The following is a 144,179-nucleotide window of genomic DNA, read 5'->3' as shown; positions in this document are numbered from 1 at the left end:
ATGTTATCTAAAATTTCAGGATAGTAAAGGGAATACTTTTTTGTTTTTTGAGACGGAGTTTTGCTCTGTCACCCAGGTGGAGTGCAGTGGCGTGATCTCAGCTCACTGCAACCTCCGCCTCGTGGGTTCAAGAGATTCTCCTGCCTCAGCTTCCTGCGTAGCTGGGATTACAGGCGCCTGCCACCAGCTATGTTTTGTATTTTTAGCAGAGACGTGGTTTTACCATGTTGGCCAGGCTGGTCTCGAACTCCTGACCTCAGGTGATCCGCCCGCCTCGGCCTCCCAAAGTGCTGGGATTACAGGTGCGAGCCACTGTGCCCGGCCAAAGGGAATACTTTTTAAAAACTTAAATTTAACTTTCCCCTCAGAAATGTATTTTTTTTACAGCACAGATTGGATACACTAGAAATGCATTTTTTCTGATTTGCTTTCAAATATTGATCACAAAAATATTGATCACAAAATAACGATTACAAAAAAAAATGATGATATATATTGCTTGCATTGTGTGTAAGGAGCTGAGAGCCATGTATCCAGAGGATCCTGATGACATTGGGGCTCTGTGACTGAAGTGTTGTCCTGCAGCCACAGCATCCATCCTAAAGACCTGTCTCTTCACTGGCCCCTCTGCCTTGGTCTCTCCTGCTCCCCTGCAGCACTCCAGGGTGACAGGCTCACCGCGTTCCTCCCTGCTTACCAGCAGTCATTGAGGGCATTCAGTGCAGACAGCATGAGCACTTCATGTTTGCACAAGGCAGGCCCAGCCACTGCTTCCGCCTCTGAGCTCTGGGGAGGCTCCGTGGTTGGAAGGATCCAGACAGCTCTTATGTCGCGCCCCTGCCTCATCACTCTGGTGCATTTTGGGGTCTTGTAATGGCTGAGGCAGGAAGGATGCCCTGCTCGGTGCTTCCCAAATGTCAGTGTGTGGAGTCCCATCATGTAGTATTTGCCATGTCCTGCCAATGTCATGAGAAGGCTGTTCAGAGCACAGATTCTAGATGGAAGGTGCCTGGGTTCAAATCCTCCCTCTGCTGCCTCCTGCATGGGGAAAATGACTCAATCATGCTGTACCTCTGCTTCTCCATCTGGGAAATGGGTGTAATAATGGCACCTACCTTATTGGGTTGCTATCCGGCTTTAATGAATTAATCTGTGAAGAACGCCCAGTCTATGGTAAGCATTATGCAATTGCTGGGTACACATTGTTTCATATTTTCTTGAGATCAGCTCACTTTTAAAAATTTTAAGTTTAGCTTTGCTCTAAGAAATAATTCCCCATAACAGCACAGATTGGATCTGCTATTTGTATATTTTTCCCATTTACTTTCCAGTAAGCACGAGACTATTAAAATGAAGACTGGCAGCCTACACATCACATGCCGACAGGGTAGATAAGTCCTGTCCCTTCCATCCCAGAAAGAAAGGCTCATGTGGGAATCCCCAGCGTCCCAGGCCCCGGGGGAGCAGGCACTGCTGAGTACTTCACCGATTTGACAATTGAGGAACCTGAGTCCCAGGTCTTGTCCAAGACACTGAGAAGGTGATTCCCCCTCCACTGCCGGCAGGCCAGGGGTGAGGGATCACCTTCACATTCATCACCGTGCTCCCAGGCACTGCTGGAGCCTCTGAGGCGAGACTGTTATTCCGTTTTTGCTGAAGTCATGCATTTTGGAGCTATTTGGCTTCTTTCACACCCACCCCTAGTGGGGGTGGCTGTGGGAATCGTGCTCTGGCAGATAATTAAAATTTCAAATGAGCGAGGAGCCAGGAGGCCTGCGTCTTCTGGAGGAGATGTGCTAATGGGCTTGAAGTGAGGGCCGCAGCTGTGGGGCCAGGGAGGGGGCCTGAGAGGACACGGCTGGGCTGCCCCTGAGCTGCTCTTCCCCCCACCACCGCTTCCACCCTCTGCTCCCCTCCCAGGGCTGCGGAGGCCTCGCCCCTGCTGGAGTCCCTCCCCTCCCACCCAGCCTGCACATGGCCTTCTCCAGGGGAAATGGGACTCTGGCTCTCCTGGTCACAGCCTTTTGGTGGCTTTCCACGACCTACACCAGGGGGTCTCAGAATAAGACCCCCAGACCAGCTGCAGCAGCCGCACCTGAGAACCTGTTAGAAAAGCAAATTCTTGGCCCCACCCCAGACCTACTGACCCAGAACCTCAGAGATGGTGCCCAGATATCTGTATTTCACAAGCCCCCGGGTGGTCCTGATGCCGGCTCCACAGAGGATTGTTCACTTAAGTGAGCTTACTGTGTGGGGTGGCCGGCCCAGTGCCCGATGCTGAGCAGTTCGACAGTGGTGACTATTTATTGAGCAACTACTATGTGCTAAAGACTGTTGTTGGTGTTTGGGATAAATCTATGAACAAAATGAATCAAGATCCCTGCCTCGTGGAGCTTATAGTCTAGCTGGGAAATACAGAGCACATGCAAAAATAAACCCCAAAATACAGTACCTCAGTACATGACACAGTGTGTTAGGAGATGATAAGACTATGGGAAAAAGAAGAGGAAAGGGCCACGTGGGAGGATCAGGAGTGGCAAGTGGGCAGGTGTGGCTGCGTGGTTTTGTCATTAAATAGAATGAGTGGGGACAGAGACATGTGAGTGAAGACTTGAAGGAGGGGATGCATCAGCCAGCAGACATCTGGGGAAGGGCGTCCCCAGCAGGAGCAGACATAGGGCCAGAGCAAAGGCTCTCCTAGAACACCCGCCTTGCTTGCTGGCATAGCAGCCAGGTGGCTGGCAGACCAGGCATAGTGAGCAAGGGGAGTCTGACTTGAAGGGTAGGTCAGGATGAGAACAGGGCTGGACCTTGCGGGCCTGGTAGACTTCTACTTAGAACTGAGACTTTCGTCTGAGTGGAATGAGAGTTACTGGGAGTTTTTTGAGCAGAAAAATGACATCGATCAGACTGATATTTGAAAAGGCTTGCAGTGGGTGCAGTGTTGAGAAAAGGCTTCGGTGAGGGTGGTGGTAGGTGGGGGCCTCTCAGGAGGCTGCTGTAGAGTCCAAGCCAGAGAAGATGGCAGCTTGAACCAAGGTGAAGAGTCGCAGGTTACATGATATGGTTCAGCAGAGGCAATGAGGTTTCCTGGCAGAGTGGATGTAGAGTGGGAAAGGAATGGGGGAAATGACCTAAGATTCGGTCAGACAGGACAATTAAGTTCTGGAGCTATAGTGTACAATATTGCAACTAAAGTTAATAATATAAAGTCTTGTGTACTTGAAAATTGCTAGGAGAGTTGCTCTTATTCTCACAACAAAAAATAATAAGTAGGTGAGGTGATGGAAATGTTAATTAGATTGATTTAACCATTTTATGATGATACAGATATCAAAACATTTTATTGTACGCCATAAATATATACAATTTTTATTTGTCAACTCCACCTTAATTTTAAACAAGAAAAAAAGAAAAAAGAAAAAAGAAGGAAAATATGGCCGGGTATGGTGGCTCACACCTGTAATCCCAGCACTTTGGGAGGCTGAGGCAGGTGGATCACAAGGTTAGGAGTTTGAGACCAGCCTGGCCAACATGGTGAAACCCCATGTCTACTAAAAATACAGAAATTAGCCGAGCATGGTGGCACACGCCTGTAGTCCCAGCTACTCAGGAGACTGAGGCAGGAGAATCCCTTGAACCTGGGAGGTGGAGGTTGCAGTGAGCCGAGATCGCACCACTGCACTCCAGACTGGGCAACAGAGTGAGACTCCATCTTGGAAAAAAAAAAGAAAAAGAAAGAAGGAGAAGGAAAATATAAGAAAGGAAATGGGAAGTCAGAGATGATATACCAAGGTTTCATCTGAGTTGGTGGAAGAAGGGGGTCACTAGAAACGGAGACAGGGAAGGTTGTGGGTGGAACAGTGTTTTGAGGGAAGATCTGAGTTAGGTTTAGACATCTTAAGTTTGTCTATCAGATGACCAAGGAGAGATGGTAAGTAGGAAGTTAGACTTGAAGCGGAAGTTCAGAAAAGTGCTCTGAAGACGTCAACTCGAGAGTTGTCAGACAGATGACATTTAAAGCCTCAAATCTGGCTGGGAGCTCTAGGGAAGACAGTGTTGGCAGAGAAGAAGTCACCAAGGACTGAGCCCCGAGGCACAAGAACATTTAGAGAGAAGGAAAGAAAATCCTTAGAGCAAAAGAGGCTGAGAGGAGAGATCAGAGGGCTAGGAGGGACCAGGAGAGTGGGGTATGGAGCCAGGAAGGGCAGTGTTTTTAGGAGGTGGGGGTGATGCTCAACACAGCTGAGGGCTTTGCAAGAGGAGAACTGGGCCCCCACCTGGGATCTGTTGATGTGGAGTCATTGGTGACTTTGGCAAGAACAGCTTTGGTGTGGAGTTGGGGGAAAAGCCTGACTGAACTGGGTTTAAAGTGAATGGGAGAATTGGAAGCCACAAGCATGGTCAGCAGGAACATGCCTGCAAAGGGGAACAGAGAAATTGAGAGGTATCTGGAGGTGGGGTGGGGTGGGGTGGCAGAAGTGGGATCCAAATAGCAGAATCACCAGGGGTGTTTTTGCAAACTAAATGTATGGGACTATGAACCAGCAGTGATGGTGCCAAGGGGTGGCTGGAAGAGGGGGGGGAGTAGGTGGAGGGGAGTGGGTGGAGGGCGTCTTAAGTATCTGCTCCCACAGCTCCATCAGCCACCCACAGTCTTGTCACACCACATGCAATCTCAGTAAAAACACTGTGTCTGTGCTGCAAATGCAGCATATTCAGTAAATTCAGGGCAAGGCTGGGCCTGCATATTTTTAGCAGCTCCTCAGGTGATTCCAGTAAGTGCTGCCACTAGTCTAGAACAGTCTTTGCCTGGAGAGTTCCTAATCCTCCTTCAAACTCCAGTTCAGTTGGAAAAACTTTTCTGGGTACTTTTTTTTGTTTTTTTTTTGAGACAGGGTTTCACCATGTTGGCCAGGCTGCTCTCAAACTCCTGACCTCAGGTGATCCGCCCCCCTCTCCAGCCTCCCAAAGTGCTGGCATTACAGACATGAACCACCGCACCTGGCTCTGGGTACGTTTTGAGACAGGAAAGTCAGGGGCATTTGTGTGGGGGTTGTGGATGAATGTCCCTGGGAACATGAGACACTCCTATCCTTCAGTAGCCAGGGATGTTCAGAGAATGGTGGAGAATTGTTGGGTTTAGAAATAATGTTGTCAGGCCGGGCGTGGTGGTTCACGCCTGTAATCCCAGTACTTTGGGAGGCCGAGGCAGGTGAATCACAAGGTCAGGAGATCGAGACCATCTTGGCTAACATGGTGAAACCCCGTCTCTACTAAAAATACAAAAATTGGCTGGGCTTGGTGACTCGCGCCTGTAATCCCAGCTACTTGGGAGGCTGAGGCAGGAGAATCGCTTGAACCCGGGAGGTGGAGGTTGCAGTGCGCCGAGATCACGCCACTACACTCCAGCCTGGCGACAAAGTGAGACTCTGTCTCAAAAAAACAAAAATAATAATAATGTTGTCTTGTAGACTCTTCAGGATTATTTGATTCTATAGGAGTCAGTGCTTTTCATGGTCTTTGAGTTAGTTACAACTCTGCAAGTTGTAGAAAACTGACATTGAAGCAAATGACTCTTGTCCATAGTGACACAAATGAACTTTGCTGTGGAGACTCAATTGATTTCTGCCCTGTGGAAGGTCAGACCTGCATTTGCTAACAACTTCTTTTCAACATTCCTGATTGCTTATTCAAGGGTCTGTTCTTAGATTCTCCTTTGAACCTGTTATACGGGCTTATTGGTTCTCTCATTATTAATGAGCTAAATATGATTTTGGACATGTATTCATTTTATATTTGTGTCACAGTCATGAGCTTCCCTTTTAAAAATGATTCTCTAGCAGTTGTTTAACTTCAAAATGGTGGCCAGTGTGCTCTGTGATGAGTGGAGAAAGAGAAAAATCTTAGAGAATGCTTGGTTTGTGAGCATTGTCCAAGTCCAGGTAAAGGGAATTTTGGTGAAAAGATCAAGGGTCCTCTTTCGGAACTTGAGGGTAGGCAGAATGGCCAGGCTCCATTTAAACTGGGAATGGGGCATGCAATTAAGTTTGGCTACGTATAACAAAAATAAATGGAAATTTCTTTCTCTCATATAAAGGGGCCGGAAGCAGTGGCTCACACCTGTAATCCCAGCACTTTGGGAGGCCGAGGTGGGCAGATCACCTGAGGTCAGGAGTTTGAGCCAGCCTGACCAAGCTGGCAAAACTCCGTCTCTACTAAAAGTACAAAAATTAGCCAGGCATGGTGGTGGGCGCCTGTAGTCCCAGCTACTGGGGAGGCTGAGGCAGGAGAATAGCTTGAACCTGGGAGGTGGAGGTTGCAGTGAGCTGAGATGGCACCACTGCACTCCAGCCTGGGTGACAGAACGAGAGTCCATCTCAAAACAAATAAATAAATAAAAGAATTACTGAAGTCAGAATCTCAACATCGTAAGGGACTCGGATTCCTCCTGTTTTTCCACTCTCATCCTCAGCACACTTCCATTCTCAAAGTCACCTCAATATCTCATATAATTGCCGAAGCTTCCGTCATCATGTTTGTATTCCAGGCGTCAGGAAGGAGGAAGGAAAGAAGGACATACTTCCTCCTTTGAAGAAGAAGACTTGCAGGTAGCCCCATGCAACACTTCTACCGGCCAGAACTTGGTGGCATGGCTGTCCCTAACTGTCAAAGAGGCTGGGGAATGAGACTCCACTGAAACCCCAGACTGTGGTTTGAATCCAGCCAGCCTGCAGATATATTGTGATTGGCCTTGACAATTTTGAATTTTTAAAAACATTAGACACTTAAATGTTATGAGACTACATAAAAATAAGTGTAGATTTCTGGCTGCTCTGGAAAACTCAGACCTGACAACCCCACATTCCACATGGCAGTTTTTGGCTGAAACTCAGTAGTTGTCCCTTTAGGTGGGGCCTTGCTCTCCATCCTCTCCCCTCCCTCAGGTTGTCTGCAGGAACCCTGTGGATGTCTAGTCCATTACCCTCACTCCAGCCCTTTTTAAAAAAAAATTCTTTCATTATTATTATTATTATTATTATTATTATTATTATTATTATTTTTAGACAGAGTCTCACTCTGCCACCCAGGCTGGAGCACAGTGATGTAATCACGGCTCACGGCAGCCTGGAACTCCTGGGCTCGGTGATCCTCTTGACATAGCCCCAGGAGCGGCTGGGATTACAGGCATGCATCACCATGCCTGGCTCAGCCTTTTTAAGGGAGTCTCTGATGTGCCCAGATCACCTGCTTTCAGAAGAGCTGACCTCAGGTTGCTAACCCCTCCTGGCTCCATCAGTGCTGGCCACTGGTGAGGCGGTGGGGGGGATGACAGAGCAGCTCTCCATATTGGGCTATCTATTACAGGTTATCATTAATCTGCATTGGCACCTTCAGGACTCTAGGAAGACAGAGTCAGCCACCAGAAGCCTTGAGCCGTCCCTTCCTGAGCATCTAAGTGTGCTCTGGAGGCCACCTGCATCCACACTGCCCAGGGAGCCTGTTTAAACAGTCATCTCTTAGGGCCCATTCCAAAGCTACAGAACCAAACTTTCAGCAGGGGCCCAAGGACTTTGCATCTCAGCAGACTCCCTGGGCGATCCTGCTGTACACCATGGCTTGGGAGCGGCTGTGTCATGTCAGCCCTGCAGTTAGGAGCACAGGCCAGGGACCTGCTCCTCTTGGCCCTCTAAAGAAGGTGGGGAAGCAGTAGAAGACCTTTCATGCAGAGGCTGCCAGGCCCTGCAGGGTTCTGGTCCCATAGGCAGTTTGGAGAAAACTACCGCCAGGGTGTCTTCTGCATGCAAGACTAACCCTGGGCTGCAGGGAGGGCCTTTCTCTTAACTCTCTTTCACTTAGGCAGGGGTGGGGGAACAGCAAGCATAGAGAGAAGAGAATGAGTCACACCATGCTCCATTCCTCACTCCACCCTGGTCAAGCTGCTTTACTCTTTCATCCCGGTTTCCTTACCCTATAAAGTGGGCAGTCATTAGTGTAATGGATGTTAGCTGTTTTATGTAATCAAAACACTATTGGTGTCTATGGTATTTCCTGTCCTCTGGTATTATCACTTCCCCTTTCCTGGGAGGAGCCCTTTTCCCACACGAAGTGCCTGTGGCTTGGGTCCCTCCATGAGTCAGATGAGGACAATGAGAGCCAGGACCAGGCCTTTGGTTGAAACCACCGGGAAGAGAGGCATTCTCCCCCTTGGCTGGGAGCTGTGGGGCTGCAAGCTGGGGGCCAGCTTCTCTCCACGAAGGGAAATTCTGCCTGGGAAGGAAGCCAGTGTAGGGGAAAGCAGGTTTGAGAGGAAAGAGATCAAGGAAAAGTCTAGATGACACCCAGTGAGTCCCTGGATGCAGTCAGACCCCAAAGCCAGGTCTTCCCCAGACGTAACGTGCCAGCAGATTCTTTTTCTGCTAAAGTTAATTAGAGTTGGTTTTCTGTTGCTGAAGGAGTAATAGAAGGCCTAATGCAAGCAGCAACTACGAAATCAGAAGCTTGTGTCTGATGCTAAATAGTGCATCACTGCTGTCTGTTTAGCACTTGGCGACTGTTTGGGATCCTCTTTAGCTTCTTATAATTTGAGCTGGACACTTGCTCTTTTTCCCTTATTTCACAGCTTGACCCGTGGTAACAGCCTGCAAAGTGGAATGCTTGTGTGGAGAAGGCATGTGGCTTTTGGCTAAGTGACTGTCTTTTTTAATTGGCTGCCTGGAGTGGGTTAAGAAATCAGTGGGGAAGAATGCTGGGATTGATTAGTGATGTCTGCCACAGGAGTGGAAAATGAGTGCAGGTGTGCAGGCTACATCCTTGCCAGCGTGAATTAGTCTTCGATGTTGTTTATTCCAAGTCAATAAAAGGGAATTATAATGACTTCCCCAATTAGTTTCCCAAATGGTGCCACTTCTCAACCCAATTCAGGAATTGGAGTGTAGGAAGATTTATGGCCAGAGGTAACTGAGGCACCTGTGGTGGAGGGGAATTCATGAAGGACTGGGGCTGATGGCCAGAGGTCACATTCAGCCTCTTTCAGGTGCTGGGTGCCTGTGGGCAAATCACTTTTCTAGGGGCTGCATTGATTGAGTCTGTAATAAAAGGGAATTGAACCTGAGACCCCCCCTACCCCCCGCAAACTTGTCTGCCAGAAACACTGCCCTGTGCAGTCCCCCCACTGGACTTCACACTCCGATGACATCAATTTACTTGTCATTCCCCAAACATACTTTGTCTCTGTGTCTTTGAGGATGTTTGTCTCCCTGTGAGATGTCACTTTTAGCAACCCCTCATCCGTCCTCGGGGCCCTCCTCAAATGTCCCTTCTTCTTCCACCTCAAGCAGGGGCTGTCAGAGCCTCCACTTGGGTTGAGGCTATGCCGTGGCTGAGTCTGTCACCCCCCACCAGGCTGTGAGCTACTTGAAGGCAGGTCCAGGTCTGATTCAGCTCATGCCCCAGAACTTGGCAAGTGACCTGGCACAGAGAGAACAAGGGCTCAGTCAAGGTCTGCCGAATGAATTGGTAAATGACCACTTTACAGAGACAGGAGGCGGCTTAGAAATGGAGGGAAAGGAAAGATCCTGAGGAGTTATTCCTCCCTCCCTCTCACCCTTCCTTCCTCCTGCTCTCCCTTCCTCCCTCCGTCCTTTCCTTCCTCTTTCCTTTCTTTCTCCCTCCTTCCCTCCTTCCTTGCTGCCTCCCACCCTCCCTGCCTCCCTACCTCCTTTCCGTCTTCCTTTTCTCCATTCCTTCTTCCCTCCCTCCTTCCTTCCAGCCTTTCTTCTTTCTTCCTTTTCTCCTTTCCTTCTTCCCTCCCTCCTTCCTTCCAGCCTTTCTTCTTTCTTCCTTTCTCCATTCCTTCTTCCCTCCCTCCTTCCTTCCAGCCTTTCTTCTTTCTTCCTTTCTCCATTCCTTCTTCCCTCCCTCCTTCCTTCCAGCCTTTCTTCTTTCTTCCTTTCTCCTTTCCTTCTTCCCTCCCTCCTTCTTTCCTCCCTCCCTGCCTCCCTACTTTCCTTCCCCCTCCCTCCCTCCCTCTCTTTCTTCTTCCCCCTCCCTCCCTTTCTTTCTTCCTCCCTCCCTTCCTACTTCCCTCCCTCCTCCCTCCCTCCCTTCTTCCCTCCTCCTTTTCTCCTCCCCTCCCACTTCCCTCCCTATCTGTCCCTTCCTTCTTCCCTCCCTCTCTCCTTCCTTCCTCCCTTCCTTTCTTCCTCCCTTCCTTTCTCTCTTCTTCCCTACTCTCCTTCCCTCTCCCTCCCTCCCTTCCTTTCTCCCCCACTTCCTCCTTCCTTCTTCCCTCCCTCTCCTCCCATCTATCCTCTGCTGTAGAATTTCCAAGCAGAAAGAGCCTTTGAGATTGCTGTCATTGCCTTTGGAGATGAAACCCCTGCCTTATGGAATTGGCATGGGCTGTCTGGGCTAGAGGGGTGGGAAGCGGCCTGTTCTCCTGATCTGCCTTCACCTCAGAAGGCTGTGCCACTGCTGCTGCTTCTCCAAAGAGTCAATCAGAAGCACTGTTTACATGCTAAAGCCTGTTTTTCTCTGAACTTCCTGCAAATTGGACGGAATGTGCTAAATACATAATGAATCTGCTAAACTCTTTAATGCACTTGCAGTCCTTATTGATTTCCTCGTTGATTACATATAATTTGCTGAACTGATTTGGCTGTGTGACTTGAAAGGCATTTGGGAAAAATCTCTGTAATTTGTCACTCAGCTCACCCTGGACTTTAAAATGAATACAGAATGATACATTAGAGAAAGTTTGAGGGTTGTGATCCAGATTATCTTCAACGGATGACACCACATTCAAAGTAACAAAAAATTGTACTGAGTTCCAATTATATGCCATGCTGTGTGGGAGCTACTGGGGTTTCGCTGATGACTAGGAGTGCATTTCCAACCTTGGTGTGCTCACAGTCCTGTGGGGTGGAGGGTGGTGGATAGACAAGCCTGCCACTGCCTGCAAGTCAGATATTGGGAGCACAGAGGAGGAGCTATTAAGTTCATTTGTGAAGGTCACAGAAATCTTCGGAGGGAATTTGAACTTCGAGCTGGCAGGCCAGGTGTGGTAGATATCTGTTGATCTTGCCTGACCAGCTTCCCTTTTCCCTTCTTTGATAATAGCACCCAGGTTGGCCGGGTGCGGTGGCTCAGGCCCATAATTCCAACACTTTGGGTCGCCTGAGGCGGGTGGATCGCCTGAGCTCAGGAGTTTGAGACCACCCAGGGCAACATGGTGAAACCCCGTCACTACTAAAAATACAAAATAGGCTGGGCGCGGTGGTGGGTGCCTGTAGTCCCAGCTGCTCGGGAGGCTGAGGCAGGAGAATGGCGGGAACCCTGGAGGCGAAGCTTGCAGTGAGCCGAGATCGTGTCACTCCACTCCAGCTTAGGCTAGAGTGAGGCTCTGTCTCAAGAAAAAAAAAAATAGCACCCAGGTTTTCATTGACAACTCCCCTCCCATCCCCCATCCCACGAGGTCGTGATGGAACCAGCTGTTCCCCCCACCCCCACATCACAGGCAAGATGTGGGTCCTTCAGACCTTACACCTGAAAATCTCAATTTGCCATGGCATCTTACAAGGACAGAAGGCAGTTGCAGCCTTGACATCCCCAAACTGCCCTGGAATTTCTACTGCTGAGATTCAGGCCCTACCTGGGTTCTTTCCTTCTGGAATCTCAGCCAAGAATCCTTTTTAGGGTCTATGAGCAGCTCAGTAGCCAGAGTGGGTTTCTCTTGCTCACAGTCTTACGTGGTACAGTAGTAGGTGGGAAGCACCTTTCTCTCCATCCCACTGAGGAAGAATCCATCTTTCCTCCCTGTCAAGACCACGACCCATGGCCATCCCTCTGTCAGAGCCAAATGCCATGACCTCCATATTACAGTTTCCTCTCTGAGCTCTCCATAGACCTCCAAACTTGTACACTGATATAGTTTGGATATTTGTCCCCTAAAAGTTTCATGTTGAAATTTGATCCCCAGTGTTGGGGATGGGGCCTAGTGGGAGGTGTTTAGGTCATGGGGGTGGATCCTTCATGAACATCATGGTGCCATCCTCATCCTCAAGGTAATGAGTGACCTCTTGCCTCTATTAGTGCCTGAAAGATCTGATAGTTAAAAAGAGCCTGGCATCTCCTCTCTCTCTTTTTCTCCCTTCCTCCCTTGCCATGTGATGCCTCTTCCCCTTCCCCTTTTGCCATGATTGGAAGTTTCCTGAAGCCCTTACCAGAAGCAGATGCAAGCACTGTGCTTCTTGTATAGTCTGCAGAACTGTGAGCCAAATAAACCTCTTTTCTTTATAAATTATCCAGTCTCAGGTGTTCCTTTGTAGCAACTCAAGACAGACTAAGACAATATTGAACTGCCTCACTAACATGGCCTCTTGAGTGTCTACTACACATCCAAACCACGTATCTCCATTCCCACTCTCCTGTCCCCCCAACCAGCCACTTCTACCCCATCTTAGTAATGATATATATCACCATCCAGCCTTTCGCTCAAGTGGGTTGTCATCTCTCTACTTGGTCCTCTCTCCACCAGACTAACCCCTATCCATCCACCAGTCCTGTTGATTCCACCCCCAGTTCCATTTGGAACACATCCTTGACCTCACATTGACTCCATTAACCTAGACTGAGGCATCGTCTCTCACCTGGGATCTGCAGTAGCTTCTTAAACCCAATCTTAAACTCTACTCCCCTATATACTCCTCTGCTTAAAACCCTTCTAAGGCACCCATCGCAAGTGAGATAACAATTCAGATTTCCCACTGCAACCTGAATATCTAGCTCCATTTGGCCCCTTCTCACTTCTCTGTCTTCACCTCCTACCTCTCTTCTCTGTGTCTAACCCTCAGCTGACTGTTCTTTCTGTGCTTGGAACCCACAGAACTTCTCAGGGTCTTTGCACTGGCAGGTCCATCTGCCTGGGGTGTTCTTCTTATAAAGGTTCTTAGGTCTGGCAGGGCCTGGAGTAGACCCAACTGCTGCAGCAGTCCTAACACCATGTAGACTATTGCGAGGGACAAAGGAACCCCAGGATCTCTGCCATTTGCATGAGACCAGTGAGACAGAACACTTGCATAAAATTAGGCAAAGCAGAGTTATCACTCAGGGATAGGCAGCAAGGACAGACAGAAGCCTAATATTCGTGGTGAGCCAGTCTCCTAAGGCTCAAGAAAGAGTGAGCCCTCGGGAGACCCAGAGAAGGTGTAGTGGCATCTGTGCGTGCCCCATTTTGCATCACAGTCGAGAAAACCCAAGGCACTCCACCCTGGGTTTATATACCCTGGGTGTCACTGGGGTCTCTGAGCTCAAGCATTGCAGGACATCCTGTTCTAGGATTAATGTAGATGCAGGCCAGGTTGTTCTGGACTTTTCCTCCTTATCTCAGGATGTTATATTCTCGGTACATTCTGCTCAAGAATTACAAGCAAGAGGGGAAAGAGCTGAGTTGGCCAAGGTCATCTTAGGACCTGTCCTGTACTTCTACCCCATGTTTTTTTGGTGACTCCTTTTCATCATTCTAGATCAGGGGCTCAACTCAAAGGTCTTCTCCTTAGTGAAGACCATCTTGGTCATACCAGGTACCCTTTCCTCCACTTCAAGCCACTGTCTCACATTGTCCAGTCTTATTTTCTTCATTGCAGATCCTGCTGCCAGTTGTCATTGCGTTCATCTGTTCACTTTATGGGTGTCTGTCTTCTATTATGATGAGGGCTCCAGCAGAGAAAGTTCTTGTCTGTTTGTCCATCACTGTATCACCACCACCCTGCATGTAGTGTGTGCTCAAATATTTCTTTTTTGCAAACAAATAAGTGAATGAATGAACAATGAATGAATAGCACATATCTCAGTTTTTGCATTTGCTGGATTATTTCTGTAACCATCTCTCTTGGTAGACTGAGCTCCTTGAGGACAGAGATTGACTGTTTTTAAAATATCAGTATTCCTAGCACCCAGCTGATGGCCAACACATAGCAGGTGTTTGATGAATGTGTGTTAAAGGAATGCAGAAATCAATGGCATCTGTGGCAGAAGGAGTAGTACAGGGGAAAGTGTGGAGACTTGATTTGCATTAAACAAATTTACACACTCCATTCTGGGAGAAGCACTGGGCACAACTCTTTTTATGGTACTAAGAGTGCATGTGACATGCACACAAAGTATTGCAGGGAATAGGTGAGGCAACAGAGTTCCATTAATTAAGTGTTTACAATAAACACCTCTCCTACCTGAAGCAGCACAATAGAAATAATTTTCAAGGATTAGACTCCATAGGGAAAAGAGAGAGAAGTCAAAAATTTCCAAGATAAGTCAAGTGGCAGGAAAGGAAGTTGAGAACTTTGATAAAAACCCAGACTTTGTAAGATTGCAGGGCTCAAGGGACTCAACTTTCTTCTAGGCTAGGGGTTCTCAAGTGTTCACAAGCATTAGAATCACCTGAAGATCTTGATAAAGAGGTAGATTCCCTGGGCCCATCCCCAGAGATTCTGATTCTATAAGTCTAGGGTGAAATTTAGATGTTTGAATCTGCATTTTAACCATCACCCCCTGGTGATTCTGACACAGGTGGTCATTGACTCCAGACCACAGAAACCATGAGGTGAACCAAACCCTATTTGATACTTTGAATTCTCTCTGTAACATCCCTTCTGAAGGCCTTTCATCCCCCTGTGATACCCCTAGTGACGGGAACTCACTTTTTTTGGACATCTAAGACTGTTAGAAAGTTTTATTCCAATGTGGCGGTGGTGGGGTTGTGGGGTGGGCAGGGAATGTCATTTGAGACAGAAAGCACAGCATATACAAAAACTTCTAAGAAGGAAAATGATGGGTCTATTGCTGAAGGGCAAGGGATATAAAGCAACTGAAGCACAGGATTACAGGAAGATTTGAGGAGCCTAGAAACTGAAATTGCAGGTTGAAACTACGTCAGGGAGACCTTGGATGCCAAATGGTGGAATTTGGACGTCATTGCTAGACTCTGAGGACTTGTTGAAGAGTTTTCAGCACAGAAGATCTTACCTAAACCAACAGAGCTGGGGTAAGATTACTGTTTGGCATGGTTTAGGCCAGGACCCAGTTTCTTTCTTTCTTTATTCTTTCTTTCTTTTTTCTTTTTTTTGAGAGAGAGTCTCTCTCTGTCACCCAGGCCGGAGTGTAGTGGTGTGATCTCGGCTCACCACAACCTCCGCCTCCTGGATTCAAGTGATTCTCCTGCTTCAGCCTCCCGAGTAGCTGGGACTACAGGCGCACGCCACCACAACTGACTAATTTTTGTATTTTTAGTAGAGATGGGGTTTCACCATGTTGGCCAGGCTGGTCTCGAAATCCTGACCTTGTGATCTGCCCACCTTAGCCTCCCAAAGTGCTGGGATTACAGGCATGAGCCACCACACCTGGCTGACCCAGTTTCTTTCTCTTCCCTTCTCAACTTCCTCAGTGTTGACTTTGTGACGAGGCCTCATGTCACAAGATGGCTGCAGCAGCTCCAGCTCTTCCACTCTCTCTCTTATTCCTCTGTAGGTGGGAAGAGCCTTAGTAGATTTCTTAAATTCTCAGGAAGGGTCAAAGCATATCTCATTTGCTTTTCAGGAGTCTGTTGCCCACGTCTGACCCAATCACCATGACTAAGAGAATATGATATTTGGTTGGCCAGACTTGAGGCACTTGTCTATGAAAGCAGGAATGGAGTCAACTCTACAGGAAACAAAGGACCTGACAGTGAAGGATAGGTGGTCGCCTAGAAGAAGATTAGATGACTCAGTTTAGAAGTACTTACTTAATATCTGCAGAGAACTGCTCTGCTCTTAGATGAGTGGGTGAGGGAGAGGCGGGGATTCCTCTCACAGAGGAATCTCACAGAGGGGATTCCCCCTCTGTGGTGGGGGAATCAGGTACTAGGGAAGGTGAAGGTGCAGATGAAGGCAGTGGAGTTGCAGGAAAGGAATGCTTTGGAGACACACCAGAGTGCATGACGCTTAGAGGATCAAGTCCAGATTTAGGCATTTACCTCCTAGGTGGCCTTGGGGCATGTACTCATTTTTCAGGGTGACGGTTTTCATATGTAAAGTAGTACATAAAATGTTTCCTTCTGAGAGTTGCTACAGGGAATTGGGGAATTTATGCAAAGTCCCTGGCACTTAAGTACTCAATAAAATGTAGCAATCATAATATTTCCTTGATTCTATGATAGCATTGATTGTAATTGAACCATTGGTTTAAGTAGATTTGGGAAAGAAAAAAATAAAGCTGCCATATCAATTGCGGGAAGTATCCTGATTGCAGAAATGTTAAAATGTTGGGAAGAAAGCGTCTTGGAATTGAGGAAATGAATGATGATGGTGATGATAATGATGATGATGATAATCTGGAGGCTGGTGGTCAGTGGATTACGTTAACGAATCAAACTGGGGTCCCCTCACCCAGTGCAGCAAAATGAAACACTGACATTGGGATTGCAACCAGAGAAAGTGAGGCACGTATTGCAGGGCACCAAGCAAGGAGAATCAGGCAGCTCGTGCCTAAGACCGGAACTCTCAGATGGCTTACAGGTAAAGGTTTCAAAGGCAGAACGGCAGAGGTTACAGGCAAAGTCATAAATCTATACACGGAGACTATATATCGGTTTGACCTAAAAAAGTGGAGCATCATGAAGTGGGGGCCCACAGGTCATGGGTGGACTCAAAGATTATCTGATTTGTGATTGGTTAAGGAGGTGAAGCTTTGTCTAAAAATTTGGGATCAGCAGAAAAGAGTATTGGCTCTGGCTTGTGGGTGTGACCTCCTCCAAGTCCCTCAGGAAGAAATTTAGAACACAGAACGGTGGTCCGAGTTCAGTCCCCAGCTCCCCCTTCTCTGAGGCCTACATGCCAGCGGATCTGTTTGGTGGGGGTCCAGGTTTCTGAAAAACAACTCAGGGACATATGTTAAGATGTTATCTTTAGTTTCTACAGTGAACAAAACATCTCCTGACTAACTTTCTTGGCTACTGTTTTAAGCTACTATTACCTTCTTGCTTATCAAGTTGCTCATTTACTTCTCACAGCTAGCTAGGTGCCTGAAATTTCCCTTGAAGGAACTCAAGATTTTGCTTTATTTCCATGCTTGGTGGTGGGGGGCTGCAGGCCCTTAAAATGTGGTCGCTGCTCCATCTCAGGAAGAGCACTGATATGGCTAGGCTTTGTGTCCCCACCCAAATCTCATCTTCAATTGTAATCCTCATAATCCCCACAAGCCAAGGGGGAGACCAGGTGGAGGTACTTGAATCATGGGGGTGGTTTCCCCCATGCTGTTCTGGTGAGAGCAAGTTCTCACGAGATCTGGTGGTTTTATAACAGGCTCTTCTCCCTTCACCTAGCATTTCTCCTTCCTGCTGCCATGTGAAGAAGCTTCCTTGCTTCCCTTTTGCCTTCCATCATGACTGTAAATATCCTGAAGCCTCCCTAGCCATGCTGAACAATGAGTCAATTCAACCTCTTTCCTTTATAAATTACCCAGTCTCACCAGCCTGACTAATATGGAGAAACCCCATGTCTACTAAAAATACAAAATTAGCCAGCTGTGATGGCGCATGCCTGTAATCCCAGCTACTCGGGAGGCTGAGGCAGGAGAATCACTTGAACCCAGGAGGCGGAGGTTGTGGTAAGCCGAGACTGCACCACTGAACTCCAGCCTGGAAAACAAGAGTGAAACTCCGTTTCAAAAAATTAAAAAATAAGGCCGGGTGCGGTGGCTCACGCTTGTAATCCCAGCACTTTGGGAGGCCGAGGTGGGTGGATAACGAGGTCAGGAGATTGAGATCATCCTGGCTAACATGGTGAAACCCCGTCTCTACTAAAAATACAAAAATTAGCCGGGCGTGGTGGCGGGCACCTGGGGAGTCTGAGGCAGGAGAATGGCGTGAACCCGGGAAGTGGAGCTTGCAGTGAGCCGAGATCGCACCACTGCACTCCAGCCTGGGCGACACAGCGAGACTCCATCTCAAATAAATAAATAAATAGATAATAAATAATAAAAAATAAAAATGAATTACCCAGTTTCAGGTAGTTCTTTATAGCAGCGTGAAAATGAATTAATACAAGCACAGACTTAAAATAGACAGAACTGCACATAACCCCTGGCTTGGAACCCGCTAGCTACCCAGTGTTGAGATATGTAAACCATAAAAGGGCTCAACAAGTGGTACCCCTTTCTGTGCCTCAGTTTCCCTCCTGACTCTCCTGTCCCATGACACTACACAGCGCTATTTTTGCTTTCCTTATGTGTATTTGTATTCACCTACTTTTCTACAATTTTTTAAAATACTTACATCATTTTTGATAGTTTGGGAAAATTCTTTCCAGAAAAATAGAAAGGAAAAATATTCATATTTCGTTTCTGTCCCCTGAAGATAACTGCTTACCGTTATTTTGGATTTCCTTCCACCATATTTTTCTGCGTATAAGGTTTTGTTGTTGCTACCGTTGTAATCATCCTGTAATTTCAATTTTGTGTCTGGTTACCCTCTTGGTGATTACCAGCTCTCCCTAAATAGAATTTTAATAACCGTAAGATATTTCATCATGTGTCTGGAATCAGTTAACTTAATCATTTTCTATATTTGGACATTAGGTAGTTTCCAATGTTCACTGGGGGTTTATCACGTAGTGATGGAAAATTTTCTGTAAAAACTTATTTCACATTTCTGATAACATCATGCGGAAACAATCTTGGAGGAAGAGATATTGAGACAAAGGTTGGGACATGTTTTAGGTTCTTGGTTGCCAATGAGCTTTCCAAGATAGTTGTAACTCTATGATCTCGTAGATATCTGTAAGACTTGTTTCAAATGCTTAGCGTGTGCACAAATGCACTTGCACAAACACACACGTGCAGACACATTTAGCATTTGCCGTGAGTCACTCCTAGGACTAAGAAGAGTGGGTCTTTGTAACTAGGGAAACTACCCTTCAAAAACTCACCACCCCCAGCTCCGTGTTAGAAAAATCTAAGGAGGAGGCTTAAACAGGAGCATATCGGCAGTGAAGGTGGCTTTTATCTTTCAGATCCTGGCTTGGACACTAGATTTTAGCTTTAACCCCCTCTTCTTACATAAGGTACTTCCCTTTTAAGTAAGGTATGGTTCCTGAGTCTAAAGCCATCTCTCTTCCCTCTCTGCACAGTGCGATTACCCTGGGCAATTTCCTTGGGGATTACTTGCCCATTTCCCTCCTAAGGCTTTTTGCCCAGCCAAGCTCTCCACTGAGCCTTGGGTGAGTACCTTCCCGAGGGCAATTAGCTCCTAAAACACCTTTCACCATGTATGAAAATGAATTGGGATGTGAAATAAACATTAAAAGCTCTCCGACTGGGCACAGTGGCTCATGCCTGTAATCCCAGCACTTCGGGAGGTCAAGGTGGGCAGATTACTTGAGCTCAGGAGTTTGAGACCAGCCTGTGCAATATAGTGAAACCGCATATCTACCCAAAATACAAAAAAATCAGCCGATCATGGTGGTGTGTGACTGTGGTCTCAGCTACGCAGGAGGCTGAGGTGGGAGGATCACCTGAGCCCAGGAGGTTGAGGTTGCAGTAAGCAGTGATCACTCCACTGCACTCCAGCCTGGGCAACAGAGTGAGACCCTGCCTCAAAAAAGAAAACAAACAAAAAAAAGCTCCCATGTTTAAAAAAAATGTGAAAAATAATACACATCCAGAAAAGTACGTATAATACAAAAGAACAGCTTAATGAATTATTTTAAAATGGGTTGGGTGCAGTGGCTCAAGCCTGTCATCCTAGCACTTTGGGAAGCTGAGCATGCAGATAGCTTGAGCTCAGGAGTTCGAGACTGACCTAGGCAACATGGTGAAACCCTGTCTCTACCAAAAATACAAAAATTCGCCTGGTGTGGTGGCAAGCACCTGTGGTCCCAGCTATTTGGGAGGCTGAGGTGGGAGCCTGGGAATTTGAGGCTGCAGTGAACTATGATTGCATCATCCAGCCTGGGTGACAGAGCAAGGTCCTGTCTCAAAAAAAAAAAAAAAAGAAAAAAAGAAAAAAGAAAATGAACATCCATGTAATGTAACCACCACCCAAGTCAAGAAAGAAAAAGTGGTCTGTTCTCCAGAAGCCTATGTTCTCCTTGTAATTACAACCCTCTGCATCCTGCTAAAGGTAACAATGGTCCTGGCTTTACGGTCATCACTTCATTAATTTTCTTTATGTTTCTGTTATCTAGGGGTGTATCCCTAAAAACTAGTTTTATCTGGCTTTGAGTTTTCTATAAGTTGAATTAAAGGTATATATACTATTGTATCTGACTTCTTTAGCTTAAAATGCATTTTTAAAAATTCTTTCATTGTGTTGTAGAACATTTTCATTGCTGAGTATTATTCCATTGTGTGAATATGCTACAATGTACATAATCATTCTACCAGGGGTCTGCACGCTATGGCCCATGGGCCAAATCCAACCCAATGTCTATGTGTGCTTTTTTTGTGAATAAAGTTTAATTAGAACACAAGTATACCCATTCTTTCATATGTCCTCTAGGGCTGCTTTCACTCTACAATGGCAGAATTGAATCATTGTGGCAGCAACTGTAGGACCCGCAAAGCCAAAATAGTTAGCGTTTGGCCTTTGGCAGAAAAAGTTCGCTAACCACTGCATGCTACAGTTGATGGACAGTTGGGCTGTTGTTTTCTGGTTTGGGGTTATAACAGACAATTCTTCTTTGCACCTATCCATATCTTTCTCTTGTGTCATTGCTCAAGATTTCCTGGGATGTGTACCTAAGAATGGTTTGCAGGCCCACAGTGGCTGCACTAATTTATACCCCCCAGCTGTGTATGCCAGCTCCTGCCGTTCTACATCTTCCCAACACCTTGTGAAAAGAAAAGAAAATTTCAGGACCTTCCAAATTTATTATTCCCAGGGGAAAAGTTAAGCCCTGGAAACTGCGTCACGTAACACAGCTGTTCTTCCTCTTTGGTACGTGACTGCTATTTCCTGACCTTTGGGTTGAGATGTTATACCTTAACCAGATTCACTAAGCTTTACTCAAACCTAGACTAAATGACATCGGAGACAGAGACTTTGGTGATTGTTATCTCTTTACAAGTGAATGTTAAGGAACTCCCTTAGAGCGTAATCAATCGGTGGCCAACCAAATCTCGTATCAATATGTTAGCCTTTGTATGGAAAATGTTCTAATTCTAGTCAGCACCTCTGTTTTTGCCTATATAAGCCATCCTCACCTTTACCCATGCCAGGGAGCTCTGATCACTATTCTTTGGGGTCTGTGTTTCCTGGCACCACCACTCTCACACTTTGTGCCTGAATAGACACTTAACTTGATCCTGAGCCTTTTCATTATTTTAGGTTGATAACCTGTATGGTCTGACTTTTAAATTTTTGTCAACCCGATGGGCATGAAATAGTATCTTGCTTTAATTTGTACCTCCCTGATAATTAATGAAGTCAAGTGCTTCTTTCTTTCCTCTCTCTCTCTTTCTCTCTTTCTTTCTTTTTTGAGACAGGGTCTCGCTCTGTCGCCCAGGCTGGAGTGCAGTGCTGTGATCTCAGCTCACTGCAACCTCTGCCTCCCAGGCTCAAGTGATCCTCCCGCCTCGGCCTCCTGAGTAGCTGGAACTAAAATCGCACACCACCATGCCTGGCTAATTTTGTATCTTTTGGGTAGAGACAGGGTTTCTCCATGTTGCCCAGGCTGGTCTTGAGTTCCTGGGCTCAAGTGATCCTCCCGCCTCGGCCTCCTGAGTAGCTGGAACTACAATCGCACACCACCATGCCTGGCTAATTTTGTATGTTTTGGGTAGAGACAGGGTTTCTCCATGTTGCCCAGGCTGGTCTTGAGTTCCTGGGCTCAAGGGATCCACCCACCTCAGCCTCCCAAAGGGTTGGGATTACAGGCATGAACCACCGCGCCCGGCCGTCAAGTGCTTTTCCATTTGTGTTTTTGGCTCTTGATGTTTCCTCTTCTGTGAGTTTCTTGTTCATTTTGCCCATTTTTCACTTGGCTGTTTGTCTTTTTATCCTTGATTTATGGGAATTCTTTGGAACACTCTGTTTATCAGTCTGTGGTCTGTTACATGTATTGCAAATATCCCTGCCTTTGACTGATGATTTACCTTGGTGGTTGGACATTTTTACTCATAAGTTTAACATTTTCAATTTTAATCAAATCAATTCCGTTCTCTTGTGGTTTGTGCTGCTTTTTATAACTTTTCCCAAAAATATATTCCTATCTTAACATTAGAATTATTTTTTCTATAATTTCTTCTAAATCTTTTCCTGCTGGATGCATTGTATATAGCACCTTAGTCCTTTAGATAGTTCTGTGAACCTTAGGTTCCCAGTTTAGATGAGGCAAGAAGTCCTGAGAGGTCAGTGGCTTGTCCGAGGTGGCACAGCTGCTAAATGCCAAAATGGAGTCACATCAAGGGCTGCCTGCCACACTCCAGAGCACCGGTTCTGGAATCCTCCTCGGGCTACGAGTTTACTTCCTTTTCAACAGACCACAGACAGATGCACTTGGTTCAACTCCATTTTCCGGCAGACCAAAGCTGAAGCTCCCAGAGGGGAAGTGAGCTCCTGCGACCTGCCCAGGATCACCTGACTAGCGAAAAGCACCCACATCTCCTCCCACCTGCACCTTCATGGGGCAGGCGGTGGCCAAGCTGGAAATCACTGGTGCCCCAGTGACCCAACTTCCTCTGGGTTCTCAGGACATCATGCCTGGATATCGGTCAGGCCAACTTCCTACCCCGCGGGGCTGTTTTTTAGGTCCTGGCCAGATGCAGCCTGGCCTCCAGGCTCCCCGGACTCAAATGCAGACAACGTGCTCGCTGTTGGGTGGAAGTCTATATAAAGGTCCTCCTTCCCTGCACCCCTGAAATTCCAGCCCTGCCTCCCAGTCTGCCTGTTCCAGGCAGAAAAGCTCACAGCAAGGTGTTTGACATGCTTCCAGGAAGCACTTCACTGGTCTTCACCACTTCTCTAGGAGGATCCACTTTTGGGTGGCCATCAGGCACTCAAACCCTGAAGACTGTGGACTCCAGGCCTGGCTCTCAGTAGCTCTGCTGGGACACAAAAATGAATCAGATGTGTTTCTTGCCATGGACACCTCTCTTCTGGGGTTGTGATTTGCTGTGCAGCACCAAGTCCACAAGCAGCGGGGCCCCCTTAAGGGGTTGCCTTTGAGAGTGGGACATAAATCCAAAATCTCCAGGAGTCAAATATTCTCCTCAAACCACAAAAATGTCCCTCCTACTTGGCTATTTCACCCCATCCGGAAAGAAGCTACCATTTGGCCTTTACATGCATCAGCTCATCCTATTCCCACAAATGGTCCCATGATGTCCTACTCTACAGATTGGGAGGCAGAGGCCCTGGGGGTCTGGGAGGCAACTTGACAACAAGGACACATCTCTGCTAAGTGGCAGATACACAGTGATATTTTTATTCATTTGACACACATTTATTGAGATTGTGATCTGAGACACTCCCTTATCAACCAAGATGGATCCTAAGGTTAAGAAAACAGAAGTTACCTACAGGTTGGGTTGAGGGTTTGGAGCAACTGGCATGGCAGCTCCCTGAATTCCAACAGCTATAAGAAAACCACGCTCTTGCCAAACACCCTAACAATAGGAGCTATCAGGAAAATGATCCCTGATAGCTCCTATTTCAGGAGCTATCCTATCAACTGTTGATATTCCTATCAACTCCTGATAGAGGAGTTGACCCCTCTCAACTCCGACTTACACCCAGACCACTATAACTGATCGGACAGTGGACCTGCCTCACATTCTTTCCTGAAAAGCAACTGCAGAGCTTAAGCCAGTTTCAGCAGCTTACAGAGACTGCACACAGATTGTCTTTGTGGCCTACAGTTCACATTTTATTGTAAAGAGCCAAATTCCACCTCTTTTTTTTTTTTTCCAAGATGGGGTTTTGCTTTTTTTGCCCAGGCTGAGTACAATGGTGTGATCTCAGCTCACCGCAACCTCTGCCACCTGGGTTCAAGCGATTCTCCTGCCTCGGCCTCCCAAGTAGCTGGGATTACAGGCATGAGCCACCATGCCCAGCTAATTTTGCATTTTTTGTAGAGACTGGGTTTCTCCATGTTGGTCAGGCTGGTCTCGAACTCCTGACCTCAGGAGATCTGCCCGCCTCAGCCTCCCAAAGTGCTGGGATTACAGGCGTGAGCCACCGCGCCCAGCCTAATTCCACCTCATTTTAATGCTAAAACCCACTCCAAAGTGAACATGGGATGCATGTCACATATATTTTTACCCATTGTACGTGCGCTCGGCTTTCCTCATAAATATGTATAGCTTTCCCCCAAACCTGATGAATATGTATGACTTTATTGTGTAATATGGACCCTGTGAGGCATAAAACCAACCTGCCCTTTCCCTCTTCAAAGAGCGAGCACCTTCAGTCCACTCCAGTAAAGCTGTTGGTGTTCTTTTGGACAAAACCCCAGTACATGCCAAGCACTATGCCAGATCCTGGTTCTCGGGAGCTTACATTCTAGAAGTGGAGAGAGGCAAGTAACAGTTAAACATACAAGTGAACAAGGTGAGCGCAGGCTGTGAAAGTGAAGGAGGAAGACGGGGCGAAGCGCTGGGGGAAGCAAAGAAGCTGCTTCAGAGAGCCGGGATGGGGGTGGCCTCTCAGAGGAGGTGACATTGCCGCTGAGATCTCAACAAGAAGGGGCCACCCACGCAAGACCAAGGAGAAGCCCCTGGTGTCTGTGGGACAACAATTAGGGGGATGTGGGATGAGGGTGTCGGGGGAGGTCAAGAAAGGCAGGGGACAAATTGCACGGGCTGTCTATGCCACGGAAGATTGAATTTGAGTCCAAGTGCTGGAGTGCTTTACCTAAGGGAGGGACGTGAAGTGATTTACATTTCAAAAGGAGCACTGTGGGTGCTGTGGGGGGCAGGAGAGGGAGCAGCGGGCCCAGCTGATGGCTGTGGCTTCAATTCAAGGCTGGTGGCTTGGACGAGAGTAGGGAGTGAAGTACTGGCAGGGAGGAAGGGAGGGAGCCTCTGCAGCTCCCAGGGTTCTTTCTTTTAAAATAGATACACAAATTACATCCCATAAAATTCACCTTTTCTAAGTGTACAGTTCAATTACAGCCCATAAAATTCACCCTTCCTAAGTTTACAATTGAGTACAATTCAGTGTGCAATTACATCCTATAAAATTCACCCTTTCTAAAAGGACAATTAGTGGTGCAACCATCACTAATTCCAGAAACTTTTCATCATCCCCGTACCAATTAGCAGTCCCGCCCCATTCCCTCCTTTCCCTATGCCCTACTAACCACTAATCTCTATGGATTGTTCTTTTATGGAAGTTTCATCATATGAAATCATATAATAGATGGCCTTTTGTGTCTGGCTTCTTTCACTTAGCACAGTGTTTTCAACTCGTGCATGTCGTAGCATAAATAAAAACTTCATTTCTTTTTATCGCCAAATAATATCCCATTGTATGGATATGCCATTTTGTTGATCCGTTCACCAGTTCATGTGCATTTGGGTTGTTTCCACTTCTTGGTGGAAGTGGAATTCCAGTATTATGAATCATGCTGCTCTGAACCTTTGGGCTCAAGTTTCCACATGGACGTGTGCTTTCAGTCCTGCTGGGCATAGTCCGAGAAGTGAATTGCTGGGGCATGTGATAACTCTATAATTAACTTTGTGAGAAACTGCCAGACTGTTTTCCAAATCAGCTGCACCATTTTAAATTCCCACCAGCAGTGTATGAGGGTTCCAAGTTTCCACATCCTTGCCAACATTCGTCATTGTTCATCTTTTTTGTTCTAACCATCCTAGTGGGTGTGAAGTGGTATCTCATTGTGATTTTGGTTTTGATTTCTCTAATGACTAAAGATGCTGAGCATTGTCTCATGTATTTAATGGCCATTTGCATATCATCTTAGGAGAAATGTCTATTTAAGTTCTTTGCCCAGTTTTTAATTAGGTTATTTGTCCTTTTATTATTGAGTTGCAAGAGTTCTTTATATATTCTAGATACAAGTCCCTTATCAGATATTTGATTGGCAAACATTTTCTCCCATTCTGTGGGTTGGTTTTTTTTTTTTTTTTTTCACATTCTTGATAGTGCTCTTTGGCGCACAAATGTTTATAATTTTGATGAAGTCCAACTTAACTTTTTTTGGTCATTGTTGCATGTGCCTTTGGTGTAACATGTAAGGAATCATTGCCTTGTCCAAGTTCACAAAGATTTGCCCTGATGTTTTCTTCTTAGCGTTTCATGGTTTTAATACTTACGTTTAGGTCTTTGATCCATTTTCAGCTAATTTTTGAATATGGTATGCCCAACTTCATTCTTTTCCATGTGAATATCTAGTTATCCCAGCACAATTTGTTAAAAAGACTGTTCCTTCTTCATCTCCCAGGGTTCTTGAGAGAACCTCATGGGAAACAAGAGGGAAAGTAATGCCCAGAGGAAGGTTTCCCCATGATGGCCCATCTCACGAAGCTCCACCCAGGCCTGGGCCTCTGTGTCCTCCTCAATTTCTGGTGAGAGCACTGCTGACCAGAGAAATGGGCTCAGAATTCAATAGGAAGCTCCTTGCTGCCTCAGGGACCCTAGAATGGTGTCCCCAGAGAGTGGGACAGGGAGATCTGCTGCATCCAACGGCCTCACTTTACTGTGGAAGCATTGGCAGCTTGGAGAGAGGTGATGCTCGGAGCAATCTCAGCACCCCTGTGGCTGTGATCTCTAAGCAAGTGCAGAAACAGCCCTGTGTGCCGTGCAGACCAGAGAATCTCCAGGGCATGGCGCTACCTCTGAGGACTTTGCGGGAGTGGGAAATGAGCTGCTGCTTTGGCAAAGACTCAGCAGGAAATGGAATAATTAACACGTTTCTTTTTAAACCAAGCCTAATTGCAACATGAAAAATAATTACAGCTTTTTAAAAGGCAAATGTTTAAGTCTTCTCTCTCTAGGAGGTGTTGGGAGCAGCTCTTCCCTCCCAGGATCCCTCCCTGCATCCCCCTCACCCCACCTACTATCCTCTGCAATGCAGAGGGAGGGGACAGATCCCTGTGGTTGGTGGGATCAAAGATTTCCTAGAAGAGGGGGCTTGAAGTGGACCTTAAATAGGACAAGGCTGTCCTTGCCAGGAGGATGCAGGAGCAGGGAGAGGAAGGCATGTTGGTGGAGAATAGCAAGGGAGAAGGCAGAGATACCTCTCCCAGTGACTTGGCTAGTCTGAGATTCCGTTTCCTCTTTGGTGAAACAGAGTGTGCCCATTGAAATGCTTCTGGCTGCAAGTAACAGAATATTCCACAACAGCAGCCTAACTGTCAGGTTTTATTACCTTGTCACTGGACAAGAAGTCTGGTTCCAGGCTCAGCTTTGTCAGGACTCCCAGGTGGCCTCTCTGAGGACCTCTTTCTTTCTGCTTATGGCTGCAAGATCACAGTCACAGTTCTGCTGTCTAGTAGGAAGAAGATGGGCCACCAACTAGAAAACAAGCATGTGCATGAATGTGATGTGTAATAAATGCTACAGAAATGGACAGAGAAAAGTGATGGAGAATAACAAGGGGATTTCACCTACATAGGGTATCAGAGGAGACGTCTCTGAGGCCTCACATTTAGGGTAAGATTTGAAGAGAAGGAGCCAGATGTGAGAAGAGCTGGAGGCAGAGAGAACCAGGCACCCAAGACAGCACATGTGAGGGCCCTGGTCCAGGGAGCTCTCAGCTTCTTACCTCCTGAGCTTGTGACAACTAAAGTGGTCTGCTAGGGGCCACCATGGACAAAGCACACATAGGAGCATGGAAGTCTTGGCCAGGTACCCACTTCTAAACTGGTCATCCAGAGGGTTCAGGATGCACTGGCCTTAACTTCCAAATAACAACAACAAACATTCATATCACACAATAAACATACCAAGCTGAGAATAGGGTTTCATGGACACATACGTTCATGAGTCTCCTTGCTTCTGTGTTCTACAGGATATTCTCCAACCAGAAACCAGAGTGATATGATAAAAGCATCAATGAAATAATATCATTCCTTTGCTCAAGGCCCTCTGATGGATTCCCATTGTGCCAGGCCTAAATTCAGAGCCCTTCCTGGGACCAAGAAACCCCTGCACCAGCAAGCTCCTTGCTATTCCTCTGATTCCATCTCTTACCGCCTCCCACTTACTTATTCAAATGCAGCCTTACTGCCTTACTTGCTGCTCTTAGGATCTGCCAAGATGCTTCTGCCTCAGGGCCTTTGCACATGCTGTTCCCTCTGCCTTGAATCCTGCTCTCCAGGTGTCCACATGGCTCACCTTCTCACTTCACTCAGGTCTCTGCTCCAATGTCACATCCTCAGAGCAGCCTTCACTGTATCGACCCTACACTCTCCATTGCCTTGCCTTGATAGATTACATATTTACTTGCCTGTTTATTGCCAGCTTCATAAGAGCATTTTTCACTGCTGTGTCCCCAATGCCTGCTGTGTCCAGACAGTGCCTGACAACATAATAGGCACACAATAAGTATTTGTTAAGTGAATAAGTAAAAGAACAGAGACCCAAGTTTGATATCATGTAGCTGTTTTATATCCCAACTTCTAATTTCTGAGTATGGGGGCCCTGTTTATAGGTGGTGACTTCAGGAGAAGGGAGTGGCATGGAAAGAAAGATGATGCCCCAGGTTGGAACACGGTGATGCTGGGATGTCACTGAGGCAACTAGCAGGCTATAGACATCTTGGAGAATCATCGGGAGAACAGGCTGGGCTGGAGATGGGGACTTGGGAGTCAACAGCAGAGCGATGGTAACACAAGTCACAGGACTCTGTCCCTGGATGGGAAGAAATGGGGGCCAAGCCCAGAGCAGTGGGGACCCTGTCTATCCTGTGTGGACTAGCGGGGAAGAAGAGGAGTGAGGAATGAAGACCCAGACACAGCACCGGGAGGAGAAGGAGGAGGAGCACCAAGGAGGTCTACTGGTCAGTGGCAGGAGACATGAAAGCATTGAGGAAGAGGAGGCCTGAGCAACAGCTCTGCTTTGAGGTACAACTAGAAAATATGGCCTGGAGGCCGGGCGTGGTGGCTCACGCCTGTAATCCCAGCACACTGGGAGGCCAAGACAGGTGGATCACCTGAGGTTGGGAGTTTGAGACTAGCATGACCAACATGGAGAAACCCCCTCTCTACTAAAAATACGAAATTAGCCGGGCGTAGTGGCACATGCCTGTAATCCCAGCTACTTGGGAAGCCGAGGCAGGAGAATCGCTTGAACCCAGGAGGCAGAGGTTGTGGTGAGCCGAGGTCGCGCCACTGCACTCCAGCCTGGGCAACAAGAGTGAAACTACGTCTCAAAAAAAAAAAAAAAAGAAAAAGAAAATATATATATGTCCTGGAAATAGCTTTCTAAAATCAATCATTGTTTCGGGCATTCTTGGGAAAATAAACTAGCATTTCAAAAATAACCACAGGGTTTAAAAGTAAAAGCAGACAAGTTATTCCCAGTGGAGGAAAGAGCGTTTTTGGCTGCAGGAATGGTGTTTGGCATTTTCCCAAGGTCCTAGACTGGGGACCTCTGATTCCCACAAGGCGTTTACTAACCACCCTCTTTATTTTATGTCCGTCTTAGAATGTTTTGGTTGAGCAAATAATAAAAAACTTTTTACTGTGAAAAATATTAAACATACAAAGATGTAGAGATGAGAATAGTATCGGGGTACCCTCATCCAGCTGTATCACCATCCAGCTTGCCTTGACAATTATTCACCTTCTGCCTCTCTTCCTTCCTCAATCCCCATCCCAAGCATTTTTGGAAGTTACTAAAATATTTTAAGTCAAATTCAAGACATTATACAATTCCACCCATAAATACAATAGAATGAATTTCTGAGAGAAAAATACTTTTAAAAATCAAAACCTTGGTTGGACGCGGTGGCACACGCCTGTAATCCCAGCTCTTTGGGAGGCCGAGGCGGGCGGATCACGAGGTGAGGAGATCAAGACCATTCTGGCTAACACAGTGAAATCCCGTCTCTACTAAAAAAATACAAAAAATTAGCCAGGCGTGGTGGCGGGCGCCTGTAGTCGCAGCTACTCAGGAGGCTGAGGCAGGAGGATGGCATGAACTCGGGAGGCGGAGCTTGCAGTGAGCCGAGATTGCGCCATTGCACTCCAGCCTGGGTGACAGAGCGAGACTCTGTCTCAAAAAAAAAAAAAAAAAAAAAAAAAAAAAAAAAATTCTAAACCTTAATGCTGTCATCACACTCAACAAAATTGTCATTGTGTTCAGCAATTCCTGGATATAACATTTAAACCACATTCAATGCAACCCACACACTTCGTTGGGTTGATGTGTCTTCTAAATTTCTTCTCATCTATTACAGTTTCTTCTCCTTTTCCTCCTCCTTTTTTTTTTTTTTTAATGCTTTTCATCTGTTGAGTAAACTGGGTCATTTATTCTGTAGAACTTTGTATATTCTGGGCTTAACTGTTTGTTTCCTTTTGCTGTTTTTAACATGCTAGTTTATCCTTGTATTTCTTCTAAATTGATTAGAGCTGCAAACTTGATTAGATTCAAGTTCATTGTTTTTTGTTTTGCAAATATGCCTACTAGGTGGTGCTGTTTACCTCCTATTGCCTTTTATCAAGAGGGCCATAGGGTCTGTTGTACAATTTTAAGAATGATGGGTGAGTTCAGATGGTGTCAGTAGATCTCAACATGTCAGTGTTCACCATCAAATCACTGATGATCGTTGTCTGGATTATGGATTCTCAGCTGGGGCAATAATGCCTCTCAGGAGCAGAAGTTTGTTCTTAGAGGGGAGTAAAAAAGAATCTTTTTCTTCTAATGTAAGACACATAGATACACATAGAATGCATAAACAAATACACAGTACATCTGTGATATTAAAAATTCATGAGGGAGTGTGATTGGAGGGAAAATTTCCCCTCCTTAGAGTGAAAACAATGAAAAGAAGGTTGAGAAACACTGACATGTTTTGGGATCTATCCTCATTGTTAAAGCTTCAGTTTGATTATGTGGTATTTAGCATGCGACTCTGGCCTATTGGGGAAGAGTAGGAACTCAGTTCAAAACAATAGCCTCCTATAATTTTTGTTTAACAATTTCCCTGCTCTCTTTTCTTTTCTTTTTTTTTTTGAGACAGTCTCGCTCTGTCGCCCAGGCTGTAGTGCAGTGGTGCAATCTCGGCTCACTGCAAGCTCCGCCTCCCGAGTTCATGCCATTTTCCTGCCTCAGCCTCCCGAGTAGCTGGGACTACTGGCGCCCACCACCATGCCCGGCTAATTTTTTGTATTTTTTGTAGAGACGGGTTTTCACCGTGTTAGCCAGGATGGTCTCAATCTCCTGACCTCATGATCTGCCCGCCTCAGTCTCCCAAAGTGCTGGGATTACAGGCGTGAGCCACCGCGTGCTTTCTTACTTAGATGAGAGCATGACCAAAATTTAGGGCATTAGCACTAACTCTCACCATCTTTTTGGGTTTCTGGTCTCAGTGTGCCATTCATAAATTACAGTGTCCTCATAATCACATATTTCTTTCAGTTTTTGTCATTCCAGTAGAAGAAAGACTATCTGACATTCAATGAATGGCTGAATGCAAATATTTAAAACTTTTGAGAGAAGACAATGCAGCATGGAGACTACCATTATGACTATCAGAAGGATAATGCCAAGAGTTTGGAGTATTCTATTTAGCCAGGATCCCCATAAACCAAACCAACTAAAACCAAATAGATCAAAGAAAAAACCAGATGAGGAATCTACTCATTTTAACCAAGTAACCTGTTGGTTAATTTTTTCCATGGAGTGTCTATAATACCGGATGTATTTATCCATGTCAACAAGAAGTGTCAGAAACTTCACAGACTCCTCCCTGTTCAGCTAGTAGGTAGTAGATATGCTATTGTCTAGTGTCCCATTACTGGGACATGGAGTAAGAACAAGTGGGAGGCCAGGCACGGTGGCTCATGCCTTAATCCCAGCACATTGGGAGGCTGAGGTGGGTGGATTGCTTGAGGTCAGGAGTTTGAAACCAGCCTGGACAACATGGTGAAACCCTGTCTTCACTAAGAATACAAAAATTATCCAGGTGTAGTGGTGCGTGCCTGTAATCCCAGCTACTTGGGAGGCTGAAGTAGGAGAATTCCTTGAACCCGGGAGGTGGAGGTTGCAGTGAGCTGAGATCGTGCCACTGCACTCCAGCCTGGGTGACAGAGCAAGACTCCGTCTTGGAAAAAAAAAAAAAAAAGAACAGGTGGGTCTGGAAATCTAACCCTATAAAAGGTACCACTAGTTTAATTTGAACAAACAGGTTCATTGGGAATGTTGCTAAAATTAGCCACTGGGTGAACTAAAGGATTTCTTAGGTCACGTAAAGATTTAGGTTTGACGTGACAGATCCAACACTCTGCCAAGTTACCCTCAGAAGCTACTTATTGTGAAACTCTAATTATATCATTATCCTTCCAAGTGAAAGAGGTATGTATAAGCAAGGAAAAAATAAGAGGGACAAGAGTCTCATTATAATGGGGATTCTAGTTCCAACATCTTGGGAAAAGCTGTCCACAGCAAGAAGTCATCAACTTTTTATCCTGGTTTGCAGTTGGAATGTTTCTGCTTATGGCACTGGGCATTTTGGTGAATGAACTTTCTGTGCAGCCCGCATATCATGCACAAGGCTGCCCTCTAAATTTACATTGAATTGTCCCGCTTCAGCTTCGAGGGTTTCAAGAACAGAGCAGTTCTTGCTCTTAGTGATTTCACGGGATTGGATTGAAGGAACTTCAAGTAAGGAAAATTGGATTGAAGGAACTTAGAAGAATTCAGGATCCAGTCCAGTATACAGGTAGAGAATAAAAACTTGAAAACAATGAATAAGGCTATAATCTAATGATAGGTATACTGTAGTTTTTCTTCTGAAACGGTTTTTCTCTCCACAGTCATCCCCATTTCCAAAGATAACCAAAGTATGATGAATTTATTTGCAAAATAAGTTTAGCCTCATTAAACTTGGCCTAATTATCTACATAGGTCCAACAAAAATATTGAGTGACCACAGAGGCTGCTTTTAAGTTTGCTTTGCAGATTTGTGATAAAGAATCTCAGATTGTACTTTTTAAAACTTCTTAAAGCTAGGAAGCCAAACTAAGGCAGACTTCAGACTTTGCCTATAGAAACTATAGATTCATCCTATGTACATTCTCAAATATGACATCCTAGGCAAAACCTTGGTAATATAACCAATATTTCCAATTGTGTCATGCTCTAAAGGGAGCAGACTCTTATGGAACTTATCCAGATAACTACATTGCCATAAAAATAAGAATACTCATAATTAGCTTCCAAATTCTGGAGGAATCAGGTGGGGAGAAAAAGTCAATATTTCAATTCTATTCACAAAGGTATACTTTACCAAGGTGGTATAAGTTACAGATAGCTTCAGAAAAAGTTTCCTTAAATCTGCAAAACAAAACATCAAAAGAACCAGTAATGTTTCAAATAAAACAAAAAATAAAACCCCGTAATTATTCTTTATCAGTTTATTCAGTCTCATTTAATCAATTTGAGATCTAAAAGGGCTCCTTAGGGGGCAACAATGAAATGAAGGTTGAGAAACACTGGCATGTTTTGGGATCTATCTGCATGTTTGAAGTTTCGGTTGGATTGTGTGGTATTTAGCATATGACTCCATTTTGGTTTGGTCTGGTCTATTTGATCCTGGTTAGCACTTCCATAAACCCACGAGTTTCTTCATTAGATTTCTGGAAATCCTTACTCAGTTTAATGATATGATCTAAAAGTTATCAGAAACTTGTACTTGTCAGAGCTGAAGCCACACACTTTAGGATTGTAGTTGCTTGCAAAAAGCTTTCAGAAAAGAATTAGAATAAACAAATTAACTGTCAACCACAAGACATAAAATGACCTTTGTTAAAGATTTGATGAGAGTTCATTATAATAATGACACAACTTACAAGAAAATGTTATTTCTGTGGCATGTATTTTAAAATAATAACTAAAATTATGACTAATAGCAAATCTCTAGGAATTTTGTACAATTCGGGGAACATATACTAATAACATAGCCATGCAAATATAACTCCAAGAAGATTAAATATTACTTCTTATTTGACAGTGCTTTCCATATAATTAACATATTAAATAAGCCTATTAGTTTAATATATATCTTAGAAGACATAATTTAGAATTTGATTTTGGGAAGTTTGTCAAAAATATCAAAGATTTAAAACACTTGAAGCTGGGCATGGTGGCTGACACCTGTAATCCCAGCACTTTGGGAGACCGAGGTGGGCAGATCACCTGAGGTCGGGAGTTCGAGACCAGCCTGACCAACATGGAGAAACCCCGTCCCTACTAAAAATACAAAATTAGCCGGGTGTGGTGGTGCATGCCTGTAATCCCAGCTACTTGGGAGGCTGAGGCAGGAGAATTGCTTGAACCTGGGAGGTGGAGGTTGCGGTGAGCTGAGATCGTGTCATTGCACTCCAGCCTGGGCAACAAGAGTGAAACTCCATCTCAAATAAATAAATAAATAAATAATAAAAATAAAAAAGAGCTGGAGGTGGTGGCTCGCCCCTGTAATCCCAGCACTTTGGGAGGCCAAGGCAGGCAGATCACAAGGTCAGGAGTTCAAGACCAGCCTGGCCAACATGGTGAAACCCTGTCTCCACTAAGAATACAAAAATTAGCTGGGCATGGTGGTGGGCACCTGTAGTCCCAGCTGCTCTGGAGGCTGAGGCAGGAGAATTGCTCGAACCCGGGAGGCTGAGGTTGCAGTGAGCCGAGATCACGCCACTGCACTTCAGCCTGGGCGACAGAGCGAGACTCCGTCACAAAAAAAAAAAAAAAAAAAAAAAAAAGACACTTGCTCAAAATAGGATCACAGGTAGCTACAAAATATTAGTTATTTACTTAACCAGGGTGATAATTAAGACTCAAAGGCAAATACAGAAAGTTACATAGTTATAGATAAAACCTTAGCTCTTTAATAGAGAGGTATGAGGACAAGAATGACTTTAGTTTAAAGCTTAATCCTCCTGGCTACCCTAAATCTAGGGAATGCCTCCAAAATGTCTAGTGGGCACATTCTTCTTCTTCTTTTTTGAGAGGGAGTCGTGCTCCGTTGCCCAGGCTGGAGTGCAATGGCACGCAATCTCGGCTCACTGCAACTTCCGCCTCCTGGGTCCAAGCAATTCTCCTGCCTCAGCCTCCCTAGTAGCTGGGATTAAAGGCATCCACCACCACGCCCCGGCTACATTATTCTTTATGTAGGAACACCTATTCCTTGTAAATTTCCTTCAAAACCACCCTTGTTGTGGCAGAAATCGCAGGCTGTGACATCTGTAGCCACCTACACATCCCTTCCGGAGCACGCATGGTTTTTCTCCAAGATACCTGAGTCCGGGGGATTGTGGTATGGAGATCTACCTGTCTCACAGCTGCCCAAAACCACACTTCTGTCTGTAAGTTCCCCTCATAAATCACCCCAAACTGACAAACTGGATTTTTCTGCCTCTTTTGGTTTATTGGCTCTTTTGGCATTTGGGGGCTACTTTGCATGTATGATTTGACTCTTTCATGGAATTAGATAACTCAGTTTTCTTAAGTGACCAAGATCTAATAAAGCCAACATGAAGCACAGGGAATTCTGATAAAACACAAAATCTTTGTCTCCTAGAATAATTACTTAAAAATGTAAAGAAAAACTTTTTACTATTTCCTATTACTATTTCCTATTTAGTTTTATCTAAAACTCCAAGAAAACTTTGTTGTTATAACAGAGAGAACCAAATTGTAGTTTTGCATCAGTGTACTTTTGATACTAATGCTCAGTTTTTAGAAAAACTTATAACTAATTCCCTTCTAATTTTACCCAATTTGATCACACGTAAGATTCTTTTCCCAAGATTCATCTTCCACAAACTTCTACAACCTTCTTATATCTCTTCAGTTATTTGTCCTGTTCTTTTATTGTTTCTTATGTTGGGACAACCAGTCATTCTACTTTAGGATGAAATTTACTCCTTTTCCTTTAATATAAACACATCTTTCATGTAAGTTTCACTTATTACTTTCTTTGCATAAGGAGTTGTTTCCCTTACTATTTTTAGTTATAATTACAATATACTAATTAGAATTTTTCACTTGTAGTGACCTTAATTTCTAGGTAAGCAATTTTGAACAATTTATGTCAGCATTTTGTAGATGAGTACCATCTCATAATTTTTAGAAACATAGGTTTCATCAGTTTCTGTTTATTCATAGCTCCAAATATATGTAGCTTCTCTATACCATGTAAAAACAAGATACCAAAGTATGTATACTTTAACTGATGTTCAGCAATTAATGTTTCAACATTTTAACTTCTATAGAAATGACTCAGACATTTCATAAATATCTATTACTTAATATAACATAACTTTAAGGTTTCAAGTTTCTGAAAAAAATGTGAAACCATAAAAAGTTTATTTATAAACATTTATCCCATTTGCATTTATCCAGTTTACTTGTTCTTAACATTTCTGTTTGAATTGCTCATGGAAAACAAGGCTAGCCATCATCTTAAGTTATTTCTTGACATAGTATCAAAAATATCACAGAAGCAAAGAAACTAAAAAGTTAAATATAGTTTTTCTCTCCTTTTTACTTCCATGACTGACATGCATCAAGCCATTAATTTTCTTTCTTCCTTTCTTCTTCTTTTTTTTTTTCGAGACAGGGTCTCACTCTGCCACTTAGGATAGAGTGCAGTGGTGCGATCATGGTCCACTGCAGCCTTGACCTCCTGGGCTCAAGGGATCCTCCCACCTCAGCTTCCTGAGCAGCTAGGACCTCATGTGTGCACCACCATGCCTGGCTAATTTATTTTTTAACATTTTGTAGAGATGGGGTTGTTACTGGTGGAATGTGTCCGAGTTACCACAGGGATCTGCAGCAACCTCAATTCTTGGCTTCTCAGAAGAAAGACTGACTGAGGCAGAAAAAAAGACCGAGGCAAGTTTCAGAGCAGGAGTGGAAGTCTATTTTAAAAGTCTCTAGAACAGGAAAGAAAGGAAAGTATGCTTTGAAGAGTTCCAAGTGGGCACCGAGGTCAACTGTGATATTGAACCTTGATCCTAGGACTTTCCGGGCTGGTCCCTTTCCCGTGATCATTCCCTTAGGGTGGCCTGCCACATGCACAGTGCCCTCCTTACTCTTGTGAGGTGAGCAAGTGTAGTGTGTTTAGGAGGTTGTACGCATGCCCATCTGAGGCTTTCTTCCCTTTTCTGGTGGAGTGTCCCCGGAAGGTTATACTCTGCCATTTGGTCTCTTAATGAGCATACCCAGGCAGTTGCTTCTTCCTAGCATCTGCATTCAATTAACATTTTAGTGCAACAGGTGTGGACCATCAGGAAATGGTCTCTCCCTTGCATCAGCTTTCAATTGACCACTTTTAGAGAGGCAAATGTGGTGACTGCCGAACCATCACTTGACATTCCTAGTGGGTGGGGGGAGAGCCCTCTCCAGCCCTGCTCATGCCTGTCTAACTACCTGTAACAGGGTCTCCTATGTTGCCCAGGCTGGTCTTCAACTCCTGGACTCAAGCGATCCTCCCACCTTGACCTCCCCAAGTATTTGGATTATAGGTATGAGCCACTGAGTTCAGCCAAGCAATTTATTTTCATTGGGCATTCTGCTCTTGGGTTGAAACTTTAAACATAACAATGTTAGTTTTATAGCCTTAAACATCTAGGAGATAACATGCTTGTTTGAGAAGTAAATCTAGGTTTAAAAAAGTATGTTTGCATTATTACTAATGCTGACAATTTTTTTTCTTTCTTTCTTTCTTTTTTTTTGAGACGGAGTTTCGCTCTTCTTGCCCAGGCTGGAGTGCAGTGGTCCGATCTTGGCTCACTGCAACCTCTGCCTCCTGGATTCTAGCAATTCTCTCGTCTCAACCTCCTGAGTAGCTGGGATACAGGCGCCTGCCACTATGCCCGGCTAATTTTTGGTATTTTTAGTAGAGACGGGGTTTCTCCATGTTGGCCAGGCTGTTCTCGAACTCCTGACCTCAGGTGATCCACCCGCCTTGGCCTCCCAAAGTGCTGGGATTACAGGTGTGAGCCACCATGCCCAGCCTTACTAATGCTGACAATTTTAAAGATATTCCTATTTTTATTTTACCAACAATTTCAAAACTAGTTTATTTACCAATGATTATCTCAGATTACATGAACTAAAACTGAATTGAGTTAGTTTCTATTTTTCTGAGAGAATACTTATCTAAGTGTTTATTTTTTTCTTTATGTCAATTAAATAGAGTTCTTTATACATTTTGGCAAGATTGAAACCGCCACTGCAAAATTATAACAGAGAGAATTATAATGGTGAAAGGGATCTGACCTAACCAGCTCCACCTTGCTTCTAACCTTGAAGCTGCCCTTGTTCATTCCTGGGTGCAGGTGCAGGCCAAACTAACTTTGGGAGGAATTTTTAGTTTAACTTTGAAACAAAGACGGTAACAGCCCTTTCTCAAAACAAACTCCCTTCCTGCCTAGGAACTAGACTGCTTTATAGGACTGACAAATTAGCCACAAGATTAGAAACTGTGGGTTTAGAAGTCATGCCCCTGGAAGCTGTAAGATTCTGACCTCCCAAATTGCTCCTGGGGATAATATCACTGTTGTAAAACCTAAGATCAGTACTTGAGATATTTTGCAGGCTCCCCTCTCCCGGCCCCCAGCCCCCAGCCCCCACCCCCTCCCCCAACCCTGCACTTGATGGATCAGCTGGCACCATCAAGATTGATAAACTGGCTCATCTGGTCTTGTGAATCCCACCCAAACTGACTCAGCATAAGAGGACAACTTCAACTCCCTATGATTTCATGTCTAACCCAGCCAGTCAGCACTCGAGACTCACTGGCCCCTACCCACCAAATTATCCTTAAAAACCCCAGTCCCCAAATTCTCAGAGAGACTGATTTGAGTAATAATAAAATGCCAGTTTTCCATACAGCAGACTCTGCATAAATTAAGCTCTTTCTCTATTGCAATTCTGTCTTGACAAATTGGCTCTGTCTAGGCAGCAGGCAAGGATAATCTGCTGCGTAGTTACAATATCATTCAAGGTAAAAAATATTGCATATACAGGTCGGGCGCGGTGGCTCACGCCTGTAATCCCAGCACTTTCGGAGGCCAAGGTGGGTGGATCACAAGGTCAAGAGATGGAGACCATCCTGGCCAACATGGTGAAACTCGGCCTTTACTAAAAATACAAAAATTAGCCAGTCATGGTGGCACGTGCCTGCAGTCCCAGCTACAGGCTGGGACTCAGGAGGCTGAGGCAGGGAATCTTTGGAACCCAGGAGGTGGAGGTTGCAGTGAGCTGAGATCGCACCACTGCACTCCAGCCTGGTGACAGAGCGAGACTCCATCTCAAAATAAATAAATAAATAAATAAATAAATAAATAAAAAATTTAAAAAATTACATATACATAACACACATACATATATAGACATACATAAACATGCAGATAGAAGCAGATCTTAGAGCGTTCATTAAGAATGTTTCATTTACCAGTTTCCAAAATTGTTTCTCTCCCCTTTAAGACTTTTAATTAGTTAGTTTTTTGAGACAAGGTCTTAATGTGTTGCCCAGGCTAGAGTGCAGTGGCGACATCTCAGCTCACTGCAACCTCCTCCTCCTGGGCTCAAGCCATCCTCCTACCTCGGCCTCCCAAGTAGCTGGAACTGCAGGTGCATGCCAGCACATGCCAGGCTAATTTTTTGTAGAGATAGGGTCTTGCCATGTTGCCCAGGCTGGACTTGAACTCCTGGACTCAAGTGTTCCACCTGCTTCCCAAAGTGCTGGGATTACAGGCCCGAGCCACCTTGCTTGTCCATCCCCCTTTAAGACTATCAGTCTTTCAATTACCTGTTTCATTGCCCTAAGCCCAGCAGCGCTAAATTTGTTTTTTGTTTGTTTGTTTTTTTTGTTTTGTTTTTTTTTTTTTTGAGACGTAGTCTCGCTCTGTCGCCCAGGCTGTAGTGCAGTGGGCGATCTCTGCGCATTGCAACTTCCGCCTCCCGGGTTCATGCCATTCTCCTGCCTCAGCCTCCCGACTAGCTGGGACTAGAGTCGCCCGCCACCACGCCCGGCTAATTTTTTGTATTTTTAGTGGAGAGGGAGTTTCACCATGTTGGCCAGGATGGTCTCTCGATCTCCTGACCTCGTGATCCACCCGTCTTGGCCTCCCAAAGTGCTGCGATTACAGGCGTGAGCCACCGCCCCCGGCCTAAATTCGTCCTTTTAAAAGAATGACTTGGCCGGGGGCACTGGCTCACGCCTGTAATCCCAGCACTTTGGGAGACCGAGGCAGGTCAGTTACCTGAGGTCAGGACTTCGAGACCAGCCTGGCCAACATGGTGAAACCCCGTCTCTACTAAAAATACAAAAATTAGCCAGGCATGGTGGTGGCACACGCCTATAATCCTAGCTACTCAGGAGGCTGAGGGAGGAGAATTGCTTGAGCCTGGGAGACGGAGATTGCAGTGAGCCGAGATTGGGCCACTGCACTCCAGCCTGGCCAACACAGCAAGACTCTGTCTCAAAAAAAAAAAAAAAAAAAAAAAAAAAAGAATGACTTTAGGAGGAAAATTTACATCTCAGAGGTGATACAGACAGGTGGCAGCCAAGGCCTCCCCACCCCCATGGAACCCTGCCTTCAAGCTGAAAACAGCTTGAAGGCTGAAAACCCTGACTGCCAGTCCTGGATGAAGCCTGTCCTTTTCCCAGCTGATTCTTTCTGAATAATGCCCACCTGCCCACTGGAAGGAGGAGATGGGGCCTTGGGAAGTTCGCGCCATTTGCAGGGGGGAGGAGCCTGGCCTCTCCTGTTCCTGGGTGGTAACCTGCGATTCAGTTGGTGAGATGGAGAGCCTGTTAGCAGGACCTATCTCAGTTTGCTGTCTTGTTTTTTCCTTTTCACCCAATAAATTCCATTCCCCCTCACCCTTCAAAGTGTCTGTCATGTGACAAGAACCTGGTTTTTGGCTGAACTAAGGAGAAAGTCCTACAGCAGATGTACAGAGAAACAATTCAAGTTTTTTGTTTTGTTTCGTTTTCATCTTATCTTTTTTTTTTTTTTTTTTTTTTTTTGGAGACAGAGTCTCGCTCTGTCCCCCAGGCTGGAGGGCAGTGGCGCAATCTCAGCTCACTGCAACGTCTGCCTCCCGGGTTCAAGCGATTCTCCTGCCTCTGCCTCCTGAGTAGCTGGGACTACAGGCGTGTGCCACCACGCCTGGCTAATTTTTTGTATCTTTAGTAGAGACAGGGTTTCACCCTGTTAGCCAGGATGGTCTCTATCTCCTGACCTCGTGTTCCGCCTGCCTGGGCCTCCCAAAGTGCTGGGATTACAGGCGTGAGACACTGCACTCTGCCTCAAGTTTTTTTTTTTTCCCCCGCAAGAAAGAACTTAGGGCATGTTGCCTATTATTAGCGGTCAGTTTGATAGAGACGGTGGACTACATTTTAGATCTGAATGTCTCCAAAGCTCATCTGGGTGGGCAAAACATCCATTTCTGCTAAAACTGAATTTGATGCACTTTCCTTCAATTTGGTCTTGAGGCTCTCTGGAGAGTGGCTTTGAATTCTAGCCCTGCTGTGATCGGATGCTGGGGAACTGATTGTGGATGTTTCTGGTGTGCCTCTTACAGGACACTTCTGTGTCCTGGTGGGCAGCTTAATGCATAAATGACTGACCTGCGGCCAGTGTCCCTCCCACAGGAAACTTGTTTGTGCTGGCTGATACCCTTTTGGCTCTGTCTGACCTGTGTCCAGTTTACTCCTATCCAATTAGTCACTCTCTAGGAGAGCCCTGACTGGGAGGAGCTTTAGATTTCGGTGTGCCAGTCAGGTAGGAAACAAGAAGATTCAAAATGGATGCAGAGGCAATTTAAAATCACAGAAATTCACTACAGGCTTTTACAAGGATGTACGCAGAGGAGCCTAGGAGAAAATTCAGAAGCCTGTTCAAAGTAACCAGCGGAATGCCAGAAAGGCATATTTTGGAGATGAGTTTAGTTAGATAGGTGGCTTTTCAATTTAGCTTTGTTTCTTAACTGGATTACTGAGTTCAGGGTGGGGCCCATTAACGAATTGGACAGATAAAGCATTTTCTATTTCTGGATTCAGCATGATGACTGCTTGACCAGAGGGCCTAACTTTTATAAACATTTTATCCAGCTTTCTTTTTTTTTTTTTTTTTTTTTTGAGACAGAGTCTCATTCTGTAGCTAGCTTGGAATGTGGTGGTGTGATTTCAGCTCACTGCAACCTTCGCCTCACGGGTTCAAGTGATTGTCCTGCCTCAGCCTCCTGAGTAGCTGGGACTACAGGCACACACCACCACGCCCAGTTAATTTTTTTGTATTTTTAATAGAGATGGGGTTTCACCATACTGGCCAGGATGGTCTCGATCTCTTGACCTCGTGATCCGCCCACCTTGGCCTCCCAAAGTGGGAGGATTACAGGTGTGAGCCACCGCGCCTGGCCTATCCAGCTTTCTTTTCACCTTCAGGGCAGGACAGTAATGAAGCAAAAAGAAAAATATCGAAAAAGTTAGTAGATTTAATTTTCTTATCAGTCCCTGAAGCTTTTCATTTGTCTTTTGTAAACAGTCTCTTGAAAGAGGCAAAAATGTTTTCCTTGAAATTTTTTAGAAGCTTCTGTAGGCGTCCCTGGGTGAGACTAATTTTGGGAGCCCTCATTTTAAAATGCACTGCTTAAAGTGCAGTGTTGTTCATCTGGAATGTCCCATGTGATGGCCATTGTAATTCTGAAATATCTATAGTAAGATTTTGGCCACTTTTGTAAATATTTGTGGCTTTGGGGGCCTAATGCTTATATATGTAAAGGCAAGTGTAGCCGGAAAGTGGATTACTCAGTTATTTAGAAATTAAGGATCCCATTTTTATGTTGAATCGTGGGCCTCTCAGGGCCAAGAAAAAAGCTTAACAGAGAAACGCCACAGGGTTGGATCGTGTGATGCTTTAGCTGTGTTCCTTCATTGCATGAAAGTTTTCTTGAGGCTGGTGGGTGGACCGATGTCAACTGCCCCATCCCATGACCCTTACCCCTGACGGAAGCCTTGTGTTTTGGCAGTGAGTGCTCTGATAACTCTTAAGTGCCTAATCCATGTCCACCAGTCGAGTTGTGGCTTTGGGGCTGAGATCCCCCTGGCCAACTTAGCCAATGATTTCCGCCTACGCAAGGGTGCAAGAAAAAGAAAGGAAGAGGATAGAACTCAAATTCCTGTGAATTCCTAAAGCTGAAGTTTGTGGCCCTGCAGTAATTACCATGTACTGCACCTGGTGTCAGTGACATTTAAAACCACAGCTCTGCCAGTGACTTTCAGCCACTGTAAACCCCAAGAGGTTTTACATGGGTTCACAGCATAAACTAAACCCTGGATTTGAAAGCCGAAAAGATCAGTGGTCCAATGCAAAAAGAGTAGCGTCTGACCCGAGAGGCACTGACTTACAATGCTCAGGGCTCTGTGTGGAACAGAGAGAGCCTCCAGAGGGTCAGCAGCACCTCTCCTGAACTCCTCAAGGAGTCCTGGGGGCCATGAGCCAGGTCCTTTGGGTCCCTTTGTGGTTGCCAGTGATACAGCCAAGTAAAAAGGGCTCCCTTAGAGCCTCTGATCGGCCTGTGCACTGGGAGTCGTGCGCTTTGGGGTGGAGACTCAGAAAGTTTGCGCCGTTTGCAGGGGGCAGGAGCCTGGCCGCTTCTGTTCCTGGGGGGCAACCTGGGATTCAGTCTGAGACTGTGAGATGGGGGCCTGTTAACAGGAACCTCTCTGGCTTTGCTGAATTTTTTTCCTTTTTGCCCAATACATTCCACTTTTCTCACCCTTCTATGTGTTCATAAGCCTAATCTTTCCTGGTCGTGTGACAAGGACCCCGTTTTTAGCTGAACTAAGGAAAAAGTCCTACAATGCCAGAATCATCAAAAGACAAAATTACAACAAATTTAGTTATAGATCTGATTGGCTTTTATTTGCAATTCATGAATCAGGGTAGCCTCCACTCAATAAACTAGACTGAGAGCTCTCACTGGGTAGTAACAGAACGGTGGGTTTTATGAGGTGGGAACGAGGAACAGAATAAGAGGGAAAAAAAGGCTGGTTAACATCGGGTAACTTTGGGTTGCTTCTTTTTAAGGGTTAAAGCAGAAGGGACTTCCTTATGATGATGACTCAGACTGGAATCTTCTGATTTCAGGAAGAACTGGTCTCTTTTGAGATCTGTTGCCTTAACGTTCCGCTTTGACTCTGTGGTACTTAACATGAGTGTCTCTGTTTTGGTTTGATCTGGTCTGTCGAAGCCTAGAGTATTGAAGTTCAACCCAAAACAGTGGCCTCTTGTAATTTCTGTATAATACTATTTATTCTCTTGTGTTGCATTCCACCCCCATCTTTGGGAACTATTATACACATGTTGGGCATTCTAATCTATTAGGAATATGTTCTATATCTATCACTTTCTCTCAAATCTTTTCTTTTTACTTCTTCATTTGTATTCTATTTCATTTTTTTCTCCTTTTCACTCTGTATTTCTTATGGCATCTATTCACTTTTGTGTTTAAGTTAGTCTTCGTTTCTTTTTCTCTCTTTTTTTTTTTTTTTTGAGACAGGTCTTGCTCTGTCTGGAGTACAATGACACAAACCTATCTCACTGCAGCCTCGACCTCCTGAGCTCAATAGACCCTCCCAAAGCGCTGAGATTGCGATTATAGGCATGAGCCACTGCACCTGGCCAGTCTTCATTTCTTTTTTTTTTTTTTTTTTGGAGATGGAGTCTCGCTCTGTTGCCCAGGCTGGAGTGCAATGGTGTGATCTTGGTTCACTGCAACCTCTGCCTCCCAGGTTCAAGCAATTCTCCTGCCTCAGCCTCCTGAGTAGCTGGGATTACAGGTGTGCACCACCACGCTCGGCTAATTTTTTGTATCTTTAGTAGAGACAGGGTTTCACCATATTGGCCTGGCTGGTCTCAAACTCCTGACCTTGTGATCCACCCGCCTTTGCCTCCCAAAGTGCTGGGATTACAGGCATGAGCCGCTGTGCCCAGCCTCAGTCTTCATTTCTAAATTTAAAATTTTTATTTCTCACTTGTTCCTGAGCACTATCAGTGCTTTTGTCCTACGTCCTCCTACATTTAGCCATCTCATTTCTGGGCTTTTGTGATTCTGTTGCAGATTGTTGTTTCATAGCTGCTATCATTTTTTAAAGTTCCTTAGCTCATTTTGAAATATTAGGTTATGATTCTTTTCTTCTTGGAGCCATATGTTTCTGATGTGTTTTTATTTTCATAGATATATTACCATGATTATTATTCTATTCTCTCTTAGTCTTTGACCACAATCTTTTTCTGTTTACTTATAGTTAAGTGGGATGGGTTTCCCTGTAATTTTAAGAGGAAGTTCTGTTGTTAAAAGACAATTTTCATAAAAAATAAAATCAGGACTCTCATACAGATACAAAAATAAACATATGTTCAACATTACTTTACTTGTTAATCAATGAGAGAACCAGGCAGATGTTATAACTGGTTAAAAGAAAATGTCAGAAAAGCACAAATTTATGTGGAGTCAAGGAATGTGGAAATGAATTGCAAATGAAGACAAACCTCTGTGTGTGTGTGTGTGTGTGTGTGTGTGTGTTTGTGTGTAGGGGTGAGATAAATCAATGAAATCTCTATGAGATAGGGCAGAATCTGCATATCTACCACTTACATACTACTTTCAGAGTTAGAAAATAGCTCCCATACAATTAGAATCTAATAAGGCATAAGGGATGCACATAGATAATGCATAACTTTCTTTTCTCTCTCTTTTTTTTTTTTTTGAGATGGAGTCTCACTCTTTGCCCAGGCTGGAGTGCAGTGGCGTGATCTTGGCTCACTGAAACCTCCCCATCCTGGGTTCAAGTGATTCTCCTGCCTCAGCCTCTTGAGTAGCTGGGGTTACAGGCATGCACCACCACTCCCAGCTAATTTTTGTATTTTTAGTAGAGACAGGGTTTCACCATGTTGGCCAGGTTGGTCTCGAACTCCTGACCTCAAGTGATCCACCCACCTCGGCCTTCCAAAGTGCTGGGATTACAGGCGTGAGCCACAGCACCTGGCCGATAGTGCATAGTTTTCTACTGAGGAATATGATTTTTTTTCTACACTGTGCAAGAGGTAGGGGTGGACCAGCATTCCTAGCCACTGTGAACTGTCCACCTTCATGCAGCAGAAAGGACTTGCCCAAACATTGTGCTAAGGAACTTGACCAGACTTTAGCCTGGCTTCCACCTGCACTAGACCACGACCCTAAAGGTAACACCATCCCCTGGGCTGAGGCTTTGGTCAAAAAAACTCAATGCAGCCAAACTGCAAAGTGTTCATAGTTCCAACCCACATTGCCAAACCATTTTCAGTAATTCTTCACTTACATCCCTCTGTAGTATTCCATTTCCCCATAACTCCTTCTTATTTCCTCTTTGTTTTCCCTTTGAAAACCTCACTAAGTCACCTTTGTCTTAGTTGGAGTCGGGCTCTGTTTATGCTGGAGTCTCTCTTCCCTGCTGCAATAGTCAGGGTAAAATCTGTCTTGCCACCATTAATAAGGGTCCAGTGCTATTTCTCTTTGATATCTCACAGTCTATGGCTCTTCTGTTGCTTTCACAAACATTAAAAAATAGGACCTCTCAGCCGGGCGCGGTGGCTCACGCCTGTGATCCCAGCACTTTGGGAGGCTGAGGTGGGCGGATCACCTGAGGTTGGAAGTTCGAGATAAGCCTGACTAACATGGAGAAACCCTGTCTCTACTAAAAATACAAAAAATTAGCCAGGCATGGTGGTGCATGCCTGTAATTTCAGCTACTCGGGAGGCTGAGGCAGGATAATTGCTTGAACTTGGGAGGCTGAAGTTGTGGTAAGCTGAGATCATGCCATTGTCCTCCAGCCTGGGCAACAAGAGCAAAACTCTGTCTCAAAAAAAAAAAAAAAAAAAAAAAAAAAAAAAAGGACCTTTCAGTGCAGCAAGTTCCCCAGGACTTTGAGAGATCTTTCTCCTCTGCTCACCACCCCACCCCCTTCCAAGTATCCTACAGATTTATAACAAAATCGAGTTTAAAGATCTTAATTGGCTTTTATTTGTGATTGTAGAATTGGGTAACACCTCATTCTGTAAAACAGAATAAGTGTTCCAATGAGCTGAGCAGATTTTGTAAGCAGAAAAGGGCTGAGAAAAGCAGAAACAAAAACACAAAAAGCAAATTTGTCATTTCGAAGTTACTTTTCTTATAAAGGGGAAAGCAGAGGGAATTTCTGCATCATGCTGGCTAAGACTGGCTGTTTGGAGATTTGGCGATTATCTCCCTCTCTCTTTCTTCTGATTTCTTGGAAGTTTAGATAAACAATTTCATTTCAGCTTGGTAGTGTGGAACTTTAGCATGAGGGACTCCTCTCTGGTTTGGTCTGTTGGGCCTGACTCAGGAGCTCCATCCAAACCAATTGCTCTATCTGGCAATTCCCACCTTTTGGCCAGGCTTTCACCTAGATGAGGGTGTGACCAAAACCTAGGGCATCAACTCTACTCTCAGTCAACATCATCTTTGCTTTTTGGTGTCAAAATGTCATTTATAGGTTACACTGTCCTTGTTATCATTAATTTCTTGACATTTTCGTCATTCCAACCAGAGACCATTCAATGTTCAGCAAATGGGTCCATGGAGGCATTTAAGGCTTTTTGAGAGGATACCACGAACCAAGGAGACTACTATTATGACTCTCAGGAGTATAATACCAAGAGTGTGGAGAATGCTCCTTAGCCAGGGGCATATTCCATGACCCAAACCAATGAAAATGAAATAGATCAAAGAATGAGCAACGAAACTCAAAATCAAATAGATCAAAGAATGAGCCAGATGAGAAGTCTTTCCATTTTAACCAAGTAGCCTGTTAGTTAATTTTTTCACTGAGTCTCTACAATACCCAATTTATTTATCCATATGTAACAGGAAGCATCAGCAACTGCATAGACTCCTTCCTGTTCAGCTAGTAGGGAAGTCTATTAACCAGTATCCCATGACTGGGTTAAATTAAAGCAGAGAGTGAGAACAAGTGGGGCTAGAAGTCTGACTCCATAAAAGCACAATTTGAACAACAGTTGCATTAGGGAAGCTGCTGAAGTTATTCGCTGGGTGGACTAACAGATCCTTTAGGTCATGTAAAGGTTTGGGTTAGGCATGACAGATGCAATATTTTGTCAAGTTAACCACAGAAATTCCAACTATAGCATTATCCTGCCAAGTGAAAAAGGTAGGCATAAAAGCAAAGAAAAATTAAGAGGGGTAAGAGTCTCGTTATGACAGGGAGTTTTGTTCTGAAGTCTTGGGAGTAACTATCCACAGCGTGAAGCTATCAGCTTCTCACCCCAGTTTGCAGTTTGAATATCATTGGTTATGGCTTTGGGCATTTTGGTGAACTCTCTGTGTGGCCCACACGCAAGGCATCAGGCATGAGACTTTCCCCTTGAAGTTTATATCCAGCTTCTGTTCATAGGACTTCAAGAGAGCAGTTTTTGTTCTTAGTTTGAGTTGTAGCCAGTCCAAAACCATGGCCTCCTATACATTTTATATAACGAACCTTTTCCTACCTTTACCTGCAGATGTCCTACCCTGGTCATCTTGCATTCTGTTCTCATCAGTGTCCCCTCCGTGTGGCTCTTTTCTCTTTGCATTTTGGAGACCCAGGAAAGCCCACAGAGCTGCACTCCAGGAGACTCTTACCACTGTCAGCGCCCCCATTCCAGTTTCCTGTATTCTGGGATACTCAGTCACCTGATTGTATTAAATATGGTGTCTGAGGCTTTTTTCTTTTGCTATCCTAGTCATTCTGTATGTGTTTGTGGGAGGAGTTGGGGAGATAAACTACACTGCCCCTGTCTTCACTGTCTTTAACTTGACCTTTTAGAAGAGACACATGCTATTTACAGGGTCCCTACCAGGCAGCTTCACCATTTTTTTTTTTTTTTTTTTTGAGACAGAGTCTGGCTCTATCGTCCAGGCTGGAGTGCAGTGGCACGACCTTGGCTCACTGCAACCTGCACCTCCTGGGCTCGGGTGATCCTCCTGCCTCAGCCACCTGGGTAGCTGGGACCACAGGTATACACCAACATGCTCGGCTAATTTTTGTACTTTTATTAGAGACAGGGTTTCACCATGTTGCCTGGGCTGGTCTCGAACACCTGACCTCAAGCGATTTCCCCCCTCAACTCCCCCAGCCTCTGCTTCGGCCTCCCAAAGTGCTGGGATTTCAGGCATGAGCCACCACGCCCAGCTGGGCTTCACTTTCTTACTCACGCACCCACAGGAGGTTTATTTCTGTGACTGCAGGACCAGCCCAGACTGAGCCTACTGTCAAGAAAGTGTCCTGTTACCTTGTAGGTAGAACAGAGACGAAACTTCAAGTCACTTAGTGAGGGCATGGGCAGTAGGATAAAGCTCTCACTTAACAACACCCAGAACCAATGATCGATCCCTCCCCACAGGACCAGGAAGCCTGGGACTTGGTGGGAACCTGACAAATCGGAACCTGACGACCGGAACTCCACCACCGGAACCCCACAACGGGAACTCTTTCAGAAGCGAGGGGTCCATTGGTTAAAAAGATCCAGGACTAACATCCACCTCAGCATACCTTACCATAAATGGTCAACTTCGAAGCCCTCCAATCGGACTCTGACAAGCCAACATTCCTAAATCCTTTCCCTTGCCCTCTGATCCCTAAAACTTGCTGCAGACCCCAAACTGGGGAGACAGTTTGGGACCCTGTTCTCCTTACTGTCTGGCTTTGCAATAAAGCCTTTTTTTTCTCAAGCGCTGGTGCTATGGTATTGGCTTCCGTGCACATCCGGCAGCAAGCCCATTTGCTGGATAACATTTCCACACAGCCTTTATTTTACTGCATCTATTTCTGATACTCAGCTCTGGCTCAGCGTGTGTCTCAGAAGCTATATTCTTATATTTTTCACTTTATAATACCAAATAAGATGCTCCTTCCTTCCTTCCTTCATTTCTTTTTTCTTTTTTTCTCTCCTTCCTTCCTTTTCTTCTTTCGTCTTTTTCTAAATTTCTTTCTAGTAAAAAGAATGGAATTCAATGCCTCCCTCATTCAATTTCTAGGACCTTCTTGAACTCTGTTCAATTTCCTCATCTGTAAAATGGAAATAATATGAACACATCAACTTTGAGGAGATGAAGTGTGACCCTCAGTCAGTGCCTTTCTGCCTCTCTAATTGGTCATAAGATTGAAACTTAAGTAGATATTCAAGTGTTTTGTTTGCATTTAATGAATAACTTTAGTTTGTTTTGTTTTTAAAAACAGACGTGTACAGATGTTTAAAAATTCCTCTTTGAAGAAATACCCGCCCTCCCCGCATTGGGTGGAGAAGAAAGAAAGAAAAGGAAACCAGGAATTCAGTCGCTTTTTTCTTCAGTGGCTGCCAGTCACAGCTCCCTCTCTCTGGGTCTGAGTCCCTCACAGGAAAAGAGAAAAAAGAAGAAAAAGGGCTTTCTGCCCACAATTTGAATTAACCCCTTTTATGACCATATTTCTTTTCCCTCCTGTATCTTCCTGTGCCACATTTTAGCCTTTTGCAAAAACTGCCAGGAATGATTAGAAGGGAGAACAAAAGGATTGGGGACTCTGAAAGGTAAAGACTCCACACATTTGAATTCAATTACCTCTTTTATGATGCAAATATGCCCCCTTTGATTCTGCCTTCCTTGTATGATTAAATGGGAAGTCTCTTAGGATAAATGGAGCATAGATGCAGAAATTAAGGCTCAACATTTCCCAAGTCCCTTTACCTTGGAAGCCAAGTAACTCTCCACCCCACACCCCCAACTGTTTTCTTTAAAAAGTGGTTCGTGTTCCCTGGGGGGTGGGGGGGGAGGGGGAATAAAATTTTCAATTATTGTTCCTGGCTAAGAGCTAAAAACAAAAAACAAAAAACAAAACCCCAATCTTCTGGTTTCCCAAAGCTCACTCCATCCCCTAGGTTAGATCTGGGTGGTGGTTCCCGCCTGATAAAGGAAATACCTGGCTTGCATTTTGCTGAGGGCTTCCTGTGTACAGGGCATGGTGCCAGCCTCTCCCCATGCTTTATCTCGTTTCTCCTCCCAGCAGCTCACAAGGTGGGCACTTGCTCTGATTATCTTATTTTGCAGATGAAGAATCTGAGATTTGCCCAGGTAGAGTAGCTTAGCTACTGCCAAAACCAGGATTTAAACCTAGAGAAAGGTTCAAACAGCTGTAGCCACGCTATAGTATGCGAAGAATCCCAAGGGCTTTCAGACAAGGACTCAAGCCTGTTTTCTCTTCTTTTAATTTTTAAAATATTACATTGAGACATGAAGACTGAATATATTCAAGGTGTACAAAGTGGTGATTTTGTTACAGTAGGTAGTCAGGCAGACATGAGCAGGAGAGGAGAGGGTCCCCCTTCCCTCCCACCAGGAATGGGAGGTGACCATCAGGTGATGGTCAGGCAGTTGTGAACTGTGTCTCTAAAATAATACTTGGTGGCAGCCGGCGCCAGGGAAAGGCCGTCTCCCAATAGATATAAACACCCAATAGATATCACGCCTGTAATCCCAGCACTTTGGGAGGCTGAGGCGGGTGGATCACGAGGACAGGAGATCGAGACCATCCTGGCTAACGCGGTGAAACCCCGTCTCTACTAAAAAAATACAAAAAATTAGCCGGGCGCAGTGGCGGGCACCTGTAGCCCCAGCTACTCGGGAGGCTGAGGCAGGAGAATGGCGTGAACCCGGGAGGCAGAGCTTGCAGTGTGCCTAGATGGGGCCACTGCACTCCAGCCTGGGTGACAGAACAAGACTCCGCGTCTCAAAAACAAAAACACAAACAAAAACAAAAACAAAAAAACACCTGAAATTGGTGATCAGCAGCTTCCCAATAAGATAGCAAAAGTTGGGCGAGTGGGCTCAAGCATGCGCACTAAGAGGCAACATGGCAGGATTTAAACACTTGGCTGGTAAGGGAAGAATGCCTCAAACGAGCATGCATACAACTCCAGTAAACACACTGAGCTTGCAGCCCCTCCCAAATGCTAGCAGGCCACTGTGCATGCAGACAGCCCATCCGAGGGAAGAATCAGGGAAGTAATGCAACCCTGGAAGCATGTCAACATGTAAAACCCCAAGTCAAAGGAACAGCACAGTTGAATCTCTGAAGTCACCTGCTTGGCCCTCTTCCAGTTTACTTCTTTTCATTCCTGCTCTAAACTTTCCTTTTTTTTTTTTTTTTGAGACAGTCTTGCTCTGTCGCCCAGGCTGGAGTGCAGTGACGTGATCTTAACTCACTGCAACCTCAGCTTTCCGGGCTCAAGCGATTCTCCTGCCTCAGCCTCCTGAGTAGCTGGGATTATAGGCACGCGCCACCACACCTGGCTAATTTTTGTATTTTTATAGAGATGGGGTTTCACCATGTTGGTCAGGCTGGTCTCGAACTCCTGATCTTGTGATCTGTCCACCTCAGTCTCCCAAAGTGCTGGGATTATAGGTGTGAGCCACTGCACCCGGCTGCTCTAAACTTTTTAATTAACTTTCGCTTCTGCTCTATAACTTGACTCTGTCTCTCACTCTGCTTTCTATCCCTCAGTCGAATTCTTTCTTCTGAGAAAGCAAGAATTGAGGTTGCTGCAGACCCATACAAATTCGCCATTGTTAACAATTTCATGTACATATATGTTGTGTTTTAGGGGAGGAATAATGACTTCCCTCCACTCTTCTAGGTTCATTGGCTAGGCTATGAATTAAATTGACATAGGACAGACTAACAGGAGAAAAACTAATTACGTATGTATGCACAGGAGTTCCACAGAATATGACACTGGAGGAATGATCAGATGATTGAAGCTTATATAGCATCCTGAGCTACAGAAATGAATAGGGACTTGGGGCTTCTGGAGGGTGGTAGAGATACTAGTTATGGGAGGGTGAGGGAGGAAATGCATGGGGATAAACGCTGTCCTGTTATACAGACAAAAAGTCTCTCAGGTAATGAAAATTGTCTGGAGCAGCTCTTAGAAGAACAGGTGGTAATCTGTCTGGGCTGGTGTCAACCTCCAGTTGCTTCTTCTGTGCTCCCAATTTATCCTTCCTGGTTGATAAAATCCCCAGGGAGATGCCTAACAATTGAGTTTCTTTCTCTTTTTCTTTTCCTTTTCCTTTTTTTTTTTTTTTTTTTGAGACAGGGTCTCAGTCTGTCACCCAGGCTGGAGTGCAGTGGTGTGAACATGGCTCACTGCTGTCAAGCCTGGTTTTTGCTTCATTCTGTATCCTGAACTTCTGGAAGCAGAGAGAAACATAAAAACTGGCACAGTGTGCTCTAAAGAAAAAGAAAGAATGAATGAGTGAAAGATGAGTAAATAAATGACCAAATCAATGTAAGAACAATGCATGAAGATCAAGCAGAAAGACCCTGGGCTTTGGAATCAAAAGAGATGTCTGGGTTCTAGTCTCAGCCAGGCCAGGGCCTTGCAGGACATCCTCTCTGGGTCTTGATTTGCCCCTCCATCAAATAGTGTCATAAACACTTCCTCTTAAGGTTGTGGGGATAATAAAGTCAAATAACCTGTGCGGAAGCTCTTTGTTAATTTAATAGCATTTTGTATAGGGAGACATGCAATGTCTTGTCCAAACCAGGACAGTTGAGAATGAAAGGGAGCACTACTAACAATGAAATGAAGTCCATCTGAAGGCCAACCATTCTCAGTCTACATATGCAAATTGTCACTTTGGCTTCTGTCATGAGGAGTGCCAGGTTAGAAATAGCCAGGTCCACACATGCTTGTGTCTTTCCACAGTGTCAGGCTTGTATTGATGGTGATTCCATCACAAGAGCCACGAGCTCTGTGGAGTTCCCAAGGAGGCAATTCTCCTTAATACTTCCCATTTACTCCGTAGTCAGAGCTGCGGGCACTCTGTAAGTCAGTCAATACTGCAAACCATGCGTGATAGTGTACTTGAAGTGTTATAGATTAAACACTCCACACAAACAATATAGCATTTAACATCAAGGGGAAAAAGAGACAGGAGAAAGGGTTAATAAATGAGTCCAGGGGGAGCGAGGAAGACACAAGGTGTCCTGTTCTGGGCTGGGCAGTCTTTTGGTCTTGCAAGGAAGAGTCTTTGAGGTGGCAGAGCCTTTGGCAGCAGATGCCAAGTTCTTATCACAAGTGACAGCAAGATGGTGTCAGTTAAGACTACCATTTGAGATGCTGAAGGCCTAATCTTTTATAGTCACAGAGTTCTCTGGTGAGAACTGATAGCGGAAGAGATTGCTTGTTTGTGTCCTCATCTGGTTGGATGCAGTCTTTACTTTTTAAATTTGTTTATTAAACAAAACATCTTATCCTTGTTGGCAGAGTGCCCTATGAGTTATCAAGTGGAGCCTTTTCCTGAGATGGAGTTAGTTATGTCAAGGGTACTCCATACAGCTTCCCTAAGAACAGAAGAGACATCCCTCTGGTCTAGAGGAAAGCCCTTGGGAGGTGTCTAATAAAGTTATGAACTCAGTCTTCTTTTTTTTTTTTTTGAGACCGAGTCTCACTCTGTTGCCCAGGCTGGAGTGCAATGGTGCCATCTCAGCTCACTGCAACCTCCACCTCCCGGGTTCAAGCTATTCCCATGTCTCAGCCTCCCGAGTAGCTGGGATTACAGGCACCTGCCACCATGCCTGGCTAATTTTTGTATTTTTAGTAGAGATGGGGTTTTGCCATTTGGTCAGGTTGGTCTCGAACTCCTGACCTCAGGGGATCCACCCGACTCTGCCTCCCAAAGTGCTGGGATTACAGGCGTGAGCCACCGCGCCCAGTCTTCGAACTCAGCCTTCTTGGTGCCTGACTTTGAATGCTGGCCTGCCCCACCCACTCACCAGGCTTCCAAACCACTTCATAGAATCATGCCATTTTCAGTTCAATTCCACAGAGGTTTAGATGATTGACAGCAGAGTCTTATTTTGTGTATTTGCATCCCATTTCTGCCTCTTATAGGCTGTAGGATTTTGAGCAAGATATATAACCTCTCTTTGCCTCAGTTTTGTTCCCTGCAAAATGGGGATATTCATATCCAAGTCCATGAGTTGTGTGAGGATTACATGCTTAGCACAGTCCCTGGCCATGGCAGCCCTTAATAAAATAACTGGTCTTTCCTCTTCTTTCCATGAAGCCCGTTAGGGTATTTACCAAATTCGAGCATCACAGAAGACAATGAAAATTGGACTGAGTTGTCGTGGTCTATATATTTACGTGAATAACACAAGATAATATACCCTGTTACCCGTGTTTGTCATTACAGTAACCATAATGGGAACTGGAGCAGAAGGAATGCTCCCCACACCCTCCTGGCTGTCCTGAGTTGGCCTGCAAGCTGACCATGCTCCTTCTCGAACACTGGGCTCTCTTCACTGGGCTGAGGGTTTCCCTCTTCACACATGTGCACCCAGATGTGCTGTGGGGCTTGTCACTGCCTCCCAGGGCATCCCTTACAAATGAGGCTTGGGAGTCTGGGGACAAGCCCTCCAGCTTCCCGGCAGTTCTCATGCATATTCCACACTGTTTCTCAGAGGGCCTGAGCCCTAGGTGCCCACAGTAGGAAGCCACTTGGGATGACAACTTTTAGTGGCTTTTCTCCTTTCACTCTTCCAACTGTGCTTCCTGGGATTACCTCATAAGTCAACCTTGAAGTAGAGTCAAGAAGTCCTACTCTTTAAGGGACCCAAAATGAGATGGTAACTAAGCTATATTAAGGGTTGGCTTTGTGCCAGGTGCGGAGCTGAGCATACTGCCTGTGATCCTCATGAAATCCTCATTAGGCAGGTACTATTATTATTCCCATTTGCAGATGAGAAAACAGGCTCAAAGAGGTAAGTGATTGTCCCAAATTCACACAGTGACTTATTTTCCAGGACATGGTGCCTGGGCTGGAAGCCAGGTTTGTGCTGGTTGATTCTGTTTTGATTTCATTTCAAAATCAAATTCTTGCTCTGGTCTATTTCATGCATTGGATCTGCTGAATCTCCTACACAGATGAGACTTTGGAGACCAGCTCCTTGGGGGTGACAGTGGGCTAGAGAATATCTAGACCATGGAGGTCTACAGTTGAAAGTCTGTGGCTGTGAGGTATAGATGAAATTGAGATTCTGACTGACAGAAGAGCTAAGCAGAGCCTCTGGGGCAAGAGGGGTGACTAACCCTGTGTGACTTGGAGAGGCAGGCACCCTGCTGGGAACTTCCCCATGCTGTTCTCAGAAGCGGAGAAGCCCCCTTCTTCCTCTAACCTGCTGCACCTTCCAAACCCAGGTCTTTGCCTTTCAGGGCCTGTTGATCTTGGGGAAGCCAAAGCAGCTCTTCCCGTGCTATCTGCACAGTGAGTGCTTTCCTTTACTTGGTCAGTCAAGTCCCCAAGGCAGGACTTTGAGGGACACCATACTGAGGGGAAGCCCTTAATTTGAGCTCTTGCTAATGAATTTGTGACTAGACCAGGAAACTTCATTCCAAAATTGGACAAATTCCAAGAAGGAAAGTTCATTTTTCAAATCTAGAGGAAATTAGAGCCTGGAAAACATCCAGGGGAAAGGACAGAGCAGTGAGAAGCGTGTCTTCCCCTGTGGAGGGTGCAGATCCGATCCCCAAACCCAATCTTGATTCCATCTCTTCCTGGCTGTGCTTCCCCTCTCCCCACACACAAGGTGAGCCACATCATCCTTCTGTTCCTGTTTCCTCACCTATAACGTGGAGTGCTATCGGTTGCTATCTGATAGGATTGCTGTAGAGACTAAATGGCAAGGCACATAGATCCCTTAGCACAGTGCCTGATGTATAATACATGCTCAGTAAATGTTAGCCAAGCAAAGGGCATATTGGGCACAGCAGCTATGAAAGGTAAAAGAGGGAGGAAGTAGGGAAAACCTTCAGACTATGATGCCGATCTGACATTCTGTGAATGCAGCACAAAGTCCTAGAGCAAAGATGGGTTTTAGAAGAATCCCACATTTGACAGAAATGGCCAAGCCCGAGTACCCCCACCATGCTCAGTCACTGGCTGAGGGGGCTTCCTGGGAAGAGCATGGCCTTGGCTAGAACTTGCATGCAGAGATGGACCCTGAAAGCTGTAGCAGAAGGAGCAGCCAGTTGCATGTCTTGTAGCTGAAATGCACCCTCTTCCTGAAGGGAGATTGGAGCATGCACCTTTGTGGCTGCCGCCGGGAGTCCCCTCTGAAGCACACCCAGTTCTTGGCCTTGCTCAGGTCTGCAACCTCCTTAAAGAGATTGTTTTTCTTCTGGTCTTCATGCAGCTTCTGGAAAATTCTCTCCCTACTGGTGGGACCTGTCTTTCACTAGCATTTCCTTCCATTCCTCCAGCAATGCATTCCTCCTCTGTGTAAGGTAAAGCCTCAGAGAGCAGGGCCCTGTGGGACAGCTAGCGGGGGCCTGTGGCTCCAGCTCTTCCAGCGCAGTCTCAGGTGGTTGTCCTCCAAATCCACCCTTTTTTTTTTTTTTTAAACAAAGTTTCCCTCTAACCCAGGCTTTAGTGCAATGGTGCAATCTTGGCTCACTGCAACCTCAGCCTCCTGGATTCAAGCGATTCTCATGTCTCGGCCTTTCCAGTAGCTGGGATTAGAAGCATGTGCCAACACACCCGGCTGATTTTTGTATTTTTAGTAGAGATGGGGTTTCGCCATGCTGTCCAGGCAGGTCTCGAACTCCTGGCCTCAAGTGATCCACCCGCCTGGCCTCCCAAAGTGCTGGGATTACAGGCCTGAGCCACCACGCCCAGCCCAAATCCACTCTTTGACATCTCCCCACATCTGTGCCGTGGATACATCATTCTGTCATCTCAGTTGTCCAGCCGCTAGGTGAGGATCAGGTTCTGCCTGCCTCTGTCTCTGACTCTCATACATGTTGTGGTGAATTGAAATTGGCCACATATTCCTTACTACTGCTCCCATCAAGAGGCGAGCTCCAAGCCTCCTGCCTGGCTGGCTGACTCTGGGTTTATCCATGTGACTTGGCCAGTGGGACATCAGCAAACATGACCCAAGCAGAGCCTGGTGTATTGCTGTCCTGAGGCCACTGTGCAAGAAAGCCAGTTTGGCCTTTTGCGGGAGGAGAGGCCATGGGGAGGAGCACTGAGGTGCCCCAGCCAACAGCCAGCACCTACTACCAAGCATGTGGCTGAGGCCATCTCGGAACTGCCGGCAGCTGAATGCAGCTACATGAGTGAGCCCAGGTGGGACCAGCCAGAGAATGGCCCAACCAACCCACAGACTCAGGATAAATAATAAAGGCCTTGTTGTTTTAAGGCACTGTGTTCAGAGGGGTTTATTACTCAGTAATAGTTAATACACATGTACCCATAAAACACCTTCCAAGGAGAAAAGATAATTCTCTGAAACCTTACAATTTAAGTCCACCAGGGGCAAAAGACATGTTTCCTGGCTGCTGCATATTTGCAAGGCTGCCCTCCTGCAGAGAGGTCAAAGGAGTCAGAATTTCACATCTTGCAGCGGAGCAGAGTCCCTCTCCTCCACCCCTCTGCTCTCACACAGTACCTGCAGCATTTGGGAATGAGAAACAGGCCCATCACAGAGCCAGAAGTGTGACATACACTCTCACAGCTACCAAAGACTAGCAGGATCCTGGAATTATCACATGGAAGCAATTGCTTCAGGGTCATGCCCATCCCTAGTCCCTGTGGAAGAGGAAATGAAGGAGAAATCTTCTTTTGGATGCATGAGGAGCTTATGCTTTAGAAGTTAGCCAAATTGTGTGTGTGCTTGACTTCTTTGTTAATTAATGCATTCAGCAACCCCTTATTGAGGGTCGGCTATATGCCAGGCATCCTGGATATTTTCTCAGAGGAAAAGGATGCCTACTTTGACTCAAATATGATCCAAGAGGCAAGCAAAGATTCTTCTCAGAGAGTAATTTAGCATTCTCTAGGTCAGGGACATAAGGCACTTTGCCAGTGGGACAAGCTGTGACTCCAGCTCTTCCAGCACAGTCTCAGGTGGTTGTCCTCCAAATCCACTCTTTTTTTTTTTTTTAAACAAAGTTTCACTCTGTCACCCAGGCTTTAGTGCAGTGGTGCAATCTTGGCTCACTGTAGCCTCTGCCTCCCGGATTCAAGTGATTCTCATGTCTCAGCCTTTCCAGTAGCTGGGAGTACAAGCGTGTCCAAGTATGCTTTTTGACTACTTCATAAAGCATAGACTAAGAAATTTCAAAGGAAAAGATGCTAAAAATTAAAGATATTTTATTTTTTCTCATTATGAAAGTAACAGCTACTCATTGCAAAACATTTAGAAAGCACAAAAAGTATAAAACAGAATAACTCTCACTTGCAAGCTTGCTGTCACTAAGAGTTTGGTGTTATCCTTGGTTTCATCCTGGCTTCAAGAGAGGCCATTTAAACTGGGCTTTGAAAAATGGGTAAGAGTTTGCCAGGAAAATCAAAGATGGAAAGGCCTTCCAGAAAGAAGAAATGGCATGTGCACAGGCTCAGAGATGTGAAAGTGGTGCAGGGTCATGATTTGGAAAAGCTGACAGGAAGAGGACAGAGGGCCAGAGAAAGGATAGTGGCTTTGACAGGCTGGCAGGGATGTGGTCATGGAGGACCTCAAATAGTAGATCAAGGAGCCAGGAGTTTATCCTGGTGGCAACGAGAGACCAAAGGGCTTTAGGGGAGAGTGTGAGTGTTCTGGTAGTGTGGAGGATGGGCCGGAAGGGGAAAGTCTGGGAGCAGGAGCCTGTGGAGGCTCTGGTCCAATAGGGAGAGAAAATGGTCTGAAATAGGGTGGTGATCATGGAAGCCACAGATGTTCACCTCAAGGGGTGAGAAAGCAAACCAAAAAAGAGGTACCTTTAGATTTTCATTCTCACAAAGACAATGATATCCTGTTGGGGAAATGGCCCTGTGGCTAGGGTGAAAATTGGTACCGCCTTTTTGGCAGACAGTTCATTTATTAGCTGTATTATTTGAAGCAAGAACCCAACCTCTCTAGGCCTTAATGCTATTGCATGAAAATGAAGATAATAATAAAATGTATCTTACAGGACTGTTGGAAGGACTAAATAAGATAATGAATATAATGTTCCTATAATGCCTGGCATATCAAAGTAAGTGCTAAATGAAGTTAGCAAGATGATTATCATCATCATTATCATTAAAAAATGTACATGCTCAGGCCGGGCGCAGTGGCTCGCGCCTGTAATCCCAGCACTTTGGGAGGCCAAGGCGGGTGGATCATGAGGTCAGGAGATCGAGACCATCCTGGCTAACATGGTGAAACCTTATCTCTACTAAAAATAGAAAATATTAGCCAGGTGTGGTGGCAGGCGCCTACAGTCCCAGCTACTTGGGAGGCTGAGACAGGAGAATTGCCTGAAGCCGGGAGGTGGAGGCTGCAGTGAGCCGAGATCATGCCACTGCACTCCAGCCTGGGTGACGAAGTGAGACTCCATCTCAAAAAAAAAAAAAAAAGAAATGTATATGCTCACAACCTATGAACTAGCTAATCTCACTTCTAGGAACCTCTTTTACAGAAACAATAGCACAAGAATATAAAGCTATGCACAAGGGGACTCATGACAGCATTTTTTGTGTGTGTGTGTAGTAGCAAAATTGTGGAAATAAATGTTCATCAATAGGGGAATGATAAATAAATTATAGGAATTAGTATGTCGGAATTCTATGAAGCTCTTAAAAATGAGAAAGATTAATACATTTTGTCTTGAAAAAAGTTCATGGCATATTTTTAAGGAGAAAAAATAAGGTTGTAGTATAATTTGTATAACAGGATTTAATTTTTATAGACAATTCAAAAGCAGAAACATTTACAGATGAGCATAATGTTTGTATGAGCCTATGCTAGGCCTGGATGAACACACAGGAAACTGTACCCAGCAGGAGATGGCGGCATGCAGCGTTGGGATATACTTCTGTGCTATCTTATTCTTATGAGAAAGTATTATTTTACTTTTAATTTTATTTTTATTTTTTAGAGACAGGATCTGTCTCTGTCACCCAGGCTGGAGTGCAGTGGCACGATCATAGTTCACTACAGCCTCAAACTCCTTGGCTTAAGTGATCCTCCTGCCCCAGCCTCCGAAGTAGCTGGGACCATAGCTGCTTGGGAGGTATGCCCACCACACCTGGCTTTTTAATTTTTTTGTAGAGACAGGGTCTTGCTATGCCCTATCTTGAACTCCTATGCTCAAGCCATCCTCTGCCTCAGCCTCCCAAAGTGCTAGGATGTGAACCACTGCGTGTGGCCTATTATATTTATAGTAAAAATAAACCAAGTTTTTTAGGTCAGAGAGGTTGAGGTGTGAAGGAGGGCAGGGGGAAGAAGAGGAGTTTGAGGTGGAGCGAGGATGGGAGCGGAGATGGGAATGAATGGAGGAGGCAGGTGCACGCCGGAATAGAGCACGCCGCAGGGCTCCAGACACATCATCTTTCAAATTGCAAACTCCATTCATACTGGAGTCTTTGCAGAGCCATGTTCCCAGTAGCAAATGAATTGCTGCGCGGGGACATCTGCTGCTTGCATTCAGCCTCATTTAGGTTCCTTCTCCCAGGCCAGTCTGAATGGAGTCTTGGTTGTGGTTACCTTGGGATCAGGGCTGGCCTGCCCCTCCCTCTGATGAAACGCAAGCGAAGGGGGACCTGGGCAGATGTTGGTGTATTGACCGGGAGGCCCTAGAGCCAGATGCGCAGGCTCAGTTCTGCCTCTGCCATTTATTAACTGGCTGATCTTGGGCAAGTTACCTCAATGCTCTGTGCCATAACTTCATCTGTGTAGCAGGGGATAACTAGTTATTTCACAGGGTTGTTGGGAGATTAAATGAGGTGTTGTCTAAGGCAAAATAACTGTTCAATGAATGTTAACCACCACTATCTGTAAACAGGGGCACACTGGATTTAAATGAGATAATAAATGTCAATATTCTTAGCTCAGGTCTGGGCATTCACATCAGTATAATGTATTTAAAAACACCATCCATCAACCCCCAAAGTTATTAAAGTAGATCAAAGCACAATTCTATCTCTAGAACAGCAATTCTCAATCCTGACTGCACCTCAGACTGGCCTGGGGAGCTCAAAATTCCAATTCCCAGGCCTCCCTTGGGTATTGAGATATAATAGGTTTGGATGGGGCCTAAGCAACAGATACTTGGAAACGCTTGGCAGGTGATTTTGGAAGGAAGCCAGGGATGAGAAGCCTTGCTCTACACCGAAATGGGCATGTCCTGTCCATGCTCAGCCAACTTTTAAGGATGGCGTCTTCCATCGCTGCCTTTCTCTGCACCTTCTCTCTCCAAAACTGCCTCTTGCCCACTCACCACTCTCAGTTGCTGTGGACCCTCTCTATCTGCCCCCTCTTCTTACTCTCTCTGCTTTTTATTGTGAGGCTCAACTTAGCTGCTTAGGATTCTTTTGTTAATTCCCTATGACCCAGATTTTGTCTTGCAAACGAGCGCAGGTAGCTGAGCTTCCCAGGAAAGTTGAATACAGCCTCAACTTCTCTCTTGGTTATGGTATCTTCTTCCTCCTCATCGGATCTTGATCATCACTGGACTTCCTGTTGTGACTCACCCCTCAGTGAGGGAACCAGAACAGAGGAAAATGTTCTTCTTGGTTCCTGTCCTCCTCGCACGTGTCTGCACCTGCACCCTCATGTCCTACCCAGCACCCAGCCCTTCTCTCACTCACCTGATGCTGCTCCACTCTAGAAGTGGGTCCCAGGATCCCCCCGCCTACATTCTGGATGAAAATTATTATTTAGAGTTTGTATCGCGAGGTTGGGTCTTTTGCATTCAATGGAGTTGGCATTTTCTTCTCTATTTTTAATTTTTTTTTTTTAAATTGTTCTCTCAGCTACCGTCTTTCCTGGAGATAGTATTTTTATAATCAGAATAAGATGCATTTTTTAAGATACATTTTTATTATTAACGAGAATAAGAGGGCAGAACTTGTTCTTGATTGCAATCAAACATGATGAAAATGATTTCCTGGCCCCTGGAAACCAGCTGAGATGACTCCCCTGGACTACTAATTTTTGCCAGGCTGACACTGTGGCCGTGCTGGAGATGGCTCGCTTATCTGTCTTTTCCATCTGAATGTTATTGCAGAGAAATAAAAGGACAAATAAAAAAGGATGAGTTCATGTCCTTTGCAGGGACATGGATGAAGCTGGAAACCATCATTCTGAGCAAACTATCACAAGGACAGAAAACCAAACACTGCACATTCTCACTCATAGGTGGGAATTGAACAATGAGATCACTTGGACACGGGGCAGGGAACATCACACACCGGGGCCAGTCAGGGGGTGGGGGGCTGGGGGAGGGATAGCATTAGGATAAATACCTAATGTAAATGATGAGTTGATGGGTGCAGCAAACCAATATGGCACGTGTATACCTATGTATCAAACCTGCACGTTGTGCACATGTACCTTAGAACTTAAAGTATATAAAAAATAAAAAGAAATAAAAGGACAAGGGAAGGCAAGTCACACATACTGGGCATTGACTCAGAGTTTTCTGTTTACCCCTTTTAATCTTCACGAAAAGACTGTAAGGTAGCTTTTATTGTACTCATTTTATAGAGGAGAAAACTGAGGACCAGAGAAGGCAAGTGGCTTGTCTCGTATCACAGAAACAGTGGCAGAGCTAAGATTTAACTACTGCTCCTTCTCTGCACAAAACTTTTCCGAAGGAGCCCCAACTTTTAGGATGAAATCCATGCTGCTTCTGTGGGCACTGCAGGGCCCTCATGACTTGGCATCCTGGTGGGATCTTCCTGCACACTACTCTCAGCCACACTTTCCCTGGTCTCCAGGTCTTAGTATGCACTGTCTCCTAGACAGTGCATACCTAGAAGCCCTGGTTTTTTTTCCTGCCATTTGCTGCTCCCAGTGAGGAAGTCCTGCTCATCCTTCTGGTGTGGCTGAGGTTTCATCCCCTAAGGCCCTCCCTGTTCCCTGCTCCCTTCCCACCGCCAAGGTTCAGGGCTCAGCCTCCGTGCTCCTGCAGAACCTGGTGTTAATTGACCTGTGTGTCACAGTGCTGACGATGCTGAGGGCAAGGACGGGGGCTGGTCCACCCTGGTTTTTTGTCCTCCCCTCCCACCCCCAACCAGATGCCCGGTACAATGTACCCTAAAGAAATGCATCCGGAATGGACGAATCCACTCCTATCCGTGGGACGCCAAGCCAGGGCATCTTCCCAGCTTGCCGCAGCAGGAGAGACCATATCTTTCTTGTAGCTTCCGCTGCCTCTTTCCTGACTTCGCCTGGTAGATGCACGTCCGCGGGAGGCAAGCGGTTGCCCCGGGCCACCTGCCGGCAGCTGCGGGGAGCGCCCGGCTCCGGCAGCGCGATCTTGCAGACAATGCTGCGCCCTGGCGTCGCCTCTCAGCGCTGCGCCGCTCTCCTGGCTCGGAAATCAGAGCCTGATTCAGGCCTGACAAGGCTCCTGAGGTCCACGCTGTTTCCATCTTTTCCAGTAGGGAGCTGGAATCTAGGGAAGGGTCCACGGTTGGCTCAGTATCCCCAGGGCTTTCGAGCTGGGAGAGCTGAGAGTTGTCCCAGGGCTGCCAGCATGGGAACCTGCGCCGGAATCATCGCCCACCCTGCGAGGAAGCCTGGAGACTTGGTGTTGCTTCAAGCTATGACATTACTCAAAGGCCTGAACTGGGTGGTTTTTTGATTATAATATGAATACAGGTGCATTCCAGAAAATTTGGGAATTAGAAAAGTGTAAATAAAATAAGGATTACCTGCAAACTCAGAGACACCAACTGTTAACCATTTTGGTGTATATTCTTCTTATATGTCTTTTATGCATATCGATGTATTTATTACAAAATCGAGATTAGAATGTACATAGAATTTTTAAAATAGCATTTAATATGTCCTGAGTGCAGAGGCAGAAAAGAATCTGCAAAAATAGAAAAGCATAAAGAAGAAAATTTAAAAATGACTTTCAGTTTCATCACGTAGAGATAGCCTTCCTTCCCAATTTAGTTTATATTTATGACAGTCAATCATTATATATATATATCTACTTAGCAAGAATTCAAATCAGAAATTTAAAAAAATTCCCAAGATAAAAATTTATTTATTTTTTGAGACGGAGTCTTGCTCTGTTGCCCAGGCAGGAGTGCAGTGGCGCAATCGCGGCTCACTGCAACCTCTGCCTCCCAGGTTCAAGCAATTCTCCTGCCTCAGCCTCCTGAGTAGCTGGGACTACAGGCGCATGCCACCACGCCTGGCTAATTTTTTGTATTTTTAGTAGAGATGGGGTTTCACCGTGTTAGTCAGGATGGTCTTGATCTCCTGACCTCGTGATCCACCTGCCTTGGCCTCCCAAACTGCTGGGATTACAGGCGTGAGCCACTGTGCCCAGAGAAAAATTTATTTTTATACGTTGGATTACCCCATAGTAGTACACACTTAGTATTTTTTTCTGCCTGAAAATTTCTCACCATCTTTGGAAAACATCCTCCAACCTCCCCTTCCTCCAAATCCACCCAACAGGCTCCATTCATATGGCTTCCATAGGAGTAGCCTTGTTCTTCTGTGAACATGAGTGTATACATCTGTGGGATTAGGTTTCAGGAGTGAAACTGCTTAAAACAGAGTTATGCTTTTATACCTTTTGATAGATACTGCCAAACTCTTGTAGACATTGTAGCAATTTGCACTCTGATCAGCACTCATGAGAGTAGCTGTTTCCCAATAGGGTCACCAGCAAAATGTTGTCAGCCTTTTGTCCCAGGGATCACGCATCCATCTTACATTTAGCTAAAATGTACTGGATGTGCACTGTGCCAGGTACCAGGTTAAGGGCTGCCTATTTGCTAATACTCACTGCATCCTCACAATAACTCAGTGAGGGAAGTAGTAGTATCTTCATTTTACAGATGAGAAAACTGAGGTTTAGAGAGGTTAGCCTACCTCAGTTTGAAGAACTGAGCTGAATCCAAGCCTGGGAGGTCCAACTCCAAGCATTCATCCTCCTGACCAATGGTTCTCAAGTTTGAATGTCCATCAGAATCATTCAGAAGGCTTGTTAAAAGTTGGCTGGGTCCCAGCTTGAGTTTCTGATTTGGTAAGTGCGAGATAGACTTGAGAATGGGAATTTCTAAGGTCCCAGTGATGCTAATGCTCTGGTCCAGGGACCACACTTTGAGAACCATTGCTTGTATGACTCTCATATGAGGCCCCACCTGGAAATTACCTTTGACCTTGGCTGGGTGCTCATTGGAACTCTACATATTCTACGTACCTTGTATGTATGTGTATGTGAATGTGAATAAAACCCTTCGTGGTCTTTTGAATATCTCGGGTAAGGTTTGTGGCAAACGATTTCACTTCTTTAAGACTTTCCCTAACTTTTGAATGGAGATGATGCTCAGAGGAACCCTTGGGGAAACTGCAAGGAAGAATGTGTGGAAAGAACACTGTGGAGATTGTGAAATGTTGTTCTAAAGCTGGTTATAATTATTCCTGTTGATGGGGAAGCTATGAGAATTTGGGAGGTATAAATTAAGATCGTGGTTCTGGGCCAGGCGTGGCGGCTTACGCCTGTAATCCCAGCACTTTGGGAGGCCGAGGCAAGCAGATCATGAGGTCAAGGGATCGAGACCATCCTGGCTAACACGGTGAAACCCTGTCTCTACTAAAAATACAAAAAATTAGCTGGGCGTGGTGGCGGGCACCTGTAGTCCCAGCTACTCGGGGGGCTGAGGCAGGAGAATCACTTGAACCTGGGAGGTGGAGGTTGCAGTGAGCTGAGATTGCACCACTGCACTCCAGCCTGGGCAACAGAGTGAGACTCTGTCTCACCAAAAAAAAAAAAAAAAAAAAAAAAAAAAAAAAAAAAAAAAATTGTGGTTCTGCCATGGTGTGACACTGGGTAAGTCAGTCCACTTTCCTGAGCATCAAATTTCTTTTCTTTGAAAGTGGGGATATTATGGGTTCAGTGAGGATTAAACAAGCCCCTATGTGTATCAGCCCTGGTTTCCTTCTGTTCCAGAAACTCAGAGGCACTGTGTCCTCTGCGAGGAAAGGGCTCATTCCAGAACAATGCTTATAACGTGGTTGCTCACAGTCATTTCCCCTCTAGCCCTCTTCTCAGAACATCTCATATTCCCTGTTCTTTCCACATGCTGGTGATGACCTCTTTGTAACACAAAATGGATTCTTTTCCACATTTGGATAGGAGGTTAAGTATACTTTGCATATTCCTAGAAATAGCCCAGGTTGAACCCAATGACCACATGGCCCCCGGGCTAGTGTCAATTGTTCTAGGTGCTGGGGATATGGCAATGGACAGAACAGAAATCCAAATCCTTGCCGTCATGAGCTCATTGTTATGTGCCCCCAAGTACGTCAACGATGACCCACCCTTCCCATGGTTTCTTGGAATCTGGTGAGGGGTAAATATTCAAATTCATGGAAAATCACAAGTTTTCCTCTAATTGACCCAATGAAGCTCACTGACCCCTGGGAACACCAGGAATGTGGCTGTAGCCAGAACTTCTCAAGCTGCGACAGGTTCAGGGATCACCTGGGGCTCTGGGTATCCGTCAGATCCTGGCTCAGCAGGTCTGGGGTCTGGTCTAAGAATCTGCATTTCTAACAAGTTTGGATGTCTCTGGTCTGCAGACCACACTTTGACTATCCAGGGTTTAAGTGATGCTTTATCTCATCCCACCAAATGTAATCTTATTTTCCTGCAGCTTTTAGTAAAACTCTGAATATGCAGAAGAAAAACTAATTTTATTAGCATATTCCAGTTGTCTACATTTTTGGACAGGGCTGTAGGTGTGGGTGTCAGATCTGGTTTTCAAGTGACCAGGAGCAGCCTGGAGCATGCACTTCACTAATGCAAGCCCGTTTCCTCATCTGTGAGTGGAGACTCTTCCTACTTCTGTCTCATTTATGCAAAACCTTAATTGTTGGACATTTTTAAGGGATGGATTTAAAGTCTCCACTTGACCATTTTAATCTGTGATTTTTAGTTAAGTTGTGTGCTATCTCTGGCAAAGTTGCCAGGGTTCTGAAATCTTACCTTTAGCAATGATATACTGGCATTTTGAAGGCACACCCACTGTCTCTAGAGCAAATATACAAGAGGCAACCATTCATTGACTGTTTACTAAGTGCCAGGCAATATGGTGACAGCTGTGCAGGGATTAGCTCATTTAATCTTTGTAACAACTCTATGATTCAATGATTTCTCCAAACAGTCATAACAAAAGCCACAAAACTGAAGGTCACAGAGAATGTCATTGGCCCAAATGCGTATTTTATAAATGGGCGCAATGTAGATTGGACCTGGCTCTGTCTGACTTCTAGACCTACGCTCTTGCATATATTTAAATAATTTCAGTGACAACAGAGTTACTGTAGCAAAACAAATGCAGAAACATGGCCAAGGAAGTTAAAATGCGTAGCTCTGTATCAAGTCTTTTATTAAAGCACTCCCCAAACTTAGGTTAATTTAGACTTTCTCTGTTAGTAAATGCCAGTGCCAGGTTAGAATCAGATCAATTAATATAGAAGCATGTTTCCATCACCGTCATGTGCAGAGGTGTTGGCCATCCAAGTTTCAAGCTGAAATCCATCCCCCATACCCATCATTAATATTCCTGGAATCACATTGTCATAGGAGTTTGGGGGGTGGGTGGGTGTGCCTTTATGTATATGAGGTTCAAAAAGGTGGGAGACTGGTAGCCCAAAATAGAAATATATTTCTTGTTAAAGGCATAATACAAAAATATCTTTTCATTAGGAGTTGCTGATGGTACTGTAGATATTAACTTTGAATGAAAAGTACCATCAGTTGTAACACACAAACTGCTTTATCCTTTATGTACAAATAAAAGAGAGAATTTATTTTCATTCTGAGTTTATTTAACATTTCATCCAGTTGAACTGAAATAATACATGGCCTCCAACACTGGCAAGACACTGTGCTAATACTGAAATAAAAACTGCCAGTCAGTAAACACTTACAATCATCATCCTTTGTATCATGTTAATAGAAATATTAATAACTACTTAGCTTTACAAGCTTATTGCACTTCATGTGGATTTTTTTCTCCAGAAAAGGTATTTCTAAAAGATCGGCAAGGATTGCCAATCTTGGTTTATTTGTTCTTTCTTATAAACCGTGATCAACATACACAGTTGATAGCTTTATATAAAAGCATTAAGAGTCTGAAGCATCAAAAAACAACGTTTAAAAAGATGCAGCTCCATGTTCATCATCCCTTTTATAATCTCTTTTTTTTTTTTTTGAGATGGAGTTTCGCTCTTGTTGCCCAGGCTGGAGTGCAATGGTGCGATCTCGGCTCACTGCAACCTCCAGCTCCCGGGTTCAAGCGATTCTCCTACCTCAGCCTCCCGAGTAGCTGGGATTATAGGCATGTGCCTCCATGCCTGGCTAATTTTTTGTATTTTTAGTAGAGACGGGGTTTCTCCATGTTGGCCAGGCTGGTCTCAAACTCCTGACCTCAGGTGATCCACCCGCCTCGGCCTCCCAAAGTGCTGGGATTACAGGGGTGAGCCACCGCACCCGGCCATTCCTTTTATAACCTTTATCACACATAACCGGAGTGTGTAAAATTTTGGTTAGTTTGTCAATCTTCTAACCAGTCATTAGCTCTTCACTGGAGGTTAACATTCTGAAATGGAGCTACAGACTACCTGGTAGGGGGAGGACTCTGAGAGGAGCGGGACACCTGGGGCAGGCAGCAGTGCCTTAGCTTCTTATGAAAAGAGCCCTTCAGCACCTCATGGAGAGCTGCCCTGAATTTCAGGCTTTTACCACTTTATAAAGAGACGCGTCGAGGACAACAGAATCTGTCCAAGGCCAGAATGTCACGGGAAAACCGTTTTGCTTCCAATGGTTTAAGACAGAAAATCTAAATGAGAAGACTCTGGCAGCATCAAGGAAGGCTCTGAGTGGCCCAAAGCTTCAGATCTATTAATCCTTTCAGAGAAAAGAGAAACACAGACACAAGGCACGCCATTTTTTCTTTATGAGGAAATTCAGTCTGGTCACATTGTCAGAAAAAAAATCTGCCAAAACTAAATAGTTTCTCTATTTTTTTCATTTACAATCTCTGAATACAATGATCTACACTTCATGAAATGTCACCCCTCAGTATCCGTGGATGCTTGGTTCCAGGACCGCCCTCCGATACCAATATCTGCAGATGCTCAAGTTCCTGATATAAAATGGCACAGTATTTGCATATAACCTAGGCACATCCTTCTGTATACTTGCTAAATCATCTCTAGATTGCTTATAACACCTAATACAATGTAAGCACTATGTAAATAGTTGTTATACTGTATTGGTTTTTAAATTTGTATTATTTTTCATTGTTATGTATATTTTTTATCTTTTTAAAAAATATTTTCAGGCCGGGTGCGGTGGCTCACGCTTGTAATCCCAGCACTTTGGGAGGCCGAGGCGGGCAGATCACGAGGTCAGGAGATCGAGACCACAGTGAAACCCCGTCTCTACTAAAAATACAAAAAAATTAGCCGGGCGTGGTGGCGGGCGCCTGTAGTCCCAGCTTCTCAGAGAGGCTGAGGCAGGAGAATGGCGTGAACCCGGGAGGCGGAGCTTGCAGTGAGCCGAGACTACGCCACTGCACTCCAGCCTGGGTGACAGAGCGAGACTCCGTCTCAAAAAAAAAAGAAAAAAAAAAAAAGAAAAAAAAAATTTCCATCCAAACTTGGTTGAATTCACAGATATAGAGCTCACGGATACAGAGGGCCGACTGTCTATGATGTTAAACATCTACAGAGTTGAAACATAATCTGTTATATTAAATATATTATCTATGAAATCACTACAGATGATGTAAACAGTGGTACATGGTTTCATTATTTTCAAATGAAGTGGAATGCAACATACAATATTCAAGTAAAATTCATTGTGACTGATTCATACACACATTATCACTGTATCTTTCTGAAAGCCAAAGAGATCTATAAGGATGACAAGAAAAGACATGTAGGTAGCTGGAACTGTAGTCTCACTTTTTACCAAAAAAAAAACAATGAACTGGATTCAGCCCACTCATACAGCACTGGTATTGAATATACTTCCAAAATTTGACATTTGTACATTTCAGTTATTTCATTATTTGATGTAAATAATTGAATATAAAGTCAATAACTGCAAGGTAAGATTATCATCTTTATAAGAACATAAAACAATAAATTAAAAGTCAACCAAGGCAATCCACTCATAATCTGAATGTATATAATGATCCAGCAGGGAAGGCATGTTGCAGTGGTCTGTGACTGACTTTTGGAAGGGGTGTGAAGGAGCTTTTATGCTCCAAATCCAAAAGCTTCATCACCTTCATTGGGCTAGTGCAATCCCCAAACTAGAAGCAAACTGCCCTTAATATTTCGGGGTAAGTTTTTATAGATTAGCCCAGAGCTTTTGTATTTTCCCAGTTCACTGCTGCGATCTCCTTGATTTGCAATGGGAGTGAGATGAAAATTCAGTATTTTAAACAGATTTCTTTTTTCACTGATTGATAATCAATAGAACATTTACTGACCATATACTGAGCACCTATTCTATGCCTACCAGTGCTTTTTTAAAACCTGGGTGAGGGCTGGTATATCGTCTTTGAAAAACAATGACTATAAAAGCTACAGGAAAGGTATTTCTATAAATCATAACATGATTCAGTGTAAGGGAGTATCAGGCACTTGGCCCACGCCAGGTGCTCTGTTAAAGTAGCAGCTTTATTCTCAAAGGCTAATGTGGATCTTTAAAAGGTTTCCGTAACTGGGAGAACCCAGGTTGAACAGGATTTTTCTCACCAGCATGGCTACACCAGCTTTGCAGTGGCAGAATGAGCTGCAGAGGTTTCCTTCCTGCTTTACAATCCCTTATTGAAGTACACGCGTCGCAATTCAGGATGGCTCTCTTGGATCTTAGCTTGCAACTCGGCCTCCAAGCTTGTCACAGACATGGAACTGGGATAAGGGAGAAATGACAGGGTTATTACACAGGCAGAGGTGAGAATCAGGACCTAGAAAGAGCAGGGAGAAGGCACAGGTGTGGCGATCCCAGGACTGGTACAGCGGGTCTTGTTGGAGAAATGCTTCATGCAGCTAGAAAACGAGATCACGTTCCTTTCAGAAAAATGTCACTCATAATGAAAGAAATGCACTGGGGAACCCAACACCCAACTTTTCCCTCTCATATCATTAAAAGGTGAAATCTCTTATTGCCGGCAAGAGTGTATGGTGATGACACTCTCAGGCCCTGCTGGTGTTGGAAAAACCATTTGTGGCAATGCCACTTCCTAAGAAAAACGTATCAATCATTTGCAATGTTCACCATTGATAAAAAAAGAGATATGCAGTCAGTGAAATGTATAACATTGATAATCTGCCTACATTAATGTGCTTTTGTTTACTGTATGTAATACACGCTTATTAAAAAAATTTCAGAAAATACTAAAATGTACAAAAAAAAAAAAACCCCAAAACATTTATAATCCCGCTGAGGGATAACCACTGTTAGTCTTTAAGTGCTTAAAAATGTATTTGAAGGTATTATGGGTGTATATATATTAAAGCTTATTCTTTAAGAGAAACGCACACTCATTAAAGTATAAAGAAAAATTGTCCAGAATACCTACCAGAAAAACTGCTAATATTTTGATATGTAATTAGTTTAAAAAAAATATTTGAGGCTGGGCGCAGTGGCTCACACCTGTAATCTCAGAGCTTTGTGAGGCTGAAGCAGGAGGATTTCTTGAGGCCAGGAGTTTGAGACCAGCCTGGGCAACCTGGTGAGACCCAAATTTTTGTATCTATAAAAATAAAAAATAAGACAGGTGTGTTGGTGTATGCCTGTGGCTCCAGCTACTCAGGATGCTGAGGCAGGAGGGTTGCTCGAGCCCAGAAGTTCAAGGCTGTAGTGAGCTATGACTGTGCCATTGCACTCCAGCCTGGGCAAGAGAGTGAGACCCTGCCTCTAAAAAACAATAAACAAATTGATTAATATAGTTGACATGTGATAGACTGTAAGGTTAAAAAAAGTCAGGATATAAGCTTATATTTAAAATATGCAAAACAAATTTTAAAAATTACGAATATAGAAAAAAGGTAGGAAAAAAATGTCACGATGGCTATTGTTTATGTAGTGGGCCTTTGCGTAATTTTAAATGATGATGATGACACTGATGATGGTAATGATAATGGCTATGACTTACAGCTCACTTGCTGGGCCAGACGTTATGCATTTTAACCCTTATGAAAACTCTGTAAGTCCAGTATTATAATTGTACAGGTAAGGAAACCTGAGGTGCAACTGAGATGTTGAAGGCAGATCTTTCTTGATCCCAAAGCCCTGCTATACCACCTCTTGGTCTTTCTGTTTTGCCATTGATCTCTAAGTATCTGTAATTACTATGAATGTATGTTAAAGGCCCAAGTCTGATCTTGGAATTAAAGTTATTCAAACCTTGGTGGATGATGGGGAGTATTCTCTTTTTTATCTTCCAGGAGAGTTTGTTTGAAATTGGAATAATCTGTTTCTTGACAGTTGGGAGAAACTTACCTGTAAAACTACCTGTTTCTTGTGTTTTCTTTGTAGGAGGAAGACTAAATGCTGCTTCAGCTTCCTTAATGACTATCTGGCCTATTCTGACTTTCTAATTTTTCAGCTTTGCTAATATTTTTTCCAGAAATTTGTCTATTTTGCCTGTTTTCAAATCTGTTGGTATAATGTTGGTATTATTTTTAATCACTGCTGAATCTACAGTTGTACCTCTTTTTCATTCATATTATTTGTGCTTTTCTCTTTCTCTTTTTGTTTTGATTAATCTCACCAGACAATTGTCTATTTTGTTTCTATTTTCAAAGAACCAAGTTTTCACTTTGTTGATCCTCTACTCTTTCTTTTATTTTATTGATTTCTGATCTTAATCTCCTTCCTTCCTTCTTTTCTGATGTTTATTCTTTTGTGCTTTTTTTTTTTAAGTTGGGACATTTAGTGCATTGATTTTCAGCTATTCTTCATAATATAAACATTTAAAGCTATAAATATCTCTCAAAGCAACACATTTGCTGCTTCTCAAAAATGTTAATAAAGAATGTTTTCATTATCACTTGTTCACATAGGAGACGGGAAACTGTGGTGCATTCATGCAACGCACTATTATACAACAATAACAATGAATGGACTATAGGTACACACAATAATGTAGATGAATCTTAGTTCTGATACTGAATAAAAAGAACAAGTACTAGAAGACTATACATCTTATGACAGTGTGACACCCTTGTCTAAAAAGTTCCTAAGACAAACTAAAGATACATACACAAATATAAAATGCAAGAGCATGAAATTCAGCATGGTGGTTAAATCTGCAGGGGAGGCAGGGACACAGGTTGGGAGGAGCCTATAAGATGTAACTTATTGGAGATTATATATATATATATATATATATATTTTTTTTTTGAATCTCGCACTGTTGCCCAGGCTGGAATGCAGTAGCGTGATCTTGGCTCACCACAGCCTCTGCCTACTGGGTTCGAGCGATTCTCCTGCCTCATTGGGCACTGAATTTGTGGATATTCATTATATTATTAGTATAAGTAAAATAAAAATAAGCAAAACAGGGTCATGCTTGGATCAATGAGGATACTATGTTACGAGCCAAGGAAAAACTGAGGAGCCAGAGACCTCAAGAAGCCAAACATACAATGTATAAACAACAAAACAGAGTAAGAAGCTATTTTAAAATACAGTAAAACAAAAGAGGATTGGTTTCTCAAATGTAAAACCACACGCTTTCTGAGGGCCTTGACCTAAGGACACTAGTAGTTACAGAAAGCTTTCCATTTCTACCCCTAGAGTTTCAATGAATCATAAAAAATAAATGTTAGGCTACATTTTATTTCTTGCAGCACTCAAAGAAAAAAGGCCAAAGTAGAAAGTTTCTCTATGGGTTTTCAAATCTAAAACCCTTTCAATCTGAAAATAATTACAGCTACATTTCTTAGGTGTTTTACAACTTGGTATCAGGCACACCCCTTGGCATTTTATGTGCTCAAAGTTTAAACTGCTAAATCAAGGCCAGCTGCTGAACACCAGTGTTCATAAGCCACATACTACAGAAATGGACATTCTCAGGTTGAGCCCCAAGACTCTGGGGTTTGTACAATTAAGCAGGTATCATTATCCCACTGTAGAGATGAGGAAATTCATCTGAATCAGGCTCCCAGAGCAAGTTCTGAAGGTCCTGCCCTCTTCAAGGGGGGCTCTTCAGTAGGCCCCAAGGTGATGAAGGGCTCCTGTCCATGAGGTTTAAGTTTCTATTCAAGAACAGCAGGGTCGGAGACAGAGTGGGAGAGCAGATACAAGGTGGAGTTCTCGATCAGGCAGAGGGATCTGACAGCATTCGTTCTAGAACAGAACACCTCATCCAAAACCAACTCCGCAAGGCTAGGGGATTAAAGACCGTATGTTCGGGACCTACTGACCCACAAAGGAAAGGGTATTACCAAGGCAAGGGGCCTGGTAACACTTACAGAAAATGACAGACAACAAAATGCCGCTGCTTTGTGTGTTGGTGTCAGGTCAAGAGCAGGCTGGAGACCTGATGTAGACAATGCCGATTTAACGCCGGTTAGTCCTGTTCTCACATCAAAGGCGGGATTCAAGGGCAGTTTGTGATGAGAGGCACGCACAAGAAAGCTTTTAAGGCAAAAAACTAAGTGGGAAGAAAGGAAGCAAATATACCAACCACCTAAGCTAAGTGCATATAATTGCTGTCCCTGGGGGTGGAACTTGCATCCTATCATATCTGTATTACAGATGCATTTGTCAGTGGATTGGACCATATTTTAAATTTTCATAAAAGCAAATTTGCATCAGAGTTAATCTGATTCTTACAAAAGAATAAAGCATTTTCAAATTTAACGGAAGGGGGTAGAAAAGAGCTGGGTACATCTGAAATTAGACAGATGTGGGTTTGATTTCTGCCTCCATCCCTTCCTTTTAAGAGACCCTGGCTTCAGTATCTTTTGAGTCTCAACTTCCCTGCCAATGAAATGGAATAATGGCACCTGCACTTTCAATTGATTTTTAGGATTAATACTCATGATGATTGGAAGAATAACAAATACATACCTTTTCTGAGGAAACAGGGCACAACACAGGGGTGTAGCAAACACCAAACTTAAAAAAAATACAAAAAAAAAGTCAGACCATTTTAAATGGTTAATTTTCAGCTTATTTTTCTATTTTACTTTTATAACAATCCCTTCTTTCTTCAGAGCATTACGTTCTGTGTTGTCTAACAAAAATAAGTCCTGTTTGTGTAAGTTTTATTACCTAGGATTGCCAAAATAATGAAAAAGTCACAGAGACAACAATTTAAAAAAGAATCACACGAATAGCCCCCCATGTTGTAGGTTTCTCTAAAGGCAGTTTACTTCTATTTAATTATTTGGGGCCATGCATTCCAGATGTTCTGAGATGGCCTCATTTTCAAAATTTGTATCCCATATTACCCAGTCACCTTTCATACGCTGTGTATTTATATTTTAAAATAAATTAATTATGTAAAAGTAATTTCTACTCACCAGAAGCCAACTAACCCAACTTGAATGGGTGCACTCATCCATGGGAACCTCTGTGTTGAGAAATAAATGGCTTTGAATACTTTTTATACAGGGTCTTAGAGGCAATTTCTTCTGATTAACTGGAAGGAACCTCTCACCACATTTCAAGATTCAGATAGAATGTGGTTAGTGAAATTTGGGGGAAATGCTGCAACAAGGGTGTTAGCCTAACTTCCTGTAACCTTCTTTGATCTGTAAATCAGCACACACGCAAAGATCAAGTGGCTTCTATTTTTTCTCCCAGTCCCCCATTTAATCTGAGCACTGCTTGGGTATATAATGGAGGTGGGGAAGTAGCTGTCATTTAATTGTAATGAATCCCCTGGCTGGGGAGGTAGGACAGCCTGGTACCAAGGTCTCAAGTCTCCCGCCTTCCGGTTAGTTCCTGACTGTGGCGAACCACAGGCAGAGCCTAGCCTCTCCAAGCTTCCGTTTCCTTGTGATGGTACAAAATGAACATCATTAACAGCTTCCTAAAAGTGTGTGGATGAAGACATGCCAGATCACATTCATAAAGCACCTAGTATGGTGGCTGGAACATATCAGAAACCCAACAAATGCTTACCATCCCTCACCCCACTTTGCACCTCGTCTTTCTTGGTTTTAGTTGCTGTCAGTATGGTTAAAACTATTTCTGGCATAAAACATTTTTGCTAGTCACACTTTTTTTTTTTAATGGAAATGAACAAGTTGGTTGATCTTCTGGAGAATAAATGCTGTTAGATTTTTAGTTTTAAAAAAGGAGTAGTACTTAAATACACAATAAAAAGAGTGATGAGATATATGGTTATATAAATAAGGCCACAGAAATCACTGCAACCAAGGTGTGAGCTGGTTGTAATGAAATCAGTCAGCTTAGTTAGGAGTCAACACAAGCTGTTAGAAGACAACATGCATGGGAGGCATACCCTGGTCCCCAAAGAGACTCCTCTGGAGAAAAGGTTCATCAGGAGGGTTGGCGCAAGGGGGGAAAGGGATGGATTAGAGAGGAAGGGAGAAGCATCGTCAAGGAAACTAGTCTTCACAGGTTACACAGAGGGGCCCCTCTCCTCAAAAGATAGAATGAAAAGGAAAACACTGTATCTTTGGCAACTGTCTCTGTTTGATGATGAAGGATTGTCATAAGGAGATGCTAAATACTCCCCAGCACTTCCTAGCCAGGTGACATCTGGGCTGGGACAGATTTGGTGATGGGAGGGTAAACATAGTACTTAGCGAAAGCCTGTGCATGGATGAACTTGACCCTGTGAGAGCAGCCTCCTCATTGTAAGTAGACTCTGGTCTGCAGCAAACTGGGCTAACCTGTTACTCAAAAGAGAGCAGCTGTGTGCCACCTTGGAGGTGGGCATGTGCAAACTACGTGCTGACTGTGGCTCATGCAGAGGGTTTTGATGGAAAGGCTCTTTGCACAGCCAAGGCCCCTAGACAATTTCAGTATCCTGCAAAACTCAACCTGATGCCATGTCTTCTTCCAGCACCACCCCCGCACCCCATCCTGCCTTATTCACCCCTACCTTGCAACTAGAAAGTCTGATACTACATTAGTCAGCTGAGGATGTTTGGTGTTTCGCTAGATATTCACAACATTTCTCAAGGTAGGAACATATCTTACCTAACAGAACTGTGCAAACAGAGCATGTTTAGATGAAAAATCCAAATGAATTAAAGAGAGTAATTATATGTTTAAAAGATACATATATATATGTGCATATATATATATGTGTATATATATGTACATATATGTGTGTGTATATATATATGTACATATATATATTCAATGAAGTAAAAAGCTCAAAAGTCAGGCTGGGTGTGGTGGCTCATGCCTGTAATCCCAACACTTTGGGAGGTTGAGGCAGGTGGATCACAAGGTCAAGAGATCAAGACCATCCTGGCTAACATGGTGAAACCCCGTCTCTATTAAAAATACAAAAATTAGCTAGGCATGGTGGTACATGCCTGTAGTTCCAGCTACTCGGGAGGCTGAGGCAGCAGAATTGCTTGAACCCGGGAGGCGGAGTTTGCAGTGAGCCAAGGTTGTGTCATTGCACTCCAGCCTGGTGACAGAGCAAGACTCGGTCTCAAAAAAAAAAAAAAAAGCAAAAAACCCCCTGAAAAGTTAGTGACTCTAAATTCTTTCTCCCCCAGTGATCTTTTTCTAATAGCTTTATTGACATACAACTGCCCATATTTAATGTAAGTTCTGACATACATATGTGGCTGTGAAGCCATAAGCATAATCAAAATAATGAAAATATTCACCACCCCGAATGTTTTTCTTGTTCCTTGTACCGCTTTGCAGTTCCTCCCTCTTCCATAAACCCTGCACCCCATTATATGGCAACCTCTCATCTTTCTGTCACTAGATATTAGTTTACATTTTCTAGGACTCGATATACAGTATCTATTCTTTTGTGTAATTACTTTGAGACTCCTTCATGTTGTGTGTAGCACTAGTTTGTTACTTTTTATTGCTAAGTATTCCCTTGTATTCACAAGGTGTTTATTTATCCATTTTCCTTTTATTGGCATTTGAGCTGTTTCTAGTTTTTGGCTATTACAAATAGAGCTGCTATGAATATTTGTCTTTTATGGACATGTGCTTCTATTTTTCCTAGGTAAAGATCTAGGAAGGAAATGGCTGGATCATACGGCAGCATCTGTTTAACTCTGTAAGAAACTGCCTCACTATTTTCTCACATGACTGTACCACATTAATTCTCACCAGCAGTGGGGAGGGTTTCAGTTCTTCCATTTCCTCACCAACACTTGCTATGATCAATCTTTTTAGTTTTTGACATTCTAATAGGCATTTAGTGGCAGCTCCTGTGGTTTTAATTTAGATTTCCCAACGACTAAAGACACTAAGCATTTTTTAGGTGCTTGAGAACTGTATGTACTTGGTAGAGTGTCTGTTCAAACCTTTTGCCCAGCTTAAGTGTTGAGGGTCCTTTATGTATTCTGGACACAAGTCCTTTATCACATACGTGCCTTGTAAACATTTTTCCCCATGCTGTTTCTTCTCTTTTCATTTTCTGTATAGTTTTAAAGAACAGAATTTAAAAAATCCGATGAAGTCCAATTGATCAATTTTTCTTTTATGGACTGTGCTTTTTGTGTTGAGTCTAATAAGTCTTTGCCTAGCCCGTGTTCTATTGTATTTTCTTCTAGAAGTTTTACAGTTGTAGACTTTTACATTAGATTCTATGAATCACTGAGAGCTAATTTTTATATATGGTATAGTCAATTCCTTACACATTGCCTACATCCCAGCCAACCTAACCATCCACAAACCTCCAACAATTCATGCTCTGTGTACTTGCTGAGCTTCTGTAGAGCACGTGGCCCTCAGCCAGTCCTCTTCAAAGAAGTCTCTGCTCACCTACACCAGTTGGGTAAGATACCTCCTATGCGCTCCCCCTGTGCCCCAAACTTTAAACGCTGCGTATTTTAACAACGTGTCTTGCGCCTCTTCCCCATATCATGCTACATGCTCCCTGAGATCAGGGGTCATATCCTCTTTCTGGGACTCTAGTGTCTACCATATTGCTTGGCATAAACAAGCATTCAGCAAACGGCTGCTGAAAAAAACATGAATGAACAAATAAATGTTACATTCCCATTCAATTAGCAGTCCTGAAAGCCTACTGAGTAGACACAGCAGTCTACTTTTATAAAAGGGAATATAAAAGAATGAGAACTTAAGGAACAAGAACTAGCATAGGACCCAAACTATATCAATTTCACTCCCAATGAAAGTGCCATCAAGAATGACCCAAGTTTAAAGTGACAACAGGAACTATCCTTCAAGAAAACTGTTCACAGAAGCACCAGATTTTAGGCGGTGAACTTCTTGGTTTACTGCAAAAATTTCCGTGAGTCACCTGCCCACAGCTGATGTGTTTTTTCCAGCTCTCCACTTGGGGAAAGATAAGGCGTAGGGGGATGGATGAGTCATGCTGAATGCTCCCCAAGCATCACCGTTTAAAAAAGCCCAGAATGTTCAATTAGTTTCATGTTTGCGGAGGAGTCTGGTCATTTCTAAGGTAAAAGCCCAGATAAGTACCTCCTTGCAGAGGAGGCACACCTGGCCCTGGGGCAGTGGGAACAAGCAGAAGGCCAACCAAGGCACACCACTGCATGGGCATCATGAGCTGCCAAGGAAGTGACCTCTTCAGCCTTTGCGGAAGAGGCATGGTGAAGCCCGCCTTCACAACAGAATGTGAAAGTGTTTTGAACGTGGAAAAGTAGGGATTTTAATATAAGCTGCCTCTGTGTCTATTTTAGCAATGACTATACTATCATTTCTGTCCTATGGTCCTCTCTACATGGGTGAAATGCAACACCGACATATACCAGCAACCGTGAACTTGGGGAGTGGTAGGTATGTGTGGGTAGCTTAACGGTATTTAGCCATTACTTTTTCAGAGCAGTATCTCTCATTGAGGTCTGAAGGAGTACAGCTACAACCAGGCCTCCTTGTAGCCAGTGAGGTGCCAGGACTGAGCCATGAGCTGTCCTGATCATCTCTCTGGACCTTCACAATGGGGTTCTGAAACCAGTGGGCCCTTCCATGTGGGGCGTGGGGCAGGTAGGGGGCTTCGGTGGGAAGAGTAGGCATGGCGACACACTTCCAAATGATGATCAAAATGTACAATACCAAGCAAAGCTAAAAAAACCACAACTTAAGATGAAAGTGGGGAGAACACAATAGTTATTCATCTTATCATTGTGTAACAGCCTAGAACAATGCGGCAATGGTGGGCTAAGATGGGGCTAACTGCTTTTATCATTTGCCAGCTCCTTCGCATGAGAAAATGCCAGGGTACATCTACAGAAATTTCCATCTGTCACAGCAAGAAACTTATGCAACACGCCCAACTATGTCTTCTGTTCAGTGTTTGTCACTGAGATGAGAGGAACTGTGCTAACTGTTCCCAAACTGAGACCCCATGAAGCTGCTACTCCGAATGATTTTTTTCATTCCTGATAGGATGACTACTGACTTGTACACGTGTCATTCCAAATTCACATCATCTCTTCATTTTTATCCAGCCAGGCATCCAATAGCTGACTGTGTGTGTAACTGAGTTACAACCTCTCAATAGTGGCAGTCTTTATTTACAAAAAGCTTTTTCAAATATCTGAGATTAGAAATAAAATCTTCCTGGGAACATCTTTTTATTTACATAAGAGCCCAGGAAACCGGCCTTCGGCTTCTTTACTGTTTAGGTAGCAAATAGTCTATACGGTTTGAAATCTGAAAAGAAATAAAAAGGGTTGGGAAAATGACAAAAGAACCACAGCTTACCTTCAAAAAGGCTTTCTTTTCCAAAGTGTTCATAATGAATGGAGGGATGGCTGGAAATAAAGACAGATCCACTTAAATCTTTATTTAATGCCAATTTTCAGCTTACATTTTTTTTTCAACCATTTGACAGAAAGCTTCTGTCACTTTTAGGCTATTTCCACTGTCACAGTAAAAACAGTTTGTAGCAATTCTTTAAATTATTACATTTGAATTCATTAGATTGAGAACTGTTCTGATTTTCTAAATTTTTGAACAGTAATATCACATCTTCTGCCAGCCAGAAAGTTTTATAATCTTGAAAAGAACTTTACTTTTAGGTTTAAGTAGGCAAAAATAAAAATATCAGGAACTTTTTCTTCCTATATTAATAAAACAAAGGGCACAAGGCAGGGAGGATGGTGTAAAGAATCCTGCCTTGGAGTCAGGCAGAAACTGCTTCCGTACAGGCTAGACCAGGGGCCCCAACCCCTGGGCCATGGACTGGTATGGATCTCTGGCCTGTTAGGAATAGGGCCGCCCAGCAGGAGGAGGGCAGTGGGCAAGTGAATGAAGCTTTAGCTGTATTTACAGCTGCTCCCCATTGCTTGCATGACGCCTGAGCTCTGCCTCCTGTCAGGTCAGCGACCGCATTACATTCTCACAGGAGCCTGAACTCCATTGAGAACTGCACATACAAGGGATCTAGGTTGCCCGCTCCTTATGAGAATCTAGTGCCTGATGATCTGTCACTGTCTCCCATCACCCCCAGATGGGACTGTCTAGCTGCAGGAAAACAAGCTCAGGGCTCCCACTGATTCGACATGATGGTGACTTGTCTATTTCATTATATGTTACAATGTAATAACAATAGAACTAGAGTGCACAATACATTTAACGTGCTTGAATCATCCTGAAACCATCCCCTTGACCCCTGGTCCATGAAAAAATTGTCTTCCATGAAATGGGTCCCTGGTGCTAAAAAGGTTTGGGACCGCTGGGCTAGACCACTTGCTAGCTGGGTGACCCTGGAGAAGCTACCTAACTTCTCTGAGCCTCAGCTTTCTGTTTTCTTTTTCTATAAAATGGAGGAAATTGGAGACAATACTGCATGTAAAACACTGGGTATGCGGTGGACAGCATTCGTTCATTTGCTGACAACTTTTATCAGGCTAAACTGTCATATCCACTACTTCAATATGTCAATTACTCTTATAAATTGCACTAGGACAGAAAGATTGTATTTCTTCTCTGGGGACTAAATAGTGTTTAAAATAACCAAATCACTAGAAATGGATTTGTCCGTCTGGGCTGGCTGAACTCTAAGAGGAGTAAGGCAATTCAAAACAGAAAAGACCACAATCAAAAGCAAACCCAGGGCCGGACATGGTGGTTTACAACTGTATACCTAGCATTCGGGGTGGGTGGATCATTTGAGCCCAGGAGTTCTAGACTAATTGGGCAACATACCAAAACCCTGTTTCTACAAAATATACAAAAATCAACTGGGTGTGGTGGCGCACGCCTGTAGTCCCAGCTACTGGGGAAGCTGAGGTAGGAGGATCACCTGAGCCCAGGGAAGTTGAGGCTGCAGTGAGCCATGATCACAGCACTGCACTCCAGCCTGAGGGACAGGGCAATATCCTGTCTCAAAAACAACGACGACAACAACAAAACAAACCCAGGGCAGAAGCTGGAGCTGCAACTTCGATTTCAGCAAATCTGGAAATCAGGGCTCAGTAGGAACACCGGGGTGGGCTCCATAGCCTCCTTTTAGGTTAGTGACAAACGTGCTGGTCCCTGGACTCAGGAGATGCTTTCCCATGTTTCAGGACTGTGGCTGTGCAGCCACCCCTACAGAACACATTAGCCTCAGGCAGGGCACCAAGGCACTCCTGCGTTAAACCAGATAATAGCAGTTTTCCCCCAATTTGCTGGAATGTGAATATCATATTCCTCAAAGTTTTCCTTCATGCACTTTTCTTCAACTTTTGTTGCCTGCTCTTCCTTGCCTGCTGATGAGCAGTCACAGTGACAAAAGGAATTTAAAAACCGCAAAAAAGTATCAATGGATGACTTGACAGCAGCTGATGAAGTATACTTCATTGGAGAGCTTCATTTTAATTGCCAAGCGCTGTTTGCATTCAGTTTAGATGAAAATTAAACATACTAATTTCTGGTTTTTTTCTGTGAAGAGCACTCTAACTGCCAGGCCCTCTGATTTCTCAGTCTGAGAACTTTCTTTAGGCCCCTGGTCTGAAGGTAGCTCTAAGCAGCCTTAGGGTGGACTAGAGATTCTCAGCAGAACTAAATACAATGTAGACTTTCTATTTTTGGTCATTCTGACCCCAGTCCCTATAGGGAAACCTGAGCAGTTGCTTGGCACACATTTTATCAGTAGCTGCTCTAACCATTCCAATTTGCTCCATCAGTTCCTTCTGATCAAATTCCCACTGTATGGCCCTGGTCCAGCCCATCACTGCCTCTTGCCTGGATTACTGAGGCAGCCTCCCACACAGCCTCCACTGAATATTCTCGTTCTCCCTCAGCCTATTCTCAACCCACCACCCAGAGTCACACAGACAAAACCTAAGTCAGACTGTGCTGCTCCTGTATGCAAAACCCTGCCTGGCTTCTTACCTCTCAGACTAAAACCCAAGTGTGAAACGCCAGGGCTGCCATCCACGCTCTGCCATCTGTGGCCTCCTGACTTCCTTCCTACTGCTCCCCACCCCTCCCACTGTGCCCCAGCTGCACCTGCACCCGTAATGCCCGCAACACACCAGGCAAACTCCTGCCTGTGGTTCCCTCTGCCAGAATATTCATCACCGATACCCACTTGGCTCACTCCCACACCTCCACCCAGTGCTCTTCCCCGGCTGCCCTACCCACACGCCCTAGCCCCACTGCCCCCTTGCCCTCATCACCACTGCACATACTATATACTTTATTTACTTGTTTATTTTCTGCCACCCCCACTGGAAGGCAATTTCCACTAAGAGGTGCGATATTTGTGTTTGTTTTCTGGTTCATGGATCCGTGAACGCTGGTTCAACCTGTATTTATGGAATAAATGACAAAGTCCTGCTAACCCATGCCAGGGGCTGCCATGAGAATCCTGGATACGACAACTTGCGTGATGGCTTGTTTCGCAGCGTTCGCCGACTCCCCCAAGCGGTTCCCATTCTCATCCGTGACGGGAATGCCAACTTTGAGTTCCCTGCAGAGCAAAACACATACAGAGAGCTCCACCAATGCCTTCAATAAACGTCCTGAAATAGTACTATGTTGGGAAAGATCAAGCTTCTACTTAATTCAAATAGCCACTCAAGTGTCATTTTTGGTACTGACACATTTTTTTTTTTTTTTTTTTTTACAGTCTCACTCTGTTGCCCAGGCTGGAGTGTAGTGGTGGCTATCTCCACTGACTGCAACCTCCGCCTCCCGGGTTCAAAGCGATTCTCCTGCCTCAGCCTCCCGAGTAGCTAGAATTACAGGCGTGTGACAGTGTGCCGGGCAATTTTTGTATTTTTAGTAGAGACGGGGTTTTGCCATGTTGGCCAGGCTGGTCTTGAACTCCTGACCTCAGGTGATCCACTCGCCTCGGCCTCCCAAAGTGCTGAGATTACAGGCGTGAGCCACTGCGCCCAGCAGACACATCTATTTTTAAATACCATGGGCAAGTTTAATCCTCCTTTGATAGAAATAAAAGTAAAACAACACTAGTAAACTTTTAAAACAGGGTGTACCTTTTTCAGGAACAATATGATTCAAAGGGTGGACACACTAACTTCAATCTATGCTCATGTGCAAATTTGAGCAACTTTCCAAATGAGAAACAGATATAATACACAGCATTATTAAGTCAACAAACTTAATATGCTGACATGGAAACAGTCACTCGCACATGGCCCTACTGTATATTTATTAACTATATTTACTAACACGAAGTATAACTTCTACTGTTACCCCTGTTTTTCGTTATCCATTCCAAAATACTTTTGTTGTTCTTTCTTCTTTAATTTTTGCCAGTTCTAAAACAATACTTCCAAAGATACAGAATAATGTACTTTAAGCCCCAAAAGAAAATTCTGGACGAAAAAAAAAGGAATCTATTTTAGAGAACAAACTTTCTTTGGATAGACTTTGTCCAACCCAAGCACAACTCAATGAAAGCTTGAGATACATCTTTTAAACTTTTTGTTATACAGACACAGAAAGACTATTCCAGCATCAGCCCCCTCCCTGCACTCCTCAGTCTGCTTCAATAATCAGTAACTCATCGCTAAGCTTGTTTTCTCAAGACACCCATCCTCATCCCCAACCCCAGAGTATTTTGAAAGAAATCCAAGATCTCATATAATTTCACCTATACATATTACAAAAAGCATTTGAAAGTTTCAACAAAGCTAATTATTACAAGAGACTCTCCTGTCAAGCACACGTCCCTACTAAGAGTGCATATTCGTCTTACCTTTGCCTCATTAATGGAATATTAATGCAATTAGCAGCAGCTACGGCAGCAAAGGGAACAAAACGTCCTATCAGTGGTGAGACATGCTGCAGAGGAGAAAATTTCAAGAGCTTTATCTTATTTTTCCTGTACTAGTGAATGGAAATAACTTATTTCTTCTTGAAAACTCTGAAAAATGCAGAGTCCCATTTGCATAGAAACTCAGGCCAAGAATGCTTTCAAAACTTTTCCTAGCAGTATTTGTGTATTTCCCACATGGGTGTGCTGGGACCATGCAAGCTTCTAAGGCCTTGTAGCTAAGTGTGGTTGCAGGAGTATGGGCTTTGGAGTGGAGAGAGAGAGAGAGAGATGCTCTTGCCTCTCTTCAGAGCTGTGGCCTGAGGCACACTGCCCTCTGCAATGCCTCTGGGGGGCTGTCAGGATGGGTGAACATTTAGCACTTCGTACACAGAGTCAGGCACAGACCACAGTCCTGGTAGGTGTTATTGGTGACAACTCTTCCCAAACTTATTGGAAGATATAACTAAAATATGCAGCTGAAGATAAGCACTATAACAAGAAAGCCATATGACTTGAACTAGTTTAAGAAATAATAGAGGGATTTAGAGCCAGGCAGGTGATAACAAATTAAGCAGCTTTATTATGGAAATAAAAATCTGAGTACCTTGGTCAATGCATTGAGTCCTAGAGCTGTTGCTACGGCACCAGTTGTTGCAGAAACGTAAGCTGTTCCCAACTCACTGAAAAGAAAAAAAGATATCGTGTAGGCGACGAGGGCATGTCAGGAAACTCTGGTGCAACATTATTTGAAGAAATAAAAGGGAAATATAAAAGATCATGATTCAGAATGAAGAGTCTACAAAACATTCACTATCACTCCACAAGTAGGGGAATCTAGAGAAAAAGCAAGCAGATCCATAAACAATGGGATTCTTCACACGTATCTTGACTATAACTCCAAAAAAGTAGACATGTATTCTTTGAAGTGAGTTGGTTAAAATAAATAAACAAACATACAGACTTTGTATTCGTGAGAAGGAGGGGAGCTGTGTGTAGGAAGCTATGAATACAGGGGAATGCATACTGGGCTAAATGTTTGGGGTATATTTGCTTAAAAATATTTCTCAAAATATTAATATACACACTGAAAGCAAAAATGAAATGCTGCCATTTAAAAATGATATCTTAACTGTATAAAAATACTAAGTCTTATCGTCCAAAAAGTATAAAGCCCAAGCAATTCTCTCTTCTTTTAAAAGAAATTTTAGTTGCAATAAACACTGCTCGGTTGCAGATTTCAAGATCCTTTGTTCCATATAACAATAGTAGAAGAATATGTGTTGTCAAAAGCAATTTTAAGTGATAAAAAAGAGAAGCACTTTTCTTTCAAGTGTAATACAATTATGCTAACTAACGTTTTTGGTTAACTAATCTTGTGAGCCTATTTTTTTTTTTTAACAGGTGACAAAAAATTAAAACTCATTGCTTTCTTTTGGACTACACAGATGAGCTATTTTAAAAACATATCAGATATAAAGGTCACACCGCCATGGTCTCCCCTTGATTTCTGCAGAGACTACACTTTGTCTCCTCTACTTTTAACGTTGGTGTCTGTCAACTCAGGCAGAGTAGATGGGGGAACAGCCTGTCACTTATCAGAGGCCAGGCCGGTGCTGCCTGCCATGTGTTCTACAGGGCCATGAGCTCCAGGGTGAGAAGGAGGTAACATCCTACCAGTACCTCCAAAGGCACAAGTAATGTCTGAGAAGGCAGGCTGGAAGAAGACTGTTTTCTTGATAGGGAGAGAGAAAATGAAACACTTTACTTTAAAAAAGAAAAAAAGCTACAAAAAAGGATGCTACATAATATTCTGAACAATATAAAAATATGCACACATAGGCTTTTTTAAACAGGAGAGTATCACCACTTAATAAAATGAAGGTTGGAAAACTGCAGAGAGTGGTCAATTCTCGTAGCCTTACTTGACAGTGAGGGGTGCGTCTCCACTTCTGTTGGTGTAATTGACGACGGCATTGAAGGACTGGTTAATCCACTGCCAGAACAGCACAGCCGGCGTAGTCCTAAAACAGAGGCATCCGTCACATACCCACCATCACTGGGCCCAGCCGCGGCATGGAACAGAAAACGTGAACACCAGTAACCAGAGAGGAGACGTACTGGGGAAGGGAGAAAGCCACAAGGCCACACAGGCTTAGGATCTGTGTGCTGGGCAAGCTTTTATTCTCTGGGATCATCAGTTTCCTCATTCCGTAGATATAGATAACACCAAGCTCAGAGGGTTACTATGAGGATGAAGTAAGATAAAATTTGTAGAGAGCCTGGTACAGAATAGACATTCAATAAATGCCAGATCCCTTCTCTTGGGGAAAAAAGATACAATTTGTAGGCTAAGCGGTCCTGGGCCCTCCTAACAGCACTTGCAATGCTATATGTCTATGTCTACACATACACCTTTAATGTGCCTATATCTACACTTATACCTATACCTACACCTATATGAATGGAGTCAAAGGAGAATTTGCCTGCAGACTCTTTATTTTCTTTCTCCACTTCATTCTCTTTTGGGGCTAAGATTTAGAAAAAAAATTCAACCTCCTTTTGAACAACTAAGAAGATGCTATTTAGCAGAGGGGAAGGGTTAAAAAAAAAAGAGTCCCAGAGTAGCAACATTCAAACATAATGGAACTAAAAGCGAAATGACTTCTTTTCTTTTACATCAATAATACCCCATTTTTTGTTTCTTATTGTCTTCAATTTTATTTTTTATTGTATACACTAAAGGAGTTCAACATGATGTTTTGATTCATAAGTACATTACGGAATGATTCAATCAAGCTAATTACCTTGTCAGTTCATATACTTATGAAATAATACTTATTTCAACAAAATTATTTACATACAAAAATATACTTTGAGCTTCTGTAATGGCAAACACACTGTTGCTACATATTCATAACATACCTGTAAAACGTCATCATACAACCTGTGATGGTCATGTTCATGGGAACCTGGGCTGACATTCTTCCTATCAAAATCATCTTCTCACCAGTGTCAGGATGAAAAGCTGAGTCATAGATGTACTTTGCTCTCCACAATTCATTTTCTGTAAGACCAGGAGGAACAATTCCTTGCCTAAGAAAACAACAAATAATATGGCAATTGCTCATTTCAAATATCTCCCCAGTGTCCTAGAGACAAGTGGCTACAAGGTTTTAAAAGTTTATGCTCTGGCTGGGTGTGGTGGCTTACGCCTGTAATCCCAGCACTTTGGGAGGCTGAGGCAGGTGGATCACAAGGTCAAGAGATCGAGATCATCCTGGCCAAGACGGTGAAACCCGTCTCTACTAAAGATACAAAAATTAGCCGGGAGTGGTGGCACCCGCCTGTAATCCCAGCTACTCAGGAGGCTAAGGCAAGAGAATTGCTTGAATCTGGGAGGCAGAGGTTACAGTGAGCCGAGATCGCACCATTGCACTCCAGCCTGGTGACAAAGCGAGACTCTGTCTCAAAAAAAAAAAAATTTATGCTCACCTAAAACACTTGTGCCTAGATGGAGTGACAAATTTGTTACATATAGTCGGTAAAAATTTCAAAACATACAGGACAATAAACACTTAAAATGAACATTTCAGGCTGGGCGCGGTGGCTTATGCCTGTAATCTCAGCACTTTGGGAGGCTGAGGCAGGAGGACTGCTTGAGCCCAGGAGTTCAAAACCAGCCTGAGCAACATGGTGAGACTCTGTCTCTACAAAAAAATAAAAATAAATAAAAACTAGTCAGGCATTGTGGCATATGCCTGTGGTCCCAGCTACCTGGGAGGCTGAGGCAAGAGGATCACTTGAGCCCGGGAGGTTGAGGCTGCAGTGAGCAGTCATCATACCACTGTACTCCAGCCTGGGCAGAGAAAGACCCTCTCAAAAAAAAAAAAAAAAAAAAAATCAAATCTATTCATCTCAAATTATCTGTAGTTTGGAAAAGCCAGGAAAGAAATTATATATAGGGAATAGGAAAGCATTCAATTTTGAAATATTCTTCAAATGACATATTTTATAATGTATTTTGAATTTGTAAACTCTAAAATACTTTAAACAATTAGACAAAAGTTATGGTAATCAAGGATATTAATTCATTTTTATACCTATAGAATGAAAAGCTAGTTCAGGAAGAATTTTTTTTTTTTTTTTTTTTTTTTAAAACAGGGTCTCACTCTGTCACCCAGGCTGGAGTGCAATGGCATGATCTCAGCTCACCGCAGCCTTGAACTGCTGAGCTCAAGTGATCCTCCCACCTCAGTTTCCTGAGTAGCTAGGACTATGGGCATGCGCCACCATGCCTGGTTAATTTTTTTGCATTTTTTGTAGACACAGGATTTCACCATGTTGCCCAGGCTGGTTCTGAACTCTTGGGCTTAGGCGATCTGCCTGCCATGGCCTCCAAAGGGCTGGATTACAGGCGTGGGCCACCATGCCCAGCCTCAGAAGACTCTTGATGAAAAAAAAATTAGGTACCTCATTCTTTACTTCTTCCCTTTATCAAAGAAGCACATATTCATTGTCAAAAATTGAGAAAACACAGGAATCCATTAGAGCAATTAAAATCACTCAAGTCTTTACCTACTCATCTCCGCTGGTAATGTTTTCATGCATGTATTTTCAGTCTCTCTTCTAGAAGCTAAATGTGATGTGTTTACTTAAAGGCATCACACCAGACCTGCTGCTTTATAACCACCTTCTTCATTCAGTAATATACTGTAAACATTTCTCTCTGTCTTCAGATATTCTTCTATATAATCTATACTGGGTTGAACAGTGTCTCCCCCAAAATTCATGTCCACCTGCAACCTCAGAATGTGACCCTATTTGGAAATGGGATCTTTGCAGATGCAATTAGTTCAAATGACGGCATACTGGATTAGAGTGGTCCCTAAATCCAATGAATGGTGTCCTTATAGGAAGGCCATGTGCAATCATACACAGAAGAAGGCCAAGTAATGAAGGAGGCAGAGATGACAGCAATGTACCCATAAGCCAAGGTGCACCAAAACATTCCTAGAGCCTCTAGAACCTTGGAAGCCCCAGGAAGGATTCTTAGAGGGAGCATGGCCCTGTTGACCCCTTGATATCAGACCTCGAGCCTCCATAACTGTGAGGCTCAAGTTGGTGGCAATTTGTTATGGCAGCCTTAAGAAATTAATAGGCTGGGCATGGTGGCTCACGCCTGTAATCCCAGCACTTCAGGAGGCCAAGGTGGGTGGATCACGAGGTCAGGAGTTCAAGACCAGACTGGCCAACATGGTGAAAACCTGTCTCTACTAAAAATACAGAAATTAGCCAGTGCAGTGGCAGGCAACTGTAATCCCAGCTGCTCAGGAGGCTGAGGCAGGAGAATCACTTGAACCTGGGGGGCAGAGGTTGCAGTAAGCTGAGACTGTGCTACTGCACTCCAGCCTGGGCAACAGAGTGAGACTCTGTCTCAAAAAAAAAGAAATGAATACACCATCTTTTTAAGTACTGTATAGTATTCTCCTACATGATTATAAGATACTGTAATATATACCAATCTCCTAGTGTTGGGCATATTAATTGCTTCTAATTTTACTCCATTTGTAAAGGATGAGGAAGTAAATAAACCCTCATACATAAATCTACCCCCACATCCAAGATTATTCTGAAAGAAATGAGTAAATATGCTGGAACAAAAGCTATGTACAACATTAAAACTTTGGCTATGTCTTCTATCTTTTTTCTCTACTTGACTAGTCTTTTTTTAAAAAATCACCATCCACAGCAGCATCATTGTTATTTATGTAATTTGTACACGTATTTTATACACTGCGATTAACCCCAATTTTTATTTTTTTGGTTGTGTTATCTGCTGTCCTGAAAATTATTATTTTTATGTAATCAGGTAGGAATAAAGTTTCTATCTAGAAAGATTATACAAATGTTCACCGATATTTCTAGCATTCTCAGAATAGTTGTTTTCTTTTTGTCATTTAGGTTTTTAATGAATTTGGAATTTATCTTAATATGAAAATGTGGACCGAGCACAATGGCTTACGCCTGTAATCCCAGCACTTTGGGAGGCCGAGACGGGCAGATCACCTGAAGTCAGGAGTTTGACACCAGCCTGGCCAACATGGTGAAATCCCATTTCTACTAAAAAATATAAAACTTAGCTGGGCATGGTGGCAGGCGCCTGTAATCCCAGCTGCTCAGAAGGCTGAGGCAGAATTGCTTGAACCCGGGAGGCGGAGATTGCAGTGAGTCAAGACAGTGCCACTGCACTCCAGCCTGGGCAACAAGAATGAAACTAAGTCTCAAAAGAAAAGAAAAGAAAATGTGAAACGTTCTTAACTTTCTCTTTTGGCTGGCCTGCATCAGTTGAGAGTTTGTGAATACCAGCCTTGATTTCTAGACTTTCTATTGTGTTTCCACTTATCTACACATTCTGATGCCAATACCCACCATTTAAACTTGACAGTCAATTTTAATGTTGGGTAGAGCAACCGTCCCACACGCTATTTTTCTTTTTCTTTTTCTAAGATGCCTTATACTAATTTATTCTCCCAGATAAACCTTAGAATTATTATTATTATTATTATTATTGAGACGGAGTTGCACTCTTGTCGCCCAGGCTGGAATGCAATGGCGCGATCTTGGCTCACTGCAACCTCCACCTCCTGGGTTCAAGCGATGCTCCTGCCCCGGCCTCCTGGGTAACTGGGATTACAGGCACCCGCCTCCACATTCAGCTTTTTTTTTTGTATTTTTAGTAGAGATGGGGTTTCACCATGTTGGCCAGGCTGGTCTTGAACTCTTAACCTCAGGTGATGCCCCTGCCTCGGCCTCCCAAAGTGCTGGGATAACAGGCATGAGTCACTGCACCCGGTCAGAATTATTTTATCAGTTTTACAGGTGATCACAATTGTAATTTGACTGAAATCGTATTAATCTGGAGAAAACTGACACCTCTACAATCTCCAGCCTTTCTCCCCAGGCCTACTGCACATTTCTCCATTTACTCAAACTTAACATGATTCCAAATGTTTTCATCATTGACGCAAATTTCTGGGTGCGTTTCTTCCCAAGTACTTTACATTTTTAAAAAATTGTTCTGGCCGGGCGCGATGGCTCACGCCTGTAATCCCAGTACTTTGGGAGACCGAGGCAGGTGGATCATGAAGTCAGGAGATCAAGACCATTCTGGCTAACACAGTGAAATCTCGTCTCTACTAAAAATACAAAAAATCAGCTGGGCGTGGTGGCGGGCGCCTGTAGCCCCAGCTACTCAGGAGGCTGAGGCAGGAGAATGGCGTGAACCCGGGAGGCAGAGCTTGCAGTGAACCAAGATCGCGCCACTGCACTCCAGCCTGGGCGACAGAGCAAGACTCCGCACCCCGCCCCCTAAAAAAAAATTGTTCTTATGAAGTGAATAAAAAACAATGTCTAATTGCTTGTTGCTTTTATACAGGAAACTACTGTTGTGTCTATTATAAATAGCCCCCTCACTGTATTTTAATTTGTTCTATGGTTGTTCAGTTGGTTATGGTCTCTTCTTTTTTTTTTTTGAGATGGAGTCTTGCTCTGTTGCCAGGCTGGAGTGCAGTTATGCAATGTTGGCTCACTGCAACCTTCACCTCCCAGGTTCAAGCGATTCTCCTGCCTCAGCCTCTGGAGTACCTGCGACTACAGGTGTGCGCCACCATGCCCGGCTAGTTTTTGTGTTTGTAGTAGAGACGGGGTTTCACCACGTTGGCCAGGCTGGTGTTGAACTCCTGACCGTAGGTGATTTGCCTGCCCTGGCCTCCCAAAGTGCTGGGATTACAGGCGTGAGCCACCTCGCCCGGCCGAGTATTCTCATACATATTACATACATTATGGAAAAAAAACAAAGGGCTCATGTCCAAGTTTGGGAAAAATGATTAAGCAGCTTTATTTTCACTCCTGGACTTTTTGGAAACTTCGAACAGTTAATAGAATGTGACATTCTCAAGAGCGGAATGCAAACTTTCTCAAATTTGACTACCAAAATCCTCTCCCTTTTTCTCTCTGTCTCTCTTGATCCCTCTCTCCCTTCCCCCACCCACCTCTTTTCTTTCTTTAAGTATTCCATAGGATTCCTTTTTTTTTTTTTTTTTGAGATGGAGTGTCACTCTTGTTTCCCAGGCTAGAGTGCAATGGCGCAATCTCGGCTACTGCAACCTCTACCTCCTGGGTTCAAGCAATTCTCCTGCCTCAGCCTCCCGAGTAGCTGGGATTACAGGTGCGTGCCACCATGCCTGGATAATTTTTTGTATTTTTAGTAGAAACGGGGTTTCACCATGTTAGCCAGGCTGGTCTCGAATTCCTGACCTCTGGTGATCCACTTGCCTTGGCCTCTCAAAGTGTTGGGATTACAGGCGTGAGCCACCACGCCCGGCCAGGGTTCCTTTCCTTTAGAGGTCTTTTTGGGAAGTTCAGCTCTAGTGTTCCATTATTTCGTGCATTGCTCACTACTGATGTGGGATATGCATTCTTCATAATTAAAGAAGTACTACCCATTATGCCTAGCTGATTAATTATTTTATGGGAAATAGATATATAATTTTACCTTCTTTTGGGCATCTATCAAGATGTGGCTTTTTTGCTCTGACATATTGATGTGATAAATTACACTAATAAATGTCCTAAATATAAATCACCTTTTCATTCTTGGAATAAATTCTACCAGTTCACGTTTTAACACAAGGTTGGATGCTATGTGTTGGTGTTTTATTTTGGATTTTTGCATTATCAATTTGTAAGACAGGCCATTGTTTCTTTTTGTATTTTTTTAAAATCATTTATTGTATCAGGGTTGCAATGAACCGGGAAGCATTTCCTTTTTTTCTATGATCTCGTAACATTTTAAAATTAAATCAGCTTTATTAAGGTATAATTTAAATACCATAAAAGTCATCCACTTTAAGTGTCCAATTGGCTAAGTTTTGAAAAAATATACTCAGTGGTGTAACCGCCCCGGAATTGTGGTACAGGATATTTCCATGTCTCCAACAGTTCCCGTGGGCCCCTCTGGAGTTATTTCCTCACTTCCTGCCAACCAATGGATCTATTTTCTAACACTATATTACCTTTTCAAGAATTTCACACAAATGGAATCATACAGTGAGTAGATATATATTTTGCGTATTTTGTGTCTGACCTCTTTCACTTTGCATAACACTTTTGAGATGCACCCTGTTGTTTATATGAGTTGGTTAATCTGTTCGATGGATGGATGTACTAGTTATTTATTTATTTATTATTATTATCATTTTGAGATGGAGTTTCGTTCTTGTTGCCCAGGCTGGAGTGCAATGGCGTGATCTTGGCTCACCGCAACCTTTGCTTCCCGGGTTCAAGCGATTCTCCTGCCTCAGCCTCCCAAGTAGCTGGGATTACAGGCATGTGCCACCATGCCCGGCTAATTTTTTATATTTTTAGTAGAGACAGGGTTTCTCCATGTTGTCCAGGCTGGTCTTGAACTCCTGAGCTCAGGCAATCCTCCTGCCTCCACCTCCCCAAGTGCTGGGATTACAGGCATGAGCCACTGTGCCCGGCCAGTACGTTATTTATCAATTCTCTTTTTAGTTATTCTGAAACTGCTTTTGCAAAATTATAACTAAGGAAATTATGACAGTGAAAGAAATCAGAACTAACTGACTCTATCTTGCTTGTAATCCTTAAGCTGTTCTTTTTCATTCCTGGGCATAGGCTGAACTAACCTTGGGAAGGAATTCAGTTCACGGTCTGACTCTGAAACAAAATTGATAACACCCCCCAAGACCCCCTTCTTGCCTGGGGTCCAGTCTGTCTTTACAGGACTACCAAATTAGCTACAAGATTAGAAATTACAGTTTAGGGGTCATGCAGTCTCTGGCTCCAAGAATCTGAACCTCCCCAAATTGCTCCTGGGGCTAACATCACCGTATTGTAAAACCTAAGATCAGTGTTTGAGATATTTTGCACTTTGGATCAGCTGACACCATCCAGACCAGTAATCTGGCCCAACCAGTTCTGCCATCGCACCCAGGAAGAGAAGACATTAAAAAACCTTGCTTCAACCCTCTATGAGTCCATCTCCAACCTGACCAACCAGCACTCCCCACTTCCCAAGCCCCTACCCACCAAATTTTCTTTAAAAACTCTGATAATCGAATGCTCATTCAGGGAGACTGATTTGAATAATAATAAAGCTCCGGTCTCCCTCACAGCCGGCTCTGCATGAATTCCTCTTTCTCCATTGCAATTCCCGTCTTGATAAATCGGTTCTGTCTAGGCAGCAAGTAAGGTGAACCCCCACTGGGTGATTACAAAGTCTAGTAGGTGAAGTAGGTGTGAAGTAGCATCTTCTTGTGGATTTGCATTTCCCTAGTAACTAATATGCTGAGCACAGTTCCATATGCTTACTTGCTATTCCTGTATTTTCTGTGGTGAAGTGCCCTAAGTCTACTCAAATCTTTTGTCCGTTTAAAAAAATTGGGTTGGGTAATTACTGGATGGATATAGTTCAAGTGATATAGTTCAATATTGATAAGAGTTCTTTATATCTTCTGGATACAAATCCTTTACGAGATACAAGTTTTGCAAATATTTTCCTTGTCTGTGAATTGCATTTTTATTTTCTAAACAGTGTCTTCCGTCATAAAAAGACTTTACTTTTGATGAAGTCCAATTTATCAGTGTTTTTCTCTTCTTTCCGTTTCAATTGATCATTGTTCATTCTTATATCTTATCTAAGAAATGTTTGCCCATACTGCCGGGCGCGGTGGCTCCCGCTTGTAATCCCAGCACTTTCGGGGGCCGAGGCGGGTGGATCACGAGGTCAGGAGATCGAGACCATCCTGGCTAACACAGTGAAACCCTGTCTCTATTAAAAATACAAAAAATTAGCTGGGCGTGGTGGAACGCACCTGTAATCCTAGCTACTGGGGAGGCTTAGGCAGGAGAATAGCTTGAACCTGGGAGGCGGAGGTTGCAGTGAGCCAAGATCGCGCCACTGCAATCCAGCCTGGGTGACAGAGCGAGACTCTGTCTCAAAAAAAAAAAAAAAAAAAAAAAAAAAATCTTTGCCCATATCAAAGTCATAAAGATTTTCTCCCGTTTTCTCTAGAAGTTGAATAGTGTTAGCTAGTATATTTAGGTCTACTATCCATTTCAAGCTAAATTTTGTTTACAGGATGAGTTAAGCATCAAGAGCCATTTTTTATACAAGAATCTAATTTTTCCAGAACTATTCATTGAACAGAGTATCCTTTCCTCATTGAATTATCTTGGCTCCTTTACATAAAATCAGTTAACTATACACATTTGTGCCTATTTCAGGATTCTCTTCTGTTACGTGGATCTAAATGTGTCTCCTTACAACAATGCTAAACTGTCGTTACTACGAGAGCTTTATAGTCAGTCTTAAGACCAGGTAGTGTGAGTTTCTCAGCTTCATTCTTTTTCAAAATTGTTTCCAATATTCTAGGCTCCCTGTATTTCCATATAAACGTTAGGAGTAGCTTGTCAGTGTCTAAAAAGAGCCTGCTGCGGTTTTGATGATTACAATGAATCTTACAGCAATTTGGGAAGAGATGACATCTTAACAATATTGAGTCTTCCAATACAGGAACACTGTATATCTCCAGTTTTTAAAAAACCCAAGCTCTGTTTTTTTCTCTGTAATTTGCGTGTGTGTGTGTGTGTGTGTGTGTGTGTGTGTGTGTGTGTGTGTGTGTTGGTGTACAGGTATTTTATATATTTTGTTAAAGTGATCTCCAAGTACTTAATATTTTTGTTGCTACTGAAAATGGTATTATTTTAAAAATTTCAAAATTACAGTTGTTAATTGCTACTAGATAGGAATGAAATTGATTTTTGTATATTGATCTTGTATCTTGTAACCTTACTAAACCCATTTATCCTAGTTGGTTTTTTTGTAAATTCTTTTTTTTGAGACAGAGTCTTCTCTTGTCACCCAGGCTGGAGTACAATGGTGCAATCTCAGCTCACTGCAACCTCCACCTCCCAGGTTCAAGTGATTCTCGTGCCTCAGCATCCCAAGTAGCTGGGATTACAGGCATGCACCACCAGGCCTGGCTAATTTTGTATTTTTAGTAGAGACAAGGTTTCACCATGTTGGCCAGGCTGGTCTTGAACTTCTGACCTCAGGTGATCCACCCGCCTTGGCCTCCCAGAGTGCTGGGACTACAGGCATGAGCCACTGCGCTCGGCCTGGTAAATTCTTTCTATATAGATGATCACGTTTTCTGTGAATAAGGAAAGTTTTACTTTTTCATTTCCTATCTTTGTCTTTTTTGAAAAAAAAAGTTTAAATTTTCTCTTATTGCCCTAGTTAGAACCTCTAGCACAATGCTGAAGAAAAGTAATGAGAGCAGAAATCCTTGCCTTGCTCCCCAGTCTTAGGAGGAACATGTTCATACTTTCACCATTAGGTTCGATGTTAGTCGTAGGGTTTTTGTAGTTGTACCTTCCCCTTCTATTCCTAGTTTGCTGACAGCTGTATCATGAATGGATGTTGGATTTTGTCTGCTTTTTCTGCATCTACTGATATGATAATACGGTTTTCTGTTTTAGTCTACTGATACAGTGATTTTTAAATGTTAAACCAATCTTGCATTCTTGTTATAACTCCACTTGAGTTCTGCTTATTTTGGGTATTGCCCTTTCTGGGTAGATTTGTTAAATTCTGTTAAGAATTTTTGTGTCTATGTTTATGAGGGGTGTTAGTCATTTTTCCTCTAATCCCTTTTTCTGGTTTTGCATCAGGGTACTTGTAGCTTCATGAAATGAATGATGAAGTGTTTCCTGACTCTTCTGCTTTCTGCTGGAGTTTGTGGTTTGATATTCTTTTTTTTTTTTTTTTTCTTGAGACAGAGTCTCACTCTGTTGCCCAGGCTGGAGTGCAGTGGTGCCATCTCGGCTCACTGCAACCTCCGCCTCCTGGGTACAAGCAATTCTCCTGCCTCAGCCTTCCGAGTAGCTGGGATAACAGGCATAAGCTACCACACTCGGCTAATTTATGTATTTTTAGTAGAGACGGGGTTTTACCATGTTGGCCAGGATGGTCTCGAACTCCTGGCCTCAGGTGATTCACCCGCCTCAGCCTCCCAAAGTGCTGGAATTACAGGCGTGAGCCACTGCGCCTGGCTGGTTTGATATTCTTCCTGTGAAAAAGTTCTTTCTTTACCTGTGTAAAGCCATCTGGCCTTTGAGATTTTTGTGGGAAAGATTTTTATTTTATTACCATCTTGCTATTGTTTTCTGTTTGTCTCATCTCCTCCTCATTCCTTTTTTCCCCCCTTTCCCTGCCTTCTTTTGGATTGAGTCAATTTTGGTAACCTATATACTGTATTCATAGAATGTTATATATTTCACTAAGATTTTTAAAATCTTTAGCAAAAAAGCTATATAGTAGGCTTTATTTTTATATTCTATTTCTCTTTTAGGTAGCTTTCTTACTCCTTTTGTTATATATTTTGAGTTTTATTTGTTTTCTTTAGATTGGTTAGACTTACCAGAGGCTTATCCTTTTCTGGATTTATCAAAGGACAATTTCTTACATTTATTTTTTAATCCTATTAATTAATTTCAGACTTTTAAAATGAACTCCTCTCTGTTTTGAAAAGCAGTGTATGTAGTAGTTAACAGCATGAACTCTGCGGTCAGATCGTCTGGATTTTAATCCTGGCTCTACCACCTACCGCAGCAGGATTCTGTTACCGCCTCCGTTTCTTAATCTGAAAAATGGAAATAACATTATCTACCCTCAAAGGTTGTGAGGGTTAAATTAGTAAATGTGAAATGATTAAAGCCGTCAGTATCCAGCACTCAGGAAGTACCTTGCAGGGTTTACTACTTTCCTATTATTCTGCTGTTCTCTAATTTCTTAGGCTGGGTTCTCAGTTCATTCATTGTCAGCTTTTATTGTTTAATCACAGAGATATGTAAAGCTATAAACTTTCCTCTGAGTACAATTCCTTAAAGTTTCTTATTAATTTTCTCATTAATAAGATTAATTAATAATTAATTTTCTCATTAATTTATCATTGTTTTTACTTTGTGATTTTATTTGTTTTGATCAAAGAATTAAAAGAGCATAAAAATTCTAGTGTGATTAGATGATCTATCAAAGATGATAAAAGGTATGTTAGAATTTCCTACTACAATTGTGGTTTTTTTTTTTTTTCTTTTTGAGATGGAGTTTTGCTCTTGTCACCTGCGCTGGAGTGCAGTGGCGCGATCTCGGCTCACTACAACCTCCGCCTCCTGGGTTCAAGCAATTCTCCTGCCTCAGCCTCCCGAGTAGCTGGGATTACAGGTGCCCGCCACCACACCCAGCTAACTTTTTGTGTTTTTTGTACAGACAGGATTTCACCATGTTGGCCAGGCTGCTCTTGAACTCCTAACCTGAGGTGATCTACCCGTCTTGGCCTCAAAAAGTGCTGGGATTACAGGTGTGAGTCACTGCGCCCAGCCCTATGATTGTGTTTTAATCAAGTTCTATTTGTATTGCTAACCACCCTTTCTTTGTATATTTTGATGGAACACCACTGGCTCATGAATACTGTCTGTTCGGCATTCACTATATCTTTATCAATATCAAAATATTTGGATCTATTTGCCCAGAATTGTAATTTCCTACTTTTTATTTGCAATTACCTTTGTCCTGCTTTTTAATGTTAGCCATTTTTATTACTTTCTTTTTGGTTCATATAGCATTGTTCAAATAGCATTGTGGGTATCCCACTAGAACTATATATTGGCAGTCATACTTAAAACATGATACCTCTTCAATCCTAACTAGTCCTTGAACCACAATCTCCCCTGAAGGCTCATGGCTGATTTATCTCTTGATGGGGAGGTAGGAAACTCTGAGTTATTTCTTACATACTGATTTAACAACTGGCTTACTGATTTATATATATAAAAGTATATAGGCAAGGCATGGTGGCTCACGCCTGTAATTCCAGGACTTTGGGAGGCTGAGGTGGGCAGATCACTTGAGTTCAGGAGTTCAAAACCAGCCTGGCCAACATGGTGAAACACCATCTTACAAAAAACACGAAAATTAGCTGGGCATGGTGGCAGGCACCTGTAATTCCAGCTACTTGGGAGGCTGAGGCAGGGAGAATTGCTTGAACCCGGGAGGCGGAGGTTGCAGTGAGCTGGCGTGCCACTGCACTCTAGCCTGGGTGACCGAGCAAGACTCCGTCTCAAAAAAAAAAAAGAAAGAGTATCTATCAGCACAGAACCTAACAAATACCCCAAAGCTAATTTGGAACAGGCCTAGGCAATTTATCACCCAGACTTTAAGGGTCTATATGCTTTAAAAAGGTGAAGAGAGAAAAAAAGGGAGACATTTAGGGATTCTTGGAAAAATGTACTGTAATTTCATAAGTACAATTACATCATGCAAGCTTCAGGTATTCTAAGTGGGATGTCATATCATCACTGAGCTTTTTAAGTGTTTCCACCCAATTTTAAAGTCTTTGATTTGATTTTTAAAATTTTTAATTTGTTGTTATGTTAGTAAATTATTAAGGCTTACAATTTTCTGTTCATGCATATTCTACTAACTTTAAAATGAAACATGTTAATGCATTTATTGAATATAGTAAGGAGCAAAATCATGTATATTTCTGAGTTTTGTTCCTATTTGAGACAAGATGTTTTAATTCTTCCATTTCCTTTTTGTTTTTTGACACTATAATCTAGGGCTTTAGATTCAGATAGCTATTACTATTTTTTTTTCTGAGATGCAGTCTCACTCTGTTGCCCAGGCTGGAGTGCAGGGAGCGATCTCGGCTCACTGAAACCTCTGCCTCCTGGGTTCAAGTGATTCTCCTGCCTCAGCCTCCCGAGCTGGGATTATAGGTGCGCGTCACCATGCCTGGCTATCTATTACAATTTTTTATAAAACACTTTTAAGGCCGGGAGTGGTGGCTCACGCCTGTAACCCCACCACTTTGGGAGGCTGAGGAGGGCGGATCACTTGAGGTCAGGAGTTTGAGACCAGCCTGACCAACATGGAGAAAGTCCATCTCTACTAAAAATACAAAATTAGCCAGGTGTGGTGGTGCGTGCCTGTAATCCCAGCTACTCGGGAGGCTGAGGCAGAAGAATCGCTTGAACCTGGGAGGCGGAGGTTGCCGTGAGCCGAGATTGCGCCACTACACTCCAGCCTGGGCAACAAGAGCGAAACTCCGTCTCAAAAAAAAAAAAAAAAAAAAAGCCACTTTTAATTTCTTTTATTCTATACAGTATTTCATACTAGAGATACAACTATTTCTATGTGTTTCAACATTCATCACTTGTCTATATGACTTTTTTATATTTTTCTTTTTTTATTGTAGTAAAAGATTCATAACATAAAATTTACCATTTTAACCCCTTTTTTTTTTGAGATGAAGTCTTGCTCTGTTGCCCAGGCTGGAGTGCAGTGGTGTGATCTCAACTCACTGCAACCTCCGCCTCCCGGGTTCTAGTGATTCTCCTGTCTCAGCCTCCTGAGTAGCTGGGATTATAGGCGTGCATCACCATACTCGGCTAATTTTTGTATTTTTAGAAGAGACTGGGTTTCACCATGTTGGTCAGGCTGGTCTCAAACTCCTGACCTCAAGTGATCCTCCCACCTTGGCCTCCCAAAGTGCTGGGATTACAGGCATGTGCCACCACCCCCAGCCATTTTAACCATTTTTAAGTATACAATTCTGTGGCATTAAGTACATTCACATTATTGTGTGGTCATCACCACTATCCACGTCTAGAACATTTTCATCTTCCCCAACTACAACTTTGTCCCCATTAAACACTAACTCCCCATTCCCTCTTCCCCCAACCCCTGGCAACTTCCCCTCTACTTTCTGTCTCTGAATTTGACTACTCTAGGTACCTCATATAAATGAAATCACACAATATTTGTCCTTTTGTGACTAGCTTATTTTACTCAACATAATGTCTTCATGATCAACCATGTTGTAGCATGCATCAGAATCTCCTTCCTTTTGAAGGCTGAATGCTATTTCATTGTATGGGATTCCACTGTATGGCGGGAGCACATTTGTTCATCCACTCATCTGCTGAGGGACACCTGGGTTGCTTCCAACTTTTGGCTACTGTGAATAATGCTGCTATGTACGTGAGTGTACAAGGATCTGTTCGAGTTCCTGCTTTCATTTCTTTCAGGTATATTCCCAGAAGTGGAACTGGTGGGTCACACGGTGATTCATGTTTAACTGTCTGAGGAATCGCCTTATATTATGGCTTATTTTTTTAACTCTATTTGGTATTATCTTTTGACCACCCAAGAAGGGTTTATGAAGAGTATACGTTTGATGCACTTGCATATTTTACATATTTTTTCTTTTTTTTTTTTTAGGCGGAGTTTCGTGCTTGTTGCCCAGGCTGGAGTGCAGTGGCATGATCTCGGCTCACTGCAACCTCTGCCTCCCGGGTTCAAGCGGTTCTCCTGTCTCTGCCACCCGAGTAGCTGGAATTACAGACATGCACCACCACGCCCAGCTAATTTTTTGTACTTGTTTTTGTAGAGACGGGGTTTTACCATGTCGGCCAGGCTGGTCTCGAGCTCCTGACCTCAGGCGATCCACCCACCTTGGCCTCCCAAAGTGCTGGGATTATAGGCATGAATCACTGTGCCCGGCTGCACTTGCATATTTTCTGTTGCTGTCGCAAATAAAGACGATCTATTGTGAAATTCCCAAATGACAACTCTCCCCTGAGAACTTGGCACACGTCGCTTACTATCTTCAGGCATTCAGCGTAGAGATGAAAAGATTGAGCCCTTTCTGACATGTTCCTTTTTAATAGCTTTTCGTTGTTTTCCTGTTCATGGATGCTTCTGGAAGTTTTAAAAGTTTATAGAAAAAACAAAAGGAAAAAAATTGCCATGTGTGGGTGTGTCTGCTTGAAATAGGGCAGGTCTCTTTAATTAGAGAAATGGTTTTCCTCACCTGAGGAAAATTCCATTTTACTTTCTGTTGCTATGAAATATATTTAATATTGCTTATTTGCATTTTTCTAGTTTCTCTTTTAGGAGCACCAATTAATTTTATCTTCAGTCTCCATTCTCTTTTCCTCTTACAGAGTCTTTTTCGTACCCTTCTTTTCCATCTTTATCAGGGATTGGCAAACACCAGTCCACGGCCTGGCCTGTTTCTCTATGTCTGTGAGTTCAGAATAGCTTTTATGGTTTTAGAGGGTTGTAAAAACAAACAAGAATATGTGACAAAGAACGCATGGCCTGTAAAGCCTAAAATACTTGCCGTCTGGCCCTTTACGGAAAAAGTTTGCTGACCTCTGTTCTTCACCCCGGCAAGCTTCTCAGGTTCATTCTCTCCATCGGTAATTCTACTTTTTCTTACGTGTGATTTCTGATGTTGGTCCTTTACCACCGCCTCCAGTAAACATTTCAATTTCAATTACATTTGTACGTTCTTGGCAATCTTCCTTATGCCATCTTCTTTTCAACCATGTAGTTGTCTTTTCATCTCAATCTCTCTGCTTTCTACGGCTTTTGCCTGTCTTCACTATTTTCTCGTAAGGTTCCAGGATGTTCTGCTGTTCGCATATCTGCTGTTTGTGTATTCCCTCTTTACGCACATTGGCACATGGCAGAACTTGGCCAGACTCACTGTTTATTGACTGTCGTCGGTTCTCTCTCTACCTAGATGATGGTTAAGGACCTGCTTCTGATGTGTCACTTCTGGGCACGTTTAGGCACAAAGCTTCTAGCAATCTAATCCCCAGCTTTGGATTGACTTTCCCCCAGTGCAGGAGTCAGCAAACTACTGTTCGTGGCCTGTGTGCCCTGCCAGGTAAGAGTGGTTTTTACATCTTTTTTTTTTTTTAAGATGGAGTTTCGCTCTGTCACCCAGGCTGGAGTGCAGTGGCGAGTGGCACGATCCTGGCTCACTGCCAGCTCTGCCTCCCGGCTTCATGCCATTCTCCTGCCTCAGCCTCCCGAGTAGCTGGGACTACAGGCGCCCGCCACCATGCCTGGCTAATTTTTTGTATTTTTAGTAGAGACGGGGTTTCACCGTGTTAGCCAGGATGGTCTCGATCTCCTGACCTCGTGATCCACCCGCCTCAGCCTCCCAAAGGGCTGGGATTACAGGTGTGAGCCACTGCGCCCAGCGGTTTTTACATTTTTTTAAAGGATTGTTAAAAAAACAAAAAAACACAAATAAAAACTCAAGAATAATATGTGACAGAGATCCACAAAGGCTGAAATAGTTCCTATATGATCTTTCACAGAAAAAGTGGCCAACTGCTGCCTTGGAATATCTCTACACCGGTAGCATCTTCTCCTCCCTCCCGCATGGTTCTCTCAACTGATGGCGTGCATCCCACATCTGCATTCCCTGTAGGCACTGCCACCAGCACCCTTCCCATCTGAGCTCCTACCTACAGGATTTTACTTACTGGGCCTGTAACTCAGAAGGAACCAACCTACCCCTGATTCTTGGCAATTTGTTTTTGCATAATGCTGTTTCTGTTCAGAGACAGAAAAATGCACGGAGGGGTTGTGGATGTCGTAGTGGAGGTGGTGGTGCTATCGGAGAACAGAAGGCAAGCTGCCAGGAGAAAGGGATTGGTATCTACAACTAAGAGGGATGACTCCCATTGTCAGGTTAATATGAACCCTAGATATCTGTGTTAAGGGCGAGCAATGGGGGATATAACAGGTCTTTTTACTCTTTTCTTCCTTTTTTTTTTGGTCAAAAGAATTCCATTGCAAAAAAAAAAGTTGTAAAATCACTAAGTGAAGGTTTAAGGATAGCAGCCTAACATGATGATCTATTTATACATTAAACCAAAAAACAATAATTAATGTTACCTGTAATCATGTACTATTTTTCTCGCACTCTCGAGTTGCTCGTTGGTTAACAGAATGTTCCTGGGGTCAGTTACAGTGAAGAAATGATTGGCTCGTCCAGTGAAAGTGCTTTGATCCCATCGAGGTTCCTTGATGTTAATGTTTGCTGGTAGTTCTCCAGACATGGTCCCGGACTGCAAAGAGTCAAAAAGGCAAGTTCGTGTAAGGCTTACAATGTCACTACGTATTTAGAAACTTAACAGTCACCTTAAATTTTCGAGTAAAGATTTACATACTCTTCCTATTTATAAAGATAATTTTGCTATAAATGGCAAAAAGGCCATCTAAATTCAAAGCTAAGTTTGTCTATAAATCTCAATTGATCTTAACTAAATTTCAATAGTTTCCTACATATTTCTCTTTATAAGTACATAGTATTTTAATATTTACTTGTTGGATACCTAGAATTACTCTGGAGAAAAGAAAGGTATGAAAAGTTTTAGGATGGGTGCGGCAGCTCACACCTATGTTCCCAGCACTTTGGGAGGTCGAGGAGGGAAGATCCCTTGAGCCCAGGCGTTTGAGACCAGCCTGGACAACACGGCAAGACCCCATCTCTACAAAAAATTTTAAAAACTTATCCGGGCATGGTGGTGCACGCCTATAGTTGCAGCTACTCAGGAGGCTGAGGTGGCAGTGGGGTGTGGGGATCGCTTGAGCCCAAGAGTTGGAGCTGTAGTGAGCTATCATCATGCCGCTGCACTCCAGCCTGGGTGACAAAGCAAGACCATGGCTCTAAAAAAAAAAAAAAGGTTTAAAAATAAATAAAAACAGTAACAAGGTCTGAAGTTTGAACCCATTTTTCTGAGTGAAACAACCAACGTCAAACGCCTACTAAAGTTGTTATTCCTACTAGGAGAAATGACTAATGATTAAAAAAAGGTTTAAATGCTAAAAATTACACAACTAAAAAAGATGCAGATTCATTCAGCCTTGTTTAGCAGATAAACCACCAATCAAAAATTAAAAATTATGTTCTTCCAGCTACCAGGAACATAGCGAGAAAAACACAGTTGCACAGTCCCATGAATAGGAGTAACTCTGCAGCATGTAATTATCCTCATACAATTTTTATTTTCTGGCTAAAGAGCCATTACTTTTTTTCCAAAAGTAATTAATTTCTTTCTCTGAGTAATACATGTTTATTTTAGAACTGCCCTGTATTGTTGTAATAGATGCTTACTGTGGTATTCCGAAAAATACAAGCTTATTATAGAAAATAAAGAATAAAGAAACAAAATCTCCCATAATCCAGGCACTCTGAAATCATCGTTACTGTTTTGGTACATTTCCTTATAGACATTTTCTATACATGTTATTATACAATTTAAAAAATTAGTTATTATCATACTATATATTTTAAGATCTTGATTTTTTTGCACTTATTTCATGAGCATCCTTGTGGCCGCTGTTCATTTTGGATATATAACTACGCCTTTAATGTTTAAGTGGTTTTTGGTTTTTCACCATGACATATAATGCTTATCCCTGTCTATGCATCTTTGTCCTTACAGCTAGTGATTTCCTCAGACTAGCTCTCTTTGCATGATATTAGCAGGCCAAAGGATTTTAAGCACTATAAAGGCTTCAAACCATGGCTTACTTATACCTGTTTCCCTTCCCTACATTTCTAATACCAGTTTTAATTTTAATTCTCCTTTCAGGTCACTTTTCCTTAAGTTACTTTCTTAGTGCTTTACAGGTTCGGAGGTACATTAAGATGTCGGATGTGAATGCTGGGCATTCTTGTATACTTTCTCAAAATCTCCAATGAACACATATCATGGACCACAGGATCAAAACTGAGCATGTTAGGTCTGCAGATGTGAGGAATCTAGTGAGAAGGTAAAAATCAGGCCTGCTATTCCTAGAGCAGGCTGGGGTAACAAACACAGAGAAGCCCAGCTACAAAGCTAACGGGAAGCCTATTTCCCCAAGGTCAGAATGCAGCTATACGGTGTCCTAACAGTTCTCTTTTTTTGTGACCACTGTTTCTTATCTCACTGAGAAATCTTGTTCTCTGTCATCACAGAAGGTCAGAAACTTTGCTACCTGAAATCATAACGTGAAGAGTGAAACATCCCACTCTTGACATAGAAAGCTGGCCTGGATTTCCAGCCCAGGTGCAGAGTTTCAGATTAGGAAACTTTTGGACACAACATTGCAAGTCCATCTTAACTTTGTAGTTTCCAAGGAAACAGGGATGTGGTAGTGATAGTGAGAATTACAGTTAAAAGGGAAGAGAGATTACTTTGTATTCAATTTTCTGAGAAAAATCTCTATCAGATCTCCACCGGGGAACATCACAGTCCACCTGGGCCTGAGGGCAGGCACAGGAGGGTAGAGAAGGGTGCGGGGAAGGAAATGGCTCATGGTCTCATGTACAGCCATAGCTTGGTGCCCATCAGCATGAGGTCCACACCCAGAGTGCAGGCTGAATCCCATGCCCAGCCTTGTGCTGGACCTCCTAGATCAGAGTCTCTAGAAGGAGGATAATATTTGTCTTTTTAAAAAGCTCTCCAGATGATTTTGATGTGTTCCACTGGATCAGAACCATCGATCTGCACTAGCAGCTTCGCAGGAATAAACAGTTCCCCAAAGAGGGGAGTTGAATGTGTTTTGCAGTGTCTTCCTTCTTGCTGCCACCATCATGGGGATACAAGAAATATATGTCATTGTATGGAGACATGACTAAATTTTGAATTAGAATATATCAAGTGTATTACAAAAAGCAGAGTCCAGCTCCTATCCTGAAAAGCAGCACTCTTCAGACTCGTCTACAGAGGCTTGGGCTCTGCTGAGGCATATTAGCTACCTGCAGGGTGTGCAGGGGAATTCAAGCAGGTGGGTTCACACACTGGCTCCTGTCCATGAGCCACATTTTGAAGTTACAATTACGTGTATTACTCAGCATTTGTTTCTATCCTTAGAAGTCACACGTAATCATACGTAATCATACAACAGAATAAGACAGATAATCTGGCCTAATTTCCTCCCATTTCTGAATGAGCCAATAAGATATAATTCCTACCTTCAAGTAGACCATAGTCTAAATGCATAACAGACTAAATACTTAGCAGAAAAAAAATCTGTTAGCTTTGTTTTCTTCTAAAAGGTCTAAAAAAAAGGCTGCTATCTTTAATATCTATTTATTGAGCACCTACTTACTACATGACAGACTCTTGGGCCGCATCGGTGAACAAAGAAGACAAAAATTCCTGCCCTATTGGTGCTGACACTGGGATGGCAGAGTGAAAGGAAAACAGGCAACAAACAAAAAACACAAAAGATAAGTAAACTATTCATTATATTAGAAGGCAGTAAATGGTTGGGGAAAACAAACAAACAACAAACAAACAAAAATACCCCAGAACAGGATAAGAAGGATCATGAGCAGGGCCTTGATGTCCTGGGCTCAGGTGATCCTCCCACCTCAGCCTCCCGAGTAGCTAGGACTACAGGCATCTGCCACCATGTCCAGTGTAGTCAAGGCACGTCTCATTGAGAAAGTAATACTGCAGCAAGATCAGAGGAAAGTGAAGAGTTGAATCATGGGGATATCTGGGGGAAGAGCATTCCAGGCAGAGGGAAAAGGCATTGCCAAGACCTGAAGGCAGAAATGCATCTGGTGTCGGCCGGGCGTGGTGGCTCACACCTGTAATCCCAGCACTTTGGGAGGCCGAGGCGGGCGGATCACCTGAGGTCAGGAGTTCGAGACCAGCCTCAACATGGAGAAACCCTGTCTCTACTAAAAATACAAAATTAGTCAGGCGTGGTGGTGCATGCATGTAATCCCAGCTACTCGGGAGGCTGAGGCAGGAGAGTTGCTTGAACCTGGGAGGCAGAGATGGCGGTGAGCCGAGATCGTGCCATTGCACTCCAGCCTGGGCAACAAGAGCGAAACTCCGTCTCAAAAAAAAAAAAAAGAAATGCATCTGGTGTCTTCAAAGAATAGCAAGAAGGCATGAGCTGGGGCGGAGTGAGGAAGTGGGAGATGGGAGATGAGGAGGTAAGAGATGTAATGGGCTCAGGTTGGAGTCAGATGATGTGGGTTATGGAGCCACTGTAAGGCCTTTGCATTTCACTCTGCAACAAATGGGAGTCATTGGAAGGTTCTGATGAGAGGACCGAAATGAACGGACGCACAATTTAAAAGGATCTCTCTGGCTGCTGTGTGGAGAACAGACAGTGGGGAGATAAGAGTGGACACAGGAGGAACAGTGGCAAGGTTACTGCAGAGATCCAGACAGAGCTGGGGGGCAGTGCAGGTGGCAAGAGGTACTGGAATTCTGGGTATTTCTTCAATGGTGCCAGCAGGATTTCTTGACATCTTAGATGTGGGATGTGAGAGAAAGAAAAAGCATGGTTCCTAAGGTATTTAGTTGGAAAAACTGGAGGAGGAGAGGGCCGAGGGAGAAGACAGGAAGCTCAGATTTGCACGGAGTAAGTGTGAGGCACCCAGGAGGCAGCAAGTGGAGATGTCCAGCGGGCAGCAGAGTAAGTAGGTCTAAGTTCAGGGGAGAAGTGTAATCTGGAGATTATCTGTGGGAGTTGTCAGACAGAGATTATATTTAAAGTCATGCGATGTGATGAGATCACCAGGGAAGTGAAGGTAAATAAAGAGATCCAAGGACTGTGGTGTGAAGAGGTCAGAAAGGACTGAAGGCACAGCAAAGTGGGCTGGGGAGTGACTGGTGGGTGCAAAACCAGGAGAGAGTAGCATCCTGAAAGATGAGAGGTAAATCTATTGGTAGCCCGACTGGCCAAAAGGAAGACACCTTGGTAGCCGGTCACTTCCATTTCTGGATAGTGAAGCGGGAGGAGGTGGATTTAACAGCAATGATGGTGGTAGCAAGAGGAACAACACGTTAAACCTCCCCTCCTTGGGAAACCGTTTATTCCTGCAAAGCTGCTGGTGCAGACTGACGGTTCTGCACCAATGGAACACATCAAAATCACCTGGAGAGCTTCTTACAAAGACAAATACCATCCTCCTTCTAGAGGTTCTGATCCAGGAGGTCCAGCATAAGGCTGGGCGTGGGATTCAGCATGGCTCTGGGTGTGGGCCTCATGCTGGACGGACCCCAGGCTGTGGCTGTACATGAGGCCGTGAGCCATTTCCTTCCCTGCACCCTTCTCTACCCTCCTGTGCCTGCCCTCGGGCCTAGGTGATCTGTGATGTTCCCCGGTGAAGATCTGATATGGGTTTTTCTCAGAAAATTGAATACCAAGGAATCTCTCTTCCCTTTTAACTATAATTCTCACTATCACTATTTTTCCTTCATGCTTAACATAAATAATGAAAACAAAAATTAATCTGTAGCTTTTATAGAATTCTAGTTCCTAATAACAAACTATCCCTAATTTGTTAAATATAAGGCAACCTTTAGGGCAAGCTGCCGCCATCACGGTCTCATTTTAGAATTGGTTACTTTATTATTTATTTATTTATTTTGAGACAGGGTCTCACTCTGTTACCCAGGCTGGAGTGCAGTGGTGCAATCATAGCTCACTGCAGCCTTGACGTCCTGGGCTCAGGTGATCCTCCCACCTCAGCCTCCCGAGCAGCTAGGACTATAGGCGTCTGCCACCATGTCCAGCTAGTTTCTGTTTTCTTAAATTTTTGTACTGGTTGTAGAGACAGGGTTTCACTCTATTGCCCAGGCTGGTCTCGAACTCCCGGGCTCAAGTGATCTGCCCACCCTGGCCTCCAAAATGCTGGGATTACAGGTGTGATTCCCTGCACCCAGCCAAAAATATGGTTACTCTATAAAATATAAGTATTATCACGTATAAGAGCTGGATAGTCTGAAAAATGATTTATCCAATGCGCTTATTACGCGGAAGCTGAGGTCCAGAGGGGAAATAACTTGCCCAGGTTGCATGGCAGATGCTGGCAGCAGAAACAAGTCCGGGAGAACTCAAAGCAGGAGCAGCCTCCAGGGCACTGGCCAGCTTTCCACTCACCACTCTTTTCTAGCCATTTTTCTTGAAGTATGACACCAATTAATGTCTGCAGAGAAATGATATCTTGGAGGCCCCCCCCCTTTTTTCCTTTAAAGAAAAACTTGACCTTTACACTATGAAGTTCTATACTACAATAACCTTAAGGTTACTCTAAGTACAAGTGATCAAGAATGCTGTGGAGGCCTCACAAAAGATGTCTTCCTTAGTAGGCGAGGAAAAAGGAGAGAGAGGGAGAGGGGAACCCTAACATCTTAAGAATTTCCATTATATACAAGGAATTGGGCTAGATGCTGGCCTAAGCTTGCCACATCAGAGAATATTCTACCTCATTTCTCACGACAATAGTGTGATTCAGACATCCTATGCACATTCCGCAGACGGAAGAATCAGATTCTGGGATGTCATTCAAAGCCACCCCATCTTTCCAGCAAGGGAAGAAGCAGGAGTTCTTGACGCCAACTACTTATCTGCACACTCCAGTTAAACCCACGGAAATCCTGGCACTGGAAGCACCTACTGCATGTTACCCATGATGGGGAGAACAATGGCTGCCAAAGATGTCTCATTCTAATCCCCAGAAGCTGTGAGAAGGTCTAATAAAAAATGCTGCTATCTTTAGTATCTATTTATTGAGCACCTACTACTGTGAATATGTTACCTCACATGGTGCAGGGACTTTGCTGATATGATTAAGTTAAGGATCTTGAGAGATGCGGGCATGATCCTGGAATATTTGGTTGGCCCAATGTCATCACAAGGCTCCCTATAAGAGATGGAAGGAGGCAGAAGAGGCAGAGCCAGAGAAACAGATGTGGGAACAAGCAGAGGTTGGAGTGATGCTGGGCTGTGAGCTGCAGCCCCTAGCAGCTGGAAAGGGCAGGGAAAGGGGCTCTGCCCTAGAGCCTCCAGAAGGCCCACTTGTTCTAGACTTCTGACCTCCAGAACTCTAAGATAATATATCTGTGTTGTTTTAAGCTACTCAAATATGTAGTAATTTGTTATAACAGCAATAGGAAATGAATACAACACTGTTTCCTCTACTTAAAAGGGATTTCAAGTTGTACTATAGTGGCATAAGAAATACCAACTGGATTTGATAATCTGTGTTCCTCTGCACCCAGAATTAAAAATCAAACAAACAAACATACAGACTAATCAGGAATGCCACATTAGCATTCTCACAAAAACAGCTGATCTCAAATCAGATAACATTTTAATTATTAACCGTGATGCCATGTTTCAATTAGGCAAGACTTCTTTCACGCATGAACTGACTTCCACCTTCAAGCTCAGGAGCAGCCTGCACTCCAGGTAAATTGATCCATTTTTAAAAAACAGGAGCCCCACTTAAAAAACAAACAAACATCAAAACTTATTTCCTATTCACATTAAAGTCAACAGCACTGAGCGTGGTGGTGCGCGCCTGTAATCCCGGCTACTTGGGAGACTGAGGTGGAAGGACTGCTTGAACCTAGGAGGTTGGAGACCACACTGGGCAACATAGTAAAACCCGTCTCTAAAAATCAATGGGGTCTAGCAAGCGCGCTGACACAGAGTGCTCCTTACGCACGGGGCCTGGGCTGAGGAGGGTGCGCCGAGACGCGCCCTGGGCTGGCTCCATTTTGTGTCTAGAGTCTATTCAGAGAGCGAGATGCTGGTATCCCTAAGTCCTTGGCCGCTATGTGGGCATCCCCAGGGTGCACCCTTTTCCACCCGCAGGGGTCAGGGCTGGCCGGGCCACTTGGTTGGTCCACAGCATTCTGGCGTGCACCTGCTGGCTCCGGGCAAGGCAGAGATGCGCTGAGGGCATGTGCCCCGCACACCTGGTACTGACGGGTCAGCAGGGCCGGGTTGTGGGGCGGGACTGCTGCGGGCACCATCGTGGGGAGGGAACGAGGTCATGGGGTGGGGGTGATTGTGCAGGAATGGCCTTTGTTTTTCCATGCTCTGGCTTATGCAGCCATCCATCTGGCAAATTATGGCCCCTGGGCTTGTCTGGAAGGTTGAAACTGGGTAAAGATCAAACATCTCGTTACAGAGGTGTCTTGGACATCAATCACAATCTTTCATGACCTAGGATAGGGACAGTGCTAGGACAGAGGCTTCTCGACTCCGGATTTCTGCAGACTGCGCTGGAGGAAGTCATGCTGCACGGCCTTGTGCTGACACTGGGAACAGTGTGAATAATCATGAAACCACAGACACTTCAAAAGAAAGTTTTGGAGAACAAGATGTTTGCGTTCCCACTGCAGATGCGGCAAGGATCATGAAGAATGTCCCTCAGAGGGACACACTGCACGGGACGCCAAAGAATGTGTTCCAGAGTGTGTGGGTTCATCAGCTTCACGGCACCTGAAGCAAGTGAAAGATGACGGGGAGAGTGAGGAGACAGTCAGTGGGGAGGGTGCTCTCCTTGCCCTGTTCACCTGAGGCTTTGAGAGTTATGCAGAAGCGCTGGGGTGGTGCCTTCAGGCACTCAGAGAGGCTAGGAGACAGGGGAGCAGGCCCCAGTCCACCAGAGACACAGAGGGACCTAGGGAAGCTGTGGAAGAGGCGCTTACTGAGCAGTTATTAGCTGGCTTCAGGACTGCAGAAAGGCAGCAGCAAAATGTTATGGTTTACACAGCGGCACACTGGCAGGTTTCTCATGTCCAGCAAGCTCAGTTTTCATGAGCTGAAGAAATGGTGCAATGGGGTGTAGAGGGAAGAGAAAGGGGCTAGAACAGACACGCTAGAAGAAAATGATTGGTGACAGACGGTCTCCGTGTATTGCAATAGCTGTAATGTGGCTTCCTGGTGCTCAGCCAACTGAGGTGTTAATTCTAAGAATCTTTTTCATGAATGATTTTAAAGAAATTTTTGGATTTTAACGGTATTAAGAAATTTTGGTGGGGTATGAGAAAAAAGTGGGACTTAAAAAAATTCTGTGGTTGGCTGATGCCACTTATGCTAAGAAGAAAAATGACTTTGAGGTTTTATCACATAAAGACATTCTCACAATGATGTCGGCTACCTGGAACTGTTAATAATTATGACATTATACTGCATTTAAGTGAACAGATTATTTTAGAGATGATATATGTTGAAAAATTATTTTACCCCTAAAAAGAGACGGAAATAATGTCATAGAGAAATTAAAAACTGTTTAAATTCAATCTTTTAACTAAGGTTTTGAGTAAATATAGTTTCATGGAGCCTCATCCCAATAGATTTCTCAAAGTCTTTTTATTTATTCATTCACCAACAAAATTAACTTATGCCTTCCATATCCACTGAAGGCCTCTTATGTACTCAACACTGGCTTGGTCCTGGGTTTGGAAAGACCGAACACACAGCTGTTTTTTTCTGGCTGGTTTCTGCTGATGGAGGCCCCCCACCCTGTGGTGTAATTTCCCGAGCATCTATCCTGATAACCTATGGAATGAGAACCGGATTTAAGCAAATATAATCTAGATTTCAGTCCTGATTCTATCATTTCCTTTCTAGACATGTGACTGGGTGAATTACTTTACACCTCTGAGCCTCAATTCTGTCATCTATAAAACACAGGTAAGAGTTGGCTCATAGAGTTGGTAGGATCAGCAAACTGAAGAGTATAAGAGGCCTTTATTAATCTGTATTAAGGTGCCAAACAAAAGTGGGATCATTATTAACAAGCTGGTTTTCCACGAGTGGAAGTTCCTGTCCTCACTGGCCACAGTCCTGTGCATAAATGCAGCTCCTGGTGCCAGGAATGGCTCCTGAGCTTCCTGAAGATCATCAGAAACATGTAAGAAAAAGAATTTATCTCCAAGGTAAATTTTATTTCAAAATTTTAGCTGCATGCTAAGAAAATGCTTAACTGCTGGAGAAAAAAAGAATTTTCCAAAATTTTGTAGAAAACAAGTTAGCAGGGAATGTGCTTTATGAGGAATTAGTACAAAGACCTTTAATCTTGGCTAAAGATTAACAATGATAACTGCGTTATTAAGCTGGAAAGCTGTTGGTTAAAACTACCGTATTTTGAAAGAGTTATGAAAGGGTCTGATTGCCTAGTTTGTTTAGCTAGGGCCAGGCAGGTGTGAGACAGCCGGTCAGTCACTGCTGTCCACTGTCCAGGGGACATGACGGAGCACCCAGACACTAGGCTTTCCATGCATTGTTAGATTGCTAAATCCTTATGACAGCCCTCCAAGATATTTTCCCCTGTTTTATAGAGCCGCTCGGAGAAATTTAGTACCATGCCCAAGATGACACAGCCTTCACAGTTCTGTCTGACTTTGAAACTCAATTCTGACCCTTTGGAGGCCAGAGAAGATGTGTCTGCCAAGGACAATCACACTAACTCAAGGAGCCTAAAAACCAAATTCCCTGATTTCTGTTGGGCTGGTCATCTGCATATAGTATCCCTTTTTTATGGGCATGGCCACACAGGAGATGGAATTATAGATCAGAGAGTTGAATTCTGTGCAAAGCATTAGATTCATTCTATTTCCACTCAGCAATGGATTTGTGTTGCATATGCTTCCCTGTTCCAGGATAGTTCTGCATGGAGACGTTGGGCCTGCCTAGCATCAGGAAGACATGGAGAATCAAGGCCTCCTGCCTTTGATTCTTTCCCACTGCCATGTTCTCCCCTCCCATGCAGATCCCACTATTCTATTAACTTTAAAACACCCATGTGCCAGGCGCGGTGGCTCACACCTGTAATCCCAGCACTTTGGGAGGCTGAGGTGGGCGGATCATGAGGTCAGGAGATCGAGACCATCCTGGCTAACGTGGTGAAATCCCGTCTCTACTAAAAATACAACAGGCGCATCATGGCACGCACCTGTAGTCCCAGCTACTTGGGAGGTTGAGGCAGGAGAATCACTTGAACCCGGGAGGCAGAGGTTGCAGTGAGCTGAGATCGCGCCACCACACTCCAGCCTGGGTGACAGAGCGAGACTCCATCTCAAAAACCAAACAAACAACAACAAAAAACAAAAACACGGATGTAACATTACAACCATTGCTCATATTCCAGTCCTCAAGATCAACTATGGGCATGGATTTCTTAAGCAGTATCTTAGGATGGGTGATGTTATTACAGTTAAAAAAAAAAAATCTTCTGATTTCTATTTGAGATGGTGATATCAGCCTGCAAAAAATGAACAACACTAAACTAGTATTTTAGACATATTTGGATGAAGTTTTACCATCCATGTATAAGAATCAACTCAGAGATGCCATATACCAAAGTCTATAAAACTATTTTACAAATTAACAGCTGCTAAAGAAAAACTTAGTAACTTTGAACTTTGTGTAATTAAGTGCAGGTTTGATACATGGTCTAATTTAATGACTTTTCACTTTCTGGACAACAGCCCTTTGTTCCCCCCTTTTTAAAAAATGGATTCACTACTTTTGATTTCTTACCTTTAACCACAAAGGAAAAATTGGTCACACTCATGGCTCTACTCTAACTGAATGCAGCTCACCACTGCTACGCAACAGGATACAGATGCCTGACTTCAACGTAAGTCTTCCAGAACAACAACGTTTGATGACGGGTCTGCTCTTATCACCTTTGCTGTCCAGGCTGTCCTCTCAGCTTTCTCTGCAGGAAGTGAGGAGCAGGAAGGGATATTCCCTGCCAGTTGGTGCCTTTCTGTATCCATCCCCATGGGATTTCATAGAACTTTTACAGAAAATTAAGAACATGCTAAACACTTCACTGATCCTGAATTATGACACCCTTTGCCATATAGGGTCCTCTCTGACAACTGTAACCACAGATATCACCCCTTTTCTGAACATCCATGTGGCCTGAAAGCCTCAATCTAACCTCTGAATACGTACTGAGCTGAGATGGGAGCTGATAGCTCCTCCCTGCCAAACACTGTATTTTTTTTTTTTCTTTTTAAGACGGAGTCTTGCTCTGTCGCCCAGGCTGGAGTGCAGTGGCGCGATCTCGGCTCACTGCAAGCTCCGCCTCCCGGGTTCACGCCATTCTCCTGCCTCAGCCTCCCGAGTAGCTGGGACTACAGGCGCCCGCAACCACGCCCAGCTAATTTTTTGTATTTTTAGTAGAGACGGGGTTTCACCGGCTTAGCCAGGATGGTCTTGATCTCCTGACCTCGTGATCCGCCCGACTCAGCCTCCCAAAGTGCTGGGTTTACAGGCGTGAGCCACCGCGCCCGGCCCAAACACTGTATTTTTGAAAGAGACACCTGCTCAGTGCTGAGGAGAGAAAGGATCTGCTTGAGGTCCCAGAACTTCTTGGTAGCCACCCCATTCATCCTCCCAAACAGTTCCCTCTCATCTTTTATATCAAGTCTGAAGCTGTAGGAGCTGCAAAGCCTCCTCATTTACCTGCATCCTCCCTGGGCACCTATAACAATGCCTAGAACATTGAAGCAGATCAGTAAAAGGGGGATGGACAAAGAAGGGAGAATCCAGAAGCATCCAAGTCAAAATCTAGAAGTCAACGCAGAAGAGTGACTAGGACTGTCAGAAATGTACAAGGAAAAAGCTATGGGGGCGCAGAAAAGAGTTGCCTACGGAGCAGCTAAGTGCCCAAGCTCTGGAGTGAAGCAGAGCTAGGCTTTTTCGTTCAGGCAGTCAACAAATACTCACTGAGGGCCTTCTTGGTGCAGGCAATTGTTATGCGCAGGGGATAGATAGGCTGAGCAACACAAAATAGGCCCTGTTCACATGAGGAGAAGAAAACATGTAAACACCTTTAATTTCAACTAGTGACAAAAGACACTAAAGAGAAAAAACCCAGAGTTTGTGTTACAAAGGGTGTGTGTGGGGATGGGGGGTGCAATTTTAGACAGCATAGCCAAGGAAAAGCGTCTTTGAGAACGCAGCATTTACGACTGAGACTCAGATGGCCTTGGACTATGGATGGCCAGCTGTGTGACCTTGGGCACTCAACCTCTCAGAGCCCCAGTTTTCTCATGTGGATTATAGAGCCAACACCCAGTACCTCGCAGGGCCGGAAGAGTGTAAAAGTATATGGACCTAAGTCACCTGGCACGCACTTAGTAGACTGTTTATTGTCATTCTGGGCAGGTTAGAGACCTGTGACAGATGTGAAAGTTCAGGAGAAAAGCGTGAAAATGCAAGGTCCCTGTAGGACCAACTACGACTCCAAGAATCTACTTCCTTGCACATCACCTCCCTACTGGATTGCGAGTTCCAGGGCAGGAACCAGGTGGTCTCCCCTCCGACCCCCAGCACCAGGAGGCAAAGCCGAGAGCGCGGAGCGCTGGGCCAGGCACTGGGCCACCCGGCTGCCGCTGCGCCCGAGGCAGCCATCTTGGTGTCCCCGGAGCGAGTTCGCCACGCAGGCGCCGAAGACAGCGCGGCCAGGCGCGCGGGGACGCGGCGGAGGGCCCTTCCCACCGGGGACGAGGCCCACGGGATGCTGGGCCTCGGGATGCTGGAAGCGTGGTGTTGTCCGGCCGCAGGATGCCAGGGATCCCCAGGTGCAGGGACCCCCCCCGGCCCGAGGCATCCCCGGCCCGCAAAGGGGCTTCCGACCTCCGAGCCCGGGGTCTCCCCGCAGCCGGCCCGCGGATGCACGGCCCGAGCCTGCCCAAGCCTGCGCGCCTCCGCCGGGCCCCCTGCGCGTTTCCCACCCACCTGGCTGGGCCTGCCGCCCGCGACTCACCGCTTCCCCCGGGCTGCCGCCCGCGCTGCTCGCAGGTCCCGCTCAGTGCAGCCTCCGCCGCCACCGGAAACGCTTCTCCCGCCACGGCGTCCTCGCGCGTCCCCGGAGCGCGTCCTCGCGCGCGCCTGTGAGCGCGCGTCCGGGCCCGGGAGCTGCGAGGCCCAGGGACCCGCCCTCCGGGTCCAGGCCCGGGTCCAGGCCCCGCCCCGCGCCCGCGACTCCGCTTCTGGCTTAGCGACCGCGCCCGGGGTCCAAGAGGAACTCCAAGCCCATCCTCACGGTGGTGTGGGGCTCTGCGCGGGCTGGGGCCACTATGTTCCATTTGGGTTTCCCTTAAGGGACTGCTTCTTTATCATTTCTTTATTCGCAGGGCCTTGGCGTAGCCAGCATCCGTTCACGCATTTACCCAATTAAAGTGTGGAGCTTGGCAAGACTGGCGCTACAAGGCGATTTTAGGACTTTAGTGCCACGACCTGATTTATGTCTTCAACAACAACAACGGCGCACTCTGTCTTCTTTAAGGAGAACAGACTGCGTGGGAGGGGATGTGGAGGCAGAGAGGCTGTTTAGCCAGATGCTGTGGTTATCCAGGAGAGGAATCATGGTATTTTGGACCAGGTGGGTAACCTGGGCATATTTAAAGGGCAAATGAAATCTAATAAATGATGAATTACATCATAAATTGCATAGGAAGATTCCATTTTTAAAGATGTAAATTCTCTCCCAAATGACCTATGACAATAAAAAAAAAATTCGACAACATTAGTGTGCTTGGTGGAGTGTGTGTTATAACTGCACAAGCGGACTGCAAAATGTACATGAAAAAAATAAAGAGCCAGAAATAGCCAAACAAGCTTTTAAGAAAAGAGCAAGGCAGAGTGACTTGTCCTGCAGGTACAAAACTTGTTATAAAACAATGGTAAATAACAAAGGTGGTGTGTTTGCTCCGGGGTCAACAAAGAGCCTCGCGGAGCCAAATAGAGTTGCCATCCATGTAGAAACCTGCACATGTAGAAACCTGCTGTGAGTTGGCATCACAGGTCAGGGGAAAAAGGTTAGATATTCATTAAACAGTACTGGGATAGCCAAATCCCTACTTGTATAATACATGAAACTCAACTCCAGGTGGATTAATGATCCAAATGTGAAAAACAAAACTTCTAAAACTTAAGCAATATGTCACAAATATTTTGAGTGCTATTCCTCATCCTCCAAATTCCTATGAATGTTTAACTAGCTTTTTCTCTGTACCGTACCCTGTGCCAAGTGCTGGGCTCAAAAAGATATATAAAAGATCGCCCCTTCTTGGCTGGGCACTGTGGCTCATGCCTATAATCTTAGCACTTTGGGAGGCCGGAGTGGGTGGATCACCTGAGCTAAGAAGTTTAAGCCTGGACAACATGGTAAAACCCCATCTCTACCAGAAATACAAAAAATTACCTGGGCATGGTGGCGTATGGTCCCAGCTACTCAGGAGGCTGAGGTAGGAGGATTGCTGGAGCCTGGGATGTGGAGGTTGCAGTCGGCTGAGATTGTGCCACTGCACTCCAACCTAGGTGATAGAGTGAGACCCTGTCTCTGTCTCTCTCACACACACAAAAGAAAACTAACAATTATTAAAAAAACAGAACAAAACCAGCTTCTCCAAAGAGCTTTTGAGCAAGGAGATAGACATGTAAATACTTGTTTGAAATAAATGGTAACAATTCAATAGAAAACTTGCAACAGTAGAATGTGGAATATATTGTATAACTAAGTGCCATGAGAACACACAGAAGGGATTGACTAGTTGCCTGCAGAATGGGCATGTGGAGAGGTTTAGTAGATACAAATGTGTCAGTTGTCTGTTGCCACAGTAATGCTATATGACAACTACAAAACCTTGGGACTATGCAACAGTAAACATTTAGTTTTTTTCTTGAGTGTATGGGTTGGCTGGGAGGTTCTGCTGACCTGAGCTGGGCTCTGCAGAGCTTGCTCATGTGTCTATGGTCACCTTTGGGCCATCAGTGGCATTGCTGATCTTGGCAGTGCTCTCTCATATGTGTCTGGGGCCTCAGCTGGGATAACTGGGTAGGGATGGCTCCGCTCCATGTCTCATTCCTCCAGCAGGCTGGCCTGGAAATGTTCACATGGCAAAGGCAGAGAAAGGAGAGAGTTGATGCACTCAAGGCCTCTTGAGGCCAAGGCTTGAAACTGGCAAACCTTCATTTCCAAGGCATCCTGTTGGTCAAAGCAGGTCAACAAGGCCAGCCCCTATTCAGGGTGAAATAGACTTTATCTTTTGCTGAGAGGAGCTGCCAAGAAACGTGGTAAGCAGGTGCAGACATATAGACTCGTGGAGAATTGTGGATTTTTTTTCTTCAAAAATTCTGTCACGTGTAGTTTTTGTCTTTCCAGCATCTCAGTTTCTCTTGGGGAATTCCCCTCCCGCATTTCATTTGATCTTGTCCGATTATCAGTCATGGTACTTGATCTCCTCCTGCCTGCCACAGTCATGGGTACATGGCCCAAGCTGGGCCAAACAGAATTCTGCCCTGAATTTATATGTAGGCGCTGGGGAAGAGAAGTAACCTCTCCTCCCTGCCTCCCTTCCCCACCACACACATATATTGAGACAGCTAATCTAAGAGAATGTGGATTAAGGGCTGCTAGAGCTGTGGAAGTGAAGCCAGGCTAAAAGATGTGAGAGAGACAGAAGTCAGATGACATCATGTCAGGCCCTACACTCAGCCAAGCCCGAGGCTAGATCTGCCTCCTGGTCTACCTCCTGGGCTTCCAGCTATGGGAGTCAATAACCCCCATCCCCCACCCCAACTCTTTTCTTTTCCCTTCCTTTTCCTTTTTCCTTCTTTTTAAAATCTTAAGCTCTTGTGAGTTGAATTTCCATCCCTGACTAACGGGAGAGGAGATGTTCATAGAGGTGGTGACATCTGAGCTAGTGCGACCAGATTTGAAAAAGTGGGAAAAGCAGACGGATGAAGGAAGAAAAATGAGAGGGAATTAAAAGTGGAAAGCAAGGGTTTGTATGAATTCCAGTCATTGTTTCAATTACAACCATTTCAGAAACAGCTTCCATAAAGCTGAAATGACATTTCTCTTTGATTCAGAAAACGAATGCTTGGGAATTCTTGCTAGGCTTGCATCAACAAAAGTTGCAAAACCCTTGCATTTTAATATGGACTTTGACCATTCAGGGAACAGCAAAAACAAAACAATGCTTAAATCAGCAAAGGTTGGGGGCATTTCTGAGCATAGCAAAAGTTCAGGGAGCCAAGGAAAGATCTTGCTGAATGTATCACAAAGTGAAGTTTTCATCAGGACAGGACAGGTAATCCAATGAGAACCATATTTTTTGTTGTTTGTTTAAATGAACTCTTTAATGAAAACTTTAAATTCCAGATGATATTAGCCTTTTTTTTTTTCCCGGAGCCTCACCAGGCTGCACTCTGTCACCAGGCTGGAGTGCAGTGGTGCGATCTTGGCTCACTGCAACCTCTGATTCGCTGGTTCAAGTGATTCTTCTGCCTCAGCCTCCCGAGTAGCTGGGACTACAGTTGCACGCCACCATGCCCAGCTAATTTTTGTATTTTTAGTAGAGACGGGGTTTCACCATGTTGGCCAGGATGGTCTCAGTCTCTTGACCTTGTGATCCGCCCTCCTTGGCCTCCCAAAGTGCTAGGAATACAGGTGTGAGCCACTGCACCCGGCCGCCACGTTGTTTTTGATTATAAAAGAAATACGTAATCAAATGAATTTGAAAAGTACAGAAAAGTACAAGTGTACACTCAATGCTACTCCCCAGAAATCTCCCTGCTAGATTTTTAGTGTATTCCCTTCCAATATTTTCATTCCTTTTCTGACCCATCAAACTTCTGTTCATCCCATGCTTGAGTTTCAGCTCTCTGTATGCAGAAACCCAGAAGCAATTGGCACAGTGCTTAAGCACACAGGATCTGCAGACGGGTCCGCCTGGGTTCTGATTCCACCTCTGCCTGGATTGGGTGTTAGACCCTACACAAATTAGTTCCTTGATCTTGCTGTGCATTGGTTTATGTCTAAATGGGGTAAGACTAACACTTACCTGGGGCCATCGTGACCGTTACCTGAGATTACGTATGTGCAGAGATGAGCAGGGTGCCTGGTCAATGGTGAGCCTTGTTAATTGAGAGCTGTTTTTCTTAGAGTTCCAGCTTCATGGCTCCTGCAGCACTTCATAAACTCTCTCTGCATAGTTTTACAGTCCTGTCTTCTCTCTAGCCCATGAACTCTTTCAAACAAGAAACTCAGTGTCCTTCAACTTTCTGTCCCTGGTGTCTAGCAGGACATCCAGTGAATGCTGTATTTGTTTGTTAAATATGTGGTGAGAATCCTGGTCCATGTGTTTTATGTTTTGCTTTCTTCACTCAAAGTTATATTTTATAAACATGTTCTCAAGTCACATCATAATCTTCATTATTCATTCTTTTATGCTTTTTATTCACTAAATGCTTATTGAACAGTGGCTGATTCTACATTAGTCATTATTCTAAGTGCTAAGGAGTCTACGGTGAATGGAACACATGTAGCCCCTTGCCCTCACGCAGTTGATTGTGTAGGAAATGAAGACAGACAATAAACACAATGAATAAGTAGAATATATAAGGCCGGGCATGGTGGATCACACCTGTAATCCCAGCACTTTGGGAGGCCAAGGCGGGCAGATCACATGAAGTTGGGAGTTTGAGACCAGCCTGACCAACATGGAGAAACCCTGTCTTTACTAAAAATACAGTATTAACCAGGTATGGTGGTGCATGCCTGTAATCCCAGCTACTTGGGAGGCTGAGGCAGGAGAATTGCTTGAACCTGGGAGGCGGAGGTTGTGGTGAGCTGAGATTGCACCATTGTACTCTAGCCTGGGCAACAAGAGCGAAACTCTGTCTCAAAAAATAAAAGTGTAGAATATGTAGCATGTTAGAAGGTAGTAAGTCCTATAAGGAAATAAAGAAGGGGGTGTGGGGGTGACAGGGAGCCAGGTCAGGGAAGACCTAGGGGAAGGTGCCCTTTCTTGTTTGAATGGCTGTAAAACATTTCATGGAGCAGGTGTGTCAGCTTCTACCTGACCTGTTGAAGAAAATCTTTTTGCACTACCCACTCATGCACATTGGATGCAGTGTGTTTTTTTCTCAGGTGAGGGAAGACCTGGAGATTTTGGGTCCAGAAACTCAGCAGAGCCTTACAGAAGGGAGGGAGAGGAATGCCGGTAACTGAGTGTCCACTGTGAGTGGGGCAGGCAACACATACCCTAACAACCACTTGCACAAATATCTTCTCTCGTCTTCACTGGAACCCTGAGGGGTTAACTACTTATATCGGTCAGGCTTCTCTAGAGAAATGGACCAATAAACTGTATCTATATCTATATCTCTCTCTATATACTATATCTCCATCCATCTCTCTCTCTCCATCTATTTGTCTAGCATGATTTATTTTAAGAAATTGGCTCACATAATTGTGGTGATTGGCAAGTCTGAAATCTCTAGGGCAGGTCAGCAGGCCGGAAACTCAGGCAAGAGTTGATGCTGTAGTTTTGAGGCTGAACTTCACTGGGAAAATCAGGTTTTCCTCTTAGGGCCTTCAACCAACTGAATGAGGTCCACCCACGTTATTGAGGGTACTCTTTTTTGTTTAAAGTCAGTTAGTTGTAGATGTCAACCACATCTACAAAACTCCTTCGCAGCAACACCTAGATCGGTGTTTGATTAATTCACTCTATAGACTAGCCAGGATGGCACATAAAAGCAACCGTCACACTACTCTACCCCTGATTTTACATCTCCATTTCTACTCTTGCCTCTAACTGTTCAGTCCCTGATCTCTTGGAAAGGTAAATAAAATCATGCGCCCTCTGCTTTTAAATCATCAGCAGCTTCCGGTTATACTTATGATAAAATTTGAACTCTTTACTGTGGCCTATGGACCCTCATGATCTGTCCTGTTCCAGTTTTCCGGTTTTACCATATACCACTGCTCCCCATGCTCATGGTAATGCTGGCTCAACAGGGCAGCTTTACCTACCACAGGGCCTTTGCATATGCTGTTCCCTCTGCCTGGAATGCTCTCAGGTCAAATGTCATTTCCTCAGAGGTACCTTCCCTGGTCACCTGTCTGGAGTAGCCCCTCTCACTCACACTGGAGCTCATTGCTTGTTTATTTCTTTTGTCATACTGTCACTATTCAGAATTACCTCCTTTAGGCCAGGCATGGTGGCTCACGTCTGTAATCCCAGCACTTTGGGAGGCTGAGGTGGGAGGATCACTTGAGACCAGGAGTTCAAGACTGGCCTGGGCAACATAGTAAAACCCTATCTCCACAAAAAATTAAAAAATTAGCTGAGCATGGTGTGGCACACTTGTTGTCCCAGCTAGTTGGGAGGCTGAGGTGGGAGGATCGCTTGAGCCTGGGAGGTTGAGGCTGCAGTGTGCTGAGATCATGCTACTATACTCCACCCTGGGCAATAGAGCAAGATTATTTCTCAAAACAAAACCAAAAACAAACTAAACAAAAAATTACCTTGTTTACTTATTTTTGATTTGTTTCTTCTCTATGTTTTCAGCTAGAATTTTCTACCATAAGGGCAGGAATCCTGTCTTCTTTATCCCCTGCTATATTCTCAGCTCCTTGAAAAGTGCCTGCAGTTACTGTCACAGCCCAGATTATGCCACGGAACCATTGTGGTGAGGACTCTGTGCTCTCCACCCCTGAACACTGGACGAAAGTCACTCCTCTCCTGAAACTGGTTGCTGCAGCCACTACCAGAATGGAGTCTCCCCTCTCTGGGCAGGAGCATCTGATTGGCTGAGCTGAGGTCACATGCCAGGCAACATCAGACCTTTCCTGTAGTGGCCAATGACGCCTGCCTCCCACTCAGACACAGAAGTTCCCTCCTGCCCTTTTTCAGTCAGGGTACCCGCACTCCCGACATCACATCATCCTGCTTTCTGTCACCGGCTTTCCATAATTTCTGACACTAATTTTCAGTTATTAGTGTCACCTTCCTCAGAGGTGCCTTCCCTAACCACTTGTCTGGAGTAGCCAAGAGTAATTGCGTTGTTTGTCGTTACTTTCAATGGCAAAAACCACAGTTACGTTTGCATCAAGCTAATACTTTTGCCTGTTCTGGAACTCATTCATGCTCTGAAACATTTGTTATTCATATCAATGGAATCATACGGCCACACTTGTATGTGTATATGTCTGGCTTCTTTCACGCAGCATGTTTTTGAGATTTATCCATGGTGTTGGATTTTTTTTCCCATTGTGGCGTAAAATTCTGTTATATATCACATTTCTTTTTGTATCCATTTTTCAATTGTTGGACCTTTACAGTATTTCCAGTTTGGGGCTGTTATGAATAAAGCAGCCAAGAACATTCAAGCACAAACTTTTTAAAAAAATTAATTTATTTATTATACTTTAAGTTCTAGGGTACTTGTGCACAACGTGCAGGTTTGTTACATATGTATACACGTGCCACGTTGGTTTGCTGCACCCATTGGCTCATCATTTACATTAGGTATTTCTCCTAATGTTACCCCTCTCCCATCCCCCTGGCCAGAATTTCTTGTTTTAGAGTGAAAGCCCAGTAAGCCTCACATACAAAGCATCTGAAGAACACGTCATGAATTGGCTCTTTGTTTAAAAATAAAGCGTGCTAAGCATCGCTTAGAAGCCAATTATGTCTTTGAAATAGTTCCTAGAGGCTAAAGACAATGTTTATCATTCTGAGAAAACTGAGCCACTCCATTATGGGTTTTAAGGAACTGGTTCATTAGTCAAATTAATCTTATTATATGTAATAGGGCAGAATTAAGGAAGAAGTGATACTTCACATTTCTCTTTGCCCTGGTTCAGCACTTGCTGTTCTATTTCCTGCACTCTTTGGAGAGGAATACCATACTCTGCTTGCTGTTTAGATCCAATCCATGCATTCATCTAACATGTATTTGCTGAGCACCTACTCTGTGCCAGCGCAGGACAGGCACCAATTAGTGAGTGAGACTGAGTCCCTCCTTTTGAGAAGCTTGCGATAAATGAATACATACACATTCCATGGGTGATAAGCAGGATGAAGAATGTGGAATGAGAGGTGAGAGCAAGGCAGGATGGGGGCCTATTTTAGAGGAGATGTGGAGGGAAGGCCTGTCTGTAGAGGGGATGTTGGAGCAGAGGCCTGAGTGAAGGAAGAGAGTGAGCCGTGTGGCTATCTGGGGAAGAGCATTCCAGGCAGAGGGAAGAACAAGTGAAATTTGCCTCAGGACTGTCCTAAAGGCAGATTGTAAAGGAAGCTAGTGTGAATTTCTGATAAGGATGTTGACCAGACTGAGACATGGGGAGGCTGAGGGTAAACTAAGTCAGGGCTCCAGCAAGTACGTACAGCACCATTGTAGGAATTTCGCAAGGTTACCCTTTCTGGCAGACAAGTTACAGCTGACCTCCTGAGGCTCCTCTCTAAGATTCAAAGAGCCCCAGGCTATGATTGAAAGAGGCCCAGGCAGGCCCAGCTCGTAAGCAGAGTCCCTGGTGAATTCCAGCTTCCTCCTGCTCCCCTGGGCAAGAGCATCTTTGTGCAGTGCACAGGCTGCACAACTGAATGTGGCAGTCCTCACGGAGGGTCATTTGAAACAGACTCATCCAAGTCATAGGCAAATTGCAACACAGAGTAGACATTCTTTTTCTGGTTATTTTGTTATGGATTTGAAAACTGTCACCAAGAACCCTGAAACATTCGTGGAGGGATAATATATCGAGATTTTGGCTGGTTAGCTGATTAACTGATCCAACCCCCAACTCCCTTTGCTATTCCTCTCCTTCCTCATCAAATGGCTGAGCTGTTCTGGGCTAATTTTCTCAATGATAAGCTGCATCAAGGCAGAAAGAAAGGCTCTAGACTCAGAACTCTAGGGTCAATAAATCTGAATCCTTAGGGGGATGGAGAAAGTCTGAATGGAGACAAGATGTTTGAAAGAAATCATTCACTTTATTCCCGCCCTCCATGTCTGTTTTCCTGTCCTCTGTAGGCAACAGCTCTAACACGTTACAAAATATCTTTGCAGAATATGTAATGCTTTGGGCCTATGGTTTTAAGTTATAAAAATGGTATTCTTTTGGAGATCCCATTTGCTTTCTCACTTGTCACTCACTTCTGAGTGCTTGGGATCTGTTTATGTTGTTTTGTATAGATCTAGTTTGTTCTTTCTAACTCCTGATAAAATTCCCTGGTGTAGAGCCACCACGTTTTACTTACCTACTACCTAGGATGCATTTTACTTATCTACTACCTAGGATGTGTTGTGGTACTTCTCAGTACCATAAACCCTGCAAAAACTTATTAACGTATATCCAATTATGGTCTTGTTTAATAAGGACTCCAGAAACATATCCAAGGGTGAAATTTCTGTAGATACCTGCATGTCTAATTTAGATAGCACTGTCAGAGGACTTTCCAGAATGATGTCATTGTATAACTCATCACCAGTGTGCAAAAATGCTCCTGCTTTTTTCATATCTCACCAAGACCTGGTGTTATTCTTCTTTCTAAGTTTTGCCAATCTAATGGGAATAAAGTGCTATATTGTCATTTTAATTTGTATTTCTTTGGTTATTAAAAAATTTGAGAATCTTCTCCTCTACTTATTAGCACTTCTTTATGTTTGTTGCCTTTTTTCCTTTCTTTATATCTTTGTAAGTGTTCCCAGTCTGCCAAAAACATTGCTAACATCTTCCCCCAACCTGTCATCCTCCTGTTAGTTTTGTCTCCAGTGTACTTTTGTTGAACAGATTATCTCGAACATCTGTGTAATTAAATCCATTAATTTGTTTTTCTTTTGTTTTGGCCTTTTGACGTCTTATTAGAGAAGGTCTCCCTCAACACTGGGCTTAAAAAGTTTGCTCTAATGTTTAATGCTTTCGTTGTATAGTTTACACCTCACATTCAGGTCTTTCATTCATCTAGAAGGTAAAATGTAATCTAAAATCTGTCTAGAGTTTGTATGCGGTATGAGAGGTAGGAATTCAGCTTTATTTTTCTTCAAAGAGTGAGCCAGTTTCCCTTGCACTCTCAGCTAAACTGGATCAGGGCGTTTAAGGCATGTCAGGATTTACTGCTCCCACAGAATGGAAATGATTTCATCAGGCTGAAGGAAGAGGAGAGCAGAGGGAAAACGTGGAAAACTCAGATATTAATGTGCTCCACGGAGAATGAATCTGCATCCTGCTTCCCTGACAGAGCATGGTGATGAGTCTTGGGAGATGGGGACTTCGCTTCATGGAGATTCTTGGGCTCTCAGTGTGGGATATGGAAACAGCTAGCAGATCCAAAGTGTCCCACGGACGGGAATGAGGGATGTGTAAACACAAGTACTGACAGACGGATGAGCAACTATGTAACCAGTGAGCTCTTTGAACTGTCGCAAGATCACATGGGCCCTCCCACTATGTCCTGGAAATTAGATGTAATCCCTAGAAAATGAGGAGGTAGGTAAACTTCGAATTAACTAAGATAAACATTCAATCACCCCGGTGGAAAGAGGGCTCCAGATAGAGACTTTTTTTTTTTTTTTAGCTCAATTATGGGAGATGCTCATGTTATTGGCTAATAAGTGAAGTTCACACATACATCTTTATGGTTTCAGTTTGTCTTACTACATCAAGCAAGGGGATGCCTGAATTAAACTTGATCAGTTGCAACCATAGGTTGGCTAAGAATCCAAGAGTTTGGCAAAAATCAATGAAAGTATCCTGTGAGAACCAGTTGCCTATATGAAACTTAGAATAAGGAGTATTGTAAGATTTATTATCATTTGTAAATTTTGCTCTACACATCCTTTATGTCAGTATATTTATAATAAATTTACTTGATAGGTGCAGCAAACCACCATGGCACACATTTACCTATGTAACAAACCTGCACATCCTGCATGTGTACCCCAGAACTAAAAATAAAAATTAAAAAATAAAATAAATTTTCTTTCTATATATACACACCCATATATACAGCATATATATACACATATAGTGTATATGTATATGCATGACAGCAAATCTCCTGAGGTGCCTATATGCATATCCACATATGTGATATATCCACACACATATCCACAGTGTGGACCCCAGCACTCCCCCTTAGTGTTCTGGGTTCCAGAACCAAGAAGCATCTCCTCCAAGATGGGAAAAACGTTGTCCTTAACGGCAATGTTGAACAGTTGAATTATTAAGCAAATCTGGAGTAGCTCTTCCTGGGGAAGAAAATGTTTTCATTGCTTAAGCTAATTAAGTTGGAGTTACTACTTCTTGCAGCGAAAATGTCCTCACTGATACCCTGATTATGGAATAGTTTGGGGGCTAGTTGTTAAGTAATCGTCTGTCTGCTCCAAACCCAATTTTTTTGTGCAATGCTTTGTGATTCTATGACTCTGTAAGCCACATTTGTGCTTTGCCAGCTGGCTCTAATGCAGACCCAGGGAGGGAGGAAAGACTGAAAGCAGAAGGAGAGACATGTCCCTTCCCGATTGCATCTTATTCTTCTTGGCATCACTACAGCCTTGCTTCTTCATCCAAGAGCTAGGTTTTTTCCACACACCCTGATTCAGCCCCATTACACCCCTTTAGAGATCCCAGCACCTCTCCTCAGGGTTCTGGGTCCTGGAACCAAAGGGCCTCTCCTCTAAGCTCAGGGCCAGGAGCACCAGCCAAAAAGTGCTCTCTTTTCCCCGAGTCTCTCCGATTTCATAATCCCAGCCTCTCCTCTTCATTCCCCTGGTATTAGGAATGGTAGCTGATTCCTGCAGTTGCTACACTGTGATGGCTTCAGTGTTCTGTCACCTGTTTAAACAATTCTTTAGATTAAATCCTCTGTTAAAATAACTTCTGTATTTTCTGTTTCCTGATGAACTCCCTGACAGACAGAATGTGTTCAATGGACATTCGTTGATTATCTTCCCATATCATTACTCCCCTTCTTCTGCTGAGAGAAGCAGTCACTTGTACCCCAGTTTGTAGCAGCCACTTGGTTGGAGAGCATAGAATCCAGATTTCAGCTCCAGGATGATTTGCTTAATCCTACTAGCATGTTACGTGCCCGTAGCTGCAGTTCTTGGCTAAGACAAAAGGCATGTGTTCCAACTGGGGACAGAGAGAGGGCCTTCAGGATGGCATGGGAGGCAGAGAGCTCTGGAGGCCCAAAGGGAGAGGTGGGTGCTGCTGGGAGGGAGTGCACCACATGGGGCCAGAGGATTATGCTGACATACCCAAGTGCATGGCAGAGAGAGGGAGAGAAATCCAGTGCCTGGCCTCGATGCTGACCTTCTGGAGTCAGTACAAGCTCTGGGCTCTTCTGCCATTAGTCTCACCTCTGAATAAATTGGGCCAGATGTTCTGTTATATGCAATCTAAAGAGCCATAACTGATGGCATGAAGACGGGAAACCAGGGTTTATTGAGCACACAGCATATACCCAGCTCTGGGCTGGGCTCTCTTGTGTAAGCTGTGTTGCTGAGCCCTCTTTGTACTGCTGTTTCCATAGTACACATGTGGAAACTGAATCACAGAGAGGTGAAGTATTATACTCAAAGTCACACAGAAAGTAAGTGCAGAGCCTACATATTTTTCTCAGACAACATTTTGTGATGAGGATAACTATAATTCAGGTTTAAGTGGCAGCAAAACTATCTATGCCCTCAGAGAGAACAAGGGGGCATGTATTTAAAGAGGAACACATAGAAAGGGGGTTTTCACATAGAAAGTCTTAGTCATCCTGACAGGATTCTTCTTGTTGACTTTATTGAGGCATAGTTAATATAACACACACTGCACAATTCACGGTAAGTTGTATAGTTCATTGAGTTTTGACCAAGTTATATACATTTGTATATCTACTATCACAATTGAAATTTAGAATATATCCAGTGTCCAAAAAAGTTTCCCTTGTGTCCCTTTGCAGTCAAGCCCCCATCCCCAACAACCATTAGTCTGCTTTCTGTAACTCTAAATTAGCTTAGCCTTTTCTAGCATGCCCAATCAATGGAATCCCTATAGCATGTCTTTTGTGTCTGTCTTGTTTTGCTTATCACAATGGCTGTGAAATTCCTCCACGTTGCTGCGTGCATCAGTGCATTGTTCCTTTTCATTGTCATGTAGTATTCCATTGTATAAGGATGCTGGATTTTTCATCCATTGAACAGATAGGATTTTTGAGACCAGCTTCTTGGCAGCCACTGGAGTGGGGATTTTGGCCAAGAGGCTTTGCCAGGCATGGTGGCTCATGCCTGTAATCCCAGCACTTTGGGAAGTCAAGGTGGGAGGACCACTTGAGGCCAGGGGTTTGAGATCATCCTGGGCAACACAGCCAGACCTTGTCTCTATGAAAAGAAAAAAAAAAAAAAAAAGGAAGAAAAGAAATTAGCCAGGTAAGGTGGTGAGAGCCTGCAGCCTTAGCTACTTAGGAAGCTGAGGTGGGAGGATGGCTTGAGCCCAGGAGTTCAAGGCTGCAGTGAGCCATAATCATGCCACTGCACTCCAGCCTGAGCAATAGAGCAAAACTCTGTCTCTAAAGAAAAAACAAAACAACAGAAAAAGGCGGCTCTGGGGTCTGGATGACTTGGGGAGGTGTGGTCCGAGGTGGTGGTGCACTGAACGGTTCTGCTTGTAGCTTCTCCATGCAGAGGTGGCCTCTGAAATTTCTGTTTACCTCAATTCAGTACCTCTGTAGACCATAACAGCTTCCTGCTTTGTCAGATTTTCAGTGCAATCCTGAAAATGACCGCTTGAGGCAGAGTTGCAGAGGAGGACAGAGAGGCTCAGGGAAGGGAGAGCTTGCACACTGTCAGCGTCGTTTTGCAGGGCTACGAGGAGGGTCCAGGTTTTTGTTTCCAGGTGCATGACTCTCCCCCTTATTAATCTCACTGTTGACTTCAACAGCCCCGCTTGCATAGGAAGAAGTCCCTAATGTGACTGAGCTCAGCCTGCAAATCAGCTCTTGACATTGTTGGCTGTTGCGTAGTGTGGAAACTTCCTTGAGGAAAAAGGCCTTTGATTTGATTTTGGTGGACAGGGAGGGAGGAAAAAAATCATACACATTCTCTGGATTACATCAGAGATAAAAATGGGACTTTTTAAGAGGGCCCTGTATTAAACAAAAATCTGTGAACACCTATTCGTGTTGTAGCTGAGGCACTTGATTTTTCAGCTAATATTTTGCTTTGTTTAAAGATGCTGATGGTTAATTTGCATACAGCTGGAAAAAAGTCTGGTTCTTGCATGGCAATTTCTAGGAGACCTGAGACCCTTTTAACCAACACACTGCCTGCCAGGTGTGTACTTGATTTTTTTAGACATGTTTGCATGCAGCTAAGGCCAAAATGTGTTCAATTCATTTAGGAGAAATGCTGCAGCGCAGTACGCCAGAGCTTGAAAAATGCACTTGGATTTCAATTCAATTTCCCTCTTAAATAGTGCATTTGTGTCCGTATGGCTCAATGTACTCTAGCCAGTATCGTGAATCTCAAGGCTTTCTATTGCAGACAACAGAGGTCCTTCCTCCTAGAGTAAACAGAAAGTAATTTGTTAAAGGATATTGGATAGTTTGCAAAACTCTGGAGTGTTTAAAGAACCAGGCACAGCACAGTTGGGAGAATCAGTCAGTCATATCAAGGGTTGTTCTAGCAAAAACAATGCAGCTGTTAACCACCTGCCACTCGGCACCTGTAGGTCTAGGGACTAAGCCACAGAGCTGTCCAGGTGAGCCTCTTATCTGCCACAGTCCTACCTTTCACTTCTGACAGTCATGACCAAGTCTAGGGGTACATCAGACAGGCCTAAACCAGGTCACGCACCTGTACCCACACTGCAAAGGAATCTGAGACTTTGCTTTTTAGCTCTTCATCCCCTATCGTGCTGTGAGGCAAGCTTCGAGGGCACTGGAATGGGTGCTGAGGGAGCCAGCTTTTTCAGTCTCTGCCACAATTACTCACCATAATTCAGCAGAGACCATGATGTTAGAGGAGCAGAGCCAGAGTCTATGTTGTCCCATTCAAGGCAACGTTTCAAAGTTTGATTTTTGAACCTCCGTTTCCTAATTTGAGAAATATGGTTAGAAATTGTACATTACAGAGCATGGTGAGCGGCTTGGATCTCCCTTCAAATAAGAACTTGCTGTTTCACTGTCAGAGCCTTCAGGGTCCACCTTCACTTTTGAGCAGAGGCCACACTGTTTCCAGTTCCCGCCAGCCAACGACCAAGCATGGTGGGAACACTAGGGCCTATTTCTGCCAATGCATGATGCTTGTGATGGGAAATCTTTGCTCTGAAGATCCCTATTGGGTTGGGGTGGCTGAATCTTCTGTCACATCTGCTTCGCAGTCTTTTCCCTGCCTAATCCTGCTTCCTCTCCTTTTTATCATCCACAGGTATTACCCCTAATAAACTTCTTATATTCTTAATTCTGTCTCAGTGTCTGCATCCCAGGGGACCCAATTGATACATGGGACTTTGGTGAAGATGAAATGAGGCAATAATCCATGAAAGCATTGAACAGAGTGCATGATACACAATTTTGAGAATTTCCTCTTTAATTCCTCCCTTTCCATTATAACCTATGTCTAATCCAATAGAAACTTCCATTATTTCCACCTTCAAAAATGTACCTTGAGGCCAGGTGTGGTGGCTCACACCTGTAATCTCAGCACTTTGGGAGGCCAAGGTGGACAGATCACTTGAGGTCAGGAGTTCGAGACCAACCTGGCCAATAAGGTGAAACCCTGTCTCTACTAAAAATACAAAAAATTAGCGGGGCGTGGTGGCATGCACCTGTAATCCCAGCTACTGGGGAGGCTGAAGCAGGAGAATTTTTTGAACTGGGGAAGTGGAGGTTCCAATGAGCTGAGATAGAGCCACTGCACTCCAGCCTGGGCAACAGAGCAAAACACTGTCTCAAAAAAAAAAAACAAAAAAAACCAGAACAAAACCTTGAATTCATCTACTTTTTGACGACCTCCAGTGCTAAGACCCCTGTCCAAGGCACCATTGTTTCTAGCCTTGTGTTAGTTTGCTAGGGTGACATAGCAAAGTACCATGAACTGAGTGAATTAAGCAACAGAAATTTATTGTCTTGCAGTTCTGGAGGCTGAAAGCCCAAGTTCAGAGTGTCGGCAGGGTTGGTTCTTTCTTGGGGCTGTGAGAGAGGATCTGTTCCATGCCCTTGGCTCTGCTGCTGGTGGTTTGCTGATAATTGTTGGTATGCTGTGGCTTGTGCGAGCACCACCCCAATGTCTGCCTTCATCGCATGGCATTCTCCTTGTGTGTCTGTGTGCAGCCAAATTTCCTCTTTGTCACTTATTTTATTTTTTTTTGGGACAGAATCTCGCTCTGTCACCAAGCTGGAGTGCAGTGGCATGATCTTGGTTCACTGCAACCTCCTTCTCCTGGGTTCAAGTGATTCGCCTGCCTCAGGCTCCCGAGTAGCTGGGACTACAGGCATGTGCCACCATGCCCAGTTAATTTTTGTATTTTTAGTAGAGATGGGATTTCACCATGTCGGCCCGGATAGTCTCAGTCTTTTGACCTCGTGATCTGCCCGCCTCGGCCTCTCAAAATGCTGAGATTACAGGCATGAGCCACCACGCCTGGCCCCAAATTTTCTTTTTCTTTTTTTTTATAAGCATACCAGTTATGTGGATTAAGGAACCACCTTCCTCTAGTGTGACTTCATCTAAACTTAATTACACATGCAACCATCCTATTTCCATAGAAGGCCACATTCTGAGCTACTGGGGGTTAGTATTCAGCATGTGATTTACTGGGGAACACCATTCGGCCCTTAACAGGCCTGAACAAAGCCTCCTACTTGGTTTCCCTGCTTCCTCTACTACCCAGCATTGAGGACAATCTTACATGCTTGAATCTGACCACATCGTTCCACCGCTTGGCTCCCTGGGTGTCCTCCTGTCACACATGGAATACCGCCCAACCTCCTCACGTGGCTGGCGAGGCCCTTGTGCTCAGGCGTGGACATATCTCTGGCTTCATCCCTTACCACTCTCGTCAGCTCGGTAAATCGGGCCTCCTTTCCTCAAGTGTGCTGAGTTCTTTCCCACCCCGCGGCTTGTGCGCTGGCTGTTTTGCGCTGTCTGGAAATCTCTCCCCTCCTGGCTCTTTCACAGATAGAATCCTTCCCTTTATTCAGGTCTCAGCTCAAACGTCACTTCTTCCAAGAGGTCTTCACTCACCCCCAAGTTAAGAAGGCTCATCCATCGGGATAGGTTAAATTATGTTGTGCTAGCAAATGATCCTCGAATCTCAGTGACTTACAACAACAATTCTTTTTTGTTTTGTTTTGTCTTTGAGACAGAGTCTCGCTCAGTCGCCCAGGCTGGAGTGCAGTGGCGTGATCTCGGCCACTCCCGGGTTCAAGCAATTCTCATGCCCCAGCCTCCCAGGTAGCTGGAATTACAGTCGTGTCCCACCACGCCCAGCTAACTTTTGTATTTTAGTAGAGACGGGGTTTTGCCATGTTGGCCAGGCTGGTCTCAAACTCCTGGCCTCGAGTGATCCACCCACCTGGGCCTCCCAAAGTGGTGGAATTACAGGCGTGAGCCACTGTGCCTGGCCCAACAATGACAATTCTATCGAGGGCCAGCTGCAGCTCCTGTTCACAAAGACTTCACTCTGGGACACAGGCTGATGAACAGCCTTCACTGGGACATTGCTGGACTTAGGGCGGAGTGGAGAAAGTTGGTGAGCCTTAAGCATAAAAACCAGGCTTCTTCCTGGCAATAATACACTTCTCTCCAGCCTCATTTTATTGGCTAAATCAGGTCACATGGACACTCCCCAGTTCCCCAGGGTGGGGACCTATAATAGTCCCATAGAGTACAAAGCATGTGTTCCTTAGGGATGTATAAAGTCCCATAGCTAAGCCTGAAGTCAATGAGCTGGGCAAGTAGAATATTCTCCCAAGGAAAGGCAGCAAATATTATGAACAATAATTTACCAAAAAGGTCACCCCCAGTCTGTATTTTCTCTTAATGCTTCCTATTGTTTGCTTTCTTTCATAGCAATTATTACAATTATAAATTGTAAATAAGTCCACGGTGATTTAGGAGCAGTGTGTGTACTGTGTGTGTATAAATACGTCATCGGATAAATGAATACGTAAACTTGAAAGATCATGGAACAAGGCCAGACTTTGGAATCAGATAGAATCAAGTATGAATCTCAGCTTTGCCTCTTCTTAGTATATGACCTCAGGCTAGTTAACAAGTATTTCAGTGCTGTAGTTTCTTCGTATTCAAAACAAGGATGATAAAACTTTCATCACAGTTGGCCCATAGAGGGCACCAACAAAAACATTAGTTTCCTTCTCACTGTGTTGGTTTTGTAGCCATCATTATTTTTTAGGCGTGTGTGTTCACTGCGACATATATGAGCAATAACATGACATTGATTATGTTGCAGCAAATATAGAAGAACATTTTTTTTTTTAAATTGTACTTTAAGTTCTGGGATACGTGCGCTGAACATGCAGGTTTGTTACATAGGTATACATGTGCCATGGTGGTTTGCTGCACCTATCAACCCATCATCTAGGTTTTAAGCCCCACATGCATTAGGTATTTGTTCTAATACTCTCCCTCCCCTTCCCCCTTGACCCCCTGACAGGCCCCTGTGTGTGATGTTCCCCTCCCTGTGTCCATGTGTTCTCATTAGAACAACATTTTTATACTGGCTTTGATTCAGAAATCCCTCCATTTGAGATTGGCTGTGTTTTGCAGTAATTTAACCCAATTAATTAAATTGTAGATTTATACATTAATTAAAGTAAATTTAATTTAATTTCATGATCTCTTGCTCTGCCACTGAGTCTCATATGCTCTAGTGAATGTGTTCAATTTGGCTTTAAAAAATGACATCTGTTGATCTATTGACTGCCTTGTTTCAATTTGCAAATTTGCTTTTCATGCCATAAGTAGTTTAAAAAATATATTTTTTAAGTAATAATAATGAGTCTTAGTCTCAAATCAATCTATGTGATTTGGAGAGTTATCTCTGGCTCTTTAGCATTTGATCCAAGAGCTACTCCGATATACAGAACATCCCAGCCACGCTTTCTCCAATGGATAGAGATTATGGTCTTTGAAGTTAGACAGGGCTGGGCAAGACACTGGCTCCATCATCTTATTCATTCTGAGACTTTGGGAAAATCCCCTCCCCTCTTGGAGCCTCCGTTTTCTCTTGGGTGAGATGAAGATGATGTCTGCACAAGCTCCTCACCCAGACGGGATGAGTGAAGACTATCACATCATGCCCAGGAATCAGGACTGGTGCAATTGGTAGCTTTTACTGGCCCATGAGCTGTGGTACCTGCCACTACAGGAATGAAAATAGGAAAGAATGTTAGACAGAAACCAAAATAAAAACATGAATGTACTGCCAAATAAATCTTCATTCTGGAGGGCTCAGGATGACCCTGGAACGAGGTGGCAGCAGGGTGCATAAGGGGTGGCAAGCAAACGGCAGGTATTCTTTTTTCCATAGAACAATTTGGGGATGGCTCTCTGGTAGGCAGATAGCTGCAGCCACTTTATATAGAATGCTGGCATTTCAGGGAATGTTCTTTGGCAAAAGGAAGCCTACCCTGGCTGACTTCGTCCAAAAGAGGACTTGATGGTAAACATAACGGGGCACTCACAGGCTAGAAAAGAGCGCCGATCCTTCAGGTCTGCCATGGAGGGGTCAGGGAAGCACCGGGGGCTTCAACAGCACACAATGACAGAGCAAGACTCTGGAGGCTATTGCCTGATGGCTCAGCTCTGACCTCCTTTTCTTTTTATTGTGATAAAATAATATAAAATTGACCATTTTCACTCTGTTTAAGGGTATGGATCAGTGGCATTGACTACCATCACGTTGTTGTGAAACCATCACCACCATCTATCCACAGAACTCTTTATATTTTGCAAAACTGAAACTCTGTAATTGTTAAAATAAAGACTTCAGATAAATTAAATTTAACAGAGTTTAAATGAACAAAGAAAGATTCATGAATTGGGCAGTCTCCTAAACCAGACTAGGTTCAGAGAGACCCCGTTGCTACAGTGTGGTCAAAGATCGCTGGACAGAAAAAGGAAAGTAATGTACAGAAACTGGAAGTGAGGTGCAGAAACTACTGTATTGGCTACAGCTCAATGTTTGCCTTATTTAAACAGGGTCTGGTCACCTTTGATTTGCAGAAACCCAGTGACTGGTACAAGAGTAGGTTACAATCTGTTCATACATCCAGTTAGGAGACAGTTCACCATGTATGGAGGGATCTTTAGGCTAAACTTAAAATATGTAAGCAGTCAGCTTTAGGCTAAGCTTAATTTAACACTACAAATTAGACAATGACTCCCCCTCTGCCCAGCCCCCGCAACCACTATTCTGTTTCTATGAATTTGACTACGGACCCCCTATGAGGGGAATCACACAGAGTTTGTTATTTTTGTGACTGGCTTATCTTACTTAGCGTAATGTCTTCAAAGTTCATCCACATTATGGCATGGGTCAGAATTTTCTTCCTTTTTAAGGCTGAATAATATTTAATTGTATGTATATACCACATTTTGTTTACTCATTCATGGACAAGTAAACAAATTAATTGACTCATTCCATCAGTGGACATTTGAGCCGATTAACCTTTTGGCTATTGTTAAAAACAATTAATTTGGAGTCCATTTGGCTGAGAACCCAGCACCTTGGATTCCTACATAAGCAAACTGAAACCCCATTCAGTGTGAGTGACCATAGCCTGGGAAAATGAAACCCCAGCTTAACCATTCAGAAACTGCTAACTAACCTCTCACTACAGAATTTACCAATCAGAAACCTCCAGCTGACCTCTAACTGGAGACTTCCTGCCTTAGCCAATCAAATATTTTCTTTGTCTTGCTTTCATGAACACCTTTTAACAATTTTCCCCTCACACCCTCTTGGTGGAGCCCAAACTACTTGCAGTTTGGTGTTACCAGATTCATGAATCATTGTCTGCTCAAATAAATGCTTTAAAATGTCAACATGCCCACGGTGATTTTTTCACACTACTGTAAATGATGCTGTTGCAAACATAGGTGTACAAATAACTCTTTGAGTTCCAGCCTTCAATTCCTTTGGGTATGCACCTAGAAACAAAATTGCTGGATCATATATGGTAATTCTATTTTTAAGTTTTTGAGGAACTTCTTTGCTGCTTTCCATAGTAGCTGCACCATTTTACATTTCCACCAGCAATGTGCAAGGGTTCCTTCCAATCCCTCTACATCCTCACCAACACCTGCTATTCTCTGCTTGTTTGATAGTAGCCATCCTAATGGGTGTGAGGTGGGATCTCACTGTGGTTTTGGTTTCCATTTCCCTAATGATTAGTGATGCTGAACATCTCTTCCTGGGCTCATTGGCCATTTGTATAACTTATTTGGAGAAATGTCTATTGAAGTCCTTTGCCTAGTTTTTAATTGTTGTTGTTGAGTTATAGGAGTCCTTTACATATTATGAATATTAATTTTTTATTAGGAATTTGATTTACAAACATTTTCTCCCATTCTATAGGTTGTCTTTTTTTTTTTTTTTTGAGACGGAGTCTTGCTCTGTAGTGCAGTGGCGCGATCTTGGCTCGCTGCAAGCTCCGCCTCCTGGGTTCACGCCATTCTCCCGCCTCAGCCTCTCCAGTAGCTGGGACTACAGGTGCCCGCCGCCACGTCCGGCTCATTTTGTTTTTGTATTTTTAAGGTTTCACCGTGTTAGCCAGGATGGTCTCGATCTCCTGACTTCATGATCCACCTGCCTCGGCTTCCCAAAGTGTTGGGATTACAGGCGTGAGCCCCACGCGCCCGGCCTATAGGTTGTCTTTTTACTCTGTTTACAGTGGCTTTTGATGTGCAAAATTCTTTATTTTGGAGTCCAATTTCCGTCTTTTTTCTTTTGTCGCCTGTGCTTTTAGTGTCATAAAGAAGAAATCACTGCCAAATCCAATGCCATGAAGCTTTCTCCTTATGTTTTATAATTTTAACTTTTCCGTTTAGCTCTTTAGTCTATTTTAAGCTAGTTTTTGTAGATACTGTGAGATAAGGGTATGACTTCATTCTTCGGCAAGTAGATATCCAGTTCTTCCAGCAACATTTGTTGAAAAGACAGCTCTGTCCTTTTGTCCTTCTGTCTCCATGGAAATTTCAGATGCCTGAGAGAGTCTGAACAGAGTACTGTGGGTCTTGTGCCTGTCCCACGTGGTCAGGGGAGTTGAGGCCCATGATGGGCAGCCTGCGAGGACCACGTGGTCTGGGAGAGACCAATCCAATTGTTGTTTTTTGTCAGGTGACCAAAAAAAGAGGTGCCCTCTGCAGCCAGGGACAGAGTGTCAGCATGAACCATCATTGTTTGAAGATGGGAAATCTGCCAGGTTCATCAGTTCATTTGCCTCTGTAACACGAGAGAAGACACAAACAAGGTTGGATTCTGAGTCTCCTATTTCTGGCAAAGTAAAATGTCAGTTTATAAACCTTCCGAAAATGATAGATGCTGATTTGAATACCATTTCCTGTGATGGTCAATCAGCATGAAAGACCTTGAGAGATTCAAGGTACATTATTTACAGACAACCTCTTAAGGCCCCTTTTGTGGTTTCTAATCAGGGAATGGAGGTTTTTTTTTTTTTTTTTTTTAATTTTTAGTTCAACTGTTTTTGGGGAACAGGTGGTGTTTGGTTACATGGATAAATTCTTTAGTGGTGATTTCTGAGATTTTGGGGGATTCATCACCTGAGCAGTGTACACTCTACCCAATGTGTAGTCTTTTATCCTTCATCCCCCTTCTAAACTTTGCCCCAGAGTTTTATTCTTGAAATGTTTCCTACTTCCAATTTTATCATTTTTTTTTTCCTAAAAGGCTGTACTGTTCAGGATTTCATCTACAGGTGAAGCCACACCAGCTTTTTTCCTTCCTTTACCTACATTTAGGAGGATCTTCTTCAGCAAGATTGCACACAGAATTTCTTCCAATAAGGCAAGACCTAAAGAAATCTAAGACCTAGTAAAAGTTTATATAACGAAGCAATGGATTTTAAAGTAAGGGGCAAATAGGGTATAATATTTGCTACCATATCCGGTTGCCTCAGGTAGAAATAGAAGTCAATTAGAGGTGCTGCTCCTCTGATTTTACAGAGTTTCTCTGAAAGCTGGAGACACATAGCCCATGACCTAACAACTCAGGTCCATGGTGTATGCCTTGGGGAGGCTGGGATGTTGATGCGGAGGCTGGTTGAGGTAACCCATACAAGAGACATTGAGACCTGGATTAGAACACTGGGTATTAAAATCAAGTGAAAGGAGCAGATGTCTCCCCGAATCCCAGAAGAACGAGCAAGAGTGTATGACTCTGAACGTGGTGTAGGCAGGGGAAGCATTACACAATGCTTATATGTAATGTATTTTTAGTAGAGACGGGGTTTCACCGTGTTAGCCAGGATGCTCTCAATCTCCTGACCTCATGATCCTCAGCCTCCCAAAGTGCTGGGATTACAGGCGTGAGCCACTGCTCCTGACCTATAGGTTGTCTTTTTACTCTGTTTACAGTGCCATTTGATGTGCAAAAGTTCATTTTGAAGTCCAATTGTTGTCGTGTATGGAGAAGATGGAGTGTTTTTCACCAACGGAGGAATTACAAGAGGAGCAGCGAGTTTTGGAGGAAGATGATAAGTTTGATAAAAAACACAAGTAAAATCTGGGGGAGCTGTTGAGTGGACAGATGATATAATAGAAAAATTCCAGAGAGGTGGAGGGCTGGAGATTGGGGTCACAGTGTCTTGTGGGTGGCATGGCGAGGAAACCTTTACCCAAGGTACCCAGGATTCTGTCTGTGAGGTTGCTGGTCATTCTCCGGGACGTCCTCAAAGTTTTCCATCTCTTCCAAATTAAAGCTGTCAGAGGTGTTGAACCAGAGC

At 44.0% G+C, this 144,179-nt stretch overlaps 1 protein-coding gene across 7 annotated transcripts; it reads right to left on the bottom strand.

The window, feature by feature from the left end:
• Positions 1-69,077: 69,077 nt before the first annotated feature.
• SFXN1 (sideroflexin 1) lies at positions 69,078-120,672 on the bottom strand. 7 transcript variants are annotated; one of them, XM_057302380.2, is made up of 11 exons: positions 120,145-120,630; positions 106,528-106,700; positions 89,604-89,745; positions 88,604-88,702; positions 87,286-87,361; positions 86,622-86,707; positions 85,240-85,367; positions 82,172-82,221; positions 76,825-76,874; positions 76,370-76,417; positions 69,078-72,198 (listed from the first exon to the last, which is right to left on the bottom strand). In XM_057302380.2, the coding sequence occupies exons 2-11, from the start codon at positions 106,535-106,537 to the stop codon at positions 72,102-72,104; spliced, it is 786 nt and encodes a 261-aa protein (XP_057158363.1). In that variant the 5' UTR covers positions 106,538-106,700; positions 120,145-120,630; the 3' UTR covers positions 69,078-72,101. The 7 variants fall into 7 exon arrangements, with proteins under 7 accessions (XP_057158363.1, XP_034816879.1, XP_034816876.1 ...); XM_034960988.3 differs by having other exon boundaries at positions 120,173-120,630; XM_034960985.3 differs by having other exon boundaries at positions 89,604-89,774; positions 120,145-120,611.
• Positions 120,673-144,179: the final 23,507 nt, after the last annotated feature.

Source organism: Pan paniscus, chromosome 4 (genome assembly GCF_029289425.2).
Source record: "Pan paniscus chromosome 4, NHGRI_mPanPan1-v2.0_pri, whole genome shotgun sequence".
NCBI lineage: Eukaryota > Metazoa > Chordata > Mammalia > Primates > Hominidae > Pan > Pan paniscus.
This window is presented reverse-complemented; position numbering and strand designations above follow the sequence as displayed.

What these genes read in the sequence shown, in the direction of transcription:
- SFXN1 (XM_063604713.1), bottom strand. Translation starts at nt 106,691, where the DNA reads ATGTCTGGAGAACTACCAGCAAACATTAACATCAAGGAACCTCGATGG. An exon ending in TGTATGATGACGTTTTACAG is followed by an intron (nt 88,703 to 89,603) that starts GTATGTTATGAA and finishes CCTCTGTTTTAG; the next exon opens with GACTACGCCGGCTGTGCTGT. An exon ending in ATTCCATTAATGAGGCAAAG is followed by an intron (nt 85,368 to 86,621) that starts GTAAGACGAATA and finishes TTTGCTCTGCAG; the next exon opens with GGAACTCAAAGTTGGCATTC.